The 144,179-nt window shown below is 39.8% G+C and overlaps 1 protein-coding gene across 1 annotated transcript; it reads right to left on the bottom strand.

Moving 5' to 3' along the window:
• Positions 1 to 1,209: 1,209 nt before the first annotated feature.
• On the bottom strand, positions 1,210 to 98,723 carry LOC121148037 (nebulette-like). Its single transcript, XM_040968016.1, is given in 28 exon segments — positions 1,210 to 6,451; positions 7,790 to 7,896; positions 27,118 to 27,267; positions 28,836 to 28,928; positions 31,029 to 31,200; positions 32,112 to 32,216; positions 33,384 to 33,476; positions 35,042 to 35,134; positions 36,374 to 36,466; positions 39,068 to 39,160; positions 42,159 to 42,251; positions 44,176 to 44,280; positions 45,676 to 45,786; positions 45,949 to 46,059; positions 50,021 to 50,131; positions 52,638 to 52,748; positions 56,316 to 56,426; positions 60,626 to 60,733; positions 64,202 to 64,306; positions 67,009 to 67,113; positions 68,689 to 68,796; positions 74,352 to 74,453; positions 75,412 to 75,513; positions 86,146 to 86,256; positions 88,842 to 88,952; positions 90,783 to 90,887; positions 98,147 to 98,218; positions 98,307 to 98,723. Coding segments are annotated over 28 exon segments (3,036 nt in total). The 5' UTR covers positions 98,385 to 98,723; the 3' UTR covers positions 1,210 to 6,274.
• Between the last annotated feature and the right edge of the window lie 45,456 nt (positions 98,724 to 144,179).

A 144,179-nucleotide genomic window follows, 5' to 3' on the forward strand; every position in this document is an offset into this window, starting at 1 on the left:
GGAGGGAGTTGGGGAGGATGGGAAGGAGGAAGGGGAGGAGGAAGGGAGAAAGGGAGAGAGCGGGACATGAAGATTAAAACGCCATGGCATAAACAGAAAATCAACAACTGGGCCCTTTGTTCTCATATTGATTTGTCACCACTTAAAACCCATTTTCTAGTTCAATTTTTTTTTCATCATAATCCTGCTACTCCCAAACACAAACACAATAGACAAAGGCTTAAGAATCCTGCTTGGAATTACAGAAAGGAGTTAAGTTCACGTTTGGACCATATCCAGCTTTCCACCATCACAAAAGTCTTATTCAATCCCTCTGAGTAGGAGAAACACATTACATAAAGGAATGAAACTGTGCTTTTATCTACCCTTTAATTTAATATGTCTGAGTATTTTTGTAGAAAGTTATTTTGGTTATAAGCTTCTGGTTGTTACCATGTCTTAATTACCTTTAAAACAATTTTTACAAAACTTCAAGTTGCAATAATATAATCAGAAGGACAGAATTCCCTAATTCTAAATGACTTTATGTCAGAAAAAAATTTCCTAAGTTCATTTCTTCTGTGGTCTGGATTCTGTGGTAGGGATGTGTGTTGGGTAGGTGGGTGAGGCAAGGTGTAGAGTCTTAGGAAAAAAATAGCAAATTACTCAAACAAATAATTGTTCTATTTTTGAAATTTCAAATGTCATGAGTATGCACACCACTGCCATAAATATATTCATTCTAGGTAGCTGGAATATGAAAAACAAAAATTCAACATTTAGAAGCTGCCAAAGTCTATCAGTTGACCATAAAGAAGAAATGTGTGCCAAACAAGGACTTTTACAAAGTAATATAATGCTAATATCTAAGTTTTAATATAACTTATACAAGCACAAAAACAAGGACTAACCCACTTTTTTTCAGTTATAAGGAAATGGGGGGGGGTAATTAACGTTCCATGATATACAAGTCATTCCTAGTTTAAAAATCAGAGGATCTTCCTATTTCATAGCATCAATTTGTTCTTGTTCTGTTCTTTCTGCTAAGATGCTTCTTTTATCTTATGAATACAAGAAAATTAGAACTGTACTGCTGAGGACACAGAGGAATTTGTTCTTAAAAGAAGTCAACTACAACGATGTACTACTGCAGTACTTTGATACAGAGTAAGAGAGAAACTGAGCTTGAAACAATATTGATATCACAGAAAAATAAGCTCACTTCAAGGAAGAAAGCACATCTTGAATGACTCACCAGTGGAAATGCCCTAAGTCAACACACATCTGTGACAGATAAGATGGGAACTATCACGACAATTCTAACACCCAGTGTGCTTTCAGGGAGTGTAGCCTGCATCCAATAACCCATGTGCCAAGAAACACGGTGAGAGTCAAGAAGTAGAACCACTTTGTTATATCCTGCATTTATTTAAGCAAACCAGATGTGTAAAGATAGGAAATTAATGCATTTTAATGTTTTACAAATACAGAAAGAAGACACCAACTTTTAAGACCCTGAAGAGAGTGCATCTGAGAACACAATTCTATCATAGGAGACCACTTGCAGGGACCACATGAAAGCCACAGTCATCGAGCCCATTTGTCATTCTTTTTACATTGCTCAAGTTGCTTCTAAAGATAAATCAGTGATTCGCTTCCACATGAATACAAATACTAATGATTATGATTGCCTTGAAGGGTCTGTGAGTGACTATGCTATACATACATGATGCTGGGCTGAATGTGTTATTTCAATGCCATTGTACATTATGCTGGGGAGAAATAATGTCTTACTACACATCTACTATGACATCCACTAAAATATGAACTAATTTGCATAGGTTAGTCCTTTGGACAGCACAATGTTGCTCTAGTCCACCACCAAGGCTTAAAGATTCACAGTGTAGAGGAAAAAAAAATGAATTAAAGCATTTCTACTAAAATATATTTTAATAGCTGGTGTTAACAATTTGCATAACCAACACCAAATTTTGTTAATAACATTGTACCATCCAATAAGCCTCTTCATTTGAAAAACATTTTGAATGTTTGCTTCAAAACGGCTAGGTTCTCAAGGTTAGTACAGTCTTGCATATTTATCATCAGTCACAATTCTACGTGTTTCAAAGGAAGTAGAAGCCAAACTGCAATGGTTCAATTTTGCATTTTTCCACAGGTCAAAAGCCAATAGTTCTATATCACATCTGTCACACCCTTGGTGCTGCTTCCCCAAATGTACAGAAGCTCATTATATGGACACTGGAGAGTGGGACTGTGATAGAGTTTTTCCTTTGAAGCAATCCTTTTTATCAGCAACTGGATCACAAAGAAGTAGATACTATGCAAACCGAACACCACATTTCAAACACAAACAGCATATGCAATTCCCATGAATTTACCAAAATAATATGGACAGAATGGGCAGAAAATTTGCCTGGGCAGCTCCCCAGGCCCATGAATTCCAGTAGCATGAGCATCACAGGAGGATGACCACAGAAGTCTCATAGGATGTCTCGATTTTCTTGACCATCAATAGTTGACAACCTATTGCCTGGAAGGGGCCCTTATGGGACACGCTAGAGAGACACTCCCTTTTCAGTATCTGTAAGACAGGTTGTACCGCGACTTGTTTGCCTAAAATAGTCTCATCTCCATGTCAAGCCACCCAAAACTACGGCAATCTAGTCATGTTAGATTATCAGAAGCAAACAAAGTTCATTTTATATAGCGAATTCAGCCTTCTAACAAAATTATTCTCTTATAATAGATATTTCAAATACCAAAGCTAAATTTAATGTTTCTATATCTCAACTATATATAAATCCATAAGGAATCTTTCAGAAATAGATGGAAGTCAACATTTTCTAAAATTCTAAACCTTTACAGGTAAATACAATTAGCTACCACCATTAATATTTCTCAGGGGCATTCCCATCTCCCCACCACGAAAATACCATTTATAATAAAATATCACTATAGAATAGGAAAAATTTTGCTTGTTTAGCCTTCTTTCCAAGAGCATAACAGATAAACAGGGTAATCAGAAAGGCACCTCTTTTGTATATATCTGTGTTATAATCTTGGTTTAAACTATATCCACTTTATATAGCAATGCGTTAGCAAAGATCATACATACCATCTTCTAATTAGAAACAGTCCGTGGGAAATCATGAACCTGAAAACAAGGGGTGCCACTTGTACTTCCACTGTGTCTTTCAGAAAAGTCTTCCTAACCTATAGAGCGCTGTAGAGCTCTGCATGGAGGGACAAGGAACGTTCAAACTGGCAGACCCACAGTCTCATCACCTTCCGGCAGAAAAGGAGCCACTCTCATGCCAGCCACACTCAGACAGGTGCTTGTGAAATTGTGCTTACAAATCCCTGCGTGGTCCCCTGGGGTCAGGCCCAGGCCTCTGGGGAGAGCTGACAACCAGATAAATATCTCAAACTGAGTTACACTGCGATGTGCAGACAATACCAAGAAGACATCGAGCATTCATTTCGCAACAGGTCAGAAATAGCAAGCTTTCCTGAGAACAGGCACTAGTAGAAATATTAACTACAAAAACAACATGATATTCTGTTGTGATCCCTTTTCGAGAGATGACCCACATACAATTTTGTTTTCAAAGCCTTATAAAAGCATATTAAACTACTCGTTGTGCTTTACTCAGGCTTGAGAACACATCCCACTTAGAAAATCAGGGTGTAGCCTTCTGTGTGTGGGCACTTGCAGTCTTCTTGATTTTTTAAGGACTTGTTTTCACAACTCTTCTTTAGCTGTCAGTGTTACAGGTAAGGTCACTGTAGCCAAGCTGAAGAGGAGCAGGAGGCATGTGGCAGGTGGAAGAGCTATTTCCAGAACGGTGCTTAAAAAAATAATGCTGTAAAAATAGCACTTTGGTATCACACATCTGTGTTTCCTGTATTTCTACTGAGAAGTTTAATATCCTGACAAAGCTTTAGTAAAGATACCAATACCATTGAATGGCAACCCCAACTGCATGCAATGTCGTGTGCTGCCTCTGTCTTTATCATAGGATGATTCACCCTCTGGATTCTGACCAGTTGATAATGGCTAGGAGCTAAACAAACATCACGAGACTTTACCCAAATAGGTGCCGACTTCACATTCAACAAATATGACTTTGAAATCAATGGATGTGAAAAACAGGAGATATCAAACTGCTACTGAATGGTAACTGTACTAACTATAAGCAGTTTCAGGACAGTCTGCTTTGAGCTTCCTATAAATGTGTTATTTCTCAAAAATTCTACATTTAGCCTGGAAACGCAATCAACAAATGCTTTTAAAATCACCAACAGTGGTCTCCCGGGTGAAACATAAATACATACTCTATGATAAAAACGGGTGGGCTTATCGCCCTAGATTCTAATGCACAGATTTACCCAAAAATACTGCAAATTCAGCTTGTATTGGTATGTTTGTATAGACAAACCTCAGAATTCAAATAGGTTTAATCAATTTAACCATGATCAATCATTTCAAAGAATCAGTGAAGCTGGTTATTGGTAATCTCTCAAATGCCTTCCCCAAACTCTATTTGCCTCAATTTTTTAAATTGTATATCACTGTAGCATAGATGAAACTTGGATGTAATAAAGTTTTTCCTCTTTCAGTCTAATAAAATGAAATTATAGATTTTCAAAACTATTGAGCTAAATAATCATAAACATCAGTGAGTCAGCTTTGTCCTCTGGGCTGGTAAACATTGCAATAAAGATGCCTTGCAGAACCTGCTGTTAACTTCCTTGACTACATCACGTAAGGTGGGCACTCCCACAGCCCATAAATTGGATGACATGCTTGCAACTTTGCCTTTTTAGTGTGCATTTCCAGAGTCAGAGCCTCTAAGAAAGCCACCCTGTTGCAGGTCACAAAGGGCACATTCAGAGTGGCTGCCCACCTTGACTGCAGCCCCCAGGTGAAGCTTCAGGGTCCACCAGCAATATACGCACTGATGGTTATGCATGAAGCAAAACCCTGCAAAGTCACTCATTTGAAAACCAAAAGGTGACAACTATTGCTGTCTTAGTGGAGAGCATGTTGGGCATATACCTGAAAAATCACTCCTTACCTCATCCACTAAGGTGATGCAGAAAGTGTTAGGAATTCTTAAGAACCAGCATCAGTGGCTAGGATCTGAATGGCAGTTTTTGCACTCAGAAGCCACATCACCACAAGGTGGACTTGGCCACTTTTGGTTTGCTGGGAATTTTTTCCCCTCAAACATTCCACAGTCCATCCCCCCCCCCACTGGTTCCTATTAATTTTTCTTCACTTTAAAATCAACAGCAGTGCTAAGTTAATGAAAGCTGCTTGATAAACACCTAGATCACTTATTTACTAGAGTATACATGTTATTTTCTAAGATGTAAATCCCTCAAAACTAGAGTACAATGCAGCAGGAAAATCTCAAGCAACTTTTCAAAATATGTAATTCTGATGAACCGGCAACTAGAGGAAGGGCCATAGGGAGCAGCCACACTTTTTGCTTTAATTACAGGAGTGGGCAGCGCAGTTGCCTATGTTACAGAAGCTGGAACTTACGGGACATGCAATGGAGTCAGGACGGCCAGGAAAACATGACATCACAGTGGCCCCATTAGAGCAGCTGTGAAGGGCCTTGGTCCTGACACTGTACACCAGGGTCCAGAGAATGGAGATGGAGCGTACAAATGAGAACAAAGAGATCTCAAGTCAGTCTAGAAAACGTGGACATCTCTAGGTCCCTAAGGCCACTAGTCCACATAATTATAACCAGACTGTCTTATCCCCAACGCTTCCATTGATTGTCTTAGGCAATTTTTGCTTGAGCAAGAAATCGCCTAGTGACTCAAAAGCTCATCAGTATTTAAGTTATTGGCTGCATTACTGAGTTAAGTGGATTGGCTTCTTGGTGGTGATTCCAAAGTGACAGCTAAGAAATCGTATATTACTCATTACATTGAAGGGACAATCAACACCTCTATTAAAATCTACAAAAATACATTTTCCCAGAAGGGTTCAATAGCCAATCAAAAAAAAAAAAAAAATCACAAACACAGTTAGCAGCACCAGGTCTCCAGACATTAACAATTTTGTGTATAAGAATTAGCGAAAATGCTGCTGCTTTCACCCCAGAAGTCATTCTTCCTGGTACCTGTGTGTCTACTCGTCAAAGTAAGGATACATTATTGTAAAATAACTGCCAAATTTCCTTAAAAGTATCACCTATCTTTTAAAAAGGTTTAGAATACATGAGAGTAAAGCAGAAAGGACAAAGAGAAAGACTTAATTAACAAACTCAATGTAATTGGCCGGAAGCATCCCTGTTCTGCCTGTCCTCTGCACGGTGCCATACATCCAGCCATCATCGATGGGCTGCACGTTGACAATGTAGTCGCCGTCTCGGAAGGAGACTTCATCTTCATCCTGGGCGCTGTAATCATACATGGCTCGGTAGGTTCTCTGCAAAGGCAAAAAGTAATTACACGATGCATGTCAAAGCAGCCATGGCTCTAGATACTTAGCCCACAAGTACAGTAACTGTTAGGAACATTAGCAAGCACATTGCTTTCGAGGCATTTGTCTAGTTGTACTGATTTCAAGTTAACCAGCTTAACAAAATACACTTCTGGTGGGTAAATCCAGTTTGAAACCGCAGTTATAACAGCAAGCCTGTGGGAGAATAGGCTTGGAGGAGTAAAGCCAACTTCCCAGCATCACACAATTTCAGCATCTCAGGTTATGCAGGGTCTCCCTCATGTCAGTCTTCAGAGAACAAAACCCACCACATTGGCAGTCCCCAGTACTCTGGCAGAGGCCATGGACTTTTCTTAAACAAGAACTAGGGATTTTTGTTTCGCTTCAAAGGTATTTTAAAGAAAGATAATCTACTCACTTCTTAGATGTTTTGATATCACACTGACAGAAATTCAGCATATAAATGTGCAGAATCTGGAGGCACGCATTATGGAAGTATCCCTGGGAAAATCCTGAAACTGAGTGTTCCTATGTTTATTCTTATCTCGGGTTATGAGTTCAGCTGTATCAGAGAATCTCAAAATCCAGGGCATTCCCAAGCTGAGGATACTGCCAGGGCACAAAGGATGCCAGAGAAATTCAAACAGTCACCTGTTTCTAAGTGTTCGGGGACAATCAGGAGGCTGTGTCAAATTTTTGGAAAAGTAATTCCAGCATGAGATGTCAGGCATAAACAGGTGGCTTCAAACTCCACACTTAGTGGATGCATCAGTAATTCAGGATTTCCAGTGGGGGAATCTGAAGATGTGTGCTTTTCTCCTGTGCCATTTAGGTTTTTATGGTCATTTTGATTAAATATCAAGACTAACTCTTCAACATGCCCTTCAAATATGAAGGCATTTCAAAGAGTTCGTGAAAAAATTGAATTAAAGATCAGTTTATTTTGATGCAAAAAAATAAAGAAAAATTCTAAATCCAGACATAGTTATTTCGCAATATACATTTTTCATGAGTTGTTTGAAGATTCCTCCCATCTGTGCTTTTAGGCATGGATTACATCACTTGATGATACTAGTTATAAAAAATAAATCAAGATATTGCACAGGATCCATTTATTTTTTTATATGCTTACTAATGCCTTCCTTTTTCAACAGTTTATGCATTCCTCACTTCCTTTGAAAGAGCTGTAGAACTAGCAGCACTTCCTAACTTTTCTGTATATGAAAAGGCTCAGTATTCATCTAGACTCTCCCATGTATGTTTATACTGGTGCTTCCACGATAGGAGGCTGGATAAGAAGATGCACGCATGATTGACACTTACTAGATTTGGAGGATGCTGCATGGACCTCATGGATGACACACTGGCCTGGTGCATGAACCCGTAGCCCTGGGAATGGCTTTGCTGGTAGGCTCCAGGAAGAACAGGTGCTGTGTGGGAAGCACACGTGCATGAACACAGCTTAAACTCAGCTGTAAAACACCACTGCCCCAGCCCTCCCAGGAACCCCGCGCTGTGCTGGCAGCTTCTGAAAGAAAACGCCTTTGTCAGTACGTGTGTATTTGGGTAGCAGGGTTATGAGCCACCTCTGGATTAGCAGTGATTCCAGTAAGTAAGGACACACAGGGAAAATCAGTAAGACATGCAGTGGAAAAATATTTGAAGTATTTTTACTACTTGGTATGTGACAACTACACAACCACAAAGCAACATTCCCAATAATCCCTTGACAAAATTCCAGTTTCATTTGGCCACACAATCCTTCCAGGCATTTTCCAAAAACTAAAAGCCATATTTTTACAGGAACATAATGGATTGCCAAGCCAGCGCCGGAGTATCAGTGTTTCTCAGGTGCTTCTCATACAACAGGTCACTCTCAGAATTTCAAGACACACAGACGAAGGGTGATTTTACAAAGATGGTAAAAATAACATCGTTGACAATATGTTGGCTCAGCAAATCATGAAAAGCCTACAGCCTTTAGAGAATCTTTTATTTAGAAGTTATGGATTCTTCATTTTGTTTTGGTTTAAGTCAAGCCAATGCACATATCATGAAGTCAGTCAGATGAATAAGGTACCACATTATTTAAAAATCTTGTAAGCTTTGTCTTTCTATATTAAAATGATAGTATTGTCCAGTTGGTATTGTTCTTGCCACTCTTTGTGACAACCCAAAAAACACTTCTCCTGTGTGAGAACTCTGAACTTTAGAGAAACTAACACAGAAGCTGCATGCAGAAACCAACAAGCATCTGACTGTTTCTCTGTAACCTGGATTTCAGAGCTAGGAGCTTGAGGGGAAATGAGAGTATCTTAGCAGCATGTCCTGCCTCAGGCTTTGAAAAATTTATGTTAGCAATTATGTACTTCTAATTCTGTATAACTTGTAGATATATCTGCTATAAATTTCATAAGACTCTGCCATTTTTGTTTAATCAGGTTGAACATATAAAGTAATTGTAATAGGTTGGTTTATTCAGGACAGTTTTTATAATAAAAGGGATAAGCAGATTATTTTTGATATGATGAATAATTAATATTTTCTAAGTGGCTGATTTATTCTAATGATATGTGAGATCTATATTTTAAAGGAATTTAATCATTAGCAAATCAGAGATCATTAATGTGTTCTCCAGATGATAATATTAGGTTAAATGCAGATGTTTTCACACTGTGTTGAGTGAATTTGTACTATAATGCTGCTACAAATTGCATTAAATATCCACTTAAAGCATCAAAGACAAATTAATAGGGTCTTTCCTCAAATGGTAGTTCCACTGCAAAGTTGCTAAAATGTCATTAAACATCAAATACTTCAGAAAATGGCACTTTTTAAACATGTCAGCTCAATTTAAATATTTAATATCAAGAGATGTCAAGAACTTTGTTAAAATCAACCCATAAAGGGAGAAAATAATGAAATTTCCATAATAATTTTCTACGTGCATTTACTCAGCATTGTGTGTGCTAGAAGATGGAAGCGCTGACCATTCTTTTACTTGCTGCTTTAACTCTGAGTAAACATGGATTAATCCATGTGTATACACAGCTTACTGTACTGTCTGTCACACAGTCAGCCTCTGTAACTGGTAACAAGCTTTATGACCATTGTCCATGTTCTGGGCAGGCCAGGCATGATAGTGACTGATAATGCAACTCTGGGAGTAGTCCTGGCCCTGTCCCTAGTTAAGTTAATGTCTGGATGCTTAGAGCCTTTCCAATTAAATATGTGGATCCACGAGTCATTCTACATGCCCACATTCGATGGTCTTGAGCTGGGTTTGAAACCATTTAAACCCAGAACATTAAGCCTGGCACACATCTGTACCCTGGTCAGCGTAACTGGGTTCTACACCCAGCCCCAACTCTTGACTTCAGCTTCCTGGCAGCTTGGATCTTGGGAGGTAGTAGAGTAGGTGATGGCTGAAGTAGTTGGATCCTTGTCACCCACCGGGGAATGTGGATCGGTTTGCCAGCTAGTGGGCATTTGGAGAGTGAGCTAATAGACAAGAACTCACTCTGTCTCCCTTTTGACTTCTCAAAAAATAAATCTTAATTACTGATCCCTTCTTTAATTATTATTTGCATCTACTTGTAAATTCTGAAGCTTTCATTAAACATAAACATCTTTGTAAGCTTACTTCAAACAAAATGAGAGGCCAACATTAACAATGGTTCAGTGAGTTAACCCACTGCCTGTGAATCAGGCATCCTATATGAGTGCTAGTTCAAGATCCAGCTGCTCTCCTTTTGAACCAGCTCCCTAATGCACCTAGGAAAGTAACAAAAGATGACCCAAGTGCCTGGGCTCCTGCCACCCATGTGTGAGACCCAGGAAGAGTTCCTGGCTTCAGGCTTCAGCCTGGACCTGCCCTGATTGTTGCAATCATTTGGGGAAGTGAAGCAGCAGATGGAACATCTCTCTCTCTCTCCTTCTTTATAACTTTACCTTGATTAAAATCCAATGTGACATTATTTGCTATGAATTTTAATTTTTGATATTCAGAATTAGGTACAAATATTTTCCTTTTTTAGGTACATTTTCAAAAATTTGGAGAAAAAAGTTGCAGGAAGAAAATGGAAAAAAATGAAAAGCACATTATTTCATACTGCGTAATATATTTATGCTCCCATAACTGATACATCACAGTGCTCACCTAGTGAATTGACACATATGACCTTCAAGGAGACTGTGTAATAACTATCAAACAAGACAAGAAAGAAATGTGTTGCCTGAAATCACTGAGGGTTGCAGAAGCAGGAGATAGAGCTAAGAGTGAGAAACTATACAGAAAATATTATCCACGGATCCCTTCTAGTTCCTCTTTGTGCCTCTATTGATTGCTCTTTTTAAATTATTCTATTATCTCCCATGGTACAGTTTTGTAGGTATAAGGATTCGCCCATTTCTCTCTGCCCTTATTCTTCCCCACCTTCCCCTCCCACGATTCTTCTCCATCCTCACATATATTACAGCAGTATAGTTCTCCAGCAACAATTGCAAGTTAAACATTCTGTTACCCACATATACCACAGCACTGTAGGTATAGACAAAGGCAGAAAAATCTAGCATCATATTATTGAAATATATTTAACTGTTCCACTGGGAGTCCTTCCTTTGGGAGTAGCTATGCATATTGTAGGCTATCTTCACTTTCTGGTATGCAAGTCTTCATTATACATTTCATTGATGAGAATATATGTATATATTTGTTCACCTATGCATCCATTTATTATATATTCTGCATAAATATTACCTTATATCCGAGAGAATATATGACATTTGTCCTTTGGGGATTGGCTTATTTACTGAACATAATGATCTCCAATTGGGACCATTTTGTTGCAAATGGTAGAATTAAAAGAATTTCATCCTTTTTAAAGGCTCAGTAGCGTTCCATGGAATACATATACCACAGTTTCTACATCCACTCCTCTTTCAATGGGTATCTGGGTTGTTTTTATGTTTTCATTACTGTGGATTGTACTGCTACAAATTAGGGTAGCTTCCCATATACAGATCTCATTTTTTGGAATATATTCTCAGGAGTTGAATAGCTGGACCACATGGCAGATCAGTTTTCAGTTGTATTAGCACTCTCCATACTGATTTCCATAGTGGCTGAGCTATCCTACACTCCCATGAACAGCGGAGTATGATTTTACCCCATATCCACACCAGCAGGTGTTGTTAATAGATCTCTGAATGCTGGCCAATTTCACTGGAGTTAGGTGGAACCTCAAGGTAGTTTTTATTTGTATTTCTTTAGTAGCTTATGGAAATCACTCTTATATCCCTCTTTGACTAAATTATTTAACACAAAAATTTACATGGATGCTATAAAATCTTGTTACTTACTGTAGCAATACAAGAGCTTTTAGGAAGTTCCTATTATAGCTATGAAAAACATTACCTGAAAGCCCAGAGACATCAGCTTAGATAAAGCAAACACCAACTTAAAAAATGGTGGTGGTGGTAGGGAGCGGGGAATGAGGGGCAGAGGGCGAGGGGCAGAGGGGCGGTTGATGGAAGATCTGCTTCTCCTCTCTGTCTCTCCCTCTCTCTCTCTTCCTCCCTGGTCCATTCTCCACTCCCCACCTTCGTAGCTTTCACAATCTAATAAATCTAAAAATAAGCATTTGGTTATAAGATAGCTTTATCAGATATGTAATTTCTTCCATGAGCATATGAAATTTGAAGGGATTTGCAGAAGCAAGATGTTAGGCTAATTTTATAATCAGGGCTTCTTATCAAAGAAAAACACATGGCACCTGCTCTATGATGCTATTGTTTAGATCCAATTCGTATTGGCACTGATAAATAATGAAAAGATACAATTACTTTCCAATTGAAATTTGGAGGGTTTTTTAGTCAAATAAAACTACAAATGCTTTTGTTATCCTAACACAGCAACAAAATGCAGAACTGTGACTCAGCTTTCATTTAACCTTGGTAAGATTTATTGACCAAAGTCCTAGAAGCTGAATAAAGCTCCAAGCATTTTCGGCTCTACCACAAGTCCTACAACAATTACAAAACTAGAAATGTCTCTTTACTGCGCAGCAAAGTTCCTCCATCAACAGCCAATACTAATATTTCCTGCTTCACATCTGTTCCTAAAATGGAAGGAGATACACCCAACATAAAGCAAAACAAACAAAAATCTCAGAGGATACAGAGATCATAAAAAAGAAGGAAGATCGGGAAGCAAGGAAATCTACGTAAACATACCAAAATGAGAGTAACTGAATCAAAGAAATGGTCCCATAATTAAAGGGATTAAGTTACCCAAATAGGATTCCAGGTTGAGTATTGCACCCAGAGTGGATGGAAAATGAGAGTATTAAGGGTCTTTGGTATGCACATTGCTTTGCATCTTGTCCTTTGCTGATCACAACTGTCTCCTATAATGGATATCATTCCTGCTTCAGGAGATTAAGTAGGAAGGCAGTATACCAATTATCTTCATGTAATGAAGCCAGAGTAAAGGTCTCAAATCAATAAGACAAAATGGAGGCTTTGAAGGTCCCACAATGATGGCAGAATATGTAGATGGCCAAATTCTGAACGCAAGGCTTCAATGAATAGCTATAGCTGTAACATGAACAGAGAAAACATTTTTTTTCCCCCGTAGGCATACTTTTCTAACAATCCAGAATAAGGAGAGTATCATTTTTCAGAAACTTGCCAATGAAGAGTTTAGGATACCATGGAACTATTATCATATCTCATAACACTACATAACAGCAGTTTTTATCAGTTCATGCACATTTAAGAACTTAAGATTCTGTTTTCAAAACAAATAATCTCTATTTAGAAAATTAGAAGGGGAATTGATTAAAGAGAAAACATGAAGATGCCACACATTTTAAATCAAAATTTTCAGTAATGAGCTAGATCCTAACTGGATCATTTCTGGTAAAGGAATAAGGTGGCTGAGGTTAACTGACAATGAAATAGCCCTATGGTATGGACTTTAGCTAAACTTTGAGGAGGTTTCAAAGAGCACATGGAAAATGGGATTAAAAGATACTTCTTTTGGTTCAAGAAAAGCCTGAAGTTCGCAAATCCTTTCTCAAAACACACTGTTTCCATTAACCTTCTGAAGCTCTTACATCTGTTACTCAGGTTTCATGTCAGGGCTTCAGCTCCTCGTGGCTCTGGATTCTTCCCACAAGCCCTGGACTGAGAACTAAGTCCACAAAATCAATGTGGAATCTAGCAGCAAGAGGCTATTTTTTTAAATGAGAAAAATTTTCACATGGTAGAAGTCTCTTTCCTGCAGAAAACAGAAACAAGCCAGACTGCCTCTAACTTTTTTTTAAGTTTGTTGGAATTTAACTGGAAGCTGTAAATAGATAACTACCTATCTAGAAAACAACCTTGCTATATAATAAACTATAAAGAAATAACTTGGTTATTGAAAAAGAATGATTTACCATTGAGCTAAAATCACCAAGTTTTAAAGACATGCCATTTTTGGATACGAAACAATTTTCCAATTCTAGAAATCATGTTAAAACAAAATTAGTCATAACTATTTCACTTATAAGCTCTCAAACTCAGCAGGGACAACAATTTACAGAAGGAAAGGAGGTTAAGGACAGAAGACAAAAGCGTCCGGTTTTTGCAGATTCTGGCTGTGTGTGAAATTCACCTAAAATATTTGATAATGTCCAATGAACATTACGATACACGTAACATGTGTGGGGTCTCTGCCTCAAGGATCCCATCAATAGGTACGCAGTCATTGTCAAGATCACACATTCCATCCACACCATCTGATTCACAAGCTTGTGTCTTCATGCACCCAAGTCAACTCAATTTGCCTTTTAATTCCATTTTTACCTCAACTTTCTGAAGTCCTCCTGAATGATGTCCAAGTTTCCAGAACAATTAAATGAGAAGTGGCAAGAGGGGAAATTTGGGTATTGTCATGCCATTTTTCCCCGTCTCCCAGGTTGTTCAAGAAGTGGCTCTGGTGAAGGAATGCTGCACTACTGTGCCCTTCCCTCTCCCCGACGGGACAGAGGTAGAAGGCACATGTGGCTCAATCATAAACATGAAATTTCCAGGTTCCTCCTGCACCCCAACGCCTTGTGTGTAACATCTTAGGAGGAAAATGTCAAAACCAAGGACCCAGCAAAGAGCAGGGCCTGGGAAGAAAAGTCAAGGGGAAGCTCAACACCAGAGTTGACAAGTATGCAACTCTGCCAGCCAGGTAAGCACCAGAAGACACCTTGTGGAACCTAGTGCCTAAGGGCTGGCCAGGGTTAGACCTGGTCACCTTCTGAAAGACTGTGTAGCCAAAAAACTGCCTCTGCAACACTGTTAGACTCCGGAGTTTCTCCTTGTAAGCCTCCATATTATGTTTGTTTTAATTTTCTTAGTTAGATTTTATTACTATAACATATAACATCCATAAAATTATAGAATATCACTACATAACAGCAATAAAATTCCTGCTATCATTACTTTAAGGTTATAATTTCTTTTATTGCAGAATAATATATATATCATAAACTCATTTTAACCATTTTTAAGTGCACAGTTCTTTCAGCATTAAGTACATGCATGCCATACAACTTGTAAATTTCGTAAGAAAATGTAATGTACATGAAAGTGTTTAGCAGCTGGGTACACTCTGTGAAAGCCAATGAGGGAAAGATGTGGCATCAGATTCCAATTCCCCAGAAATACACACTGTAGTTACATAAACAATAAAGCAAATGTAAATCAAAAGCTTAGAACCAGGAGCCAACTTGGTTTGCCGTGGACTATCCTCATTTCAGCTCCGACAGGAGTGTCTCTCAAGAGCACACCTATTCCCTAGCAATGTGACATGCCAGGCCCCATGCTTAGCAGATCACCTACAGTATAATTGTCACCATGTTTCTCTTTTGCCATATATTTATAGTTTAGCAGATTTAAGTAATTTGGTAAAATATCACAGCTGGGTGGAAGCCAGGATTTAATGCCAACTTAATAATCTGACTTCAGAACTCAAAGTTTCCACTGTACTAAAACAAGGTAATCATGAAAGAAGTGACACAACAGCAAAAGACCAACTTCCAAACACTCATGAATTCACAAAAGTGCAATGGCTCCACTGTCTGCAGAGCAAAGAAGCTTTTGGGGTACTGAGGACCGAGGGGAGCTTACAGGGCAGGCCAGCAGCCATACTGGGTAGAAGAGGGTGGAGAGAGAGAAGGCCACAATGAGAGAGCTTCAATACACAGGAGGCTGGCCCGCATCCTCTCGAGCGCAGAGGGTGTGTGCAGAGTGACCGCTGGGAAAGTAGCCCAGCAGGAAGTTAGTGTGAATGTGATTGACAAAAAAAAAATGAGGGAGAACTAAGAAGATGAGACTCTATTCCCCACTGAGGGGAAAACACAAAGCTTGTGAACTAGCATGGCTTCTGAAGCATGGGGCTTTCGAGTTTTCTCTTTCCTTGAAAGTCGTTTTGGCATCTGATGAGAGAAACAGAGATTGATTTTATATAAGGCAATCAAGATTCAGTCATTTTATCCTGCGTGATAATTTCAAATCCATGCTCAGTATCTCACCTTCTAATGCGACTCCAACCACTTTCCCTCGGATACATGACAACCCTCATGTGGATGGCAGCTAATGATCCTCAAAATCATTCTGTACAAAACTGTCTGCACAACATCCCCCTATCAAGTCAGCCTCCCCGGAGGGGTCAGCCAGCTGTGCACACCCTACTGAATCAAAGATTCAGTTAAAGAGCAATCCTGAGATCATTTAGCCATACCTTCCATAATTTAAATAACTAGCTTTATACCACCACAGATATAAATTGAATACTTATGTTTAAAAACATGGGAGAGTCCGCCAAAAGTTCACAGAAAATGTACATTATATAAAAACTAAGCAGACATTTCAAAAATTTTTGCACTGAAAACTTTCCAATTGTGTTTTTCCATTAACTTTTTCAAGTTTTCTCACACACACACACATCAGTATTTTTATTGTTTGGCTTAGCTGGTAAACATGGTTTTGGACCCTCAAGTTCCTAAATATTGAAAATAATCTATGAAAGCATTTACATTTTAAACTATTCACTAGTTAAACTTGATTAATCTCACTAGCTCAGAAAACCAGTGTTTTGATTTAGAAGGTAACTACTTTTCTCCAGGAACAAAAAGTCTGGATATTTTCTGGAGCTACAACATAATCTGGTCTAAATAAAATTTCATAGCTTGAGATTCTTTTCCATTTTTTAAAATCATTTTTTATTTCATGAAGCAGTTCCAAAGGCTCTGGGATTTCTCTTACACTCTCCCCAAGTTACTTTCCCCCGGAACTGATTTCCCCTATATTGTTACAATAGGACTTTAGCCACTAGGCTACTGCACTGGGCCCAGAATCTTATTTCATTTTCAAAGACAAAGGAAATCTTTGCTGGGAACATTACTTTGGGCTGACTTTTTTTTTCCCCCTTTTGTAATGTAGGATATGTTGCTCCATTCCCTTCTGGTCTGTAAAGTTTCCTGTGAGAGGTCAATCGTAAATCTGACTGCAATTCCTCTATATGTCAATTGATTTTATTCACGTGCACATTTAAGAATTTTTCCCTCATCTTCAACTGAAGAGAGCTTGATTATCATGTCTCATAGTAAAGACCCCTTTTGATCAACCCTGTTGAGAGTTCTGTGTCCCTCCTGTATTCTGTTACCCAATTCTTTCTCCAGAACAGGGAAATGTTCCTTTATTATTTAATTGAATACATCTTTAAACCTGGTTTCTCTTTCTGCACCTTCTGGAACTCCCATAACTCTTACATCTGGCCTTTTAATAGTGTCTCTTAATTCTTAAATACTTTTCTTAGCTTGACTCAGCTCTGCTTTCAGCTTTTTGTTTCACCATTGAAACAAAAAATGTCTTCCAATTCTGAGATTCCTTCTTCTGCCTCCTTCATTCTATTATTGAGACTTTCTGTGTAGTTTTTAATTTATTCAATTGCATCTTTCATTTCTAATAATTATGCTTGATTTTGTTTCAGTGTTGCTATTTACTGTGACATATTCCTTAAATTCTTGCATGTGCTTCTCATTGTTGATAAGAAGCTTTTAAACAAGTTTTTAAAGTTCTTTATCTCCCATTTCCTTGATGTGTTACTCAGTTAACTGTGAGGTTGACAAAGGCTTTTACTCCTTTGGAGAGGAGTCTGTGGTAATACTGATTGTGCCTCTGTCTCTTCTTTTGCTCGTGGTCACTGTGCTTCTAGTTAGCAGATTCTTCTCCTTAGGGCAGGTTTATAAGTGGTGTCACCCACAGGTCTACACTTTGATTTCACTTATTACCATTGGTACCCAGTTCTTTGCTTGCATTCATTTGTGTCACTCCCTCCAGCAAGTTTCGTATCTGGGCTCTTACGTTACACTTCCATCACGGTCTCCCATAACTACTGTTCCTGGCTTACCATCTCCATTCCTGTGATCCTATGCTGAGCCTGCACCGTTGTCTGTACAACCTTTCTCCCACTTCCAGTTCAAGAAGTTCCCATGATTAGGCAGACACCAGGTGTCCTAAATAAGTAGGTTGTTGGTGGTTCTGATCTTACTGGAACCTGCTGGCTGTTAGGTCTGAGGGCCACATGGACCTGATCTGACTCAAAGGATGCCAAAGATGATATTAAATTCCCTGTGGGACCAGTTCAATACACTTAGCTGGAAGTGAGTTAGCTCTCAGCTCAGCACATGTGCAGCTCACTGTTGTCCCTCCAATCTAACAGCCTTTGCCACACTTTACAAAATGGCACCTGATGTGCCACTGGTTAGGTCTTGGGCCTATACAAACCTATTTTGGGACATATTTTGAGCCAGAAATGAGTGTGCTTTCAGCTTTGTGCATACGCAGTCCCGCCCCACAACCTTTGCCTCCCTATACAAGATGGCACCTGTGTGGCGCTGGTGGGGATCTGAGCTATGAAATCCACCCTGTTCCTGCACAGCCTATTTGAGGCTTGCTGCACTGTCTTTGCTCCTGGTCAAATCAAACAAATCAGCAGGATGGTAGTTCTTTGGGTTACTCCTGAGCTCCTGGTGAACTCCCCTTCCCACTTGGCTGCTGGTGAAGCTCTGGCCACCAGTGGAGTTCAGATTGCTACTTACTGACTGCCACTGGGCTGTCTGATAGTGACCAACACCACCCCATTGTCTCTGTTGCTTTCCTGTGTCCGTCATTCTCCAGGTGACCCTCTGCCATTGGCCTGTCCTTTCCTATTTCCTGTCTATGCTTCACCCTGGCTCATGATTCCCCATCTCTTTAAATGTGTCCTTAACCTATCCCACCAACTTGATTCCTCAATGGTTTGAGATTTAAGAACTTCTTTGTGTCACAAAATCTAGACAATTTACTCATAATAGAAGATTTGAAAAAACCTAGACAATTTACACTGTATGTATATTTTAACTTGCATTTTTTTCATCAAGTTTTCATGCTGGTTACCTAAGCCAGGATATACTCCCAATTTCTAGCTATGATATAAACTACAAACTTAAGGAAGATTTCTCTCTGAAGAGAAAGGAAACAATTTCTACTGCAAATTGCTTTGTTAAAATAATGTTCCTATGGCACAAAACCCAAGTTGAACATACATGTTTGTTCACTCATGTACATTATTTCTTAAAACAAAACAAAGAAATGCGTTTATATTTACATATAACTCCAACAAGAACTACACAATCATAGGCCATTCTTGGATAAAAAGAAAGACAGAGAATAGTTTCTGAGAAGCAGAGGTGCTGTTTCTATATATATAATCCCTGTCATGAAGATTGGCCTATAGACAAGAGTAAAGCTGTAGTGAATCTGATCACACAAGAGGAAGCATACAATGAAGGGCCTGGAGGACAGGAAAGAAAGATCAAGTAAAACGCAGGAACACAATGAAATGTTCCCTTGCTCTGTTGCCTGAAAAGTTGAGACCTTCTAACTAGAGCTTGCATTGGCATGATGTGAGGTACCTGGTTAAAATGAGAGGACGGAAAACACGGAAATCTGTGACTAGAGAGACAACATTTGATTATGGTGTTTTATATATCATCCATATGTAATGATGCATAGATACTCAGCATATTATGCTATTTGGTCTAGCTTAAAAGTATGAAAGCCCATAAGCATCATATTCATTATCAATGCTCTGCCACATCAAAACCAGAGAAAGCTGTTTTCTCCTTTCTGTGCATTCATTTACAGTTTATAAAGCTCTTCTCATATGGCATTATTGGAGCTACTTTGACAAGCTTCCTGATAATGCAACTTCTCTTTATCTCAATAATCTTGGCCTCACAGAAAATATATTTTAATGTTTTATTATTTGCAATTTTGTCATATTTCTCTCCTTCATACCCAAATCCCTTTGACTAGTCTTTGTAAGCCAATGACAAACACATGTGTCCTTCAACAAGTGCTCTTCATTAGAATTAAATCCTTTTTCCAACTTTGCACTCAGAAAAGGAAACTTCTAACACTTCCTTCATTGCATTTCCATTGAGAGGGAAATATAAGTCAAGGTTTGTCATTATTTTGTGTCTGTGTTGAATACTTTTGTTCTAAACTTAACGGAAATTTAACTATGAATGATGGGAGCTTACTACATACACATCCCGGTGGACCGCCTTTGTTGCATCTGCCTCTTTCCTTCATGCTCCATACACTGGACATTCTCCACTCTGTGCTGGAGATTGAGTGGAAAGATAAATGACATATTCCTTTTCTGTCTCCATGGAGCTCATAAGCCAACAACAAACTCATGTAGGTAAAGGTAGAAGCAGACTGAGCCATGCTAAAGAAGGCACAGATTTCAGAACTGTGATCGGCACTTACTTTATTGAGTCCCTACGGAGGACAATTTCATAAGCAGAATAGAAACAGTGAGATAAGTTTTCAATAAAATAGCACACCAAAATGTTCATGGAAAATTGAAGTAAAAGATGATTATTTTGGTGCCAATTTTTTTTTTTTTTTTTGGAAATCGCTGCCTGATTTTTAGATAATATGCATTTTCCATGACTGTCTGAAGAACAATCTTATGAGAAGTATTCACATATAGGAATAACTTATTTGTTGGTTATGAAAGGTCATTTATTGACTCAGGTTTAAGTTAAATGTTACATTCCAGTGATCTATCTTAAATGACTGCTTTTTAAAGGAAACACTAAAATAATAATTATTGTATAGTTATCCTCAAACAAATTAGCTTTAATTGGACTAACAAAGACTAATGCCTAGTGTTACATATTTAACATGCTGCAAAGCTGTTTGCTCATATTTCAAGTTAACCTCCAATGTGAACATACTTACATACTCAGTGTTTATCTTCTGTCAATTGCAAATCAGGTGCTAGATAGAACAGAGACCAAAACAGTTAACGAGATTACAGCCTAACAGAGCTTGTGTTCTGAGGCACACAAACAATATGCAAACTAACGAATATTGTCTAATTGTCATTGTCAAGTAGTAAAAAGAACTATGGACAAAAGTAGGGGGTTAGTAATCAGAATAATGGCTTACGGAGATACTAGTTTCTGGGTTGAGTGGTCAAGGGCAGTTCTAATTGTTCCTATTTGACCAGAGATCCGAAGGAAGTGAGCAAGCCACAGAACACTGGCAAAGAAGCTGATAATTGCAAAGGACTAAGTGGGGAGGATGTACAGTGCACCCAGTCAGCCAAGGAGTCTGTGTGGCTACAACAAGGAGGCCGGTAAAGAGGAAACGAGTGATCTTGCCAACAGCCAGGCCACGGAACACCTTAGAGAATAAGTAGCAGGCATTCTGCTCCGTGTGTGATCAAAAGCCACTGAGGTCTCTGGAACAAGAATTAGATAAGATGAGGTATGGGCTTTCACTAGATCTGTCTGACAGCTGGAAGAGACCAGACCAATCATGGCAAGAGCCTATTTCTGCAATCTTGCTGAGATATGACAGCAATTCAATTGGGAGGTAATCTCCCAAGTGAATTCTCCCAAGTGGTGAGAAGTAGCTAGTGTGGGAACAAATACATTGCAAAGCTAGAGCCACCAACCCAACAGACAAATAACATATGATGTCGAAGGGCAAGAAAAGCAATAAGGAGGATTACAAGGCTATTGCCTAAGTGTTAGGGTGAATGATGGTTTCATCCACTGAAATGATGAACATAAAGACAAGAATGGGTCAGGGTGTTCTGGTAGAGCAGATAGAAAATAAGATTTTGGTTTCAGACATATGATTTGAGATGCTCATTAAACATTAAGCAATGCAGTATTAACCTGGAAGAAAAAGGTTGTTAAAAAAAAGGTGCTTCATGCTCTTCCAAATAAATTATGAATGGCACCAATAACAGAGGCTATGATAGGAGAAATAAAAACCCACAAAGTCACTTCAACAGGTTTAGTCCAGATGACTGCTTCTTAACCCAGCATGCAAAAAGGTCAGCTCTTTTGGCAGACTCTAAAGGACCCAACATAGCCTAGATTCTTAGAGAAGGTCCCAGGATGAGTCAGACCTCCAGGAAGTGACTCAACGTAGCTACAAGTGTATGTAACTGTCTCTCCATGTAGTGCAGTTCTCCTGAAAGCAAAGTCCAAGCAAAAATGCTGGGGTTGTATTCCCTGAACACTGAGTGTAAAGCTGTCCACACTTGGACTGTGGGCTCTGTTGTCCATTATATCAACTTCCCAATACGCCATGCTCTGTCGCAGGCTGTTTTCCTGTCTAATACTCTCCTTTAACATTCCTTTAACTGGCTGACTACAATTGACCCACTGCAATACCCCATCATAATGCCTTTCTGAGTTAAATGGTTTTGTGCATCTGGCTCATCCACCCACTAGAGTGCTTTCTGAAGACAATAATGGCATCTTTTGTGTTATGTCCCTAGCAACTCACATGCTCACACGTAAAGATAGTACTAAACTGTGGATGAATGAATGGAGTCACAGGTGTCGGGAAATGCCACAGCAATTAACTCTGTGATTGCCTCCCGGCATGCTACGCACAATACACTGTGAAATCCTGAATGTGCTGCAGCATTTCTTGAAGACATGTTACATGGAGTGATGTGCAAAGCCCTGACACAGTGAGTTAAACTGCCAGAGAACTCAGACCTGCTTTCAGTTAAAGCAGGACTAGCCTGTCCCTATTAGATTCTTCCTCAGCAACATGGACAAGTTCACCAGGTTAGAAAATAGAAAAAGTCTGTTTTGAAAGAAACATCTGTTTTTCATTCCCTGTCACACTCCCAGACCCTTTTATGCTCCAGAGAAAAACAGAAACACATAAAATACTTTCAGCAAAACTGAACATAAGTTCAAACTGAGGAGAGTGGACATGCAGGCAGATGGCAAACATCTAAAAATACTTGCAATGACAGAAACCTGCCAGGTATGGAAAAGCAAAGAAAAAACAAAAACAAAGTAGTGCCAGGAGGTAGATCCATGTTGCAGGCAAGGGAACAGAAGATGAACAAAGACCAAAGAAAACACAGCAGAATAGGCAGAAGCCGGAAGGACTATTGTCACTCCAGGAACTGTGTGTTAGGCAAAAACTAAGTTAAACTAATCTAATCCCAAGAGGTATTAAAGATCATTTCAAACGATATTATTTTTAAAAAATCAAAGCAAAAGTGGATGAAGTTAAAACGAAGGCCTCTGTTACCGAATCAGAGTAACACGGTAGAGATGTAAAACAAAACCCTTTGGTAACTTAATCCATTGGAAAGTCGAGGCAAAAGAAGGTCCAAAGTCATCACATCAGATGAGAAGAGTCAGCAATCAAAGCAAGATGGGAAAATATCATGAGACACACATAACTAAAACCATGATAAGAACATAAAGGGAAAGGCTTCAGTGTTAATGCTCATGAAAACCAAATGTGAGGGAGGGAACCACTGGAGCCTGGCCTCTGGGAAATGAGCTGCCTAGCCCTGCCCCAACCACCAGAATTTCCTCTAACACTGTGACTCTCCTAAGTGCCCAGCCTTTAATTTATGAAGTAAATCAAGCTATAATTAGAACATGCACATATTCTCAAACATAGAAAAGCAGGGAAATGCTTATTCAAATTGACGGCACGTCACTTAGGAAACATCCTATCTCAGAAAGCTGCTTGTTGTACATTCTTCTTGTAACTGATGTGAAATCTGAGCCTTAAGGCAGCTGAAGGACCCCGTGGAGAACTCAAGGCAAGTGGGGCAAATCCTGGAGGACAAAGAGATTCCCAGGCATATATCACATTTTATCACATGGACTCCTAACCTAGAGGAATCAACACAAACAGGAAAGAAAAGCAGCATTTCTAAACATGTAAGAACATTTTCTTCTTTTCTTCATCTAACCCCTAACAAATATGGCTACAAAATTCTCTTTCATTTAGACAAACGCATGTAACGGACTGTTATACAGCTGAAGACACCAAAGACTGTCATCAAGCAGCTCTCAACACCACAGACCTCTGTCTGCAGAGTCAATCTGAGCCTCCCTACCGCAGCCCAGGATTTCAAAGCCTCCGAGAAATCATCAATACCACTGCTTCCCTTCCCAGCAGAAAACAGAACAAATCAGCAGGAATGTTTCTACTTTTCATTGTCTTGTTGCCTATGCTTTCATGTCATTCACACGTCAAAACATCATCCAAAGAAAAACATCATTCCCTTGAAATTAAAAGCTGTCCACAACAGGCCTGTAGTTTATATATACATATTATTGTACTCACACATATTTATATATGAATCTTTTCAATATTAATTCTGCCACTTCAACTTTCACCAAATATTTGCTGAGAGCCATTCCAAGAGCTGGAGACCCTACAGTAAGCAAAAGAGTCACTACGCCTGCTCTCATAGGACACGCAGTCTAACAAGGCAGAGATGGGGAAGCAAATATTCAACATAGTTCAGGGAAACTGCAAAGCAAAAATCAACAAAAAAAAGGAACAGAGTGAGGGACAGGCTAGTTCATCTGACAGCTGGAGAACGTCTCTCTGCAGAAGTGCTATCCAGCCAGAAACATGAATCGGGCTGGGCAGTAAACATCTGGGGTGAAGAGTACTCCTGGCAAAAGGCACAGAGAGTACACAGCCTGGGTGCTTCTTGGAAAGTCTGAGTAAAGCAAGAACTAGGAAAAGAGGATGTGTGCACTCAAGATGTAAGAAATGAGTCTGGACTGCCACCAAGGTGAAAATCCCATATTGATCCTGTGAGCCATTTCAGAGCGAAACGGTAGGAGGGTGACATGAGTCATCTCATGCCAGTGGGAGGCAGGGGAGAGATCAGGGCAGGAATTGTTGCCACCAGGAAAGGCAAGGGCAGAAGCAGGAAAACCGGTCAGGAGGGATTATGATCCACCAAGAGAGCTAGAGGGCAGGAGTGGATACCAGGGTGGTGCAGAGTCAGAAGGGACATGTGTCAGGTTCCTGACCTGTTTGTCATAGTATAGTTGACAAGATTTGCTAGTGGATGAGAAAAGTTGTACCGAACTCCCAAGAATTTGATATGGAAGCTGCAGTTGGCTTCCCAGGAAAATTGCATATTTTGGAATGGGTGGCAGAGGATAGAGATAGAGGAGGCGATTTTGAGCACATAAATGTGAGATGTCACTAATCATCCGAAAAAAAAATACAAGTGCCACCTGGTACACTGTGCTTTGCTTTATTTAAAAGAAATGCAATCAGGCATCATATTCCCATGTACCCTAAAGTCTTCACAACATCAATATTTTTGGACAAATTTTCACTTGTGTGTGTGTGCTGTATTATTGGTAATTGATAACTTTTGCCTCATGCTACTTTCAAAAACAGGACATACCCATTAGACAGAGAAGCTTGGTCTCATACAAGCAACTGAGACAGACGCTTATAAATTCCTCTAAGATTCAACATCTCCTTAGATCACAGGAATTATATGAATCCTCGAGACAATTTTGATTGCCAGATTTCTCTCTCCTATTCATTCCAACAAGCCTGAAACTATCCCATTAAAAAAAACAGAATTATTCCTTCTTAATCATGTGCTTCTCAAATTTAGGTATAAATGCAAGAATATCTATACTTTCTTTCAAAGTAAAGGTATAGATAAGTGGAACTCTTCTTCCATTAGCATTCACATCTCAACTCAATCATCCCTCCCTTGAAAGTTCCATCAAACCCAGACAAAATTTCCCTGTTAAATTCCATGTACCTCCCATTCCATCACCTCCTAGTACCGACTCTGTTCATCCTCACATGTAACTCGTCCAATGAGCTGCTTGCTTTCAGGCTCTCACCATACTTCAAATCCCTTACAATGAAGTCATGCTTCCTTGCCCAATGATGTACGTACTGTCAGAAGAAAATCTGTGGTTGGTGCGCAGGAGCACACAAAAAAACATCCAATGAATAAATGAATGAGAACAGTGTTGGTGTGCACAGACACGAAGTCAAAGATAGTGAGGCTCCTCTGCTCTTTGGTACATTAGAGCCACAATTCCAGAACACTAAACTGAGTAAAATTAAATAAAGTTCATCAACATTAGTCCTTGTGTTTACTTTGATTCTCACTTATATTATTAAGCAGCAACATTTTTACGTATCTCCAAACAGCATGAAGGACAATGAAGGAAGAAATCAGTAACATAAATCCAAACACGAATTAAAGAACCTTTTCTTAGAGAACTACGATGTCCTCAGGTGTATTCGACCTCTAACAAAGCAAAAGTAGTTTATAACTCTTTCTTTAGAAAGGCCTTAACATTTTTCTACCAAACTAAGGCCAGTTTGATTTTACAATTCAAGACATGTACAGTATAATTACTCTTATTAGTGTTTTGTTATAATGAATGTAAAAAATCCTATTACATAATCACAAGTTCTCATGGTTCTCTTATGTCGTGAGTGACACTACTTTTCCCTGCCACTTGCTCATCCCCAAAATTTCCTGACTTAGGGATCTCAGTAATCTGACCTTTGTGATTGAAAAGGAAATCCGGTATTCCTTTCATTCATGTACACTCCATTCCTCTCCTCTTCCCCTCTAAACCATAATGTAACATTCAGGTCTTAACCTTCCATAACAGTTTTACCAACAGGATTACTTTAGAATCCTAAAACGTCTATAATTCAAAACCTAACCAGATACATGCAGGAAACAGGCAAAGACATAGAAAAAGATGGCTACATGAAATAAAGAATAACTCCAATACTAATTTCCTTTTTAAAAAAATCTCATACCCCAAGTATTGTACCCAATTTCTTTTTGACAAGCTCTAACATTTTTTGAAAATCTGTACCAATATTTAAAAACTCAGCAAGTCACTTCAATATTAATGTAAAGACCGATTTTGTTCCCTTAATGAAAATCAGATACAAATTGTGACTAAATCCTATGCAATGGCTGTGAAACACACTCAATGAAGCAAACGTCAACACCCCTTTGTCATTACAGATCCAGCTACAATGATAACGATGAGGTCAGACAGGGAAAATAACAACATGCAAAATGCAAATTAGTAGTTTTAAGGAAAAGATTCTTGATTTTCTAATGTTTATATTAACACGTCAAACACATCCAAGCTAAATGTTTGTACAGAAGTGGATATGTGTTAAAGGCACTCTTGTGACACATTCAAAAAAATGAATTATCTCAGCAAATGGTTAATGTCTGATACCTCCGTCGTCAGATGGCCTTGTGACCTCACTGCTGCACGAAAAGCTCGGGTAAATCTCCGAGATTTCAGACTTGTCATCAACCAGACCTGTACCAAAAGTGCTGCTGGAATGAGAGCGAGACCGCTGTCTCCTATAGTGACTTGCCTTTTCTATGTTGGAGGGAAAATATTCACATTTGAGTTTAAGAGACTTAAAGAACATCGCCAATAAAAATTATTCATAGGTAAAATGGGGAAGGGAAATGATCTCTAATGAAAGGATAGCCAAAAATCTCATTCATTATCAAGTTCTTCCAGTCAGCTACTCCCTAACTTCAGCATGCATTACATCAACTCCAAAAGTGACCTAAAGATTTTTTTTTTAATTTTTACTGGAAGGGCGAATATACAGAGAGGAGAGACAGAGAGGAAGATCTTCTGTCCGATGATTCACTTCCCAGGCGGCCTAAAGCTTTGGGACCCTGCACCCGCGTGGGAGACCTGGAGGAGGCTCCTGGCTTCGGATTGGCTCAGCTCCAGCCGTCCTCGACTGCCCTCCCTGGCCACAGGCAGGGACCTGGATGGGAAGTGAAGCTGCCGGGACTAGAACTGGTGCCCACATGGGATCCTGGGCGTGCAAGGCAAGGACCCTACCCACTGTGTCATCACGCTGGGCCCAACCTCTATAATTAATAAAGAGCAGAAGTCAGGATGTGGAATAAGATTTAAATGAGATGACATGATATAAATCCATAGTATATGGATTGTCTAAAATAACTGCAAAGTTGTCCATGTTTTTTCAGGCTATTCTCAATAAACACGGCCTAGAAGTCTGAAATGTCAAATTGTACTGTCACTTTACCTAAGCCATTCACTTCTTGTCTTTCATGATACATATGACCCTTAGGGTGAAAAAAAGATAAGTTTTTATATAAGTTGCTCACAAAAACTCAAGAGATGCCAGTGTTGTGGCACAGCAGGAAAAGCCACTAGCTGTGGTAGTGGCATTGCATAAGGAGATTGATTGGAGTGCCGATACTCCACTGCTGATCCAGTCCCTTGCTAATGCACCTGGGAAAGCAGTGGAGGACGGCCCAAGTGCTTGGGCATCTGCACCCATGTGGGAGACCTGGTAGAAACTCCTGACTCCTAGCTTCTGCCTGGTTCAGCCATGACCTGTCGCTGATTTTGGGGTGTGAATCAGCAGTCCAAGGACCTCTCCTTGCCTCTGTTTGTAACTGTACCTTTCAAAAAAACAAAATGAATCTTTAAAAAAGACTCATACATTTTAAGGATACTTAAGTCTCTATTTTAAGACATTAATAACACTATATGGAAATCTTTTCAGCTGCTTTATACATAATTCTAGGAATCTAGTCTTAAAATGTTGTGGCAATGCATTTAATGAAACAAATTCTTTCATATCTCAGCAATCCAAATAGATGTTATCTAAAAACTCAGATAGCCCATCAACTCTTATTTACTAATAAAAACCACATACAAGCTCTAGCCACCCTAGAAGCCTTTTTAAAATGAATTAAGGACAAACAAATATAAGATTTACTAAGAAACTCTTGCAAGTATTATTTTCATACACGGTTAATGGTATCTTAAAGCATCACAGCACTTTTTCAGTTCTTCGGATGCTCAACTCGGAAATTAACATTGTAACATTGGTGCCATGAATGTCTACACTTCACAGAACCTTCCCTCTCAGGAAGTCAAAATGTAGGCAGTACCAGACAGCATGTGTAGACTCCTAGACTGGATATTGTCCTCCAGGGGATCAAGGTCGAAGATGGAGCCAGGATCTGTGCGCCAAACTTTGAGGTCTTTTACCGAAAGGAAGAAATCAATAAAAAAGGAAGAATTTTAAAAAGACAGCATAGAGTTGAGTCAAGCAAAAGTCTGAAAGGAAGGCACGTGAAAGACAAACAGACCCAAAGCAAACCCGCTGTGCTGCTGGCCTCGGAGAACCAAAGGCTATTTAGTCACTTTCAGAAGCACTTGTACAGGGAATCTTGTAATCACTCTGTAGTCTGGTTGCTTCATGGGCCTGCTGCATCACCTTGCTGATGCACCTGCGACTCATCACACAGCCCAGGAAGCAGCTCTGCCCTGTGCCCAAAGCATCTCCTAAAGCCCCCTGGCACTCTTCCTCTCCTCCCAGGAAAGAAGTAAAAAAGCTGAACTGAAATCGCTGGTGAAAAATATGGGAGTCACCCACAGGAAGCATGTTTTGTTTCCAACATGTAAACTTCCTCCCCTGTAAGAACATGTATTTGAGATGGAGGCAAGTGGCAAGGCCAGTTTTCATTCTGACCCTGTGACTGCAAACTAAGGCATGTAAAGCATGTTGGACATATGGTTAACGAGAAGGCCGCATTAAAATGAAGTAAATTGGACTGTGAGATTTATGTCTTCTTTTAATTTACATTATGTTGTGCTTACCGTGCTTCACAAATATTTAGGTAGGTATTATTACTACCCCCATCTTATAGATGAGGAAACCGAGACAGAGAGATGAGTAATTCAGCCAAGACTGCAGAACTAGCAAGAAGCACAGACTCTACCAAAACCAGAAGCAGGATAAGCTGCTTTATTCTGAACCAATCAGAACATCCCTGAACTTGCATGCATGCCATGTCTGGTATACGTGCTGCCTCACTGGGAAGTTCCATTTTGTGCTTTCACAGGCAAATCTTCAATAGAACCCATTTTTTTCCCAGTAAGGACTAAAAAAAATATGTTTAGATTACTCAGTAAACATTTTAGAATTACACACCTCCTTTTTAAAAAGTTATGATAATTTCTATCTCAAAATGAATTTCAGCAACAATCTCCCACCATTTTTGTTTTCTGATCTGTGCAGGATCCGGGGATAAGTTACACACACATGGGCATCTTATAAACACAAATCAGACTTTGGTACTACCTGTTAGGGATATACAAAGCAATGAAACTCTCCAATTCAGTGATACTTTGAATGAAAACATCACAACTCATCCATCCAACTTAATGTGATCCTTTAAAGCAATCAGCTTGGGAAGATGAGCAAAGCTATCAACTGCCCACAAGTATGTTTGGAATTGTACCTTGGAAAAAGCTCTCAGAGTCACCTTAGCAATCATCTGAGTTGCTTAAGGCCTTGGCTTTCTTAACCCGCATTTCATTAGGATACACCCTGTAAAATACACCTTCCCCATCCAATTTAACTCTACATACTCCAAACAGGCCCTTCCTGAACACGAAAAAGTCTAACATTGAAATTACGAAGGCTGTGAGCTACTCAATTGAGCCAGCTTCAGAAGTTTAAATGCTAACGGCTCTGTGGGGTACAATAGCCATAGGCATCATGAATATTTATTGAAGAAGCAATAATTTGCTTTTCTAGCTCTAGCTTACACTGAAATCTGTTCTTTGCTGCTACCTCAACCACATTCAACACTCTCCTCCTAACATGTCCCCTGCCTGACTACAACAGTACCAAGACAGCTGGGAGAGAAGGTTCTTCTTGAAATAATGGCTTGTAATGACACCAGCTCAGAAATAATATTCAGAAAACATAGGAGATTCATCCCACAGAATGCCCTTAGTGTATCTTTCACATGTCTGTGGTCATAGGACCTCAGTGTGATAGTTCTTACCATCACCATGCAGTCAATGTCCAAGTATAAAATCTTAATCAAATTCATGAGATAAAAGAACACAAAATAATTGTCCAACCATTGTTATTACCCATGGCTGGACTGCTGCTTCCACAAGTAAGACCTGAAAGTGACTGAAGTCAGGGAACTTTCAATAACAGAAGGGATTTGCCACCATACTTAGTAAATGTTGTGACTCCCACTTATCATCAACATCTGATGAGGAATCAAAAGAAACAAAGCAGATGGACCCTAGGCCTGGAGTGCGCATGGGCATGAGCTTACCCACAATGATCCCGGGTCTCCTGTCCATCTCCACCACGTGGGGGTGGACACCTTTGTAGGCAGCGTCACTGACCACCTGTGTGTTCTTCCTGACCCTCTCCGTCACGGGGTCATCCACCACGGGCGTGAAGCCTCTTCCTCTCGTCTTCTCAAAGTCTTCATGATATTTCACCTGAAAAAAAAACTCAGTTGCAAATTCCTTTCTCACAAACTTTGGAGAAAATGACAGGTGTCTTTATGTGAGCTACATTTGGATTATTTTCCAAATTCACGAGTCTTTTCCATTTACTCTGAAAAAATGCCAGAATCAAGTGTTAATATTCTCATATTTTGTCCACTTAGTATGTTTCTAAATGACATATAAACCTATATTAGCAAGATGTGTTAAAACATATTTTAAAATCCTAAGTCTTAAAATATACTAATTTAATTGTAAAATAATTCTGTCTTTTAATATTCAAGATGCAGTAAATGGATAAGCTACTTTACACGTATTCAAGAAAACGGTATTATTATAAGATTAAGAGAGTTACTGGTGATATGCTTATAAGTATACTATAAAAATTTATTTAGAATCCAAAACACACATCTTTTCATTTTCTAAAACTGAATCAGTATGACAGTTGTATAGCTTTAAATTATATTAGGAGTCACTGAATTAAATACCTTAAATATGTCAACTTTACGGTAGATTAATTATACTTCCTAAAATTGTTTTCAAAAATACACTTTTCTTTCATAGTCTTCATACATGCAAACACAGCCAAACTCCATCTTAAATTTCACTGCAAAGGCTTTTCACAAAATGCATACATGGTATTCATGCTAAAAACACACACACACACACACACATACACACAAAGAAACGGCTCAGAGAAAAACTTATTTTATTAGATGAAGCATTTTCATTACATTTCAGTGTAGTGAGAACATCCCCCCTCTCCCCCAGAGGATGGGTCCGTCGGCATGTCCATGCTTTGTTAGTCATCCAGATCAATAGTGAACGAACGTCAACTGCACGTGGGATTATGACACTCCTTAGCATGCTTTAGTCATGAGAAGAATGCTCTGGCTGCACCCTACCATGGAAACATGGTTTTGAGCTTCTTTCACATGTCTCAGACTAGGAGTATCTAAAATCAAACTTGGTCTACCTTTCATCTTTTTATGCTCCTGGGTGTATTTTATCTGTGGAATGAATAAGAAACATGAAAATGATCATTTTTTAAGCTTTCCAAATGAAACAAACATAGAAAGCATTCTAAAAACTAGTCATCAAGTAACTTTATCAGTGAATCACATTTTGTCCCAGAATTGCAATCTAAAATTGAAGTAAGATCTCCTTTGCAGGCTATTAGAAAAAATGAGCTAATTCTCTCCACTGAAAATCAGTATGTGAAATCCAGGGGGAAAATGGTTCTCATGCTTCAATTTAACAGGGGAAATCCAAAATTAAATAGATCCCAAATCTATTCTCTGCATCTAAATTTCTCCACTTTCTGCTTTACCTGTGTTGCAGCCTATTCTTTATTTCCTTCGTTTTTTTCCCCCTTTTTAAAGAATGACGAACCATGAAAAAACAAATCTAGTTTTCCTTCTAAATAGCTACAGCTTAAGGGTGATTCAGGTTAAATGCATTTGACAGCTCTGAACAGAAAGACAACTAGAAAACTGTCAACTCTGAAGCCTAAATGACAGTACCCAAGACCAGAGTACTTCAAGGTATGCTACAAACTGGGCTTGTATTCTGGACAGCTGACCAGGAGAACACTACCACTGGTTAGTCTGACTACATGTTTGGCTAGGATACCACCTACTGTTAACCTGAGGACACATGCAGAATTCAGTGTTGAAGCCCTGAAGCTTATTATCTAAAGAAGGCACTGATATCCACCAGGGGACTCTTGTGAGCAACGAAAACCCAAATCAGATATATCAGGGCATGTATTCCAAGTCCTTACTTTGGGTTAATGACTCATTTCCTATGTTTGGCAGAGAACATTTCAACAATCCACACAGTCAATATAATTTCTCAGTAAAACAGCAATTGTTAAGCGTGCACACCAAAGACTTCATCACTTTCAAAAAGACTTGTAGAAATAACATTAATTACAGTTATAAATGTAGTATCACTCACAAGTAAAGTTTAACTGTCAGCCACATCTGGACATATTAGAAAAATGTCAATTCATATAGAGCAGTGGCTTTTGGAAGTCATCTGAAAAAAATGCTTGGACTTATCAGACATATCACCAACAGTTCCTGAAAGTCACTTATTGCACAAGAAAAAATAGGACTATAAGTGAATAATAAAGGATACATTTTGTGGTAGTCCAAAGGAATAAAACCACTTGCCGAGCTGAGGTTTTCTTGATTCTTCTTTACTCTTTCCATTTCAGGAGTTACACTTAATGCAGTAGCTCTGCCCAATTGACCTTTATAATAAACCTGGCATGTCAGAGAACAAAAGACAGAGTACTGTGAATTGATTCAACTGAAAATGGATCACCCAGTATTTATTTTAAAATGCTATAATCATGGCAGAAGGGGTTAAGCTGCTGCTGTGACAATGGCATTCCATTTGGGATGGTTCAAGACCCACTCTTGACTCAGGGCTCTGCTAATGGCCTGGGAAATCAGTGAAAGATGGTCCAAGTGCTTGGGTGCCTCCAACCACACGGAAGACCCAGAAGAAGCTTCTGGTTCCTGACTTTGGCCTAAACCACCCCCAGCAGTTGTAACCATCTGGGGAGAGAACTAGGAGATGAAAGCTCCCTTTTTCCCTATCTATAACTCTACCTTTCAAAGAAATAAAATAAATCTTAAAAAAAAGAATTGAAGAAAAGGAACTATGACAAAAGAGAACATTTATCAGAGGGCTAGTCACATTAAAAATGCTTGCACCCTAGCACAATCTTGCTCATTTCATCCCATGGTTGCGTGTGTGTGTGTGTGTGTGTGTGTGTGTGTGTGTATTTGATTCACTTTGGATTTATACACAAAGGCATATAATTGATAAGGCTGGAGGGAACCTTAAGTCCCAAAGGAACACAAGAAGTAACGCTTTGTGAACACTATCAGAAGGTCCTCATGCCCGTAAAGAATGATAACACTCCTTGGTGACTGCTTAGGAATTAACGTGGAGGAACTTTGCAAGGAGACATTTACACAGAAAAGCATGATCATCCATAAAAAGGCCGGCATGCTTCCCACTATCTTACTCCTCTCTTTCATAGTTACACTCCTTAGTGAGCCTCATGTCCAGCATGCCTCTAACTCGACTGGGGAAAACAAGCATCCAGCTTCTTCAAGAGAAGGAGCAAGTGATAACCTACTTGTGCTTTATAAACTCTTCAAATGACTTTAAGGGTTTAGAGGATACACACTTTCTTTAAATGTAATAGATTTCCAAATTTCCTCCTCCAAAGAACCCAATCTATATGTTAATGACTTCAAAAAAGGGTTCTCTCAGTGAATTGCTTCCTGGATTATATAAACAAAAGGGAATCAGAGCAGGTCACCACTCAGTGTCTAAGTAAAACTGCCAACTCCTAATCAAGTGTTCCTAAATTGGTCTTGTCCCGTATGACCTAGTCAGCCATGCACACTTTATCACTTCCTCCAAAATACTGTCCCCAGAGCTACTATTGCTGGAGGTGGGAATTGGGACTAGGGCAGGAGGCAAAACAAGAAGACGCACAGATGGGGAAGCTTGTTAGCAGGGCCAAGATGCCAAAGCTATCACTGCTTCGCTGTGGGCAGTCCCAGCAACACTCAGCAGAAGACCAGCAAAGGAGGAACCGCAGTAACCTGTAGTCCTGGTGTATCCTAAGGACCCCTAGGCTCATGACTGCACCCACACTGAAGACCCTGGGAGCTTTCAAGCACAACACTAGTCAATGCAGAAGACTGTATTAACTCAAAGTCATGAACACGTTCTAAATATGAGCCCCCATCTACATGATGCCAGCACATTCAGATTCACAACAGGAAAGCCGAGAGACGCGGCCCACATTGCTGATATTCTTCTGGTTTTCCTTCACTCTCTTCAGCTCTGGGGGGTCAGAAATTGCAGTTGCCTGTTTGATCTCTTCTTTGTATTTCACCTACAGAGGAAAAAAAATGAAAATTTTAATAGATCCCACAGTGGAAGAGCCTGTCCCTTTACACACTGTTTTCACAGCAGCTCTATATCAACATTTTTGTTCTTATGCAGGCCAAGATTCCCATTGGTCTGACACAGTAAGCATAAAATGTTTAAAAGAAATACTTTGCTGCTCAAATCTAACCGCAAATTCCACCAATAAAAGTAACACAAAGAAACAAGCTTTAAAGAAAACACTAGAACAAAGTCATGACGGAAGGACTGGCATGAAGGTGTTGCTTAGGTCTGGGAAGTCCTGAGACCCACATTCTGACTCCGGGAAGTCCACTGTGACAGACAGACCTCCCGTGGATATCACACGGATAAACCGTGTTGAGCATTTTTCCCCTACATTTGGGAGCATTTCTTCTACTATTTTAAAGTCTTTTTAAATTATCCATTTTGTAAGGCTGTTGCTTATATTAGTAAAAGTCCCATAAAAGTCACAAAAAAAAAAAAAAGAAAAAAAAAAACTATTTGGGTGCACTTTGAAAGGCATTTCTTATTTCCAGGAGGCCTGGAATCAAATTTCAGCTCCACTCTGACCTGCCTTGCACCTCTGGCATGTCCTTTGAATCCAGGACTGAGTTTTTTCCACATTTACCAATCAGAGGAATAAATGAACAGTGCCTGACTTGTGGATACAGAAAAGCACAGTCCAGTATAGAGGAGAGGTAATTTATAATTTTCAACTATTTTTGCTTTATTATCCATAGATTACTGAATTATTAACGTGATCATTTTGTACGTAAGGCTCCTTGGATTAAAACTATGCCTCCGAATACTAATCCAGCCAGTTCACCTCCTGCCCTATTTCAACAGATGCTAATTTTTCCACCTCCAATTGACAGCAGATCCCATTGCTTTTCACACCTTCACTGGATGCATTGTTAACGATTCACTAAACTCTGAGGTCTAAGAGGAAAGAGCAGGTCTTATCCATCTCTATATTCCTGTGACCAGGGCATTGCCCAGAATATGTGGGTGTTTAATATAAACATTTCTTGAATTCACAAATATGACTAGATGATAGCAACCCGGTTCCCAATGTCCTAGACTCACAACTATTGGCTTGTGAACCTGAAAAAGAGCAGACACAGAGACAGAATGGAAAAATCTGTGCAGAGCATTTCTTTAAAATAATAATAAAAAAAAAACATGTAATGTTTGATCAACAGAAAAGACGACAGAAACAACTTGCCGCGCTCAGCTGCTCCTGGTTCTTCTTCACCCTCTCCATCTCCGGGGTCATGCTTACTGGAGTGGCTTTGTAGCTTTGCTCTTTATACTGAAGCTGCAAGACAAGATACAAGACACTGTGGGAAAACGGGAAGCCATGTGTACGCATACCTCAACACAGACATAAGAAAAGCCTCGTGGCTACAAAACACTCATTATAAAATCTTCCTTAGGATTTTATAGTGACATAGTGCTGTTCGTAGATTTCATCTTCTCAGTAATGTCAATCTCTTGAGCTCTTCCTCATTAAAGGTTGTTAATCACAGCTTACATATCATTTGCTGAATTATATCATGTACTGGTGACCTTTCTGAGTTTGATCTTATCAGTTATTCTTGCCATGAGTTTATTTCTTCTTGGCATTAAAGCAATGTTTCTCAAATGATGATCTTGCATTTTAACATCCTAATTCTGTGACAACATACAATGAAAGTTGACTTATCAATGGAAAAGACTGTCACACTAATCCTCCATCTGCCCTTTATACACTGCCCCTGAATCCTCAAAGTCCCCTTCTCTGGGAAGGTCCAACATCGGGAATAGAAGGTCTGCCCTTGACTCAGCATCATGAAAATATTTCTGAGTACTGCACAAAGGTGTCCTTTCTGAGCTGGTGGGGCGGGGGGCGGTCAGACCCCAGTGTTTGTAGTTAGTGTGTTCCCAACACTCCAGGAAGCGAACCAACTTCAAAGACACAGAGAATGGATTGACTGGCAAATCCATTTTTTAAAGGGGTAAGTAGAACTAGAGGTATAAATCCCGTTGTGTGGAACTCCACACGGACAGTGATTTTCCAAGAGTTAAAATTAGCATTGGAGAATTTCCACTATCCAGAAATCACAGGACCTATGCAGACCTGCAGAGAACATGAACTTGAAATTATAGCCCCAGTGGCGAACATCAAAGTGAAGAGTTTGATGAGCCTGGAAAGTAAATGGAAGAAAGGTGGAGCTCCTTCCCATGTGTCCTCTTTGCCCATATGCTACTCTCTTTCAGCCATGGAATGAGGCTTGAGATTTTAGGCAGATTCTTGATGACTGTTAAAGTAAAGTGGTAGTTTACTCTGTATTGATGGCAACATACAATGAAAGTTGACTCTCGGCTCAGAGAAGAAAAATATGCTGAGCAGCACCACTGATGGAGCCCCATCTATTGCAGCCCAATCTTCAGTGTGTGTAAATTTGCAGAACAAATGTGATATAAAGAATCCTCATGTACTGCTTGTATTCACCCACTCACAGACATGTAGTGTGCTTCACAGGCAATTTCTCATTGAAAATTGGAATCCTTGTGAGGAAATGTAGGCTTATAAACATTATATATCAGTAAGGGCTGGAATTGGAACCAGCCCAGCTGTCCAGGTCATCATTCTTAACTATGGCTGCAGTGTTAAACAAATTTCTGCTATTTGAGTGTCACTTTCCTATAGCCACACCAGAAACAGGCCACATTATTACTAATAGTGTGACCTTCTCATTCCATGAACATGAACTCAGTATTGTTTGCAGATACAGTGATTTTAAGGGATTATTAAATTTCTACCATAAATTGGCAACTACCTAGCCTTCCTTTTAGAAGAGCCAAATAACATAATTGCTAAGTCAAAGACTCCTCACTAGTGGCCCACTTCAGATATTAAATGCATTATGCTGTATGAGGCACACTTTGGGGATGTTTTGGAGCTTCAAAGCATTTCTTTATGATCAATATCACAACTTCCCTTGACACCAGCACCTTCTGCCACTATTTACTCCAAGTAAACATCACACTCAATCTTCTTGAACAGGCCTTGAGTACCAAGTCTAATTCCTTATTTATGAAGCAGGCAGACACCGAGAAAGATAGCCGGGGGAGAGAGAGTAAGGGAGTGCTATGGTTCATTCCTCAAGATGTCCCACAAGGCTGAGGTTGGGGATGGCTGAAGCTAGGAATCAGAAATTCAACCCAGCTCTCCTGCGTGGATGGCAGAATCCCAACCACTGAGCCATGACTACTGCGTCCTAGGGTCCGTACAAGCAGGAAGCTGGAATTAGAAGCCAGGCCTGGCTACTATCAAACCCAAGTCCTTAAAAATGGGATGCAGGTATCTTAAACACTCACCCCAGGATCCTGAACAGGCTTGATTTAAAGATCCAGAAATGCTTTAGCTCACAAAGTCTAACCCAGACCTTTATTCACTATTCAAGATCTAATGTCATCTGTCTTTAAGGCCGTTCCTCTCTCCTCTAAAGAAAACCTTCCTTCTCTGGGTTCCTATCAAGATTTATTACCACTTATAATGAATGAGATATTCCATGTTACATATTCAAAAAGCATAGCAAACACTCAATACTTAATTATTATGATAGAGCTTAATAAAATATCAAGTATTTACTCCAATCTTTGTACCTTTTAGGTCTCAAAACCTTACAGTGTATCTCCCTTATCTTTGTATTCTCTCAAAAACAAAAATAGAGCAGATATTCAGTCATATATTTCTTTTATAAGCAAATGTACACAAAGCTTTGGCTATGTGTAGCAGAGCACATCCATGTGCAAGGATCTGATCCTCTTGCAATGGTATTTATGCAATGGGACTTAAGCTAAACAGGTGTCATCCCTTTGTTATATATTTTATGTAACAGAATATAAAAAATACTCAAGGAAATAAAATCACATTGCTGATGTTCTTCTGGTTTTCTTTAACTCTCTTCAGTTCCGGAGGATCAGAAATTGCTGTTACCTGCTTAATCTCTTCTTTGTATTTCACCTGCACAATTTATAAGAACAGTGTATTAACTTTATTCTACATAAAAGTTTAAAAATAGCTAATGAGTCTACATTTGTTACTACTGCATAACTGAATTGCTAAAATTCTCACATTGCTTTTTCTTCATCAGTAACACAATTTTTAAGATTTTAACTGATGCTATCAGGATTGCCTTATCCTAAAGCATAAATAAATTCACGTCTATCCACCTGCCCATCACAAGAGGTGTTCCTTAATTGATATAAGCAAAGGTTACCAAGAGAAGAAATTTTATCATTATGCAGAAACACAAGAAACAGTAAATCTTTTTAATATAATGGTTTGCTATGTTCTATCTGAACATAGCATTTTCCATCGATTGATGTTAATTAAAATTTAACATGTGTTTAAAAGCAACAGACAGATTGAGTTAGCGAGAGTCTTGGGAGCAACGCTTTTCTAAAGATGAGTTCACAAATTATTCAGAATGAGGGGGAAAATGCAGCGGTAACAGTCAAAGAAGAGAATAAAGGGGATGGATGGAAATGTACTGTAAGCACAAACTGCTGGTAAAAAAGCCAGGGCCAGAAAGTCAGGAAGTGCCTCCCGCCCACACAACCCTGGCACCCCCGTCATGCCAACGCTCCCATTCCAGATTCATCCAGAGAAGGATCCCCACACAGGCTCTAACAGCAGCACACGTCTTGACTAAGGACAAGGAGCAGCTCTTCATGCTTATGCAAAAGTGATGCCATCATTTCAGGTGGATTTTGATACATCTAGATTTATAGAAAGTTGGACTTGAGAAAAAGGGCACATAGAGCAGAACAGACACAAGAGGACTGTGTTGAAATGCAGCCAAGAATTAAACCAAAATCATCAACTGGCTAATGTTTAAAATGATCTTTTAAACTATTAGACATCTTTATGAGGGACATTGCAATGTCTCATTTCAAAGCCCAAATCATGCTGTCATCAAGAAAGTAGCTTGGGATCCCAGCTACCATTTCTCTCCTGGTATCTGTAGATTTAGGATGAATCACAATGCCAATATCAGTCCAGGACCCAAATGGTTAAACTCAAAGTACACTGAGAAAGGCTATTTCTAAATAAAATTCAAAACCAGCCCCTAACACAGAGAGCTAATAGCTAAAAGGCCTGGACTCTGGAGGAGGTGGGAAATGTCGAGATGTTTAAATGTTAGAAAATCATATCTTGGTTTGACAGATCTTGGCTAATCTTGAAAGGGCAAGTTTCCATTTGAATACTAAGCAGGAGTTTACGGTGCGGCCTCACAGAGGCACAGGGACTACGCATTTGTTGTTTGCTAGAAGGGGCTGGGTGATGCTGAAAGGAGAAATGATGGACTGTGCCACTTTGTGCCATTTTCCTCGGGTGAAAGGCAAAACATGATTAGAAAGGAACAGTTTTGTTTTCCATAGCACTCTAAACTAATCAAGGCGGTGCGCTCATTTCACTGTGGGCTATAGACTCGCACACCACAGAACATTCATAACGTTCTATCACAGCACATTGATGGGTACATTTCACATATTACCACCTGAAAGTGAAGAGCGCAAACACGCTGTCTTTCTCTCCCAAACTCATTTCTCCAGCGGACCCAAGTGTGCCCGCTGCAGGCTCTGAGCACAGCCTGTTCTTCCACCCCTCCCATTCTCCTGCCTCGGGGTCCTCTGCCAGAGCACTCCGCAGGAGAGGGCTTAGTCCATGGGCGCTGCAGACTTTATTGCCCTGTTCTGCTGCAGACTTCTAATTTTGTTTCTAAGGGCGTTTTACTACCGCATCACCTTGCCTTTGCTACTTTCTCCCCAGAAACATTAGCGTCTATCCTCAGAACGCCGTGTAACACCCAGAGTTAGATGTTACCCGCAGCTGCATCTCACTAGTTCTTTGATTGCTCCTAGATTAGTGTTGGGAGGTTGTCTCCAGGGGAGGTAAAGAAAAAATTCAGGGAAACAAACAAAGGCTTAAGGAAACAATCTCTTCTTTACAAAAAGAATATACACTTCTTTACAAATAGAAGTTACATGCTAAATATACATGGAAGAACACCTCTACCGGTAAGGATAGTAAGTATTCATTATAAACATCAACCACCAAACAGGGAAAAAAAAATTCGCCCCCCAACCATGACATTAAGCCTCTCCTCTACTATTTCCCTAACTGGAGGACAGTATTTTCCCATTGAAACAAGGTGTCTTTGCTGGAGGACGTGGAAGGGAACCAGGGCTGGCACACAACGCAAGGCAGAAATGAGTCTGAGACAAAGTGCAGAAACTTGACAGCCATAGGGTGAAAGTAAACTGATATGATTTTCTTTGTAAAATTCAGTTTGTTACTTTAAAGTGTACTGTATATGGGCAAAATGGGCATTTTCCCACTCAACCGTTGCTTATATTACAGCCGTGGCCTGTATCCCCTGCAAAATTGGGGTCTTTGCTTTTTGCTTGTTGAACTTCTTACTTGATGGAATATTAAGCTGTACATTTAAATTTAAATGTACTGTATTGTAATTTAATATATGTTGACTCACAAACTAAAATGAAAGAAAGGCAGAAGAATAAGAAGGTGGCTGGAAGGGGGAGAGTGACATGTTCCTAGAATTGTATCTAGTTAAGTCACATTGAATCTGTTAAAAAAAATTAGCTAAAAATCAAAATTAGAAATGTTTTCAATTAAAAATTAAATAAAATTGACAGCTTCACTTAAGTCACCAAATAAATGCTTGGAACTTATGTACTCATCCTTTTAGGTAAAGATTTCTTTCCTCCAAATGTTGGAGAAGTACTAAATTATATTCTTTCTCTGAAAAAATTGATACAGTTAAAATTCTGTGCAACACTACAGTTTTCATTCTGAAAGTGAGACTTTGATATCGAATGACACCAATCAAATGTAAAAAGAAAGAAAAACACAGTCGATTAAAAAAGTAACTAAAAATACTTATCAAGTGTGCACTCACTTTTACAAAGAAAAATTAATGCAACGGAGAACTTACTGAGCTAATATTCTGCTGGTTTTTCTTCACTCGCTCAATCTCTGGAGTGTCTGTTACTGCTGTGCCAGCTCCTATTTCTTTTTTATAAAACACCTTTATAATAAGACAAGGAGAAGAGTAAGTATAAGCTTAGTAGAATTCAGGTCTTAGGTCTGATTCTCACAAAAGAACTAATTTCTCAGGTCTTATGGTGACATGAACACAGCTGCTAACTTACTAGAGGCAATATTATTTGAGTCATTATGACAAAAACATCCAGCCTTGGTCCCATATCCTATGGCCACACAAGTAACTCTCTCACACTTAGTCTAGAGGGCGATAGGCATCTGACCTGGCTGCACACTATCTACTTTAAGAATATAAATCGGTGAAGCAACAGTTCGCTTCTTCAAACACGTACAAGAAAAATCAAAACTTATTGCCAAAGCTCACTAAACAGTTTTCATTTAATTCAGAAGGAGAATTGGATATTAACAGACTACTTTTCTCCTAATACCAAGATACACGTGCACTTTTCAGACAATATCAGCTCTATCATCAACATCATTCCATGCATCCTCCTCCTCCTCCACTAACTTCCTACATGTCTTTTTGTGTCTAAAGATATCTGCCCTTTCCAAACACAAAGGGCTCTGCAGAAAGAGAGTGCTCACAACACATGCACACGAGGAAAGAACTGCTTCACCCCTTGACATGTGGGTGCTGGCACGAGTGCCAGAGTATGGCATGAGAGATGCTTTCCTCTACAAGACAGAAATCTGGACTACGGTGGACTCGGGAGACCTGGGCAAAAACAGCCTCTCCCCTGGTCCCTCCAGTGAAATTTTTCTCTTTGCGCAGGATGGCCAGACCCCAGAGGCACCCTACCAGCACACCCTCAGAGCTGGAATTTTCAATTGAATTAAGATGTCAGAAATCCTGAAACTTAACACAATTCACATTTGACTGACATATTTAACTACTAAATGACTCAGATAAGTTTCCAATACAAAACTGGCTGTGTAACCAATTTGTCTCATTTTAGAAGAGAATTCAAATTTATGCATCCATTACACCTAGGCCAAATCTCTTAATTAATGGTACTGAGGCAATTTTGAGTCCTCAAAATAAAATATAAACACCTGAGGTTTAGCTTTGAACTAGTGATTTTTAGATATATTATCAATGCAAGTAACCAATGATTATCTGATAGAAATAAATTGCTTCATATGACTACTGTTATCTCCAGAGAAAAATCTGTACAGAAAATAGATTTTGTTTCTGAGTTCAAGTTTTATGTTTGGCCTAGTTGACCACATCCCACTTGGTAGATCCTGAGTTCAATTTCCTCCTTTAACTTCCTGCTGGTGCAGACGACAAGAGACAGGAGTACAGCTCAAGTCATTGGGTCCATGACACCCACATAGGAGATCTGGGGTGCACTACTAGCTCCCTGCCACAGCCTCAGCTTTGGCCCAGTCCCAACCACGGGGAACATTTGGAGTGTTCTCTCTCTCTGAGGAGCTGGTCCTGTTTGTCTATCACTCTTGCCCTCTCTGTGCCTCTCAAATAAACAACTTAAAAAAAAAAAAAAAGATTCATTTCCCCAGTTCAATTACTAAATTCAGTGTAACTCTCACTTGAAAAAAAGAGGAAAATGTGAATCTGTAATTATAAACCAATCATGATAAATTGTAACTCGCAGAAACATTTCATATTTATTTTGAAGAAATAAAAATTTTAAAAATGTCAACCAAAAATTCAAGTAATACAATTGAAAATCAGACACTGACCATTAAAGACTGTTGTTAATACAACATAAATTTCCAAAATGGTCATTTAAAAAAAAAAAACATAGTTTGAGTAACCTAAATCTAAAAGTATTAAATTCAAATGTTCCAAAACATGAAACTTTTTGAGCAGTAACATGATACCCAACTGGAAAATTTCACACCTTGACACAGAATTCATCCAATGAGTCTCAGACAGAAGGCAGGAACACTAAAAATATTACATAAAATTATTTTTTGAAACTCACTGTACTAATGTCTTCTTGAGTTGTCTTAATTCACTGCATTTCAGGAGTGCCTACTGCAGTGAAATAGTTAGAGAATATTTCCTCTGCTTCTTTGCTATACTCTGTCTAAAAGGCCACAAATATTATGGATCTGAAATTCTGTGTGTATTATAAAAAAGAATCAGACAGAAAAATATTTCATATTGTCCAAATCTACCATACTGCATAGGTCTAAATAAAGAGAAAATATTTAATGTAGTTTTAAATTCATCAAACAAAAATTGTGAGGTAATAATGTGAAGAGTCCCCATCTACTTCCTCAAACTATTTCCCCTATTAATTATCTCCTACTAGTATCTTTGTTACAATAAATGGCCCACAACCAGGTCCCTCTTTTTTATTAATCAAAAACCTTCTCCCTCTCCAAGTCTTCAAAAATTAAGACTAAAAGCTTTTTTGTTTGTTTTTGTTTTTTAATTTTATCTACCCTACATAAGACAAAATATGCAGTGTTTTCTTTCTGTTCTGGCTTCTTTCATTCAACATTATAGCCTCTAGATCCATTTTTGCATCAAATCACAGGACTTCAAACTTTCATATACAGCTGAATAATATTCTATCACGCATATACATAAACATACATGTCACATACATATACATGTGTATATATATATTGCCATTCATGTGATGACAGACGCCTGGGCTGAATCCACATTTTAGCTATTGTGAATAGTACTGACATAAACATGGCAGAACAGATATTCTTTTGGTAACAATTAATTCATGTCTTTTGGATACATAACCAATAGCGGGATAGCTAGATCATACAGAACTCCATTTTCAGGTTCATTTTGTTCGCTTGTTTTGTGTTTACTATTTTATTGCATTTGGATTCATTATTGTCATCTATATTTTATAGCAAAGATATTATGAATTGATCAAAACTGATGTTTATAATTAACTTCCAAAATATGTTCTTTGGCAGCTACTATTTCTCTTAATCCAATTTTTGAAGAGGATATGTGACAGGAATACTTAGCAAAGTAAAAAAACTTCTTTCTGTCCTTAATTTTTATTAAGATTAATTTTTATATAATACCCAGGACAGTTTTCACAACTGTTATTTTATAGAGACAGGGTTATTTTAATTGTCATCATATTCACAAAATGAACAGCTAAAAAATAAATACTTGAAAAAGACTTTTTTTTCTGGAGCATGAGTACAGAACATTCAAGTCAAAAAACTGTTCAACATGTGGTCAAAATATTGCCAATCTCGACATAAGGAACACCCCAAACAGGAGCAACTCTGTAACTTCTGAGCACCCACTTACTTGGATGTGCAACCACTTTCTTTATAGTTAGTGAGGTTAATCAAATTCAGCCCATAGTTTCTTAACAACAAAGTTAGTAACGTCAAATGTGACATCACGAAAAAGATGCAAATTGCAAAAACACATCCAACATCTGGTGAGGAGACCATTAGAATACATTTTTTCTGAGCATCCTCACTCTACCAACCTGGCTATAGATTTCAGAGGCCCTCTTGGCTCGAAGTATATCTGGGATATCCACGCTCACCTGCATGCCTTTCCCCTTAATTTCATTTTCTAAGTCCTTCTTATAATGTTTCTGAAACAAGAGAAAATAATCTCAGAGGTCCGCCTAACTTTGACAGCAACTACTATCTAGTGCCTGACCAGCGATGCCACACAGGTAAATAGCAGCAGTTCCTCGCTCTGGACAAGCCCCCAAGGTGCTCCTCGTGAACTCTGTGCCCTGCTGCCTCCTTACCTCACTGACCATCTCAGATGCTCTCTTCGCCCTCTGGACATCAAGGGTGTCAGCACTGACCTGCATTCCTCTCCCTTTGATTTCAGTCTCCAGATCTCTTTTATACTCTTTCTAAAGAAAACAAAACATGCAGTGAGTGTTATAAAACTTTAATGAAAAGTGCTATATAGCATTTTGATATCAAGACTATCATTTGCTATCTGGTTGTGTTTTTATGTCTTTAGAACAAAAGCTTTTACTTGTGGTAGAACATGACTTGTAATGATTTTTTCAGAAGTTAACAGGAAGTACTTTTCCATTATCTGCATTGAGAAAGAAAACAGCCCAGTTAGTGGAAATTTTTACACTTCCATTTGATAAACTACGGTTATTACTTCAATCTATTGACAAATATCAATAAAACATAGTTGTGAAACTCTTGAGTTTTGTTGTGTGATCAATCATTGCTGGAGGACTCACTGTGTCATTTCCTTTTCATGGCCTCCTTGATTTGAGTCAAGAGGCACCTCACTGCTCCCTGTCTAAGCCATTCAGCTTAGGTGAGCTTGGCTCAAGTAAATGTTTATAACCCATCCCTAGCCCTGTCTGACTGGTTCAGGGATGGCTGAATTTCTTTTCCCCAGAAGGTATATGAAGAGACTTCCTCTTTCCCTCTGTACATGAATGAAGGATGAGCTCAGAAGCTGCTGAAAGCCTCTTTGAAAACCAGAGAAGAAAGCCTGCCTGAGAACTGAAAATAAATCAATTACAAGGATGCCCGGCTTTGTGAGCAGTCCATCTGAGAACAATGCTGTGAGTGCATTCTGTAACTGAACACTCACACAATACACTGACAGACACACCTGGATGGAATAGCCTCCTGCACATCAATGCTGTATGGGGTCTCACCCAGTGCTTCCACAGCCGCAGTGAATAAATCAACATGAGATTAAATCAAGAACAAATGAAAATGGTACAATCCAGATGCTCTAAACTCAGAAAAACTATCAGCAAAGATCTCAACATCAAAGAGATGCTCCATCTTTCCTTATATTCTTCTTACAACCCCATCTGTTTTTATCGACTTAGATTCTCCATTTTCCTGAATAAAGACCCAAGTAATAATGTTTAACAGACAGAATAACAATATTACATCACTACAGTGTCAGAAAAAAAACTGCTTTTACTAAAACCTGTCTAAACCAATATGAACTGTCAGATTGGGGTACTAGTTGTGCCAGCTGTTTGCTATGGTAACACAACAAAATACCCCAAAACTTAGAGAAGATTTCAATTCAACAAGCTGAAAGCAGCCACATTCCTCTGAGCCTGAGTCACCTTCAGTAACATTCACTGGTTAAGGAAAGTGCCACAGTCAAAGCCCACTGATACAGAAAGGCAGGGCAACTTGGAGTTATTAGTGTCACAACATACTAAGTGGGCTTTACTTGAAAAATGAACTTCTAATATTAAAAACAAACTGACAAACCCACAATCCCAAGAGGGAGATCAGAAAGAAGCTCCTGACTCCTCCCTTCAGCCTGACCCAGCCCTGGCCATTAGAGCCTTTTAGGTGAGTGAACCAGTGGATCTCAGAGGTCTTTTTTTGTAATGCTGCCTTTCAAGTAAATATATAAGCTTTCAAAAAAAAAAAAAAAAAGGAGTAAACTGACAGAATCCCAAACTTTGGTGAAAAACAAGTTGAGAGTCTGTCAGGTTAGCAAAATGGGACATGATGTGATGACAATTACATGCAAATGAGGTATCTGGATTACAAAGATAAACAGCCTCATCAAAATTGGTTTGTACTGCATGTGACCACGGTACAGCCAAGTCTTTAGCCTATTTTTTTTTAGGTTCTCAATAAATAAATAGGCTCTATTTTCCTGCTAATTGGTCTCAGAGAATACTGAAAAATCTAAATCAGTATAATATCAGATACATACATTTATTATCATGCCAAGGAAAAACCTGAGTATTAAAACACAGCAACATTCCATAAGAGAGGTATGTCTAGATGTGAGCTCTGAGAGGGTGAAATTCAAAATATCTGTTCTGCTTACACTTTTTTCTCTAGAGATGCTTTAATTAGCTTCAACTCTCATTCTTTTACATTTTTAATTTTTTTTCCAATTTTTTTAAAATTATGTTGACAAGGAAGGGAGGGAATAAAGAGAAAGTAGAGATTTTCACCTGCTTATTCACTTCTCAAATGCACACAACAGCTGTTAGGCTGAGGCCAATAACTCCATCATTGCTGCTGCCACAGACTGCATGGGAGTCAGGAGCAGAAACCAAGCAACAAATCTTCCAATCCAAGCATATCAAAATGGGACACAGGCGTCTAAAGTGTTAAACCAAATATCCACCCAAAGTATGTTTTTTTAAATGTTCCTGAACCTTGAATTCCCAAGCCCCATGCACCAAGGTAATTAAAACCAATATTGCATGCAAAGCCTTCACCAACAAAGGAACAATTTCAGAGAATCTGAGGGGGGAGCATGCTTGACAGGAGCTCATATGTGGGATGGCCGCATCCCATATCAGAGATTCTGCTTCAAGTTCTGCCTCTGCTGCTTCCACTGCAGCTTCTGACTAAGGGGCACCCTGGAAGACAGCCTACAATGGCTCAAGAACTGGAGTCCATGCAGACACACGGGGCGCCTGGGCCGATTTCTAGGCTGCTGGATTTGGCCAAGTTCAGCTCTGGATGAACTTGGGGGTACTTGGGAAATGAACCAAGAGATCAGAGATCTCTGTCTCTGCTTTTTAAACAAAATGAAAATGAATACTTTTTAAAAAGTAGAGTTTTAGGAACCAGCACTGGGGCTTAATGGGGTAAGGCAGTCACCTGCATTTCATATGGCTCCCTGGCAATGGTTTCAGAAAAGCAGCAGAAGATTGCCCAAGCCCCTCCCTCCATGTGAAAGACCTAGATAAAGCTCCTGGCTTTGGCCTGGCCCAGCTATGGCCATTGTGTCCATTTGGGGAGTGAACAGTAGGTGAAAGATCTCCTTCTCTCTGTAACTCTGCCTTTCACATAAATAAGTCTTTTTTTTTTTTTTTTTAAGTAGTGATTTAACAGTTTCAGGATGGTAAATCACTTGAAATCCCAGGGAATCTGTTTATTCTAAGGAAGAGCTGATCAAGTACAGAGATTCAGGGACACATTAGAGCAACATAGAGAACCAAAACCTTGAGCAGGCAGAGACTGGGGCTAGAACGTAAGAGGGGAAAAGGGTACCAGACTGGGGTCAATCACAGCAGTGCCGCTCCACACCAGATCAATAGTGTGACTTGTCCTGGGCATGGCAGAAGACCACTAGGGACTTCTAAATGAGGACAGCAATAATCTCATTGAATTCTTCAAAAATTATTCTGGCTACTGGATAGAGAATATACAGTTGTCCTTCTCTACCCACAGGGTTTTTGTCCCAGGGCTTCCTACAGATACCAAAACCCAAGGATACTCCAGTTCCTCATATCAAATGGTACAGCATTTCCACACAAATTAATATAACCTATACACATTCTTCTAAATGCTATAAATCTTCTCTAGATTACTTGTAACATCTGTTACACTGTAATGCTGTATAAATACCTATTATAACACATTGTTTAGGGAATTATGACAAGGATTAAAAGGCTCTACATGTGTAGGACAGGCACAATTCTCCAAATATTTGACATTCACATTTAGCCTATTCCATGAATACAAAGGGTTAGCTGGATATTAAAGAGGGTAATGATGGAAGGAGAATTCTCGTTAAGAAAAATACTTCAGTGACTCCACTGGTAAAGATGGAACTCAAACTGGGAAATATTAAAGCAAAGCTTAACATAAAAAGTGTTGCATTATAAAATAAGATGTGTAGAAATGTGTTTGTGTGTTTTGGGAGGATTATCAAAATTTCTTTCTGTGTTTCCTTTGTTGTAAAGAAAATGAGAAAAAAAACAAAAGTCATCAATTTTCAAACATAATGGTTTTAAATGGCTTTGATTCCAAACTGTGAAAAATCGCCACAAAGCTTTGAGAAATACCCTGAAGTCAATATAGTTGGTGAAATACAGCTTGCACCCCAACCCTACTCACCTCACTTGCTATTTCAACAGCTCTCTTGGCACGCTGGATTTCCAGGGTGTCAGTGCCAATTTGCATTCCCTTTCCTTTAATTTTTGACTCCAGGTCTTTCTTGTATTCTTTCTGTAAAAGGCAGCATTTTTTAATGTTCAAACACAGGCAGAAACATGTATGTATAGTTACTAACACCCTGAAAACTGCTAAACGTAGTAAGAATGGGGAGTGGGGTGTAGACAGAGGACACACAGCTTTCTTTCTACTACAGATGGCTACCAAGAAATAAATTTTCTAAACTGCTTCTAGTGGTCATTACTAATCTCTCACTGAGGAGGGTATATAAAGCTCTGAAGACTTTTAGTATCCATAAAGGAATTTCCAGGTAAGAATCTTCACTGACAAGCTGCCTTGAGAGAGGAGAGGAAAACAGGCATAAGAGAGCAGATACAGAAGGCAGCAAAACTGAGGCCACAGGCAACAATGTGTGACACTGGGAATGTCCCTTAATATGTCTGGTACATGCATCACAAGATGGGAATCACAGCAGTTCCACGCAGGATCCATCTACTACGAAGGCCAAAGAGCCAGCAAATAGAGCCCAACACAAAGAGGGGTAACAGTGACTAAGAACTGACAAGGACTTGTTTAGGACTGCATCTGCCACCTCCTTGTTCCTCGAGCCATACAGCTGGATCTGCAACTGAAATTTTTTTTTCATTTTTTTCCAAGTATTGTGGGTAACTGATTACAAGATTTGACCTCAGAATGTAGAACTGGGCACAACTTGCCAAATCTATAACACAGAAAAGCCATGTGATGACAGCATGAGCCAAAGACCAAAGACTGCCCAGTAAACTGTGTGACTCAAGATCAGCACCCATTCCATGCTCTTATTTCAGAGAATTCCCGCTGAACAACCTCAATCCAGACACTTTGGGACACAGAATCCCAGCATCTCTATACTACTTGCACATATTGTTAATTCACCTAAAATGTTTTTTTTTTTTCTGAAAATGTATTTATTCATTTGAAAGACCCAATGACAGACACGGAGAGAAATCTTCCACCTGCTGGTTCACTCCCCAAATGGCTGCAACTTCAGGGTTGGACCAGGCCAAAATCAGAAACTCCATCAGAGCCTCCCACACAGGTGGCAGGGCCTCCTCTGCTGAATTCTAAGGTGTATCAGCAGGGAGCTGAACCTGAAGCAGAGCAGAGCACTCTGATACAGGAGCCCTGCAGTGTACTGCACTGGCACTTTTTTAAGTTTGCTTTAATTGAAAAGCACAATTATAGTAAATATTAATATGAATGTTTTATTACATAAGTTTTTAGAATGATTTATGCCAAAGACACTGTTAAATGACTATTAAATGGGATATATATATCATCTCACAGCATCTACAACAAAACTGGTAAATTCACATCCTTTCACTACAATAGCACCTGAGTAAAATGACATTAGGCTCTGACTGTAGAAATGTTGGAAGCGGTGATGAAATCAACAGATTATCAATCAGGACCAATCAGGCATTACACTCCTCAACGTCTCCCTTCCCCCCCAGAAACAAAGTGGGTCAGGTAGAAACCCAGAATAGAAGTTGATCCTAGGAAATTCAATCCTGGCAGCTTACTGGCTCACTTCCCATTGGAATGACTGCCCACAGGCACGGCATCTGGGTAATGAAGTCATTATAAGGAGACATTCTTTCAAAAGTGAGGTCAGGAGTAGACACAACAGAAGCAAGAGTCAAAGGGTACAAACAACACCCGAACTTTAACCTGAGGCAAGCTCCATCTCTTGACTTCTCTACTCCACAAGTTAAAGACACTTCCTCGATTGCTGCCCTCAGCCTGGGTGGAGCTGCTTTCACCTGCAGCCTGACTAACAAGGCAGTTGTCACCACCACCACCGATATACCCATCACCACCAATACCACCACCAACCACCACATCACCATCCCACCACACCTCCATGCCCTCACTATTCACCCACCCCTTACTACCATCACCACCCCCCACCACCACTGTTGAATTTTACATACAGCCACAAAGCTTTAAGCTTTTTCAGTGCCAAATTCAGAGATTCTCCTCAAAGCACAGTGTCATTATGTGACACCAACATAGGGACATTACTATGGGACAAAGGACAGAAACACTTGAGAGACATTCCAGCCCTTCCTATGTAAAGTACACACAAAGTGGGCAGTGGGCACTACCATTTGATAACATGGCTTCACAGGGCTTGTTCACCTGCGAAGCAAAGGACAGAAGAGTCAGCCAGGTTACAAGCAGAAGAACTTGTGAACTTGATAACTGCCGTTACTGACACAGACCTTGGTAACACACCTGCCTAATCTTTGGCCTTTTACTTGCTAAGATCAAGTCAACTATCAAAAAGCTATTTCATCTTATATAGTTTTTCTCTAAAGTGGGGAAAGGGCCATTTTTTTTTCTCAAGCCACAAAGAAAGGAGATTGTGAGCATCAATTTTTTTTTTTTAAAAAAAAAGCTCGTTGTCTAGGATTACTAAGACATAACTACTGATAGTTCTCCACACATGTCTATAATCTTTGAGAAATATGTTTAGGAAAATCAGTTAAACGGTTGTGCAGTTATTAAATATACTCACCTCACTGGCTATTTCAGATGCTCGCTTTGCTCTCTGAATATCAAGAACTTCTGAACTCAGGTCCATTCCTTTCCCTTTTATCTCATTTTCCAAATCTTTTTTATATTCCTTCTGTTAAAAAAAAAGAATACACAGTTCAAAACTTATGAAAAATAACTTTATCCAATGTACTCTTTTACATGCATTCTAGAGATCAGAGGAGGAGGAAATACTACGAGGGAAAAATGAATCAGACAGCTGAGCATCTTTGATTATTTTGTACAGACACTTCATTTTCTCCTCCATCAGGTTCACAGTGGCTTCCAATATTATCTGCTTTTTCCCCTTTCATCCTTTCTCCTAATATGTTTCAGTACCGTAGTGTATTTGTAAAAAGATGCCCTTCCATAAAATTGTGAGAAAGATCTTAAGCATACATGGTTCTTATTATTTGGAGAATGTCTTTGAAAGCTATCTATAAAATATGAAATAGAAAAAGCACACAGTTGAAAAAGAATGGAAAATTACATAATCAAAAGCCTTGATGTAGCCAAAGTTAAAGAGAAGATTTCAATTTTATTCAAAGATTTGTGGAACCATATATTTACCTGTAGACTGATAATATTTAGTTTGAACAATGCTTATTTTAATCTAATTCTAATTTGATCCAAATGTCCTAAAATCAAATGCTTATATATACCTTGTTTTCTCTGCTAGTGAAATGCTTGTGTTTTACTTATCTACATAATGGAAACAATATATATCTTATTCCTATTCATTCGAGCTTCATTTACAACTAACTTTTGAGATGAAAGATAAAATTTCCTTTTTAATGACAGCAAATCAGGTTTCAGTTATTTCCAGGGTTCCAGGGTTCATGTCATGGTATTTTTCCCTTTATCCAGTATAATTAAAGTAACCTGTCCTCACCCGACTAATAGCTTAAAAGACGAAGTAGTGGCCACGAGTCTGGAAACAGCACTGAGTGGATGACCTGGGGGAAAGTCTGGCTCCTTCTCTTATTCGCCTGGGTGACCTTCAGGAAGACCTGAAGAAACTCACCTTTGATATCCAATCTAGCCAAAGAGCAAATAAAAACATGGTCCTGGCAATGTCAAAGGGCGACCGGGGGAAGCAAGTGCAATGAAGCATCGAAGGATATTCTGCACACTCTAAAAGCCACGGAGTAAAGACTGCTCAACCATTTGCAGCTAAATGCTTACACTTAGGGAAATTATAATTACATTTTCATGGACAGTCTTGTTAAAATTACACATCCTGTGATTCATTAAATGTTCTCAATCCTAGTGGTTATGGACTGAATGCTTATGTCCCCTAAAACACGTGTGCTAAACCTGTAACTCCCAAGGTGATCGGATTTGGAGGGGAGTTCTTTGGGAGGTAATTAGGTGTTAATGAAATTGGGAAGGGGCAGGTTCCCTGACGGAATTACTGTATCTGTAGGAAGGGAGAGAAGGAAGCAGAGATCTTGATGTCTTCTTCAGCTTCCACAGCAAAATGGTGATACCACAAGCCAGGAATCAGCTCTCACCAGGAAACTGACACCTTTATCTTGGATGTCCATTCTCCACAACCATGAAAACTGTCCACTGTTAAAAGGCATTTTGTCCCCGCAGCCTACAGCAAACCAGTGCAATAATCTCCCGGCCTTTTCTGCCCCAATGCATACATCCTTAATTCACAGGTCTAAGACAAGCCTTACTCACAAGAAAAAGTCAAACAAAAGGTAATGACATGTATTAAAGTTATTTATGGATGTTGTCTATTTTTATTGGAAAAGTAGATTTACAGAGATAAGGAAAGACAGAGAGAAAGACATTCCATCTGCTGACTCACTCCCCAGATGGCCACAACGGCCAGAGTGGAGCCCATCTGAAGCCAGGAGCCAGGAGCTTCCTCCACGTCTCTCACGTGGTGCAGGGTCCCAAGGTTTTGGGCTGTCCTCTACTGTGTCCCAGGTCATAAGCAGGGAGCAGGATGGGAAAAGGAGCAGCTGGGACAGGAATCAAAACTCACAAAGGATACCTGTGCTTGCAGGTAAAGGAACAGTATAATGAGCTATAACGAGCCACTGTGCTGGCCTCTACTTAAGAATGTTAAAATAAAGCTTCCATTGTCACTTGTATGCAAATGATTAAAAAAAAGATTCTCCTTGGAAATCTAAAAACTGTATATTTTCAAAATAAAAAACAATCATAGTGGAAAGTTGCCAGTTGATTAGCCTTCAACTTCAAAACATTTTACATGCACGAAATGTAAGAGAAACAGTAGCAAAAGAATCCTTACAAGAGTTTATATGCATATTTTAGCACAACATATACTATAACAGGCAGTCACATTAAGTTTCTAAAACCAGTTAAATGGTGAAGATCAGTTGGCATTTGCTTATTACAGAAAACCCTGCTGCTGTGATTACAGATATACGACAATGCTCTAATCTATTTCACTGATATGAGATACTTTCATCAGGAATATTTTTCTTCAGGTGAAAAAGTCAGGGTTAAATAGAATTTCACATTCCATTTAGCATATATATTCCATTTATAATATATATCATAAACCTATATTATATATATAATGAATAGACATTTCATTTTTATAAAGGAAAATGATTCCTTAATAGAAAAGGAAAAAAATTCTGAGATAACACTTTTAATAGTTTAATAGTTTCAAGCATGTAGCCTAAAAAGAAACTTTTGAGGAGAGGGACCATGAACCCATTTTTAATTGTCAGATTTGTACCACTATTGATTGTCTATATTGCTTACTATGTTGTCAGGTAAACTGCATCACTAAGTTTAGAGGATAAAAATCTGCAAAATATAAGATCAAAAATATTTTTCCAACTGGAATGACAAAAGACTTAGAAGTAAAGCAGTTTATCCAGGTCACACATGTGTGTACCTCATTTCTGATATCAAAACTCATAACAATCCCACAGGGAAACTATAGCTGGAGCTAAGAGATTTTTTTTTTTTAATAACAACTAAATTTGAAAGAATACAACTTGTTCCACCCATATTCAGAATTTTAAAAGAACAAACTGCTTCTTGGAGTCAAGGTGTCCCCGGCACTGGCGTGCTGCTTTGGTCCAAGTTCCAGCTATTCCTCCTGTGTTCAGTTTCCTGGCTCTATGTGCCCTGGGAGGCAGCAAATGGTGGTGCGTCAGGTGTCTGGGTCCTTGATGCGCTCATGACAGACCTGGATAGCGTCTCTGACTCCTGGCCCCAGCCTGGCCCAGCCCCAGCAATTATAAGTGATTGGAAAGTGAACTAGTTGAGGGAAATGATCTCTTTATCTTATCTCTCCTCCTTCTCTCTCTCTTTCTTTATGTCACCTCCCCACTTCAAGTAGATAAAAACAAACTTTTTTTAAACCTAACCACTTTAAAGCTACAAAACCAATGACTTATAGCATTTCTGAACTACAACAAAAGAAAAAAGTCAGAAAAACTTTTAAGTTTTCCCAAGGAATCTGGATAACTATTTCCCTCTGCTTTAAATGGAAATGCTAACACATACTTTGCTGCTTTTAATTAAAATGCAAAGCATTAAGATCAGAATGAGAAAAAAAAAATAAAAAAGGTCAACATCTCAAACACTCAATTAGTACAGCACTATCAATCATTTCCTGGGTTATTTCTTTGGAGCTATTTAATAGAAAACAGAAAGACCCTACCTCCCTCAGAAGGTTGGTGATGTACTTTGCATGTAAGAATTCTGGAGTCTTGTCTAAATCCAGCGAAGACCTTCCTTTAATCTCCTTCTCAAAATCTTCTCTGTAAACTTTCTGTTAAATAAGACCATATAATTTTAAGCATAGTAAATACTAGTGACGTTGAAAAGGAAGAACAATAGTCCCAAAAACAAAACCGATGCGTTCTCATAGAATTCTACCACTGCAGATTTTTCTTACCAACAGGAAAATAGCTCCACTTTATTCTGCAATTCAGAATTCTATCAGACAAAAGCAGAATCCTGCTTCCTTCAAAATTCATTCTGATGAGGCTGCTTAAGAACCTTCCTAGTGTGTGATTCCTAACAGTACATTTAGGAAGGGAACCAGCTGTTGAACATGGCTCTTTGATTGGATCACCTAACAAGTTCACGCAACAAGGAGTGCACTGGGAAAAGATTCCATGATACAGATGCCCATGTAAACCAAAGTAGCATATGGTCATACACCCGTTATCGTCCTCATTGCCAATCTTTGCTGGATTCGGGGAAGATCATTTCTAAAATTTAATGCAAGTTGATTGGTAGAAGAGAGGTACATAATGATTTTCAGCACTGAGAATGTTCCTACATCTTCTACCTCAGATTACTGAGGGTCAGCTTATTCTGAACCTGGTAAAATATCTTTTTTTTTTAAGGTAAGAGAAAGGTGGATGCTGAGGGCAATTATGGAAGCTCCAACACCCATACCAGTACCCATCCCTTTGTTACTCTGTGCCAGCCATCCGTTAGGATTCTCTTCAATCTAGTATTTGAGATACAATTTGGAAATCAACAATAGCCCACGTTTTTCAACTCCAAAACTCTAAATAAGGAAATATCCATTCCCATGAAATATTTATGAACAAGGGTCAGATTTTACCAGTCAATGCAATTGTTACCAATGCAACATGAGAGGCGATTTTGAAATGTACCCTGTCATGATTATGGAGAAAGGTAACTGCACAAGTACAGAAGCTCTCCAAACTCTGCGAGAGGGGAAGGAAAGCAGTTGGCTCCTCAGTGAGCAGGACAGACATGCTCCGTGTGGCTATTCCACAAAGAACATGTGAGAGCCATGAGGAAAGGCCACCACGGACATTCTGTCAAGCCAGCAGAAATTAAGATGAATGTTGATACACCAAAAATCAATAAGGAAAAATGTCCTCTTTTCTTATGCAGTATCTACAGAAGTTGAATCTAAGTAGTTTCCAGGTCTACAAAGAGTCTTTGGATAGTGCAATATCCATATGTGCATATTTATTCACTCATTTACACTGCTATTTCATTTAAACATCTTTTTTTTTTTCTGAAGAAAATGACAGGTCATTAAGGAAGGTTGGTTATGACTGGAACTGGCCAAGATAAAGCTAGAAAGAAAAAGTACCTTTGGGGTGCTTTTGAGAAGTGTCTGAGAACACTGGCTGGAAGATTGACCCCCACCATTTTAGACCCCCGTATCATTCTTGCATGCCTGCTTCAGTTTCCTTCCTGTGGTTCACTTCCGAAAGCTTGCGCCCTTGAGGTTGAAATTTTGTTCTCTGCCAAACTGCTGTAACCTCGTAACCCTGTTATCCACCAATCCCTTGCAGCCCCTCCCCCTAGTACCCACCTACCACCACATCTATCAATTCCCACCCCCCCGTGGCCCTGCCAGCTCTATCCACCAATCCCTCACGGCCTGTGTCCCTGGTACCTGCGCATGGCCCTACCCACCAACCCTCACAGCCCAGTGTTCCCAATCCCTGTGCCCTGGCCATGAAAACATACCCCTGTGCTTCTCCCCTGTTCTCTGCTCTCTGCCTTCTCCCCCTCCTCAAGGATGCTGTCCCGCTGGAATAAAAGCCTCCTGTAGGACTCCCTGCGTCTGGCGTTTTAGATTTGTGGTGATAAAAGCTAACAATGCTGCTTTTTAAAGACAGCTATATTTGTAATCAAAAGACCAAAAAAAAAAGTTTCAAAGCCAGACTTGGAGATTTCTTTTAAAAAATAAAGGGATTAAACCTGTTTCTGGTTTAAAAGAAAATGAGGGAAGTACAACTACAGACCAGAACAAAGATACTGGCGGCTTTTCCCGAGATCATATACTTAGCTTTACCACTAGGAGTCTCATCAAGACACATGCCCAAACTTATCTCCTTAGGAATAAAATCCATCCTTAAGACAGATGGTTCTGTTTATATCTCCTACATCGGTACTATATGTGAAAGCATTTTCACATCAAATGCCTGAAAAAGATTTTTTTTTTGAGGCACTTTATTTCTCTTGCTTTTAGAGCATAAATTCAAAGACTTCCTCTTCTTCAATTTTCACCATGAGGAAGCCTTCGAGAAATTGCCAAACCTATAGGCCACCCAATAGTCAGCGGCTGCAATTAAAGGGAAAAAGCTGTGCATCGCTTGGGAGAGGTTGAAGGATCGACTGGAGTAAGAAAGGAAAAACAATCATGAGAAGTGAGGAGCTAAAATCACAAATCATAAATTGCTGTTATTTCTAATTCAGAAACATGGCATCAGACTACATTAGCTATGAGTCTTGAGGTCCAGGATTTGGTGGGGACAGGAAAGTTCAGTAGGGCATAAAGATCACTAAGGAGCTAGAAGACCAGACAGATAAAACGGTCCTCAGCTGGAATGCGTCTGCAACCAAAATCAAAGACAGGAGTGGAGGGTGTGAGTGGGGGCATGAGGAGAGAGAGCAGAGCAGGGCACGGTGAAGCCTGGGAGGTACCCGCCCCGGGCTGTTTTCAGAAAAGTCATTTCTGATCCTGCATTATTTGGTGAAAAAAAAAATAACAACTTCACAGAATTTTAAACTTGCCAAGAATCTGCTGTGAAAGCACCTGCCCACTCTGTAGAACAGAAACTGCTCTCTGGCCTATGAGTCTGTGACAACAACCACATCACTCTCCTAAAATGAGGGAGCAGATCACACAGCTGGCTCTGGCCTACCTGAAAAGCATCTGCAATGGAAGACAACAAATGTAGGAGTAACACGCTTTGCATACTTCTGTCTCCATGCAGAAGAAGGTACCCCATTGTAATTCATCACAATAAAAAGTGTCTGTAGAGCTTCTGAACTTTGGCCAAACTTATCAATTCTGCCAATTCAGTTGAAACAAAGAGCTAAGATAGCCAAAATAATTATCTGACAGCTCTTTTCAGATATTCCCTTATATCATAAGAAGATACGACATGAAAAAGAAATTAAGCAACCCTGACGCGTCAAGGAACCACTCAAGAATTTGAGTGTCTTTTTTCTGATAAAGATGAGTCATAATATTTCAGCAAATAACACAAACGTATGCTCACAAAGTTCCAGGGAGAGATTTTCTCCGGTAATTATCATTTTTCCCTGTTTCAATGTACTTGGCCACTTTGCAAGCCTAGCAGGAAGCTCCAAGGATAGAACAGGCTGATCCTACTATCCACTACTCTGTCTCCCTGAATACTTAGTCATACCCAGAGAATTTGGACATCAGCTGCAGACTGAACTGTGTGTCTCTGGTCTCAGAAAAAAAAAAAAGAACAGGAACAAAACAGAGAGAAAAGAAAAACCTCACCAGTGAGCAAAATATCTGATGTGAGCATTGTCCTAGGTTGAGCACAAACATAAAAGGAAATTCTCACCTACTAATGGCAGTGAGGGCATTAAATACATCAATTAAATAAGCTAAGAGAGAAAAGGGAATCATTCAGGACTCTGAGCAGATCCTCAAACACTGGCATTTACGGGCATTTCCTATTTTTTTAGGATAATTAATGTCAATTGACACATTATAAAAAACCTACTTTCTGGATTTCATTACTTCAAGGATTCAATCAGATGACATCAATAAAGCAATTAGCACATTACCTACCACAGAGTATTTACTCAATCTAAGTTCCATCCTCCTTGCAAAAAGAAAGGAAGCAAAGGAAAGTTAAAGAACTCAAGAAGGTGACGGAGGCAGCCAGCTCTTCCATTTCCTTTTAGCTTGTAGGCACGGACCCCTCACAGGTCTACACCAACGACACTGGGAAGAGTTGCTGATAGAATCTGCAGTTGAGGAAGGCCTCTGTGGGCTAACATCCCTATTCAACACATGGAGACACTGAGACCCAGGCCAACCTGCTGACTAAACCAGACCCCATATCCACCACACAGGCCCCTGCCTCTGCCAGAACCTTCCTCCTTACCCAGCAACCATCAAACACTGTGACTCACATGACAGGCTCATCTCAAACGGTCAAACACACAACGCACATTAAGAACTGGTCCCCAAGCCATTCCTACCTCACTTTGCATCTTCTGTGCCTCTTTTGAAGCCTGGTAAGATGGTGTCTCAACAAATTCAAGCATTGATTTTCCCTTGTTTTTCTCGTATTCTTCTTTGTATTTAACCTTCCGTAAAACAAATGTAAGGAGCATGTGAAAACCAAATGCCCGTGTTCAAACACAGCAGTCTAGCAGTTACCATTCTATGCTCATAAATCAAATAATTCTGGACATTCAGACTGATCAGTATGTTCCACACAGTTGAAGAAAGTAGACAGGAAATGTCTTTAAAATGTCTCCAGGACAAACACCATTTACAATAAAATTATGTGCCTTATATAAAGTATTTTGCAAAATGGATGAGTCAACAGATATGTATCATATACATTCAGTTTTCATATGCAAAGGCTTCCCATTCTTGGATCCACCCAAACACAGACCAGAAATACTTGGGGCAGGACAATGGCTCAGTGGTTCAATTGCCATTTGGTGTTTGGCTCAATGGCTAAGAAACTGTCGGATGACACATCCCATATCATCAGAACGCCTGATGCTAGTCTTGGCTCTGACTCCTGACTCCAGCTTTTTGTTAACAGACACCCTGGGAGAAGGTATTGGCTCAAGCACTTGGGTCCCTGCCATCCACATGAGAGATCTGAGTTGAGTTCCAGATTCCTGGCTTCAGCCAAGCGCATCCCTGGCTGTTTTGGGCAGTTCGTGAATAAAACCATTGGATGGAAGATTTCTGTGAGTGTGTTTGTTTATCTACCTTTCAAATAAAAAATGCACACATTTGGGCCTGGTGCGGTAACCCAGCAGCTAAAGTCCTTGCCTTGCAAGCACCAGGATCCCATATAGGCACCAATTCTAATCCCGGCAGTCCTGCTTCCCATCCAGCTCCCTGCTTGTGGCCTGGGGAAGCAGTAGAAAATGGCCCAAAACCTTGGGACCCTGTACCCATGTGGGAGACCTGGAGGAAGTTCCTGGTTCCTAGCTTCGGATCAGCTCAGCTCTGGCCGCAGTGGCCACTTTGGAAGTCAATCAAAGGACAGAAGATCTTCCTCTCTCTCTCTCTTCCTCTCTGTATAACTGACTTTGTAATAAAAATAAATAAACTTCAAATCCATAAAACAAAAAATAATATACATTTAAGGGGAAATCTGCATCTGTATTGAACATTGTACAGACTTTTATTTTCTTGGCATTATTTCCAAAACAATGGAGTATGACAACTGCTTACACAGTATTTACATTGTGTGAGTATTTTAAGTTACCTGGAGATTATTTACAATGTATGGGAGAGTTTGCAATGGTCATATGCAAATACTATACCAGTTTATATGGTATTGGAACAGCCATGGAGTTTTGTATTCAGGAGGGTCCCATAACAATGTTCTTTCAACCACCAGCAAAACACACACACATATCCACACACAATTCTCTGTGGTTTCTTTCTGTTTCCCAATGAAGTATGGTAATAGCATATTGTGAACTATTTGTTTCAACTACAGTTTATTTCTGACCTCATTTCAGCTCATAAAATGAGCAACATTTTCATTTATTGAGACCATGAAGAGACAGGGGAGCAACTTCCAATCAACCGATTCACCCCTGGATGCCCGGGCCAGCCAGAGGAGGGCAAGGGCCAACCCAGGAGCTGGGAACATTGTCCAGGTCTCCTCTGGGAATGACAGGCATCCTGTTAACTTGAGCGGTCCCTGTTTTACCTCAGGGTCTACATGGATAGAAAGTCACATCCAACCATCAAATTCAGGTACTCCAACATGGAACATGGGTTCATTAAAAAAATTATTTTATTTTTATTGAAAAGGCAGATTTACAGAGAGAATAGAGACAAAGATCTATCCATTGGTTCACTCCCCAAATGGCCAACATGGCTGGAGCTGAGCCGATCTGAAGCCAGGAGCTTCTTCCAGGTCTCCCACTCAGGTGCAGAGTCCCAAGGCTTTGGGCCGTCCTCCACTGCTTTCCCAGACCACAAGCAGGGAGCTGAGGGGCAAGTGGGAGCAGTTGGAACACAAACCAGTGCCCATATAGAATCCCAGTCCATGCAAGGTGAGGATGTAGCCACAGAGGTATCATTCCGGGCCAGGAGCATGGGTATCTTAACCAACAGGTTAAATACTCACTCCAATTAGCAATATTTTCTAAAGCCAGATAACAGAAATTAAAGCCACATGTCAGCTATCAGAGTGTTTGGCTTTGGGGCAATATACCTTCTTAAATGATGTTCATGGGAAAGTTTTTATCATGATTTATTCCATTCAGAAAACACACGATCATTGGAATTTTTATATTTAAACATTATTTTTAAAATTATGTAAGTTGTATAATAATGGTGATACTAATAAAAATTTAATCTGAAAGATACCGTTCAATACTTATAACTTTGTGGTTCAAATATACCAAATATGCGGGACAGTAGTATGGTATGTTACGTAAGACACCAGCATTCCATATCAGAATGCATGTCTGACTCCTGGCTGCTCTGCTTCCAATCAAGCTTCTACTGATGCACCTGGGAAGGCAGCAGAAGATGGTTGGAGGGCTTGGGCACCTGCCACTCATGTGGCTGCGGAACCAGGCTCCCAGCTTCTCCCCAGGGCTCTGCTCTTGCAGCCACTCCAAGAGTAACCCAGCGGCTACAAGATTTCTCTTTGGCTCCATCTCTCCCCCACCTCATCTCTGTAACTCTGCCTTTCAAATAAGCAACTAAATCTTCAAGAAAATTGGAAAAGAAAAAAAAATGATGCATACTTCTCAATTTTCAAAGGGGGCTATTTTGTATGCTTTTCATGTAAATGACATTGGATATAAACTCATTAAGGAATCCACGCTTCACACAGTTATTTAAAAGAGTGAGGTAAAATTTTATCTTAACAGATGCTGAAAATGATATGTTTCACAATGATCTCAACTCAGAACTTAAAAATGGAAACAGGCTTTAATGTTCCATTACATAGATGTTTCTTCAAGGTTTTCCAGGGGCAGATAGAGTTTTATCGGTGGAAGAAACAGTAATGTAGAATATGGTGGGAAGATCATTTTTCACTCTTTGATAACACTGATACTTGAGCCAAGACATTACAACAAAGCTGGCAACTAACAAATTCTGTACCTCAAAAATACAAATTAGCACACTATAAAATTTAAATCGGAACGAGATTTGACCATCACTCAGCTAATTCCCTCATTGCAGACTCGAATCAAGGAACGTGACCGTTTTTAATGGAATGCCTTCAGATGGATACAGGGCCAAGTTCCCTTGAATCAGCAAACCAGAGACGAGAAGCCTTTGCTCTGAGAGGGCTATCTGCATGTTTTACAAATAGTGTGCAGGTCATAGAAAATCAGCAACTTAAAAAATTGGCCTGCTATAAAACCATCGGAATCTTGCCTATGGTTGCCTCCACAGGTCGACACCCAAGACAGTCCCCATCCCTGCCAGCAAACATACAGAAAATAATAACTCCATCAAAATCTGTTCTTTTCAGCAACTGCACATTCTCAGTGGAGGGTCCCAGCAGGGAGCAGCGGGCACCACGGTGTGCGCAGGGCCCCTTGGTTGCATACCTGGCTCTGGAGGGTGGCAGTGCCTCTGTGGTGCAGGTGCTCTGCAGCGTCTGCGTCAAAATGATACACGCCTTTGTTTTCCTCGAAAAGTTTTTTATATTCACGCTTAAATACAGAACACGAAGGTACAATTAGAAGAAAGAAGACTCAGCAATTATATTACTTAGAAATTCAAACTGTGCAATACAAGCCACCAAGAACTGAAAAGCTGTGAGTCGACTCTTGTGGTCAGCAAGCATGGCGATTTCTGACACACACAGAAGACACGGACAGCTTCCAGCTTCCATCGACAGCTCCAGCTGCTCACTGGGCTAACGCAGCCCAAACAACACTCACACATCAGGGAGCGGCAATGGGCTAGTGGCGATGGCACCCATGCAAGTAGCGAAGCGGGCAGGTAATAGTGAGGCTTCCTGCTGCATCACTGCTGGGGGCACATCTCTCAGTGCCCGCGGGAGAGAAGCAAGAAGCACGAGTAAGCAAACCGGAAAACTCTCATCCAGAAAGGCTCGCCCTTGAAGAAGATCTGCGGTCGCAGAGAAAACAAGAGGACGGGAGATACTCTGATTTTTGCAAGGAGAAATGGTAGGAGGTGCTTGGAAGACAGACTAAAGAACTACCTGCATTGAGTATAATCTGAATTGCATTTTTAGGGAAAACAGATTGAATTGAGGCTACTACGAAGACATAGAGACAAAAAGGAGAATTTGGAAGGGAATGGAATGGCCCGGAAAGGAAACGGTAGGACTCTAAACACAGCAGGAATTAAATTGCCCTATGGTTCCTATCACAGGTGACAGGACACCGAGTTGTCTGGCCCTATTTGGAAAATACTTTAGATGTAATGAGTAGCTCAACCAGATTTCAGACAGTAAAATTAATTGCTCATTAGGCAATGGGTTTCAGCAAAAGCAAAAAATAAAGAGCATTTTGCAAAGAGTGGGAGGAGACATACGCAGCAGCTGAAGGGGAGCAAAACAGAGCTGGCCACACCCCAGGAATCTGGGAGTGAAGAGGTTAGATCCAAATGGCCTGCCACACAAGAGGGGCTGCTCCATGAAAGATGAAGAAACCAAAACTGGGTACAGAGAAAACCCAGCCCCAAAGGGCATCCTGCCAACCAGGGAGCAAAGACGAGTGACCTCTGGACTCTAACCACAACACAGGGAGGAAAATGTCCACACAGCACCTCCTGGCCAAAGAGAACGAAATCTGACTGTTGGCTTCTACACAAATCTAAAAACAAACAATCAAAACCCTGAGAGATAACATTCTTGAAGACTTTATGACACAATCAACAGTTATTTGATAATACATATTCAGATAGCTGTGGCTTGAAGGTAAGGAACCAGAACAAATTCCGGCCCTGAATTCAAATCTGGAGTCAGAGAAGTCTGACATGCTGAGTCACCTTAGGATTCAGAAAAGCAGACGCATACTAAGAAAGATCAAGAAAAGGCTCTCCAGTATAATTTTCCTTTTAAGTTATAAAATATTTCAGAAATCCCATGTGAAAAAGTAAACAGAACATTAACACAATACCTATTTGGACTAGGATACTCAAACTTCGGATGCCCACACTTGTTTTTTTTTTCTTATTCTCTGCTGCCGCCTAGTGGAAGCTTCACAGAGTAACACAATATAGAGCTCGATTTACGTAGTTAGAAAACAGATGGGAAACTACAAGAGCTACACCTCCAGAAAATCTTTCCTTAATTTTTTTTTTGAGGATTTATTTTTATTGGAAAGCCCAATATACAAAGTGGAGGAGAGACAGAGAGGAAGATGCTCCATCTGATGGTTCACTCCCCAAGTAGCCACAACGGCCAGAGCTGAGCCAATCAGAAGCCAGGACCAGGAGCCTCCTCCAAGGTTTTGGGCCATTTTCTACTGCTTTCCCAGGCCACAAGCAGGGAGCTGGATGGGAAGCGGGGCTGCCGGGGTTAGAACCGGTGCCCGTATGGAATCCTGGTGCTTGCAAGACAAGGACTTTAGCCACTAGGCACCACGCCAGGCCCCTTTCCTTAAAATTTTGATTAAATAGCTGTAAATCCATAAAGCATTTATTTCACTTAACACACTCACATGGGAATGAAAGGAATTCTGATGTAGACTAAAAACATTTAGAGGTTTTCAGAAAACACCCCTTCATAACAAAATGCCACTGCCTGCATTTTTTTTTCAAGTTTTGAGCACCATGTACTCTCCATGGAATCTGCACCTTGTTCAAAATAGAAGGCAAATCAGGATGATTTTCAGTGTGTAGTTATCAAGATGGGAATGGAAGTCACATGGAGCGAAGCTTCAGTTCATTGGCACCACAGAGTTGCCTGAGACGGACAAGAAGTTGCTCTATGAGACCCAGGGCCAGGAGTTCTGAGGACAAGGTGAGGTCGGGGACTGGAGGCACAGCAACCAGGCGGGTGGGAGCTCTGAGCAGCTCGCCTTGTGGGAAGGCACACTGGACATGCTGGGCTCACCAGCAGGAAATAAAGACACGCGGCTCTAGACGCCAAGCGTACATCTAACACAGCTGAAGAAACACTGGAAGAAAAAGTCGGAATGTGCACACACATACACACTTAGAAGTGTAGCCGTGTTCAAAAGATCCCAAGAGCTGGTAAGAAGCCCTGGGTAAAGCAGCAGCCCTGGTGGCATTCACGCAAGCAGGCCACTGCCTGTCACGGCGAGCGTTCCTGGGGCAGGAGTGACCCACGGGCAGGCAAGCAGGTGAGCGCATGGGTTCTGCAGGCACACCGGCTCCCCCCGAGCCACAAGCCATCTACAGGGACTGCCAATCCACTTACTCCACTCAGCATTTTGCTAGCTTTCAGAGCATGGTCTAAAAACAACAAATTTGGGAGATCTGAAACCGGATCATGTATATTTTGAATGTCTTTCTTGTACTTCACCTACAAAAATAATACGGAGCAAAACACTGTTTAGGAAAAGAAAATAGGCTTTTGCATCATTGGCACCACTACATCAAGTAGTACTGTCTGGTGGCACATTAACGGGGGTTTCACAAGCGGCCAGTAGATGGCGCTGACTAACCACTGAATAAGTAAAAAAAGTAATCTGAATGGTCTGGAAATATTTTGATAAATTGTTTTACTTACATATTCAGAGAGGCTGATATTAATAGAATTGAATAATTTTGGAAAAAATAAAAAGAATAGTTTATCTTTGAGAAATTATTACAGTATTCTAATTGTGGTTTTTGGCTATTTTAGACTTTTTAGTTTTTTTTTTTTTCATTATTGCCTCACAGATTTTTTTTAACAAACTGCTTCAGAAAGTTAATCTATGTAATAATAATACTACTAATAATAAAATGTTAAGTTATCTAATTATCAGCAAGACTGTCATAACAAGAGAATGTTAAACATAGAAAAGATGCTGAGAACTTACTACACGCCAGACACTTTTCTCAATAATGATTTCTACCAAGTATCCAACCCATATCACCCTAAGAGGTGGATAATTTAAATATCCCCACTTCACAGATGAGGAAGTCCAGGAACGAGAGGCGGAGGGAAGACGTGAGGTGGAAGAACAGGACCTGGATACAGGCAATCTGATTATAAACTGAAATTCTGCCCATTCTCTAGCGTTAAAAATCCTGTTTAAATACACTTCATCTACTTCCTTTGCTTTTTATTCACACATACAAAACTAAGCAAATACAAAAAATAGAAATTCTTACATTCCCATGGCTCCTAATAAACAAACAGAAAACACCCATTCTAACGTCTGGAGACAAATATAAGTTATTACTGAATACGAATATCAATACCTACTAAACATGAATGAAATCAAGATTAAGTCTCAAGGTGACTTGCAAGTGGAAGGGTTAAAGTTTTCCCACCTGACAGAGCAAAGAGATCAACTTGTCAAAGATGTTCTATCTATGCTTTGTCTAATTCCATAAGAACTGACATCATTTATTGCTTGGGGAATGAAGCCTGGCTGCCTTTAAGAAACAGGAATCTTACGAAGTATTTCACAGAAGTACTTTCACAAAAAATTCTTTGTGTGTAAAGTAAAGATGATTTCTCTGATAAAACCTTTTAAAACTTTCTCTGATGACCCCTGATGTGCCAGGTGGTTCCTTCCAACAAAGCCATTTCCCATGGGCATAGCGACCTCAGCTGACTGCTGTCCCACCGCTAATTTGTGATAATACACACTTCTTCTCTGCAAGCTTCGTAATACATTTCTGCTCCTGATTAGACATAATAATTTTATTCTCAATTCTATTTCTGCTTACTAACTAATTAGTCATCAGTAACCATTAATAGTTAATTAAGATAATAGATTTTTTTGTCAAAAAAAAACTTGAGGAAAATGTGCTTTACTGTATTCAACGACTAATTACTTGGAAATTACATGATCTTAATTAAGCATTGGTAATTACAACACAGTCAATTCTAAGAAAACAAGAATCAAAAGACATTGAGAATAATTGTCTCCGAATCACAACTCACATCACTTGCCAGGGTAGTGGCGAACCAACTTTGTCTGAAAGAGGCACTTTCGAGAGGGTTGTAGTGATGCTTCTTCATTTCATTATCAAATTTTTCTTTGTATTTAATCTGTCATGAAAAAAATAGGATCCATTAAATGCATATTTGCATTTAAAAGTAACATTTGATTTCCAAGCAGATCAAATAAAAACTACCTTGAAAATGAATACCAGCAAAGTTTGAATCCTGGTTATCTACTCCAGCCATAAAGCTTAATTAGGCGTAATATTAAATTTAAAAAAACCTCTACTTAAACATTGATCATAAATGCAATTAGGCATGAACTCAAGTCCTATTAGCAAGAATTATGCACTAAAATATCAAGATCTTCAAATGTCACTTTCCATTTCTGTACTGTTAACATCTATGATCAATTAGAAGCCGAGAGCTCAGTGTCATGAGGGCTGCCACATTCTGAAAACGGACCCTAGGCCCCAGATTGTCATGAATTTGAGCTGAACTTTCCTATTGGAATCATTCCATACAAGAGTCAGGGTTCGTAACCATTATTTTTCTCATCATTTTTCAAAGTTCATTCGTTGAAAAATTCATTTTTAGAAGTTAAATTCTAAGCCTATTTGTTGTCAGCTTTTAAGTTCTCTGCTTTAATGACACAATTGATTCAACCCAAAACCACTGTCAGTATTCATTCTAAATTATTGTTCTCTTTTTAAAGTAGATTAAGACAAGTCAGGTAAAAACTGTTTTTTCCCCTCCATGACAGAGAAATATGTGGACGTATGTTATGATGACTAACTGGGGTGTATATTTTTAGTTGCTTGACCTACTGAAAACCCCTACATACATACCCTCTGACCCCTGTAGCCAAGGACGGTTGCACAAGCTCCAAAGACAAAAAAAAAAAAAAAAAGCAGGGTGTTTCAGTTCCTTCCAAGGTTCTGACATATTCCAAGTTCTTAGAGCATTTTGTTCACTGAGACATCTGAAGGCTCTGGTGAGGAAGGCAATGCGGAAAGGCTTGCAACATCTGAACTAACTGAGCGTGGGCAGGGTGGGTCTCCTCCAGGCAGGCTTGTTACGCATGGCAGGCAGCTGGTGGAATCCTGGTAGGGGCACGGCAATTGGGAAACATCTCAAGATGGTTCCCAGGAGCTATTTTTGGCTGTCGTTCTGTCTGATATGAAGCTTCTCAAGTTTGCATTGCCTTATACATTTATGTCAATTCACGGACACAGGGGTGTTGTTGCAGATTCTTGCAGTACCCACAGCTCACACTGGAGCCCAGTTGGAGACCCTGCTCCTCCACTTCTAGCTTTCTGCTAATGCACTTGAGGAGGCGGTATATGATGGCCCAGCGCTTGGGAGAGGCAGCTGGACCTCTGAGGCTGCTGGCTTTGGCCTGGCTGAGCCTGGGCAGCTGTGGGCCTTTGAGAAACGAACCAGTGTGTAGATCACTCTCCCCCCACCCCCGTTAAATGCCTTTCAGATAATCAAATCTTTTAAAAGTAATTGGTTAATTGGCATGACCAATCATAACAAGAAAAACACCGATTTTTCACAATCATTACTATTTTAGGCTGTCCTGAATAGAAATAGAAATTTCATACAAATAGCCAGCCTCAAAACAAAAGTATATCCTACTTGGGTCCTCCCCTAACCACACAACTCACTCTGCTCCCTTGTACAACCCCTCTTTTAACTGCGGTTCCATTCTTAAGGTGGAGAAATTGTTTCTGCCCAGAGATCTTTTGGATATTTGTAACGCCATTCACAGGTCACACAAAACTATCAACGTTTAAATTAGCCTACTATGGATGTAGTTGCCTTGACAGGGCTAGATCTAAGAATTTCCCAGGCCTCCATGGCTTGCATGCAGACTGGCTGTTCCCCAGCCCTGAGCCCTAAGGGATTCTCACTGGACACCCACAGCAGTCTGACTGGTGCTGGAACAATACTTTGCCTTAGCCACATGCACCAACACCCTGTGCTTACCGACACATTCTCACTGCTGGTCACCATGTGAACAAGACTTTCTGCTGATATCTAATGGAATCCCACAACTTGTCCAGCTACAAAGTGCTGGCTCACATCAGGTTGCCTTTCATATATTCCTATTCTCCAGCCACAGGCATCAAGGGTCTCTTAGTTAGCTATTAGCTAAATGCCAAAAACAGAATGAATGTTCTTTGCCTGCAGAAATGCATGGTACTGTTTTCTGTACAGTTTGGGGTTGCCAACATGAGCTCCCCAGGAGGAGAGGCAATTTTATCTGCTATTAAACCTGGCATTTGTTCTTCTGAGTAAAAGGATACTTGCAGAAAGTATTATCAATCTGCCACTCATATCCCTATATTGAATACAGCAACAATCCAGATGTTGTGACTGAGCAATTTGACTCAAAAGACGGCAAAAGATAACTAAGGAGGAAGAAACCTGAGACACCCCCTCATTGACTAACCACAGCATAAAATAACTGCATGAGATGAAAATACATTAGCCAGACAACGGCATCAACCGTTTCTTACCTCACTCTTTCTAAAAGCTCTGTTTGGAACAAGACCTCAGGAAGCAACCACATGGCTTAAGTAGACCACATCTCTCACCTTCTGAGTGGAAACACACTCTCTCTCTCTCTCTCTGTCTCTCTGTCTTACACACACACACACACACACACACACACACTTCCACATTCTGTCCTGTTTTCAAGCTCTAGTTCACACACCGGAATGTCTCCTTCCTCATTCATCCTCACATCTCCTGAGTCACTGGCCAATATTTTTTCTTATCCATAACTGGTTATCAGACTGTGGGAACACAATACATCCCTCCAGTTTTAAAACCATTCGAGAAAGGGAGGAATAGGCACAGTTAAAAAAAAAAAACCACACTTTCCTTTACACATAGTTTAGCTGTGTTGGAAGTAGATATGAAAACTCACACCACACAAGCAACTTTATTTACATTTACAAATATTGTGCTCAAAGATCCTGACAGTGGCTACTTTCAAAAAATAAAACATAGGATAGAGCTATATGTTCAAAGCCAAGAGCTTCTCAGCTGGGATTCTGGAGGCTCACACTTAAGAGTGAAGCCATGAGGACTTCATTCACCCCAGCTCCTCATGACAGCGTCTGCACAGAGCAGTGCCCATGGTAGGAAGCTGACTGCCAAGCCCAGGAGTGTTGTCCTTCACCGAGAGAGTGCTGAGAGCAGCAATGGCAGAAAACAAGTAGACCCTGAATTCAAACTTTCATCACAGCCGAACACACAAATGTCATAAAAGAAATGGAAAACTTGGTAAATATATCTTCATTATCTTTGAAGTGAAAAGTAAGCAAAGAACATAAGGATCAATTCCCTTCAAATTGGGACTGAAATGAAAAACTGTCAGTGAAGGGAGTAAAGATATTATATAACTCATCAACACATTAATATCTTTACATTTGAATTGCACAAAATACTTCCACTCTTATTTTCTTCACAAGATAACATCTTTCTGATTGTGCATCCAATGTTAATGACTGAGAGATAATTTGCTTAACCAGTCTGTATACATTGATGGGCAGCCTAACATGTGACATTCTGCAAGATCAAAGGTGTTGAGCTGTCTCCAAAGTGTTCACTATGTGGTGACTGAAGGCAACATTTAAAATATGCACATGTGAGGGAAATTCCAAAGGCTCACAGAAAGTGGAATTAAAAGATTAGTTTATTCTGCTACCAAAAAAAAAAAAAACACACTGAAATCCTTTCATATGGAAGGGCTGCAGAAAGTTCATGGAAACATACAGTATGAAAAAATTCTGCATGATTTTCATATGGTTATTGCACATTTTGGCAAGAATTGCAAAGGAGTCACCTTTGCCTCCCAGCGTTTGCACAGGCAGGAAGCTGGAGTCAGAAGATAGAGCCAGGATTCAAACCTAGGTACTCGGACGTGGGACACCACATCCTAGCTAGCACCTTAGCCACCAGGTCAGATCCACAGGCACCAAGGGCTTTTACTGACCCCAAGCCAATTAACTCTCAGAAACCGTAAGCAGCAGCTGTACTCTCTCCATTGTCCAGATGAGGAAACTGAAGATGCAGACATTAAATTCTTTGTCTAAGTTCTCACTGTACTAGCAAGAACACAATTGGAAGTTTACTCCAGGCAATCCTGCTGCAGAACCAAAGTTCTGAACCACCAACTCATTCCAGATGATTTCCCCTCCGAGGCAATTCAAGGGACAGCTGTGTCCCCAGGAGAGGGTGGCATGGTAAGAAGTCATGCTGTTTTACTAGACAGCTAAATAGTACCGCTCTGCCCTCTCTTTCCCCAGGGTTAGTCGGGCTGAGAGGAACTGGGAGCCACAGTTCACGTGGCAAGAATGTCATCCCAGCATGGTCCCAATCTCTGGTGCATCAGTAGGTCCCTGTCGCCATCTACGTCTCTCCACTTTAAGATGTAAAGCCATTAAGACACTTGCAACTTGACAGATACATATTTTGAAAACTGAAAACAGTATAAATAAATACACAATTACTGTTGGATAGCATTATTGGTAATCTTGCAAATGTAAGTCTCGCCACTGAAAAAGTTTTAATTTTTATATAGTCAACGTGCCAAACTCTTCTGTATCTCAGGATCTCTAGTGCTGTTTAAAGAACAATTCTGTTACTCCTATGTAATATATAAACTCTCCAGGATTTTCTTTTTAAAACTATTTTATTGTTTGCATTCTAATTTTTAATCCACCTGGAATTTATTTTTCTAATATGGTTCAAAATTAAGGTCCAATTTTGTATTTATGAAGATGGGCAGTGAGTTATGGTCAGCACCGTTCACTAACCGATCCAACCTTCTAATTTCAGTTCATACTTATCATATTACTACATTCTTAAACATATTGGAATGTGTTTCAGCACTTCCTATTCTACTGATTACTTTCTCTCTCATGATACCAATCCCACCTCAGCTTCCTTTCAGTTGGTCCCTGCTAGTTGCTGGTAACTCATAATGTTACTGCACTGACCCTCATTTCCATACTTTTCAAGGTTAAGGTCACTTTACTGATAATTTTTTTTAAATCTGGATGCTAACTGAAATCTCATGATACTGTCACAGTAATCCAGGGAGAATTTAAATTTATATATATATATATACATAAATATATATATTTAAATATATATATATTTAGTGTTTCAGCCAAATAAGTTTACAGTTACTTGAACTTTCTTTTATGCTCTTCAATAAAACTTTAAAGTTTTTTGTTTTGTCATAGCGTTTCAATTTTGTGATTAAACCATTTGAAAATTGGAAAAATGGGTAACTGTGTTACTAAGTTAAAATTGTGGGGAAGAGGTTCATAGAAATATAATTGTTTAGTGTGTTCACTGCTAATTTTTGGAAATTTTGGGAAAATGTGACAACATAGCCAAACTCACTGAAAGAAATTCAGATTTGAAACTGGAGGGGAAAAAAAAAAACTTGTTTAAAATTCGATTTCACTTTTTCCTTCAGATATTTGTCATTATGACGATTCTATATCAAATTGTTTCAGACACATTATCTCTGTTTATTCTTGCCATTAGAGATATTATCAAAAGCGAAATATTTTCCTGTGTTGGTAGAAACGAAACCTCTGAATGCAGTCATTGTAGAATCATTTTTACAGTCTTACTTGACTAGAAAGTTTAGAAGCTTCCACAGCATGTTGAAAATCTGGTCTTCCAATTACAGCAGGCTCTTTATCCATTATCCCCTGTCCTTTCTTATACTCTGCCTAAAATGAATAAATAAGAGAAGGTTCAGTATTTGCACTTACCAATGGAGACTTACATTGACATTAGCTAAAAAATGAATGTGAACTCACTAAAAATTATCTTTACAACATATCATATATTAAAATGCTGACAGTTAAAGCAGGTATTGATTTTTTGTTCTGTTGCTATATAAATAAACTCAACTTTTTGCACTAAAATAAGGACGAAATCTAACCCTCCAGTCACCATGATCTTTGAATTTATGTGTAAGTACTGAAAACAATAGGGGAAGTTTCTGGATAACTGATATATACCTCCTTCAAATACACAGTTTTATGGTTTTATTTATTTTCAGGAACTGGTTTATCTTTGATTAACATGTAGCTGAATTTAGTAATTACTGATTTGATTTTAAAGGTATATTTATCCTGTCATTCAAATTTTTGGTTCCAGTTAAAAGATCATGTTTAGCCAGAGTTCTTGATACAATTGAATTAAGTGGAATTCCCTAAGAAGTGTGTCTGAGGGAAGATTTTAAAAACAACAATAGCTTGCAGAAAAATGTACAAAGGTTAGGACTGGCGGAGGAAAATCAGCACCATGATCAGTACCTGTGAGAACAGGCTAAGAAGATTCTGGAAAACATGCTGGGACAAGAAACTAAAGGGTCCAGATGACCAACAGTCTTGACTTGCAGGCTGAGACCACTGACTACAATCTCACACCCAAACAGCACTTAGTGTTCTAGAATTATAATAACACTGGGCACAGTGAAAGTCAAGTTTGGGCAGCTTCTATACAAACCGAATTATTTACAGAATCAAATGGATAATTCAGGGGAAAAACTGAGATGTCATTAACACAGATGGATTACCCTAATCACATTAAACATCCAACCACACGGCAGGACTGTATGTCCCGCAAAAAAAAAAAAAAGTCTTTGGTGATTTCTGCTCAAGATAAACAAAGGCAAATTACATTGCTTACGATCTTGGAGAGCTGAGTTACCAGCTTGATATCTGGTCTGTCAAGTTCCGCACTGTACGTGTGGGTGTCCTGTACATCCTTCCTATAAGAAACCTGGTCAAACACAAAGTTTTGGAAGAAAAGAGGAAATTAGTACTTTCACATAGCAATTACTGTGTTGTCTGAGACAGGCTACTCAGCTTCAATCATTTATGTTCCTTATGTTCAACATTTGTGTATTTATTTGGGAGGCAGACAGAACTCACATGGCCTGGTTCACTCTCTCCAAATGCCTAACAATGGTCTGCTGCTGAGAACTAGAATTCTATCCAAGTCTCCCAGTGAGCAGCTGGGACATGAACCATCTCCACTGCTCGCTTGGGACCTGCACTAACAGGAAGCCAGAGGAAGGGGTTCGAGTCAAGACTCCAACCCAGCTATCCTGCTACGTGACGCAGGCCTATCAACTGGCATCTGAACCACCAGGCCAAATAGCCACACAGCACACAACATGTACACACTTATGTATACGTTAATTTCTTATACTACACATGCATCACATTAACATTACATATTTGAACTGAATAAATACCATCTAAGAAGTAAAAAACCAAGAAAAGGACACAAAAAACCAATCTCAATGGATTTTGTAGGTCAACTTATTAGGACATCTTCGCACCTAAGTGTGTGTTTATTATTCACAATTATTCTCATCAAAGAGTTCAGCCAGCCCATCATACAGTCTCATCCCGCAGCAGACGCAGAATAAGCTCCTGCACTCAAATACTGGAAATCTTTTCCCTGAGTATGAAGGAACAGTGCAATTCTGGGAGCTTCCTCTTTTCGCTCTCAACTACACTGTTCTTTCCCTTTTCTGACAGAACTCTCCAAATGTTCATGAGCAGTTACTTGTGGTTTTATAATCTAACAAATACCACTGTGATGACAAGAACCTCCCAGAGTCATAACAGTTACTTGAGGGAATATTCTCTTTTATGAATGCATGTGAGACATAATCAAAATAAAGGACAAAAATTAGACATTAAAAGAACAAAATATAAATTCTGCTAAATGTACATCACACTGATCATTTACAGTTACTCAACTGACAAAAGGGAGGAAACACCAAAACTTAGTTGATACAATGCCCAATAGTTACTATCTCATCAATCTGCTCACTTCTTATTTTTTTTTAATAACTGATTTATTTCCATTTTATTTGAGAGGCAGAAAGAGAGCAGCAGAGAGCTTCCATAGTTTGGTTTACCCTCCAAATACCTAGAGCAGTCAGGGACATATGAACGCAGAACCCAGGCTGCCCAGCATGAGAGGCAAGAAGCTCTGCACTTGGGCTATTACCTGCCGATTCCTAGGATGTACATGAGTAGTAGCTGCATGTGGAAGGGGGCAGAGCCTCAAACTCAAGCTACTGACATTAATTACATTTTTATACCAAGCAAGTATTTCTGATGCCATCAGCAAACTTTCTACAATGGCACCATCTCTGGGTCCTTACTAAAATTGAAGATTCCTGAGGTCCCTCCACATTCACCTATTACAGAATGTGGTAAAAGTGACCCCAGAATCTGATGTCAACGACTTCCCTAGCTGATTGCCGTGAACTAAGCCTTTCAGCTCTGCAGAATTTCAAAAAAATCCCTCTTCCTTACTTCTCTGAAAATTAATTATTAGATCTAAGATATGATAGTGCATTAGTACTTCAACAGGCAATCCATGCCTTAGATCATTTCAATATGACAATATATATTAATGCAATAAGGCAATGTATATGCATCTATTTACTCTTGTCTGAGCTCACATCTGTCCCACCACCACCATTATTTTAAAATGACCTTTATACTCCACGTGTGTGACAAGTGAACATAGCTTAAACACAATTCACTTCATTTCAGCAGATCTGCTCTCATCAGTATTTACAGTTCCAAGGGTTTTACCTCTATAAGAATTTTCAGTTTTTTTTTTTTTCATAAAGAAAAAAAAAGGAAAAGAAATGTAAAAATAAACTGGGAACGGAGTTGTTTTGCTGGGTGCATTTTCAATGATTAGGGACTTTTAAATCAGCCAATTTCATTGGCTTCAACAAGCAGCATACTCAGCCACAAATGATGGCAACTCAGTCCGAGCCAACGCTGAGTTAACCCAAGCTATGTAAACAAAAGCTGGCTCTCACGTGAAAACAAACCAACATTATCACCCACCTACAAGATGAACTGCTTCTAAGTTGCTACATTCATATAAAAAACCACAGGGTGGAAATGTCTTTTTGTTCAGAAAAGAATGAGGGTAAAAATGGAAACCCTTACTTTTTGAAAAGAACCGCAACCTTTCAGGGCCCGCAGCTTTACACGGGTTACCTAATTATATGCTGCTCAGCCTAATGGCTGTGTGAAGAGACATGAAGGCACAAAGGCAGCAGGAGGGGCTTTGAATAGGGCCCCATCATCCATGTAAATTGCAAATTAGAGGCCGGCATATGTGACTCAAAACAAATATTAAGATTGACATGAGCTGCAAATTCAAACAAGAGGACACCGCGGAGCCACACAGGAGAAGAGTGCGGCAGACTCCTCACAGGGCACATCTTGGGGACTCTAGCTGTTCCGGCCAGGAACAAATGTTGGGGATCTCCCAGTTCCCCCATCAGCCAAGCCCTGAGCACCTATGGGATGTGGTCTCCTTAGGGGCTGACCTCTCTTCTACACATGAACCACTCTGACAGGTGTTGTGTGGTCCTTCTGCCAGCTGCCAGAACCCAAGAAGGGACACAAAATGGAATCAAGGTCTACACGGTCTGTACGTCCTCTTCCCTTAGTCTCCAGAAGCAACTGGTTTTAGGACCCCTACACACTCCCAAATCCCCCAATGCCCAAATCCCAAGGGGAAACTAGTGTAGGGCATGTATAGAATCTACATACATCTTCCTATAGATACTGTCATCTCTAGAGTACTAATAATACCTAACACGATGAAAATGGTTTGTAAATCATTGCTATCTGGCATCATTTAGGAAATTATGAACAGGAAATAGGGGATGGCACTATGGCACAGCTACTGTCTGTAATTCCTAGCATCCCATATGAGAGCCAGTTCAAATTCTGGATGTCCTTTCTCCGATTCAGCTCTTGGCCCAAGTAATTGAGCCACTTGCCACTCACACGGAAGACCCAGAGTTCCTTGCTCCAAGTTTTGCTGCAGCCCTTTGGGGAGTGAACCAGCAGAAGACCGATCTCTAATTGACTTCCTGACTTTTAAATAAAAAATAAATCTTACAACAGCAACAAAACAGATAATGTCCATAAACTTTCTGCAGTACCCTTATATAAATTCAAACTTTCAATGCTAACCATAATGGAACAGTGCTTGGTCTCCACTTTCAATCCTCCCATGACAATATGTGTTACATAAAATTATTCTGAGTAAGGAGAAAGAAAAGAAGTCCTGGAAAACATCAGGATGAAAACAAGCTTAATTGATCAGTAGTTGATCAGAGGAGGAATGAAGAAGAAAGAAGGAACCAGGAGAAGGACAACAAGAAAAAAGGAAGATGAAAAGGAGGGAAGGATGAGAAAAAATAATTGTTGGAATGGTCTCCCTTTTAGACTACTCATCTGGTACATTAAGGATAACCTGTTTGGTGTCTCACCACCACATTTCTTAATTGTATTACTGTACGGATTTTTTTTTTTTCAAATCTCCCTTGATACCCATTAAGTCAGTTCTCTTATTACTCTTCTATTATACATGTTTTCTTCATGTTTAACAACTTGTTCTTGCTAGTGAGTAGAAGAACTGTTGTAGTAAACCATGCAAAAAAACAACTCAAGTTTGAACGGACATTTCATCCACACTATAAAATGCTTTAGGGGCAAAATGCTATCTCAACAGTATTTTATGTGTTTCCTAAGAGAAGATGCTATATTCTTCCATTCACGAAACCTATGGAGGAATATAGAAACTCTGTTATCTCCTAGAGGCCCTGCACAATATGATCAGGAGCTTTATACATTTATCACGTACCAAGATGATCGGCTCTGTCCTTTCAACAACAGATAAAGATAATTAATCTTATCTGCAAATAGCAATTCTGGTTTCTTTCACAGGAATGCCCAGATTTATTACTTTAAATGCTTGATGTCTTCCTTTTGTCTTTCCATTCACAGAATTGATTTCTTTGACCTTTTCTATAGCTCTGGGTCATTTTCCTAAATTATCCCTTGGTAGGAGGCCCGTGTTGCCCTGTGTCAGCCTGGCATTTTAAATTCAGAGGATGCTCCTCCCCCTCACTTCATGTGACCTGGTCAGGCTCTCAAACACAGCCTCCCTTGGCATGGAAAGAGTGGCCGGGTGACTGAGGCTGTCAGTTGGGTACCACACACACTTGCTATTCATCAGCACGAGAATGGCAGACACACAACCCTAGCAGAGGATCAGTGGCAGGCTGGAAGCGCCACTCTCCTCTCCTCCTCTGGGAGCTGCTACGGTGAGGATGCTTCATTTTGCAAACACCAAGTGTCATCCTCGGCTTACACAGCCTGTCTCAAGGTGAGCTCGCACAGAGGCCAAGTAGAACTTAGCTGTGGAACAGAGGAGGGCACTGGGAACCCACCTCAGGATCCAATTACACTCAGAGTTTGAAACTTCCAATTAGATAAATCAATAAACTGTGTTTTTTCACCTGAGCTAACCTGAGATGGACTGGCATGACTGATCCTAGAGAGGTCCTGAGACAGACTCCACCACAACATTTCTCCTCTATGGCCTCCAATAAATATTTGAATCCCATCCAGATCTGTCTTCAAATGTCTTCCTCACCATGTTTCTGTCCACCCTCTGCTTGAATTCTCACCTCCTGCTGCTGTGTCTTATACTCAGCTTGTCCGGTCCCCATAATCGCTCGGCTTGTATTTGCCAAAAGCCATGTTCCTGATATGTTTCTCAACTGCATGCACAGTGCACCACTGCAGGCTCCATGTGCAAGAGCCCAGGAGCACCTACGAGAAGCTCCTGTTGTTTAGCACTTGGCTCTCAACCAGGCTCCATCAGCACTCTCTGTGCCCAGGCTACCACTGCATTCTCCAGAGTCCCCTTTCTTACAAAGCTCTGGATCAGACATGGCCAATAAAAGGAGCTTGTGTTAGACTCTAAAAGTGAAAACAAAATCGATGTCTTTATTATCCACCAGGTACAGCCAGACACGGGCACCGCTGAGGATACATGGTGACTTCCCAGCAAGCTTTTTCTATTTGCACAGCAGCGTCTCGAGGCTCCGTGGTAGGTGAGTTAATGAACTCCACAACTGTCCTTCAAGTGAGCGTCAAACACCAGGAGAGGAGCAGATTGGGAGCTGAGGAATGACCACCTCACAGGAAGCCACACATTCCTGTGGGGCTCTGAGCATGGAGGATGGCAGACCTTAAAGGAAACAAAGTCAGCTGGCCCTGAACTATCCCCTTTGCTACTCTGGCAAAGGTTAACACGACTCTCGGTGAGAAGAACTAGACAGGCTGTTTAACCTTTCAGTTTATGGAACAGAGTGAGTACTTTAACCTCTGGAGAGTCTTAAATTGAAGTCCTGGTTCAATCACTCTCCAGAAAATCTTTTGCCATCATCATAAATACTCACACTAGAAAGGCCTTTTGGCTATCATCAAATAAGTACATGGGTTAGAAATCTCTCTTTTTTATTAATTGCTTTTTAAAATTTATCTGAAAGGCAGAGCAAGGGAGAGAGACAGAGAACAAGGGTAAGGGAGAATCTTCTATCTGCTGATTCACTCTCCAAATATTTGCCATTGCCAGGGGGCTAGGCCATGCTGAAACCTAAAGCCAAGAACTCCACCCAGGTGTCCCATTTGGGTGGCAGGGACTCAAACTTAAGGCATCATCTGCTTTTTCCCAGTCACGTAAATCAGAAGCTGAACTGGAAACAGGGTAGCGAGCACTGGAAGCTACACTCTCACACAGGATCTGCTGCCTTCCCGGATACATATGAGCAGGAAGCTGTGTTACAAACAAAGGCAGAACTCCAAACCCAGACACTTGGCTATGGGCCACAGGCATGCCAAGTAACACCTGAATCCATCATGCCACAATGCTCACACCTGGACATTCTATCTTTATTTATATTTACTTTAATATTTTTTCATTAATAGAAGATGATGGGTCTTCAAAAATGCATATAATGAGAAACTTGAATATGGAGTTCAAAGAATTTCTGTACCAGATAAAACGCATGTTTAATTCCATTTTCCACAGTTTTCTGAAGTCCCTTTGTACCAATTGACATAGGCCTAATGCTATTAAGAAGGCAGAAAAGTTTCTAATCTCCCAAGAGATAGAGTAAAATAATGGAATTATATCTAGAACAGTGCACTATTATTGTTATTATTACTTACAATTTGGAGTTGATAAACTTTCACTATTCGTGGTTTAATTTTATCACCACTGCCATCTTGTGAAGAACAGGTATTACTAATGATTTTGCAAAAGAGATGAACAAAATAACCATTTTTTTTACGAGTAATTTTTTAACCAGTAAATCCTGAAGTGCCAATATTGTAACTCACATTGGGGAACCACAGGAAATCGTAATTGTTTTTCCAGTATCATTTTACTATTTTTTTTTTTTTAGCTTTCTAATGGAATAGAAATTCTGTCTCCTGATAAGTTTTTATTAATTTTAAGCAAGTGCATAGAACATGCTTGAAAAGAACGTTTAAGTCTCCTGTTCCAAGGCTGAAAACTTGTTTCTGATACACATGGAATTGATTACCAGTGTTTTGCTGTGGAGGAGTTATCCTTCCAATCGCATCCCATATCTGTAGAGTCCACGTGACTTCACAAAACCTGAGCTGGTGCTTTAAAACCTGTTCTACTCACTTCAGCACTACTGAACACCACATCGCTGATCAAGATTGACGAGACCTAACAATGTATGATTATAAGCCCATCTTTAGGGGAAAGTTGCACGATAGAATATCTCCAACTTCTCTAATTACATGAGAAAATTTGGCAAGAGTTCATCCATGAAAATGCAGAGGAATTTTGACTGGTTGATTTTAATCAGTTTTTGAGATAGGTTCGGCAACCTTTCGAATATGCCCTTTGGACCTAAATACTTTCTACTATAAACATTATATTGATTTGGCTCTTTTATAAATCAAATCTCTTTTAGCTGTTTTCCTAAACTCTCAAATCAGCCTTTAAAATCTGGAGGTGTCCCAAGCAGGCCTAATATTTCATGGAGTGTTTCAACTGTGGAGCAGTTTACATCTGTTATATTATCTCATGCTTGTGAGACCTCCACGGAGTAGGTATCATCCTCTCCCTTTTGTAGGCAAGAAAACTGAGCCTCAGCAATATGAAGTAATTTGTCCAACATCACTGAGACAAAACAAGCATTTTTTTCTATATCAGTTAAACAGTTTCTACTAAATGAGAAAACAACATTTAAAATATGCTTTAAAAAAATAAAACTAGGGGGAAAAAGAAGACCTATGCAGTTTAAGGAACCTTTGTACTGTGCTGAAAATCAAATATTTCTTGCAGTAATAAAATGCTATATAATACACTGACTCACAAACTGTGAATTAACCAAATTCCCAATTTAACATATTTAAACACATAGGAAGCTCAAGGATTTCACATGTATGGCAACACATAAAGAAGGGTATTACAAGTGCGATGTCATCTCTAGGAAGCTGACAAATCTAACACTCAAACTTTGAGACTCACATGTAATAGTGTCGCACCCAACAACCACAAACGTGTGTTCTAAGCAAGCATTTTAACCACGATTTGACCCCAAATCCATGATATACATGCTCTTATCGAGGACACTGTCAGAAATTAATGTCATCTTGTTTTGAGATCACTAAATTTGGGGACGACATAAGAGAACAGTCTCCAGCATAGCGGCACAGGTACACCCCTTAAAACATAAAAGGTTTAGATCGAAGCTCTCAGCTAGCCAGAGGTGAGAATCTAGGTGTCCAAATCACAAGGAATGCTCTTTCCATCACCTTCTACTTATTCCCACTATTACATGTGTAAAGGAGAGGAAGCTGATGCAAGAAAAACATTTCCTTTGGCCCATTGATGATCATTCTAATTAAAAGATTTGACCAGAAAGGAGGCAGACGTTAAAAGGTCTGAACCACAACTGTCTCAATGTCATGGTTCTCCCACAGACCCTAGAAAGGTAAGTTGGTTACGATGGAAACGTGAAAAAGGTCATCAGAGACATCAGACTCTCCTTGTTTCTACCTAAATCAGATTCACTATGAAGACGCAGCCTTATTCTACACTAATGAGCCCATACAGCCACAGTGCAAGTGGCATCCCACAGCTGGAAAGCAGGCTCAGTTCAGAAGTTCTCCAAGATAAGTGTCAGTAGGCTGGGGTTTGCGGAAAGATGTGGTTTTGTCTGCTATGAGAAGCGTGTAGCTGCATCCACTGTTCCAAGTCCTAACTCTCCTTGCGGCTTTACAGACCTGTGTTTAAATTTCATATTGTAAGGACAACAAATGTATTATTCTAAGTGGCCTGACTCCAGGGGAATATCAACTACTTCACAGGTAGAATACAAATATCATTCTCACTTGAAATCTGAGTAAATAGTCTTAAACACTTTCTAAATCCTATTATATGTACAAACTTTGCATGTAAAGGTTGAGCCTAGTTGGCAGAGGAGTAAAAGTAAACACATCTTTCTCCCTTAAGTACACAGTATTGAATGGAGGAGAAAAGGGCTTTGTACTCTATTCCCTCAATCCTTCAATCAAAGACCTTTTAAAAGAAAAGGCAGACTTAAAATAATAAGCCTAGTCCTATGATAAGGAACTTCTGTATTTGAATTTCATTGAATTATAGAGTTGGAAAGGGCCTCCGGGGATCCACCCAGCCCCAGCTCCTGCCTCAGCCCACCTTCTAACCCACAAGCTTTTGTAGGGATTCAAAGTCTGTTCAGCATCAAAACAGAGGAAACTCCGGGTGCCATGGTTGTTCTTTCCTGTGGTGCATCTGAATTCTGATGATAACCTCTTTTGCTCCCCATTTTAAACAGTCCATTTAAAATCTCCACAAATCACCAGTGACCTTTGAGAGGGAGGCAGCAAGGCAGCGATAACAAGAGCAGACTCGGGAGTCTGACTCCTTGATTCTATTTTCCTCATCTACAAAATGGGAGTGAGGACAGGGTTTCTGTGAGAAATGGAAATGACTAAAGTCTTGGCACAGTTCCTTCGTCATGGCTGCACTTAGTAGTGGTACTTACTGTGCTTATTACACTCATTCTGTGAGCAAACAATGCTCACCAAGCCTTCCCCTAAAACAGCCCACTAAGGATTACTGATGCACAGTTTCTTGTCTCTCATCAATCCCAAACCATTTAAGAACAGTGCTTTGGCACTGGGATAAGTCCATGTATTTGGTATAAGATGAAAAGCTTTAGTCCATTTTTAATCTAAACACTGACCCACTGCAATTTAGTACCAGATAACTGTGGCCACCCCCATCCAAGATACATGGCACATCTGGGCTTGGAGTCCAGAGGCAGCGAGCAGTGTCACTCAGGATGAGAACTAATGGCTGCACAGAGTGAGAGGTAGCAAAGATGTCTGAATTTTTCTTAAAAAAAAAATGGGAGTTGAGTTTTTTAACTCCACGAGGCTAGAACTTTTAATTTGAGCTCAGTCAGAAGTAGATTACTTGCTGAGAACACAAAATCTTCCCATATAGGGTCAGGATGGGAAGGTTCTTCTGGTCCACTAAGGTAGTGGTGATAACTGAGCAAAGGCATAAAAATCTCCATGAATTTGGAAACATACAACCTAAGAAGAAACTCATATTCTCAAGGCTAACTTCCCTCTCTTAGCTCATGCTAAGCCAGCCAGTAGGCATTTCCTGATTTTATCCTCCCCACAGGGGCTTATGTATGACAATTTGCTTCCCACAAATGCTTTAAAAGCGCAGAAGTGGAATATAATCTGCCTCGTGTTTCTGAAAGACTCTTCCATAGATGACCAATTTCTAAATGCTGTTTCTTCCAAGGCATTTTTCGAATCTAGTGTGTAAATCAGCTTCCATATAAAATTAAGAAAGCTCTGAAAATGCTACTAATTAAATAGATCCAAAGAATCCACCCTTGTCTTCTATAAAACAAAATGTCCCATGTCTTGGGGAAGATGCTGTGGCTCAGCATATTAAGCCACAACTTGCAACACTAGCATCCTAAAATGGAGTTCAGGTTCCAGCCTGGCTGCTTCACTTTCCATCCAGCTCCCTGCTAACACACTTTGAAAAGCAGCAGAACATGGTCCAATTACTTGGGCTGCTGCCATTCATGTGGAAGTCCAGGATGCTCCTGGCATCAGCCTGGCACAGCCCTGGGTCATTGTAGCCACTTGGAGGGTAGCCCAGTGGATGGGAGATCTCTCTTCTTTCCTCTTCTCTCTTCTTTTCCTCTCTTCTCCCCCAACTTTTCTATCCGTGCCTCTAATTCATCTCTCTGTTACTCTACCTTTCAAAAATTAATTTTTTTCTTGTTTCCTAAAATGCATGCCAATTTGAAGGGAACAAACAATTCAGATGTACCTCTGGCAAGAAATGTCATGGTCCTCTCTGATTACAAATGTCATCATAATTAAATTTCAACACAGCAACCACATGCCCTGATGTGAGTTAACTACAGTTTCCGAGAAGATCATCAGAATTGGGATTCCTTACATTACTCTGGCGCTTGTTGACCTCCATGGCATGTCTGATCTCAGGTGGCTCCTTCATGTGGGCATAATCTGAAATTCCCTTGGTAGCATCATGTTTCTGCTTGTAGGCAACCTTCAACAATAAAAAGAATGGTTGATTCTTTCAGAGGTGTTTTAAATTCTTATCCATTAAATTGCAGTGGTTAAACCGAAGAAAGAATTTTTTATCAGCATGACCTCTTTGAGGGCCATGTCAGTATCTAATATGTGTGTTTGTTCTTCAAATATCCTCTGCCTATTGCTGTGAATTGCACATAGAAATACAACAACCGTTCACTGACTGGACCAATAAGTGAGTTTATGAAACATTTTCATGGAGTTAAACTCCTTCTAGGTTTTCATAAACAGAATTGGGTTTAACTTAAATAATACATTCCATTAAAGTGATAACTATAGTTTTCAACCATAAAAAGCATTAAATGCTATTGTCCAAGTAAAGTTATCCAGCGCAACTATCAATGCTTAAATTCCCTCACACTCCCCAGCCAGTTTTGCACACGACTCTGTATTTTGAAAGCTCTTTGGCCACCTCACAGCTGCACCTGTACGGCCATATGGAAACAGCCCTGAGGTCACAACACAGAGGTTAGAATCAGGGAGGCAGCTCACGGGGTCTGTCCCTCCACAGGGACCTATTCAGACTGAGGTGGTGAATCCTGAACAGTGAAGATTCTCTCTTCAACCCAAATCTATCTTACCATCCAGTCCTTCCTTCAGGCGCCCACAATAGCCTACTCAATCCTGACTAGAACTGTTTGAGTCTATTCAGGCTCTCAGCTCCCACATGCCACATGCTACAATGCATGCAATGGTCATACACTGTGAGAACACAATCTTGCTTCTTGGTTGATTACCCATCCTCAGCTACATCACTTCACCTTATTCATTGTATAATTCATCTTGTTACAATCTGCCCAACAGTATACTCCATCAGCATATCAAATTCTGATGAACATATCTTTGTACTTTCAGTAAGTATTTGTGTTAAACAGGAACATCTTTAAGGACTGCCATTCAAGTTGGGAAAGTTCATCCTCATTTTTATCACATTTTTAACATAGTTTTGAGGAAATAAAAGAGGAATGTAGTAGATGACAAGTGTTTAATGCCACAGGAAAGATTCCATGAGACAACAACCAGCACAGGCCTATCTCATTTTTGATGGACATCTGATTTATTAATGTTTTAAAGCAACCATCTCACCTGTGAGTTTATAAAAATAATCAATGCAGCAGATCCTTTTATAGGTTATCATAGAGCTAGCAAGTCATCAAATGCAATTTTTCAAAGCACTCTTTCTTTAAAAGGCTATGTAATTTTCAACTTACAGCATTAAAATAGTCATTTCATTTATAGCTTCTACTAAGCACCACTTTAGAATTAAGATTACATCAAATTGGAGGCAGCTGAACTTTAATTTATCATATTAATTTTCTACCTTAAAATAGCTAATGGAAAATTATGTCAAGTTAATAAATTTTCTGATAAATTTGATTTCTTAAAATCTGCCTTATTGTGAAGCATTTCCCTAGGTGAATACTGGTACAGAACTAAGACTGCAGTGGTACCAGACACCTGAAATTGGAGGGCATTTAGAATATATATTCATATATAAAGATGCTTACAAAAGCAATATATCATTGCCTTACATGTTAGATCTTGGATCACTTTTATATCTCATATCAGCATATATGAGAGTATTTCCAAGAGTCTGTGGAAAATAGAATCAAAAGGTAATTTAATTTTGGTTTAAGAAGGCTTTGAATTCCGTGTGTAGTTTATCACGTTTCACATGAACTTTTTGCAGACTTCTCATACATATTGATGTGAAAAATCTTCACCTTAAAATAAACATATTTTTCAATTCTACCTTCATGAACTTTTTGAAGTGCCCTGGTATAAGGTGTGCACATATGATTAACTTGCAGTATATCTCCTACATACTCTGCAGGTAAATGCGCTTTAGTAGGCTTTGATCAGCACCACTGAATCTGTGAATCCACAAACCAAAATGAAGATTCTCACAGAGCTTGTCCTTGCAATGCCTGAGCACCCAGTGTTCAAAAGTCTCAGCAAACCTTGGCCTGAGGCAGCCCGGACAAGGACTCCCAACATCACTGTACAATCATCCGCAAACCAGTTTCAAAGCTGTCTTTGAGTTCCAGTAACTCAGTTTCCAGTAAGAAAAAGCCTTCTCAAGTGCAAAATGATAAAACCCAATGCACAGCAACGGAGACCATATAACACCTGTCTAACAGCTCGAAGGAGCACAGGCCTGTGGAAACACGACTCATTAGCATCTGCTTATGTGACTTGCTGCAAGCTATTGAAGTGTCCTCTGCTCGGGAGTTTAGTATTTGCTATGAGCATTTCATCTATGCTCCCTGTCCACACACAATGAAAATACACCCCCATAAATAAATAGCCATAAATGGGACTCAGAAAACAGCTGCCTTTGCCGATCAGAAATGTGCACATGCTCTTCATTTGCTGCGATTTCACTAGCAACTTTGAACAGCACGTGAGCCAGCTGCTGCCAATTCTCAGCCAGTAGTTAATGTCCAAGATAAACAACTTTGGGTAAAATGCTAAAGACCTTAGATGAGGTGACACATTTGACCTATATAATTACCTAGTGACCAAGGACAGCGCACCTACCTCACTCTGCAGCTGTGTGACTTCTCTCGCAAAGACGCTGTCGATTGTGGCTGGCATCTGTTTATAAAGAGAGTTTGAAAGGTCCGCCTTAGTGGTGCCTTTATATTTTGCCTAGAGGAAGAAAGAAGTGGAGGGAGAAATAAACATTGCTTCTTTTAAAAGAGGTGAATATGAAACGAACAAGAACTTTCTTCAGAAAGAGAATAGGTTTACAAATCTGCAGGCCGTTTTAATTTTGCATACTCGACCTGCTAAACATACAGAAGTAGGCCCTGTCTGTCACAGAAGAAACTTGAAATGAGACTCTCAATACCACAATGATCAATCAATTGTGAGTGTATTGGCAGCTTCATTTATTTTTATATATAAGCAGTCTGACAATGAACTATTTACATAATTCTCGAAAACAACAAATCATGAAAATTCAGTGTCCAGAACCTCAACACAAAGGGCAAGTCTTCTTATTCAGGTCCTCTCAATGTCTTGCTGCCCCCACGGGCAGAAGGGTACACCTTCCCACCCCGCCCCGCCCCCCATCTGCACCATCTCAAACCCAGCACCAGCACGATCATTATCGGAAAGCAAACACTCCCTCACCATTTCCTCCTGGGAAAGTTAGGGTCAGGGAAACACAGCAGATTGCCCACTTCTAGTTTTTTTCTCCTTTGCAGTCCTCCAGGGAAAGCAATCAATCAACAAGAACGGCAAGAATTCCCACGCAAAAAAAGAGCCGACTAACCTAGAGTTGAGTTCTTCCACACCATATAAATGGGTCTACAACATCCATCTCAAAGACCGATTGGTTTACTTTGGCACTTAATAATAGAAAATGCACTAACTTCCCTTAAGTTCCCCTCACCCCCAACTTAGCAGAAATAACAGGGAAAAACATTACATTGACTTTCCTCCAATACAGCACGAGGAACACTAGAGGTCACTCATTTAAACACTATTTTACTCATTCAACTTTATTCTGTATGATCCATTCACAGATAACAATGGTGTCTCTACTCAGAAATCACTGCTAACATTGTGCTGTGTAACACAACGCAAACCGCAACCCCGACTGCCCTCTAAGAAAATCCATCTGACTTGAGCTGCAAGATGAATCAGGGTATTCCTCACACTGTGGTTTCATCACAGGGGTCCGCCTCCATCAGACTCAATTTTATTCCACTCAAAAAGAATTAATGTTGTTAAAGATATAACACCTTAGGGAATCAGCTAGTAAGTTTTACTTTCATATTTAATTCTTTATCTCTAGTACACCAATTAGGAAATAAAATAATGGAACTTCAAAAGTGAAAAATTTCCGCAGTATTTTCTGTTTATTGATTTTAAAATATCCCTTTTTAAGAGCAATTCTATAAAAAGTCTATAAGATATACCTACTTAAGAGCAATTCTATAAAAAATGATACAGGCTGGGAGTCAAAATACAGACATACAGTACAAAACAAAATACACCATTTGGGCCCATGTTATGACACAGCACACTAAACTGAAACTTGGGGACACGCTATCCCATATCAGAGAGCTTGGTTAGAGTCTCAGTTATTCTGAAATTCCAATCTAGCTTCCTGATAATGTGTCTGGGAGGTAGCAGACCATGGCCCATTTACTTGGTTCTGGCCACCCATATAGCAGTCTTGGATGGAGTTCCTGGCCCCTGGCTGGGGTGGGCTCAGCTCTGGCTATTGTGGACATCTGGGGAATGAACCAGTGGACAGAAGATTCTGTGTGTGTGTGTGTGTGTGTGTGTGTGTGTGTGTGTGTGTGTGTATGTAGTGTCACCTGCTTAACAATCTGCCTTTCAAATAAACAAATCCTTTATATACAATCTTATGTTATCAGAATTAGATACTAATGTAATGCACAGACTTTCCTCAATAAATAGAAAAAAAAAACCTGCAAGCCACTTGGCAGGTTTGGGGAAGCTTACCTCAGAAATAAAAGCACTGATTTGTTTTACATGATTTAGCAAAGGTGTGTCAGGCACAAATGTACACTTGTCCTTTGACTTCTTATGCTCTTCTTTATAATGGATCTGGAAAGGAGAAGCATGTAACATTAGAAAATTATAGTTATAATGGATCTTTTTGAATAGAACAAGCTACTTGATAAAGCTCATTTTCTGCAATGAACACTTACATGTGGAACGCTCCTCCAGTCCCATACAGAGATTCCCTGCCCAGACTTCTCAATGAAAGAGCCTTAGTGATGAAGACTTCCCTACAGATGAGCAAGGGTATTGAAGTGGTGAAGGATCAACTTCCAGGATGCTGGGCTGCAGACAATGGGCCTTGCTGCCCAGCCTGCCCGTGATTTTCTAACATGCATCACCTCACTCCTACAGTGCCTTAACTTATTGCTACATGTAAGCTCTTGGCCATAACAGTTATGCTTATGCCAAGTGGAAGCATAGCTGCCTACCTTGAGGTAGAAAACAAAGTCATCAGGACAGATGTAACCAATTAAGTAGAGGTAGAAATTAAATGAAGATTACTACCAATGTTGTTACCTATGTATGCTAGATTAGAGGAATGGGCTTCAATTGGCCATAATAGGGCTTCTGTCATTAATTAAATCCCAAGTCAAACCTGCCCAATTTATGAGCATCCACAGTCCTCTCCAGCATCCCTTATCCCCCTGCTAGTGAGACAAACCTGCCCTGAAAGCTGATGCTACACGTTGGAAACCACTCTACAATTCCCCCATGCTGTGGGTAGGCAGATGAGCCAGAAGAAACCCAGAGACGTTTTGCTGAGCCCATTTCTTCTCCCAGACTCACAAATAAAAGGACTCACACCCTCCTTCTTGGGGAGAACTTGGAGTTATTGCTCTGCAGGAAGATGCTAAAAAGGCAAGTGGGCTTCAGAGAAATCTGGATTCATAGAAGGAACAGATCTGCAATCCTACTATCTCACTAAAGGCTGCAGGAGTTCAAAACTGGGGAGACCAACCCAGGACCCTTTAAGAGGAAGCAAGCAGTTTGCTAAATTTAAAGCCATGTTTATCTGCCCAAGACTGTAAACACTCGGCTGGAAAGAGTGTCCCAACTCATATGATAAATTATATGGTCTTCCTAATTAGAACCCAAAAGCAAGTTGTATGTAGCCCCTGGTTCTTAAAGGACGAGATTAATACTGGTGTTACACACTAATGTTACAAGGACATTTTGCCATATGCAAAACTGACTTTAGGGGCATTATTTGACCTGCAGTACAAGCAGACACAAACATGTTAAGTAAAGTTCTTTCCAAATACCATATTTCACTGCTGTGACTCCTAGATATTAGATGCCTACCACATTAAACATTGCTTTATTCATGAAATCAACATGAGAACATATTTATCTTATCTGAGCACTAAATTACTTTTTTTCTTCTCAGAGATTAGCCATAATTTTAGGTTCCCGCAAATCACCGTCCTCAGCCACTAGTAATTAAACCGTTAATGGCAGTATGATAAATAGTAGGCTATTTTGATCATAAGGAGGGGGAAAAAAGTCTGTTATATAATTAAGTGTGAGAGAAAATAACCTATCATTAGGCTTAAGTTTGACTCATTATTTTTATCGCTTGCCACCATCTTTTCCCCATCACATTCACATCCCTCACCACAATGGAATGCAGTGGTGTGTGCTGACGGCCACAGGGCTGATAAAGTGGAATGTTTCAGACAGGAGTGTTGGATAAGGGGAAATGCTCACTTCCTTTGCTATGCAGGCAAACACTGTCGTCTTGGGGACTCCACTTCTCTCTTCGATCTTTATTTAAAAGATATGTCAAACAGTATCTTAGGGGTAGACACAGAAATAGACAACCATTCCTGTTGCAAAGTTTGTCAGAAATTATACATTCTTGTTTTATAATATAAATGACTATAGGCAAATGATCTTAAGTTTTCAAGTAAGAAATGTTACCGATGAGTTTTCCTGTGCTGGAATAAGAAGTAATGCATCAAAGTGAATTCTACTCACCAAGAAAATGAATTAAAGAAGATAAAATGAATGGATAGCTATTTCCTGTCACAACCATGTCAATGACTTACACTCTTAGTTGACCTCATATATGAGAAAGTTTGTCTGGCCATTTCCCTTCTCACCTACTAATAGATCCTCAAAGCACCCACACAAATAGCCAGACCTCTGCCCCAGCCCTTGGAGGCAAATTGTTCTAAACCAGTCGTAGCCATGTTAGTCTTCAGGAACTGATAAGCCTGCGATGCCCAGGTGCCTACCTCCAACCAGGAGACAATGGTGAATCTTTTCCAGTTTGTACCAAGTCTGGATCACCTACCTCCACGCTGTGTGTGTGTGTGTGTGTGTGTGTGTGTGTGTGTGTGTGTGTGAAAGAGAGAGAGAGAGAGAGAGAGAGAGAGAGAGAAAGAGAAAGAGAAAGAGACAGGAACATCCAAACACCTACTGATAAGCCACAGTCTTAGGGTTTTCTATTACTTTCATTTATCTGCAATCATAAACAACAGACATTCCAGCACATTCTCAAAATGATTAAAAAAAAGTTGATGACTTTCTGATAATCAGATACCCCTTCCCAAACTTTCATTTTTCTCCTCTGACCTTACCCACTAATCCTACAACATCTCTGCTAATGCCAGAGTTAAATGAATTCAATGTTCTTTCCTCTTCCTGATCAAGCTTTCTTTGATGAGCTTGAAATTAGCGACAGAAACCTCTGAGGATATTTGAGGAAGAATTGGAAAGTATCAAGCATCCTTAATTGAAACTGTCCCCAAAGTTTTCACAAATGAAACATAAAATCCAAGAAACCCTGATGGAAAGAACTGGGACTCCCTTACTCTTTCTTAGCTCAGCAGATCACGGCTGAGGTCTCCCTGCCAGGTTTCCTAACACAGTTTGAGCTTTCTCTAGAGGTATCCACAGAATGTGATATTTTTAGCATTGGAAAGATTTGTCCACAGCAACCAATGTTCATTTGCCTGGAAAGCATCATTCCTGCTGCCATACAACCCGACACCCTTAAAGCCCATGAACCCAAAACACTGCACGCAGATGTAGCCACACTTCCTCTAAAGAAGGCTCTAAAGTACTAGCTTACAAGAAACCTGCTAACACCCATTGTGCCCAGTATTTTTAGTTACTTGTAAGGAAGATAGTAGGTCCCTGACTCTGGATTCCTCTTGGAATAGAAAGGTTTAATTTACTTGAGAAATTGCCCAGCTTTTTGGCAAACAGAACTGACCGACAGAGAGAGTATATCTGGGGAGTTGCCAGGAAAACAAAAGAGACTGCTTCAGAGGCCCGGGTCTTTCAAAATTGGAAAGGGGCTGCACAGAGGGAAACACCATACTGTGAACAGAGCGAACGCAAAGTAGAAACTGGGCAGGGCCAAAACTTAACTGAATAAAAAAGAAGAAAGGAAGGGAGGTAGAGAGGGCAGGAGGAAGAAGCTTTGTATTGATCCCTAAGGCGAAGCCACTTGACCTGGACAAATCAATAACCCTCTCTACTGAGAATTCTGAACAGTGCAGGCCGCTGGGGCTCATCTCCAACCCATCTCCGTTCACATCCTAGAAAGGGGAGGGCACAGCCAAGTCCACTGATCTGCTGATGACCCTAGGCTCCCTGCGAGACTGAAATCATAAATGGCAAAAGAAAAATCTCAGAAACTCTCTAAAGGGCCAGGCAAGAGGGAGAAGACTACAGATTGGATCCACCACTTGTGAGGTGAAAACACTTCAAACTTACTAGTACAAGAAGAGGCCAAATATAAGAGTTATGGGAGTCCCAGAAGGTGCGGAAAGAGAAACTGGTTTTACAAATATATTTAATGAAATAATAAAAGAAAACTTCCCTAATGTAGAGAAAGAATTGGGAAACAACATCCAGGAGGGGCACAGAACTCCCAACAGGCTTGATCAAAAGCCAAAAGCGATCTTCACCAAGACACATGATCATCAAGCTCTCTTCAACTGAACACAAGGAAAAGATCCTGAAATGTGCACGTGAAAAAATCAATTGACATATACAGGAATGCCAATTAAAATCACAGGAGATCTCTCACAGGAAACTCTCCAGGCAAGAAGAGAATGGAGTAACACATTCCAGATCCTAAAAGAAAAAAAATTGTTAGCCTAGGATAACATATCCAGCAAAGCTTTCTTTTGTCTTTGAAAATGAAATAAAATTCTTCCACAGTAAAGAAAAGTTAAAAGAGTTTGCCTCTTCCAAAACTGCCCTACAAATGATACTTCAAGATGTTCTCTTCTCAGAGAAGAGGAATATCACCAAACAAAACCAAACTATCAGCTACAAGTGAGAAATGAAGGCTAAAGATGGCTCTGCTATACAACAGGAACTGAGCATGGCTTCCTGCAGCACTCAAGTCTGAGAAACGACCCCAAAGGGTGTTGCATGCATGAGGCCTGTGTTGAACCTAGTGATTAAGATGCCCGCAGCCCACATCAATGCCTGAGTTTGAGTCCCAGCTCCAGCTTCCTGCTAATGCAGAGTCTAGGAGACAGCAGTGACGACCCAAGTAATTAGGTCCCTGCCACCCCTTGGGATACCTGGATTGAGTTTCCAGCTGCTGGCATCAATCTTGGTCTAGTCCCACACAATGGGAATGTTTGAGGAGTGAACCAGAGGATGGGAGATCCTGGTCTTTTCCTGTCTATCACATTGCTTTTCAGAGAAAATCCTAAAAATACTTTAAAGGAGGTATTAAATGTTAAACTATTGTGCTGTTCTCCTCCTAATCATGGGCCATCCACATGGGACTGCTGGGCACAGCCCTGGATAGTACAACCTCATAAAGACACAGGAAGGCTGGACTCAGCTTTAAGAGGATAATTACAATGAGGAAGGACATGAGGATGATAAAGGCTACTCTGTGAAGAGAAACCCGTAAAAGCCTCCCCCCTCATCTGAATAATGAGATAGAGCAGGACTGACTACAGACCCAACTCCGGGCTTAGCAGACCAAAGCTCGGACAACATTTCCTCTCGTAACTAGCCTGGCAGCATCGGACAAGCTCTTCCTCTGGACCACAGACTCTACAGTGCAGGCTGGTGTGACACAGAATAGGGCACAAAGTGGGACACAGAAAGGAAGTTAGAGCAGCCAAGCCTTGGCTGTGTGGCTTCATCCTCAGCATGTATAGCTGGCTGTTTTTTTTTTTTAGCAATATGATTTATTTTTTGCTTGGGAGAGTTGATAAACAGATCTCTGACAGACACAGAGAGATCTCCCATCCCTGGTTCATTCCCCACAACTGCCTGGAACAACGAGGGTTGGGCCAGAATGAAACCAGGAATTCAGTGCTGGTCTCCCATGTGGGTGATGAGGACCCGACAGCTTGAGCCTTTCCCTGCTACTTTCCACAGTGTGTAGGAACAAGAAGCTGCTCTGGGAAGCAGAGCTGGAATTCCAGCATTGGCACATTGACACGGGATGTGGGTGTCCTGAGCAGCACCTTTACAGGACTTCTGTTTTTACCAAGTGAGTAAGTCCATCAAGCCTTGTCACAGGTCAAGTTTTAAAATCACTGACAATCTTTTCCAAAACAACTCAAACAAAATCACCTTCTACGTTGAGTTTCCACTAGTCCTAATTTTATGGAACACAATTTAGTTCAGTTATAATTACACCTGAATAAAAACATAGCAAAGGCAGAAAAGATATGACATCTGAAGGTGGAGCAGCAAGACTGAAAGACCAATGTGAGTACAAGAATAATAATGCTAATAAGGCTAAGTTAAACTTTCCATGGAAAACTACGGTGAGAGCTCCTGCACCAGTGCAAGAGAGGGCTTTCTGTCCCACTCCCTCCTCCAACGTATAACCGCGCCCCACAAGTTATCCAACCTCTCTGTTCCTCCAATTCATCACCTCTGAAATGGGAAGACTGATAGAAGCTCCCTGATAAGCTGTTGTGCATGGCACATAACACTCAACTAATCTTAGTTGTTGCTGATACTGTTGTTACTGTTGCTGCTGCCATTTTGCCATCATCTTCGTAGTGTAAGAAGCATGCGTACAGTACTGTATGACTATCATTAACAGCTTTAAGATATTACTTTGTAGAGACACTCAATGCAAATGTTGATTACAGCATATGTCAGACATGGGGGAGGAGTATAATTCCCACCACCATTCGTAGGCTCTCTCTCACAAACCAGAAGGCAGTACAGAGTTTGACACACAACAGTGATTGAATAGATGCAGACACTGCAGATGAAGTACATGAGAGCAGCTAACATTTGGTAAGTACCATGGTGTTCCAAAAATTCACTTTGCATTTTAGTTGTATTACTTACAATTTCCTGTTATTTATTTAATCTTACGACTGGAACACCACACTTGGGGCTCTGAGCCCTACCAGGTTATATAACTTCTCCACATTACTACTGAGTCCACTCAGTCTGACTTCAGAGAAGGCACCAGCATACTACTCCACATCCCCTCATGGCCTTCCTATGGAAATAGGCATCTGTGAAACATTCCAATCACTTTGCTCAATAACGTCAGAAGCAGCCAAGATGTACCCTCCTCCTGAAGGAAGACAGGAAGACACGGGCACACCTTCATGTTCCAGGACACCATCTTCCTTCTGTCCCAGAGGTCCTCCTCCCCAGGGAGATGCACTGTCTCCTCGTACTTCTAGAATTCCAGACTATACATTCAAATCTGTATACAGACAGACATGCCAATAATTCTAAGGTTTCCCTGAAATGGAAACAACCCAAGTTTCAAAAAAAAAGTCCTAAAAATGGGTCCTGATCCAGCAGCATCTAGACCAGGGTTGTTAACATGCAGTTCAGTAATCCATGAACCCTAACTTCTACACAAATGCTATTAAGCATATCGATATACACATTTTTTTTTCATTTGGAAAACAAATGCATTCGTCAGATTCTTCCTTCATACGGCCCCCAAACACAAAAACGATTCATTAAAATACAGTTCCTCTTCAGACAAAAATTCCATTATTATAATAATTTAAAATTCCTTGAGCTTTTCAACAGAATATGTTCCATAATCAGTGCCCTGGGATTTCATGTTAGTGTGTCAGCAAAATTCCTAAGGGACAGAATTCTAGAAGGAAGAAAGAAAAGACCTGCTCCAGGAGAGGTTCTCTGAATAGGTGACCTTGCAGGAAGCTCTCGACAGTTTTGGACTTAGTACAAGGATGTGAAAACAACTGTGTTTTAACGGATGGTTTTTGGGCCATCTCAGCTCAACAAAACATGGTGTATAACAGAGTAGGTAATGTAGCACACACATTATGTCAAACAAGGCAAATCTTGTTGAGACCACTTACATCACTAATTAGTCTGGTGCATTTTCTAGCCAATTTCATGCTCAGGTCTTCAATAACCGGCTGCACGAACACCTGTTGGAAAAAAAAAAAGAGCATTTTTCTCATCACCAACTTCAAGAAGCAACTATCATGCTTAGGGAGCTGCTGCTTTCTCACTCACCTTGTCTTCATTTTCTCCTTCCCCTATTTTTTCCTCTTCAGTTTCATCTTTTACATCCTCCAGTACAGGGACCTTCATTTTTACCCTTCCAAACTGCGTGTTATTTTCAATTACTAGTGTAGGATCTTTTATGCCCCACACTGCCCTGGAGCTCCTGGTGCTTCAGACACTGTAGCAGGAATGACCTTGCCCTGCTCCCCTTCTATTTAGCTCACCCTTCACTCTCCTTATCTCAACAGTGTGTGAGTGAGTGGAACAGGATCCCAGAGGTCTGTCCCGGCTAGCCTCACCAGTGTAAAGAACATGTTCTCGTGCAGAATTCAATTTTATGGACTTTGAAAGTCAACCTTCTTTAAACTGGTTAAGAAATTCAAAAGAGAAAGTGTATTTGTCTGTCATTAACTCAATTCATTCATAAGATAGCTTGAAATGGACTTCAAGATTCCTGGAAAATTACTCAGCTATAACACTTAAGACATCACAGTCAAAAGCCTGTTATCATAGATTCCTTAACTCCACTTAAATAAAGCTGTCACTGGAATGTCAGATATAACTCTGATTGGATACAGTGAATCTGGATCATTCAAACCCATTTCACTAACATAAATTTAAATGTTTTATGAGACATACGCATACTTCTCTCATTGTAAAATCTACTTACTTTATATGAGCTGATTAGAGGCTAGTAATTTACTATGAAAAGCCTTTTGTACCACTTGAAAGAATCTATCCTGAATTAATTATGACTGTTAATCTTAGATCAGTGAGTGTTACACTAATTGTAAACATTATTAAACATGAGAAGCAGTAATTAACATGCTGATATATCGTTTAAGAATCCAAAAACATCTGTATTTCAAAAATGATCAACATCCTCTTTGAATTTTGGTCATTTTGTCAATTATCACAACTTTACTAGTTATTTGTACATTCTTCAATGCATATCACATACTGAGACAACTTTGGAAAAATAATCACTGCACTATATTGTGGTAGGCATCATTACTTGTATCGTTAAAATATACAATTCTCAAAAAAGCTTTTTAATATCAGTTTAGCCAATTTCAAGATTCTATACAATTCAAATTTATCAGTTTGGTTACTAAAGTCCTACAATAAACTGACATCTACAAAGCCACAGCATATCAATGTTGGACATAAAAAAGCACCCGCTAGTGAATAATGAAACTAATTATCTAAAATACAACTTCATTCAAAACAATACATCATCTGAAGAGGTTAATGATAACACTGACTTCTCCTTAGGTAATATTTAATCTTCCATTAATCTTGTAAAAATGTCCTTGGCTTTCCCTTAAGTGAAAATTCTGTCAAGAGAAACAGCCCTCATAGGCACCGGGCACAGTTGATCTCCCAGGCTCAGCTCCACGGAGAAAAGTACCATGCAACAGCTGAGGTGGAGGTGGGAGGGTCAAAACAAACATGTCTGGAAAACTTCAGCTCTAATCTCTATTCCTGCCACTTAGAGAAACACATGGCACACTGACCATGAGAAGCTCCATAAGACCCTCAACTAGAAACCCCAGTGAGGTTTACTTACCCTAGCTTTTCTAAAACATGAATTCCATCCGTTTTGTTACCTCAAACCTAACTTATCTGTCCACCTTTGCTTTTCAGTGCTACCTATTACCACAGAAAACAAACATTCTTCCTCAAAATATTGCTTATTACTTAAGAAATACTTCGTTCTATTCTAGCAAAATACACGTTGTAAAAGGTTGGCAGGTCTTGTCACGAAATTGCTTTTGATACAAACTAAATGAATTGCATCACATATTCGCTTACCAGCAAATGACAAAAAGAAATTGCTCCAAGTATACTGAATTTGGAAACCTTAACTTCAACTTAATAGCTATGCGCATCCACAACAGCAGATGCAACAAGAAATTCTTTGCACATTATATTTATATTATAAAGGGAGAGGTTATGTGAGCCATGATTGTTTCCCTCGAATTCTCTGCCAGAGATAATTCTACTACTTGATGGAAAGCCTATCAAGCTTTGGTAAATAGAAAGCAGCAATTTCTGGAAACTTTTCTTATCAACCTCTCAAAGTGTATGGAAAATCTTGCCAAAACTGTCTAAGACATACCTCTTGGTTGTCTTTGAAGAGACAAGTCTTGTGTTACTCATGGTGACATCTATTCCCCATGGTGAATCACCTTCATCAGGCTTGAAGGGCAGCTATTTTCTCATTTCCCATTATGGAACAAGCATTTATTGACTCTTCTGCACTGCAAGAAAATTACCTGTTTAGATTTAATGCACCAAGCTTCTGAAAGCGAAACCAAACACAATGTACGAAGTGAAGAAAACTTTTCCACTTGAGATTTCAGAATCAGAATTTTAAAGCACAAGGGACATGTAAGAAATCAAGGCACCTGAGTCTCTTCATTTACAGAGGACATAATTAAGGGCAAGAGGCATCAATTCTCCATCTCATTTTCAAAGTTGTTCAAAGGAGTGCTAAGCTCAGAACCTAACTGGAGCACTGTGCTCATTTATTCATTAATTACATGTTGCCTTAGCAGGTGCTTGGTGTTAGAGATATAACAGCGAATAAAACATATTTTGTGCTTCATTAGGTAGGGAATAAAAATGCCATCATCCAAGACTTGTTGGACGAACTCTTTAATGGACTGTTTGGCAAGCTCTGAAACACCATTACTTTTGATGGAATGCATCTTTTTTCCCTTTCACCTATAAGTGTGCTATAAAATTCATGAAAAGTTTTCTCTAAAACATTTTAAGCCCTGTACTTTATCACAGCAAAGCTCTCTTGTCAATAAGTCTAAAACCCGACTTGGGGAATAAGAAGAAAGTGTTCTTCATGGATAGCTATCATGTGTCAGAACTCCCTATCAAATACTTTTAAGAAAAAAAAAAAACAAGTTCAGTGCTGTATTTTAATACATATTTTTACCTTAGGACACCCCCAAAGGGAATATCAGTGTAGTTGCTAATCCCTTTCACTTACTGAGCACTTCATTTGTGTTGTCTACATTTTTACCTTTATACTCTACCCATGCCTTGATACACAATGAGACCGAGCTTGGAGTCACATTACTCATAGCCAAACTACCGAAGTCCAAGCTTAGCTCCATCGCACTCTCTAGAGAATATTAGTGAGACCTCCTTTGCTGCTAATGCTGCAGAGTTAGAAAAGCTTGCATATCATAAGTTAGGGAAAGGAACGAACTTGAAAAACTGTGAAGCCCCATAAGAAATTCTCAACTACCTCACAAAAAGGCACACAGTGAGGAAACTAAAAGCATGACATCTTAAAATATGCTAAATACTAATGTGTCAGAATGGGGCATCTGGTCTGCTTTTTCTACACAGTCACTAAGACCCCTCGGAAGGTACATCCTTTACCTCCTGAGGCTGGAAATTATCCTTAATCACCAGAAAATAACTGGGACCTCAACACACCTGAATAAACTGTGAAGCCACACTCACCCTCCATTAACTTGTCTGTCTCCACCTCAGATGTCTCTAAGCAACGTGGCTAGAATCTGCTTTAGTTCAAACACACAGGTGTACCATCATTCCTCCCTAAATGTGTTGTTCTTTCTCCAAAAAAGTATACAATCATCTTGTTTGGTCACTTCTTTGTACTTCACTCTCTTGTGAAAGATCTTCATGTACATGTAATTCAACTAACATTTTTGTATTTTCCTCTTGTCAATCAGCATTTATACTAATTAGGTTTCTACATCAAACCAAAGCAATAAGTAGAATAGAAAGAGGATCTCTCACTCCCCTACACAAGTACTGGGAACGGAAGGGTCCTTTTGTTGAAAGGCTCCTAAATACCAGCAATCCTTTTAAGATTAAGTTTTAATACATACATAAAAATTACACACATATATATGAAGTATGAGGTTGTGTTTTGATACATGTATGTATCCATCATGTATGTAAGCATTGTGTAATCTCCAATCAGTATTAAATAGGTGAATCTCCTCAAACATTTGCCTTTTTTCTAGTAAAAATGTTCAAAATGCCATCTTCCAATTGTTTTTAACTTTATTACATTGGTATATTATCTATAGTCACCTTGGGTGCAATAAAACCCCAGAATTTGTTGCTCCTAAAATATAAGGTTTCGTCCAACCTCTTCCCTTGGATCTGGTAGCCACAATTACACTTCAAATTTTTTATAAAATTTTCTTTTTTTAATTTTAGTTTTTTATTATTAACATTTTATGATACAGTTCTATAGGCTCTGGAATTTCCCTTATCCCCTCCCCAATTCCCTTACCCCTCTCACTGAGTTCCCCTATATCATTATTATAGTACAGCTCTTTTTACACAGTCATATGTCCATCATTGCAGGCATGGACAATGGCAGAGTCCAGCATCCTATTGTCAAGATACAGTAAGCAGTGTCATTGGGTGTCCATCTTTGTCTGGAAGTAGAGATGCATACTGCATTGTATCCTCATATCTGGATATGATAGTCTCCATTACACAGTTACTATACATCCCCTTAAATGAAAAGCCACAAAATGAAATCATATACTACTTGCTGTATGTGTATGCTTGGCTTATTTCTGTTTGACACAATGACCTCCAGTTTCATTCATGTTGTTGAAATTGGTAAAATTTTAGCCATTCAGGGCTAAGTATTATTGTGTGTATATGTATCACATTTTGTAAACTCACATATTAGTAGATGGATACTTAGGCTGTTTGCACGTCTTACCTATTGCGAACACAGGAGTGTCAATGTCTTCTGAAACCACTGATTTAATATTCTTTGGCTATCTACCCAGGAGTGGGATTGTTGCTGGTTATATCACTTTCAGTTTGTAGAGGAATGTACATGCTATCTTACACAATGGCTAGACTAACATACACTCTTGTCAACAGTGCACAAGCATGTTCTTATAAACATACTTGCCAGCATTTAAATATTTCTCTGATAATAGTCAATCTACCTGGAATGATATGAAATCTAATCACGGTTCCTGATGATATATGTTGTGTGCATTTTAATGTACGTTTCAACCATTTATATGCCTTCCTTTGAGAAATGTCTATTTAGGTTTACTACCCATTATTCTAATTTGACTTTTTTTTTTTTTTTGCTACTGGGTTCTCCACATATCCTGGATATTAAGCCTTGCCAGATATATAAATTGTAAATATTCTGTCCCACTCTGCAGGTTGTCCCTTCACTCCATTATTTCCTTCACTGTGCAAAAACTCTTCATTTCATAAAGTCATGTTTTTCATGCATTGCTCCTGTACTTTGAACTCTATTCCCAAAGAAAATTGTTGTCCACTCTAAAGTTATGAAGAATTTCCTCTACATTTTCTTCTAGTAGTTCCAGAGTTTTAGGTCTGATGTGGAAGTATTCTATCTACTTTGAGCCAATTTCTTTTAATAAGAGATAAGAATCTAGCTTCATTCCATTTTTGGAAAAGATTATTTAGTTGCAAAGAGGGACAGGTGGGGGAGAAAAAAAGAGGTGTAGGACTGGGGTAAAAAACAGAGAAGAGAGATCTTCCATCTTCTGGATTAATCCCCAAATAGCCACAAGAGCCAGGGCTGGGTCTAGCAGAAGCCAGAAGCCTAAAACTCCATCCTAGTCTCCCACATTGGTGGCAGAGTCCAACTATTTGGGTCATCTTCTATGGTTTTCCCAGTAGCATTAGCAGGGAGCCGGCTGAGAAGTGGAGCAGCTGGGACTTGAAACAAAGATCATATGAAAGGCCAGCACTTCAGGCACCAGCTTAACCCCTAATTTTACTCCTCTCCATTTGGATATACAGTTTTCCCATCATTTATTAAAAAGACTACCATTTCCTAACGCATGCCCTTACCATAACTTTGTCTAAGAGCTCTTGGCTGTGGATGCCTAGGTTTCCTGTTTCATTATTTCACATATCTTTTTTACTGGCCACGTCATATACTGCAGCTCTGTAATATACTATAAGGTCAGGCAGTCAGCACCTGTTGCTTCATTCCGCTTTGTCTTTTTGTTTCTGCTCAAGCTTACTGTAACTATTTGGAATGTTTTTTGATTTCTACAAATTTTACTAGTGTCTGTCATTCTTATTTGGTTGGAACTGCACCAAATCTGTTCATCTCTTCAAGGAATTTGAACAGATTTATCTATGAACTTATTTATCTGGAAGCTAGAGTAACAAAGAAAGAGAGGGAACAGTGTGAGCATTCTAACCGTACTGATTCTTCCAATTCTTGAAGACAGATGTCTTTCCACGTCTTTGAGTCTGCTTCATTTTTTTTTTCATCAAGAGTTTAGACTTTTTTGTTGTAGAACTATTTCACTTTTCTGATCAATTATGTTCCTAGGAACTCCATGGTTTCCGTACCTACTGTAAAAGGACTGCTTTCCTGAGTTCTTTTTCACATAATTTGCTACTGGTATATAATGGCATTACTGATTTTTATGTTGATTTTAAATGGTTTAACTTTGTTTAGGTTGTTTATTAGCCCAATTAGCTTTTTAGTGAAGTCTTTGAGATTTGTGCATATAAAATCTTATCATTAGCAAATGAACCTAATTTTATTTTCTCCTTTCCAATTTGAATATGCTTTACTTCTCTTTCTTGTCTAATTGTTCTAGCTAGGATTTCCAGTACTATGTTGAGTAACAATGGTGAAAGTTGACATCTTTACCTTGTTCCAGACTTAACCTTATCAAGAATATGGGCCTGCAGCCTTCTCTTCTTGTTTCTTTTTATTTGGTTTTCGTGTCCTTAACTAGTTTTAAGTATCAAGGCAATGTTGCAGCAGGCCTTTGGCACAATGATTAGCAGAGCACCCAGGTTCAATTCTCAGCTTCATCTCCTGATTCTAGCTTGCTGTCAGTCTAGACCCTAAGAGGCAAGCATTGGCTTCCTACCAGCGTGGAGGCCTGCATACAGTTTCAGCTCCACACTTTGGTCCTCGGCCAATGTGGGCATTTGGAAGATGAGCCAGGACTTATTTTATGACTTCCAAATAAAAACTGAAGAGAAGTCTTCAGGCTATTTCATAACTTGGTGTTAGCATATCTACTTCCATGGGTACTACCAGGAGGTCGTCTGTGTCATCACCTCGATCAGACAGTGTTTGACTGGTTTCAGGGTTCTGGCTCTTAAGGTCATTTCCCAAAACCAAACTCTGCTTTTTGATGAACGCTTCACATTTATTTCATGTTTTTTAAACTTTATTTTTCTTGTAATGACAGAAAAAGGTGCTTTTCAGGGCCAGCACTGTAATGCAGAAGGTGAAGCCAACACCTACTAAGTCAGCATCCCTGTTGGAGTTCCTGGCTGCTCCATTTCTGTTCCAGCTCCCTGCTAATGGGACAGTAAATGTCCCAGTATGAAGTCCCCGACTTCTGGCTTTGGGCTGGCTCTACTCTGATCATTGTGACCACTTAGGATTAAACCATCAGACAAAAATCATATCTTTTCTTTTTCTCTCTCCAAAAACAAAAGCAAAACAAACAACTTGAAATAAAGATTCAGTGCTGAGCTTAAGATATATGTATATATATATATATACAAAACTGATTCTTAAAATTCAAAAAAATAATTCAACATTTATTACAAAGAATTAATCCTAATCCCTTACATAAAAGAAGAGTTACTTTGCCCAATTTGTTTTCTTGACAGCTTTTCCTCACTCATTTTTGTGCCTGGTTTTTTGTTTTTCTTTATTTTTAAGGACTTCTCAATTGAATCTTTGGTCTCTTCACCTCTGCTGCGTATATTTACATATCACTGGCATGTGTCCAAAAGAGAATTTACTAACAGATGAGGGTAATGTTTCATCTTTATAAAAGAGAAGAGTTCTGCTTAATATTAACCCCATCTATTCTTATCATTTATATTCATGAATGTATCTTCTCTTTTGCAGTGACTATTTGGTTACTATTTATTTATTAGAAATAAAAACAATACAAATCATGCTGAATACTTTTCACCATTAGCAATTATGCTGCTAAAATAAGACTGCATAGAGCATTTTCCTATAGTTGAATTTCTACTTCACAAATACAAAATCTACTCATAAATGGGAGCCACATAATTATATGATATTGGAGGGAAGAAAAGAACAAGAAAATGTAAATAATTTTAGCTTCAGTATTTCCAAGTTGAAAGATGTTGGGATACCAAAATTAAGACTATGTAGTTTTGTTTTTTTTTTAATTGAGACAGGACAAATTAATCATATTCAGTGTCCACATTAACACAAGCATTCTGTGAACGGAAAGACTATGGTTTAAGTTGCAGCTCCCTTGAGACATTACTTTGATTTTCTTTATGAATGAGGCTAATATCATACTCACTCCTTCAATTCTCTCCACCCACAGAAGCCCAAGGCTTGAGGGGTCTGTATGTGGCTTATGATCAGAACTGCAGGGTCAGACAGGATCCAGCACCTCAAAATGTGTTTTCCCTTCCCAGAGTTTAACAGAGATGTGTCAGGAATACTTGAAGGACTTTGAAACTGGCACCTACATATAAATTACTGGCTTCTTATCTAACATTCCCTTCGGGGATACATCAGCCCATTCATTGTCTTCAAACTCCTGTACAATTTCATAAATGGTTGAAAATGGATAAAAATGCAATTTTTATCCAAAGAAATGTGGATTAATTTTGTTTCCTAGAGAAAGCAATGAATTATTGCCTGCAGATAAGTCCTTTTTGCACCACTTTGTAAATTAATTTCCTCATTCCTTATTACTCATTTATGTGTGGCTCTTCAAATTCACCTTTGAACAAACTGTGCGATCTTACAGATGCCTTCATTTGTTAATAAATTAAAAATCTCTGAAATGTGTTTATGTTTTATGAGAGTAATGATTTGACAATTTTTAAAAGCCTTTTAACAAATGCAAATGATTATTTAATTATCTTCATAGCTGGTGTAAGCCCTCTTCTCTCAATTGTGAAATATAGCTGTAAAAATTGCTAGTGTTTATTGAAATCAGCTTTTTTTTTTTGGTTTTGTTTCCAGGTCTGGTCTTATCTGACTATTGGCAAATGCTGTATGTGTGCCTGTCCATACATACATTCACACATCACACACACACATTCAAGCAGAGTTCATTCATTATAGCTGCCAGCTTCTGCCTGAAAAGCAGAAAGGCTTCGACAAATGCAAAGAGTTAATTACTTCTCACATCTGGAAAAACTTGACTCTAAGAGTGGGTGTGCTGGAGCAGTTCTTTGCTTGGATATCAACACTGAACCATGAGCCAGAAAGACAGCAGGTTTGATTACTCAGGGCAATTCTTTAACTCACTCCAAGAGAGATGGTCTACCAATTAGTTCACAGCATGTCCTGTTTACATGATTTATGATTTCTATGAAAACACAGAAAACCTAGTAATTCATGGAGAAAAGCTGTTTTTGTCATATTTCCAGGAGCAAAAAAAAATTATACATAAAATATGGAAAGAATAATGATGCCCTCATATTCAAGGAAATAAAGAGGTTTTGGGGGACTGTACAGGATACTGAGAACAATAACTTCCATAAAGACTTGTAAAATTAGACAATTTGGCACTCTTTGGAGAAAATGTAATGAAGTTTCTAAAAGGAAATTAAGAGTTCTATGTGTTCATAGCAAGATGTAACAGAAACCAAGAAATGGGGCTATCTCCTAGAAAAATAATATTTATGCTGGAATTAGACAAAGTGGTGGGTTATAGCAAAGACATCCAAAGAGTATTTGCAAACATCTAAAGGCAAGAGCAGGAGGGACCAAAAGTTTAGTGTCCATAGAACACATAACAGGAAAGAGAATGGGGAGGAGTTGAGGCTGGGGGAGCAGCCAGAGAACCCCAGGAAGAACTGGACAGAGCAAATGCAAGGAAATCACTTAATCTAACACAAAAAAACCTTAAGCTGGTTTGAACTATGAAAGATTTTTTTTAAATATGGTGTCTGGTCAATTAACTGTGGAGGCAGCAACCAGACCGCTTCTTTATTCCTTTTATTTACTCAGAACTTAGTTTGCACATCTTTGTCTCATCATTTGCAAACTGATGTATTCCTTGTAAATCTGAGAATTTTGAAATTTCTGAGTGAAAAATGTATTTCTAGGTTTATTAGTTTGCTGAAAAAAATACGCCAAAGAAATCCATTTGTATTACATTTGCCCAGAAATAAATGGAATTCACAGTAAATGTGTTTGTAACATAAGCTTCACACTGTTATATTTTCATAACTTCATTTTTAAAAAGATTTTTATTTATGTTCACTTCACTTGAAAGCTGAAGGCACCAGCATTCTGGCTCACCAGTTTAAGATGATGCTGGCATCCCAAGTAGGTGCCAGTTCAAGTCCCGACTGTCCTGTTTCTGATCCAGCTCCCTGCTATGTGCCTGAGAAGGCAGCTGTAGATGGCCCAAGTAACTGGGCTCCTACACCCATGTGGGAGACCCAGAAGGTCCGTGCTTCCATCTGACCTAGCCCACCATTACAGCCATTTAAACAGTAAACCAGTGAATGGAAGATATTTCTTTCTCTCTCTCTCTTTCTCTCTCTCTCTATGTCTCTGTGTGTGTGTGTGTGTGTGTGTGTGTGTGTATAAAACACTTCTTGGTATTTCAAATAAATAAAACAAGCTTAGACAGACAAAAGGAAGAAGGAAAAGAAAGGTGTAGAAAGAGTGGGAGAGAGATTGCAACCATCGGACAACTTTCCTGATGTTCACAATAACTAGTGTTGGGCCAGGGATAAGCCAGGAAGGAATCACATCCTTGAATCACATCCCACCAGGAGTTTCCCAGGGGTTCACATCAGCAGACACACGAACAGGAACCTGAATGGCTGGGAGTTGATCCAAACATCAAAACTGTAGTGCAGCATCCAACAGCCGCACTCCACGCCGGCCCCACAAACCACAATTTATTATACAAATGCACGTCTTTCTTCTGCTTTATTAAGAAATTACATCACTGTTTCTACTCAGCCCTTAACCATCACAATACTAACATCTACATTTGCTAAAGATTTCTTCCATCCTGAAGTTACGATTTCACTGCAAGTTAAGCTAGGAAAATACAAGTTCAATACTTTTGAAGCATTAATTTCTGACTGAATCTTATTCTATTTCCATGAGGGTTTTTTATGTAACTTTAAAAGATATAGCATCAACATAAAATCATAATCAGAATAAATATATCACTAAACACTGTAAACTAAGAGACACTTCCAACTAAAACAAAATGGGAAATAGTGAGATTGGGTTTAAAATATATTAGTGACCATTTCTCTCTCGGGACTTTTTTATCTGAGTATGAAAATGTGTGTGCATGTGTTTCTTTTAGCAAATATTTTTCATACGCACTCTACGGGCTGACAACTATTTCAGGTTCCCCGACAATCAGTGAGCAAAGCCAACAAAATGCTCTCTACGCCTCCTCTATTTCCAGCATGCATTCATCCCTCCAATGAATATCTACTTCACATCATGCTACATGCTGAGGTGTTTTGTATAATTCTCATACTAAGCTTTTAAGATGTAGTAGTGCGTTTTAGCTTCATTCAGCACACTTGTATTCAGACTAGCCACATTCTAAGCACTCAGCGATCCAAACAAAGTAGACAAGACAGCCCTACCGTAACTACAGAACAGAAATTAACTATTTCTCAATTCAGTTGTATGATCTTAAGTATGAAATGTACATTGTCTTCTTAAGACTATGATTTCAGAATCCCAATAAGAAAGCAATAAAATTTGCAATCTATTTTAATTTTCCAGACTTAACTAAATTGAAGTCTTCTATGGAAGAAAGCACTTTATTAAAATCTAAATTTTGATTATAAATAATGAACTCTACATTATGTTTTAATTAAGTTTAATAAAGGTGTAATTTCAAAATGCTATCTTGTCTCATTAATGAGAATGAAATAGCGTTCCAGGAGTTTTCAGAATAAATACTCACTCTTCAACTCTGTCTTCGTAGTACAATGTCCAAATACTGGAACATACTCTAGCAAAATTAAAATTTTAAATCATACAGCCAAATTTAAAAACATCAGTAATTTATTCCTCATTTTGGTTATGTAAACCCCCTTTAAACCATACTGGAAAGCAATGTCATTGTGAAATATGATATTGAACTAAAGAGTGATGTATGATTTAAAGAACGAAATCACTTCAATGAAACAAGAGCTTCCTATTTTAAAACAATCTTGAATTTCCAAATACTCAATAGAAAAGATCTTACGCAATGACACCAGACAGAATTTCTTGGTTCTGCTCCACAGCAGCCTCTTTCCTGAAAGGAGCCAGTGAACAGATGATTTTCAGTTATGGGAATCCTGAGTAATACATAAATACAGTGAAGCTATTTGATTCTACAATATTGTCACACAAAATGGCATCATCATGTCACCCCACATCCAAGTTTTGTTGAAAAATTTGGAAAAGATGAACTCTAAATACATGGAGAGATGTAGTCATAAACTCTTAGAAGACCCCAAGACCCCTCTACTGCCTTCTGTCAGGTACTATGAGAAGGCACAGAAGGGCAATCACTGTGCATACAAAATCGCATTTAACCTTCCCAGCATCCATCTCACACAGGAGGACACTGAGCCTCACAGTTATGTCTCGCCCACATTTCATAGTAAGAGGTTGAATTTGTGCAAAACCCACTAAAGTGTACACCAGAGAACACAGAATGTCTTTTCTTTCTTTCTGGTGGTATTAATATCACTTGCTATCACCTCCTTCGGTTGCTACCTTCTAAGTAATGTTCATTGCTGATGGTCATTTATGGGAAGAATACTCCTGGATGTATTTGGTTCCTGTGTGATCAGCAAAAACAAGAATCCATAGGAGTTAGCATGATGAAGATTCTTAATCTGACAAGAAACTAATACAAGAAACCTTCCTGCTTTTAATTCATTAATTGCACATTTAGAAGCAGCGGTGAGCTGCTAAATGGTTAATCAGCATCTGTCTCAGTGTTTAAAAAAAATTTAATGAAAAAGTTCTTTAATTACAAAATAAAAGCTCCACTCTGCAACTTGGCACAATCTGCTCTAGTAAGCTGATACAGGCCTGTGGCACGCAGCACTGCAAGTGATAGCTTCAACAAAGGCCTCTGCCTAATGTTAAATGGACCAAGAAATGTCAATCAACTTGCAAGACTAAGCTTCCAACCCTAAAGTCAGGCATTTCAAGAAGTACAATTATGTGTTAGTATTAGTCTGTTCCTTATCTGTATGTTGATGAGACAATTTTAAATAATAACATTGCAAACTTGCTTTGCACCACTTTTACTGGTGGTCACCATGCACTGAGATAATAAAGTTTATGTCTGTGGTGCTCTGATGTCCAGAAGTACATTTGCGTCTTCACAGATGAAGCAAACAGCCACATGGCTGCTTTGACTCCCCAGAAGATCTGGTTAGTCTGCTTTAGCTGGGATCCACTACCTAACCAAATTTAAGAAACACTCCCTAAAAGAGTACTCCACCAGTCAGCTTCACCTGTGAGGATTCTTTAAAAAGTTAGCGGAAAGAAAGATTACAAGATAAAATTTTGGCACAAAAAAAATTAAATTCATGCATGTAAAGGCTTCAAAGAGTTTGTGGAAAATACATATTGTGGAAAGAAAAGCATGCACAGCTTTCAAAAAGTTTTGCCCCAAAATGAACATCTCCTTAATTTCTTCATGGACTTTTCCAAGTATCCTCATATGCATTTATTCATACAAAAGAAAAATAATTGACAGAAAAACTCAAAAACTCTCACTATTTTACATAATATAAGAAACTTATTTCAAAATATTTGAACACACCAGTCTGTAACTACTGCTGTTCTGAGCAGTTTGAGATGAAAATTAAAAACTTATTTAAGAGATTAGAACTGATTTATTTTATGCATTTCTTATAAATCTAATCATTTTTAAAGCACAAAAAAATTAAGGTTCTTCTGTAATGCATTCTCCAAAAATGTATACTTTTAAAAGCATCATCTTACTCTGAAGGTTTTTACATCAAATGTTAACCAAATATCTTCTGGAAAAGGAGGCGTTTTTGCTGATATTTCATGAAGTAGAAAGAACACTTTTATTCATAGTTTTAACTAACCTTCGATAATAGGTATTATCATAATTAAACTAACCATTTTTGATACAGATTCATCAGCACATGTGCTTTGAATCAAGATTGTACTTGAATTCTTGTTTTAAGATTTAAAGCTATTTAAATGAAATGTTATTTCAAAGAAATATGTTATTTCCTTTTATATTTTTTATAGTATTTATATCATTTTTCTCTTTTACAAATATCGAAAAGACTTAGAGAAAACTGATATTGAACTGATCAGGGCAAATATGGTACATGATTTTATTTTATATAAAGTATTCAGAAGTATGAATTTTTAAAAGTTTAGTACAGCTGCATTTTTTCTTAACAAGCCTTATGAGAGTTTTAAAAAAAATGATTATACGATTGTCCATTAAGATATAAAATGTGTATGAAAGGGTCAATTATTTATATTGCAAAAACCTAACAGTCTGCGATAGAGTCAAAGACTTTATAGCAAAGAAAATTAGATATGATTTTATGTTTCAAATAGTTCTTTATTTGATTTATTTTACTTTAAGCTGAGTATTTTTTCTTTTTGCTTTCTAAATCATAACGACCCTGACTCTCCTATTTAGACAAGCTGTATTTGTTTAAATATTTTAATGTTAAAATGCTTATAATTCAAAAATTAAACGGCTTTTAAACATTACCAAAAATGATCTTTTAAATCAACTTCTATGATATTCATTTTTCAAAGACAAAACAACTAATTATATTTGAGGCCAACTGCAATAATGCGGCTTCTTTGAGATTTTTTTTTTTTATTGGAAAGTCAGATATACAGAGAGGAGAGAGAGAGAGGAAGATCTTCCATCTACTGGTTTATTCCCCAAGCAGCCGAAACAACCAGAGCTACAACAGCCAGAGCCGAGCAAGGAGATAGGAACTTCCTCCAAGTCTCCCACGCAGGTAGGGGGCTAGAAGGTTTTGGGCCATCCTCGACTGCTTTCCCAGGCCACAAGCAGGAAGCTGGATGGGAAGCAGGGCCACTGGGATACAAACCAGTGCCCATGCAGGATCCCAGCACATGCAAGGCAAGGACCTCGGCCACTAGGCTACTGTGCCTGGCCCGAGAATGGGGCTTCTGCACAAGTTCTTCATATTGTGCTCAAAAAAAGAAAATATGTGCAGAAACTATCTTTTTTCTGACATGGCAAAACCACTATGACTAACAAGACAGGAGTGGGGGAAGGACAGAGGAGATGGAAGCCCACCAGATCCCCACTGGATGCACTGCTGTCACAGAAACATCATTGGGAAAAGGGCAGGTGTGACGCACCACCATGGGTATGAGCAGAAGACACCAAGTAAAGAATTCCAAGACCCAGCTTCAAAACCCTGACTTTGCACAAAGGTAGGCCTACCTTTCTACTCATAAGATGGCATGATTACCAAAGTTTTCTACGTACCTAATTACCACCATGGTGCAAGGAGTCAAAAGATGAAAACCTCATCTATTCAATTCTTTTGGCAAACATTTTTTTCATGTGTCATGTTTTCTTATTCTTGTTTGTTTTTGCCAGAGGAATAAATGTAATTTGTGTTAAATAGCAAGCATTGTGGTAAGTTCTTCATATATCTTTATCTCATCAAATACTCATAAGCTCTCTGGAAATTAAATGCTTTTGGGAAATCCCAAATGAAGCTAAGTTAGCATGAACAGGTCCAGGGACAGGATCTTCTATACATTTATGGATCAATTCATCATATCTGCCTGTTGCTTAATTTAACACTGGTATTATTTGGTTGAAATCCACTTCTTAAAATTCCTTTTGTGTTATGACTACATCTCAGAGCGTAACCACATATAAATGAATGGCTAATAAAGCAGAGCACATTTATTATTAAACCTGCTTCTAAATATATGAAAGTATTTATAACAGTTATAAAAATGACAGCTTGTAATGATCTCCAAGCACATTCTCATCTCCACTTTTAAACTAGAACATTTAGGTGGATGCTGTGGTGTAGCAGGCCAGGTTACCCCTGCAACACCAGTATTTAAATGGGCTCTCGTTCAAGTCCCAGCTGCTCTACTTCTGATCCAAATCCCAGCTGCTTTACTTCTGATCCAAACCCTACTGTTTTGAGAAAAACAGCAGAAGATGGCCTAAAGCCTTGAGAACCCTTCCCCAAATGGGAGACCAAGAAGAAGCTCCTGGCCGTTGACTTCAGCTTGGTATAATCCTGGCCATGGTGGCTGCTGGGGAAGTGAACCGGCAGATGGAAGATATTTCTCTCTCTCTCTCTCTCTCTCTCTCTCTCTCTCTCTCTCTCTCTCTCCATCTCTCCCTTTCTACCTCCCTTCCTTCTCTATCTCTCTGTTTCTCTGTAACTTAAACTTTGAAATAAACAGATTTGCTTACATAAAAAACTAGAATATTAACTCTAGTGTCGATATATGTAGATACATAACATAGATTCCCTATGGACATAAAACAGGAATGTATTCCCAAGATACGGGAAATATTCAGTGATGTAGCTAATTTCAGTATATTCATAGCTGTGTGTTCCAAAATCGATATAAACATAATCAGCAGGAAATTAAATTCTGATAGAGCCAAGCGTATGGCTTTGAAAAGCTTTTAAGCATTTATCTCTGCAATGATCTCATGGGGAGTTCAAGCTTGATTTTCAAGCAAGAACACCATCCAAAGATCTACAAAGCAGATAGTTATCATAGCTTTCAATCTGCTGCTGCTGCAAAAAAAAATTTCTTGGCAGTTTCACTCAATATAAGAATACAAAGTTTTCATGTCATCATAAATGGGAAAAGAAATACCGACTTCAGGCATTACTTTTCTTGATCCTCCAATTTAAATACCCTGCTCTCTCCTAAGGTTATAACAATACTTTATTTCTTAACTACTGTGTGAATATCAACAATATTTAAATTTTGATTCAAATAGGAATGAAGATATGAAAAAAAATAGCATGCTTTAAAAATAAGCCAGATGATTTCTGTTGTTTATTTTTAGCTACATTGCCATTTCCCAAAGGAATAGAGATGTAGCTCACCTGAGGAACAAATCAACGATTTTGATACTTGAAATATAAAGATATAATATCATGTTCAATATTTGACTTATATACCGATCTATAGGCCACAAGAAGTTTTTAAAAATGAGCACACTGTAGCCTCATACTCAAGGGTATTATAATCTGTGAATAGAGAGGCAAAGCAAGCAGAGGCTATAAAAAGGTCATCAGAGAATGAGAGTACTGAAAGAGTTCAGAGGATGGAGGAAATCCTAACAGCAGGGAGACTTTACAGCTTCATGATCTTTGGCTTTGGTCTGCACTTTCTGGAGTCAGCTTTCCACACTTGAGAAAGAGAGGCTGGGATATACAGCACAAAGACAACAGAATGGAGACACTATGATTGCCACGAAAAGCCACCTCAGCACGGCATGGAGAGGGCCCGAGTGAAGGACACAGGAGAGGTAAAATGGAGAGCACTTACACAGTCAGGCTACCCATTTTATTTACAATCAAACCAGAAGTCTTTTGAGTCATAACATTTAAGCAGGAGAGTGACATGGAAATCCAACACAGTGAGAGTAATCCAATAGTAATGCAGTACAATAAGCTAAAACATAAAGATAAAATTAGAAGACTTATACAGATTTACCTGTGCAAGAGAGAAATACACACCAGGGTCACAAAAGTCACGAAAAGCGCAGATTTTAGAGACGTTAAAGGTGTTGACTGAATGGTGGACAAAATACAAAGGATGAGGGAGAGGCTATGTTAAAGTGTTATAAATTGTTCTGAAGAGACTGGAGAAAGCTCTCAGACCCGAGCATGTTGAGTCTAAGATGGAGCACAAATGCTCAGAGGTCATGATTACAGCATTGATCTGACTCAGAGAAAAGGGTCAGTTCAAAGTGTCAGAGGAAAATTGCTTTACTTGCAGCAAGTAAACAATGATTTTGCAAGGTCATCTCCCAAAAGAAAGCATTTCATTCCCAAAAAACACCGTGATCCTTCCCATTGCACTTAGAAAAGGTATACTCTTGAATCAAGGTCTCTCATGAAACAAAGAAAAACTTTCTCTATTCTTTCCTCTTCATAGTTCTTGAAAGTTACACCATTTTAATGAAATGCTTCACTGTAACTATTTATTGACAGACCATCACAGCAATTAAAAGCTTAGGAGACAGAGTTTATCATCTGTACCAAGGGGCTTTTAAAATCTTTTATATATTCTTGTATGGTAATAAAAATCATATTTGTGGTTTACTGGAAATAGCAAAAAAGAAAACCCTCAGAAACTACATGTTTGACGTATTGAATTAGGGATTGTTGCTGAATTTTGTCCAATGCTTTCCCAGTATCAGCAGATTTTCTCATTGGACTTTTGATCATTATCAATTGTATTTGACAGATTTTCTAATATGAAACCACCTTACATTCTAGAGTTAAACACTATTTGCTTATGGTAGCTTATTCTTAGAACGGATGTGCTGTTATGCAGTTGTTTATACACTAACAAGCATTTTACATGTATATTTATGTTACTGAGCTGGAGCCACTTATGTTCAAGAACCAGCATGCTGTTTGTAAATCAGTTAATCTTATTTGTCTATGGCCAGTCATGAAACATGACTGACTCAATAATAATGCTATCACAGACAAATTTAAAAACAAATTTACCTGTAAGGATATGTTCAGGACCAGCTTCTTCGGAGCCAAGAATGAATTGAACAACCTAATTATCCAGATTGTTCCACTGAAGCAAATATTGCACCCAGGAAGAGAAGGCACACCAGTCACTCGCTAACTAATCTCAGTACGTTTCATCAGCTTGAGCAAAGAAGCTGCAGCTACCCCGATGGCAGCTGAATACCGGAGCTATAAGGCCAGTCAGAACTCCAGCAGGCAGCTGTTTTTCAACTAGATGCAGAAAAGCATGCAAAGAACCCTTGCAACATTCTGAAAAAAAGCAGAGAATAAAAAAATTTTTTAAAAAACACACAGCAACCCCAAAAGACATAATGATATTTGCTTTCTAATAACTTCATAGTTCCCATGGAGTTCAGCCTTACTTGTTGGAATGGCTCTCTACAAGAAACCTTATATCCATATTCTTACAAATCTCTTTCTTGTTAGTCATTTCTTGGAACCAAACACCCTTAATACGATATTTATCAGGCACAAGAGTCTTTTATGCAGCTAATCATTTAATAATATTGTTCAATATTTTCCTTGGCTGTTGCTTTCCTCAGACTCTCTAATTCCTCTTGGGTCCATTTTGGTAGTTTAAAAGTTTCTTTTACAAGTCAATTCCATTTATATTTTCCAGATTTATTAACATAATGTTCTCTCATGGGTTTTAAAGCTAATGATAATCTAATCAGACTCTAAATTAGTGGCAAGTGCATCCAGACAGATGTTTCAACTTAAGAGAAATTTATTACAGAGTAAAAATACTAGAAATGGAGATTTTGAAAATCTAGACAATCTTAACACCAAATTTAATAAACAGGATGCCAGTTCTCAAGATTTATTTTTCATATATTTTCTTCGTGAAAATTCTATATCATACCACAGTGCATGCATCTAATGGACAGAAATGAACCAAACATCACAATGATGTTTTACCCACCAATACCCAATAAAGGCATTTATATGCAAAGCAACAGTCTTTGAAATTTTTAAGATTAATGTTTTAAGTCAGATATATAAGACAACAGAACATATCTATTTCCAGATACTAAATGAATGCTCTACTCAAAGCATGTTATAAATGTACTTCCAAATGTTGCTATAACCTAATCATTTAATGATATAGAACAGCAAAGCATAAAAGACTGTCTTTCTATGATAAGCCATCATTGATAAAGGCAGCCCTCATTTCAGAAACAGTCTTTCATTTCCTAGGTGAGGTATGAAATGCAATGAATGATAAGGTGATTAACCAGTCATCTGGTTTAACTGATGTTTGAAGAGTGCCAAATGCATTGTGTCCCAATTCTAGAACTACAAGCAAGAAGTGTGCTTAAGGAGTCCCAACATCTTAGTCTACACAAGCCTGAATTACTAGTGCAACTCCACTTGGGAAACTAACTGAAGAATCACACACAAACTACCAATTTAAAAACTTTAACTGTAGGAATATCTAGGAATCGTTAATGCCATCTTTCTTGCATATCTTTGAAGAAAAGAATTTTTCTTTCAAACAGGCCCTTGATCAAAAGCTTCTAACCATGGTTAGACATAAACTGTGACTACCCCTGAAACTCCTCAAGGCAATCAAGTATTTTGCATTTTTCCTTGAGAGTAACAGATTGGTGACACTTGACGAGCTATATTCCTAACCTCCCAGTCAGGACATGCAGGAGAAATCATCAGAACATCTACTGACATTTTTTAAAGACATAAAATGTAAGAACGAAAACTCTAGTAACTTCTGGACCTACAGCAGCACATGTATTTCATTTATGGTGAATACACAATAATGAGGAACGAGCTCAAATTTTACTTGCTGACAGAGACTGCACAGTCTTTTACACAGAGCACGTCTTTTTTCCCCACAAGATGTACAACTTTCTAACTCTCCTGACACTCTCCTGGGTTTAACCCAATATTCCATGTGGATCTTACACAAAACAACAAGTATATTAACTTTTAACAAAGTTTAAAATCAGCTTACAAATATGTTTGCCATTGTTGTCTCCCAGCACACACAGACAACATTACACATTAAATGTTGCTGGCAAAACACTTTACTGCAGAGTCACTAACACACTGTAATTTCACACTTACGCATTTCTTTAAAATGTCATTTTGACTATTTCTCAGAGGGAACAAATGTATGATGACAATTGATTTTCTTCTTTCTTAGCAATATGTCTAGGAATGTAATAATGGAAGAAACAGTGAAATGTGCACTGCCCAGTGAGGCTGTCAGGTGAGGTGGCTCCGGACACGTCTATTTGATCTATTTCTGATAGGACAGGAAGCTCAGAATCACTCACCCTCCAGCCATATACCACTGTGCATCCTCCTGTACCTGATCTGTTACTTGGAATTTGAAACAATGTGAATGGGGAGGGTTAAAAGAAATGAAGGTGCTTCAGCAAATGCTAGTAGGAATGCCTTGAGGGGTGGGGTATTGCATTAACACAGGGGAGTGAACTCTCGAAACACTATGTGAAACTTGCAAGAGCCACTGTCTGTAAAGTGAATAATACATGTTACTCCCTCATGCTGGTCTTCTCCAAATTATTCTTTTATTTCATTTACAAGATGCTTCTTTGAGAAAAGGCAAAGTCATATTAATAATGTCCTGTGGAAAGCGCCAAGAAAAATTATCTTTAACTTTCTCTTCTTGAAATTGATGGCAGTAATTTTTATTAAAATAAATGTGTGATACTACACATGAAATGTAATATGAATGCTGAGGAAATAGGATGGACATTTATGATACAGCATTAATAAAATAAAAGCAACCAACATGATATACACAGGACATAGTAAGCTTAGTGGTTAAAACAGCAGTGCGGGGTAAACACATAGAATGCAGAACTAAGCACCACTGTTTACTAACTCTGCGAGGCTGAATGAGCTATTTAATGTCTCAGCTAAGTACTACTGAAATAATAAAGATTGCACCCTTGATGAGTTCTGTGATAAATAAAATAATGTGCTTAGAGCACTTGAATCCACATACTTAAGAGCTTAATATTACTGCCATTCCCTCAAAACTGTTCCCTCTTAGCATGATCATAATAAAGCAGATTATACATAGAAAAAGTTTGGAAAGAATTAGCTAAAGAACATCCTTCTGAGGATTACTGAAGGGGTTCTGCAATTCCTTCTTTGTTATCATTACTGCTAATTTCAAAAAGTTTCCAGGTGTGCTCATATGCATATATTGTTATGTATTGAGTATTACTTTAAATATTCAAAACAAAGAAAACATGTAATGACAAGAGAAGGGATCTGAGCTGGGTCTAGCTCCTTGTTAAGGGACTAGTTAATCATATTTTCTGAGAAAATTAAATATATTTTAGAAAAAGCATGCAATGTATTGGTTCAGAACACGGATTCCAGTCGCACTACTAACCAGCAGATCTTTATCAGGTCTGCATAATCCTCTTTGGCCTCTCTTCTTTGGAAAAGTGGAATGACAGCAGTTGCCCATTCAGAGAAAGTTTCTAGAAATTTCTGCACTCAAACAGTGTACTTATATCATCGTAAGAATCAACTCATTGTGACTTTGGTTGCAAAAGGCCTTTTAACACACTTTACAAAATGCTTACTATGTGCTGTTTGATCCCTTCTTAGGGAAAAGGCAACAACTGTTCCGAGGCAGATCTTTGTGCCTAAGACAAAGGACATCCCATGCTTCAAGAAAAGGAAGACTCCATCACAAACAATGCTGGAATAACACAGGAAAAGCAGCCCATCGATTCTGCTCCTCAGCCTTCACACCAAGAGAAATTCCAAACAGATTCAGATGTACAGTATGAGACAGTGGAAGAAAGCATAGGGGAATTACTTTTAACTGGGAAATAGGGAACCATTCCTAATTCAGAATCCAGAACCAAAAGTGCCATGGTTTGTCCCTTCCAAAACTCATGTTGCAATGTTCATTGCTTCTGTAATGGTCCTGGGAGGTGGAGTCCTTCTAAGGTGATCCTGCCCAAGGACTCTCCCAAAGCATGGATTAATGCTGCTGTTGCAGGAGTAAGTTCCATAGCACAAGGATGGCTTTATTATAAGAAGGTCTCTCCAGGGACATATATGGTCTGGGAGATAAGATAGCAACTGAGATGGCCTCCTCCCACATGGGAGTGTTCTGGATTCAAGTTTTGCCTCTAGCAAGTTCCTGATACTAGTTCCTATCAATGCTTACTCTGGGATGCAGTTTCACAGTTCAGGTCATTTGTGCCACCCACCATGGTGACCTGGACTGAAGTCCCAGCTCCCAACTTCAGAAACAGCTATTGCAGGCATGCGGAAGGTGAAACAGAGGCTAAGGGAATTCTCTCATTTTTCTTCTCCTTTACCCTCTCCCTGTTTCTTTTCCTCTTCTCAAAGAAATAAAAGCTTTGACAGGTGAACTCTCTTACACACATGGACTTGCTCCTTCCCTCTCGCATCTCTCCCATGTCCTGTACATTGTGAAGAACAACAGGAGAGCAACCCTCACCAGAGGCCAGTACCATTGTTGAGCTTCCTTCGCTTTCCTTTACAAATTACCCTGTCTATAATATTCTACATTTTTTTAAGATGTATTTATTTTTATTGTAAAGTCAGATATATAGAGAGGACGATAGACAGAGATGAAGATCTTCCACCTGCCAATTCACTCCCTAAGTGTCTGTAACAGCCAGAGCTGAGCCAAAGCCAGGAGCCTCCTCCGGGTCGCCCACATGGGCGCAGAGTCCCAAGATTTTGGGCGACAAACAAGGAAAGTACTAAGTATGCAAAAATTGACTTGCATGAGATAAAGATAGAAATGAATAATAAACAAAAATTCAAAGAAAAAGAAGAAAAAAAACCACTGTAAACAAAAGAAAGGTAAAGGGGAAGAATTGCAACTTAACTGGAAGGGCCAACAGCCCAAAAATAAAAGAAATTTCCAAAAGTTAAGAAAACTGAATATGGACAAAAGAAGAACAAACAGTTCACAGGAAAAGAAATGCAAAATGTTGCTCATGCATAAGAAAGCACACTCAATCTTGCAGATGATAAGAAAAATGTAAATTAAAACAACGGGAGATTCCACTGTATGTACCCCAGACATTCTCCATTGGTGATACTGTGGAAAAACAGGCCCTGTCATGTATTACCACTGGGAATGCAAATGGTTCTACCCCACTGCTGAGGAATTTGGCAATATCTAGCAAAGTTATATTTGCATCTACTTTTTAACCCAGGAGTTCCCACTGGTTTAAAAAAATTTTTTTTGAGATTATAAACATATAAGGTTATGTATTACAATGCTAGCAATAGCAGAGGACTGGAAATCACCCAAATGCCCATCAACTTGGATTAGTAAAAGAAACTGTAACACAATGTCACAATGGAGCTGTCAGACGCAGAAGGCAGATCTCAGACACGGCCAAGGGGGAACTGCAGGATGCAGCAAATAACTGAAAAACCAAGCGCAGAGCGGGGGCTGGTGTGCGCAGCCACTCACTGCAGAAGAGCAAGGATGTGTTCCATACAAAAACACTTCTTTACAGCTTCAAAAGAAATAATGCAATGATGAACTAAAACTAACAAAAGAACAAAACAAATATCTTCCAAGGAAGGAAGAAATGGTGATAAAAGCAAGATCTCTCACCATATACCTTGTTTCACAGTTTTGATTTTGGAAAACTACAGAAATATTGTAAATAATGTAAAACTATAAATAACTCAAAGAGACAAAACAGACCTCGAAAACTCAAGATCAAACTAAAAGAAATGCATCTCACTGTATACCAAATTAAGTGGCATAACCACATGGAAAATGATCATTTCTGAGAGCATGTCAACATTCTATATTCAATGTTTTGGTTCTAACAAGGTTGTTATTTTAAAGACACTCTATATTTCTCATTCGAAAAGTCTTTATTTACTGATTCTGTCCGCTGAAAATGCTGGGATATAATGACATCCCACTAGCCACGAGTAATCAAAATATACTATTTTTTAAAAAATCTATTCATGTAGAATCTGAGATAATCACTAAGAGAATGAATATATGCCTTCTCCTAATTCAGAACACAAATACTAACACTTTAGCTCAACTATGAAGGTAATATAGTGTTGATACATGCCAACTATTCAAATCTAAGGTGAACTCACAAAGCAAGGACAAAGCCTGTCCCCCCTACACACAGCCACCCATTTGCCTCCAATTCAACTCCTTTTTTGCCTCCCTCTGACCTGCTCCAGGTCCCAGAGAGGAATCCACCTTTTCCAAGGCTTCCTTGCAGAATCTCTTCTGAGTTGCACTGCTGGAGGCAGGGGTGGTGATGGGCAGGCTGAGAGGCACTGGCATTTCTTCCATGCACTCTTCTCTCTTGGATGTCTCTGGTAATAACCCCATTCTCACAAGGACCACTCCCTCTGCACGACCCCTCCTCCACGAGTCCAGGTCTCTTTGGGTTTTAGACCAAAGGGCGATTTTGACTTCCTGAATTTCTGGGCACTTTGCTGGGTCCTAACATTAACCCATAGTTAGGTATACTGTTTCCTGATTTGCCATTAAGATAATTCACTCTGTTTCCTGTGGTACTCTGACCAGTATGCACACACATGTACACACAGGGCACAGACACACATCCAAACCTATATGTTCACATATATGCATACACTATATATGTACACATAAACATACACACACATATATAATGCATCAAATATAAAGAAACAAACATAGTAACACTCATGTATCTGTATATGACTGGTGAAAACCTTACTACAGTTTTATGTGAAAATACACTTTTTCAGAAGGAAAAATAGAGTAGCAGGTAATTGTTTCTTACTTAGGTTTCCCCAAATTGTCATGGCTCTAAAATTTTAAATCCTAAATGAAATGTTTGGACACCGGATGACAGGGAAGGATTCACAGGGGTGAGAAAAGAGTGTGCACCTGGCAAGTAGCATGCTGGTGCAGCAGCTTTTTTCTGCACTCTCCAGGCTGAGATGCTGACTCCTCTGGGCCCTGGGGATGCAGAGCAGAGCCCTACCTACCTCACACGGTGGCTGTGAGACTCCAAATAAAATAAGTGCTTCAAATACATTAAAAGCAAGAGAAAGATATATTTCATTCAATTTAGCCAGGATGTATGCAGTGAAACCCCAATAAATTCATGAATGTCACTTTACATCCCTGCCTCTCTCACCAAAAAACTAACCCATCCATTTAACAGCACTCAGGGCTGAAGCGAAGCTTGACAGAAAAATCTGGTCTATTCTTTCTCTTCAGCAGGAGGGAATCAGAACCATTATGGACAGATGGGTATTTTGTACTATTTTTAAAGACCTCCAGGGAAAGAGAATCTACAAACTGTCTTGGCAATGGATGTGCCAAAGCATTGCAGAATGACTTATAAATAGAAGGAGAGTTGAGGAGGGTCTCCAGGATGCAGCCTAGCATGTGTGTGTGTGTGTGTGTGTGTGTGTGTGTGTGTGTGTGTGTGTGTGTGTAAGAGAGAGAGAGAGAGACAAGCACTGACACAGCTAAGAAACATCCTGAAATTCCTTACCATCCCTCTGATTGCTGCACTCTCTTTTAATTATAATTGGTCCTTCAGAAATCAAGCAAAAGAAATGCAATGAAGGGAAGACTTTGTGTTAGAAAGATTTTGAATAATGCACAACAAAATAACAAAACTCATACATGGGAACTTCCAAAGGTTCTTGGAAAATGGAATTAAAGATTGTTTTCAAGTGTGTTCTGAAAGTACAATCCCCCTCTTATTGGTATCAATAAGACATGTTTGGTTACTTCACTACCTGGAAGTGATCCTGGTAAGATGTTGTAATGTGGAAGTCAGTCAAGTACGTAAGCTACCCTTTTGCAAGGGTACCTACAGATCTCTACCATCAGAAGTAAACCAGGGTCCGGGCCTTGGGGTTGGGGGCGGCTTGCAGCTCCCCGCAGTGTAGCGGCTGTAGGGGTGGGGGAATGCCCCTATGGGCCAGATGCAAGGCTGGGGTCTCAGGCCAAAGCCAATGCCAAAAGGCAGTGACTGAGTCCTTTGGGCGGCCAGTGCGCCAAATGGTTTCACGTTCTGCCTCCTGGCCACTCAGTGGCGAGCTCTGGGATTTTTAGGAATTTGCTGCTTAGGGACACCCATGAATAAGAACAGCTGTAGCATAGGTGAGAGATGAATTTTGGGTGATTCCCAGTAACAGGCGCATGAAACTTTCAGGCAAGTGTGGGGACTGAGACCTGATGGTTTGGAGGGGGGTGTCCATAAGATCTATTTGGGCCAATCTGATTCACCAGCCAAATCAGGAATCCTGAAATGGCCTGTTAGCATACAACATCACTGACTGCCACACTCCAGTCCACACCAAAGCTATGGATGGGGGCCCGTCTGGCAGGGTTAGGTACCATTACTTGACTGGGTAGTGGAAGAGTACACTGGTCACATTTGGCAGGGTCAAGACACTAACCAGCATGCGAGAGAACTTGGTCCAGGGGTAAACTTTGTGGGGGAAATGTGGGCCCAACCATGTGGAAATACAAGCCCTGCAGGTTAGCTGGTAAGCTGGGGTGGTGAAGGGTTAAGCTAGGAGTGACCATGGCACCTGCCATCACTTACGGGTAAAGGAACCGATGGCAATCTGGGCAGGTCAAGGCAGCACCACCTGAAGCTACATCCTAAAATAGGATGTGGGGTGGGCCGAGCTGCAACTGGAAGGGGGCAGACCGGGCAGGGCCAAGCAAACCTCAACTCACAAAAAGAATAGAAATCAAGATGAAGCACATGTCATTTCGATCTAGGCTCTTACCCCAACTGGTCTGCATGAGGCAGGGATACTATGCCACAACATCGAAGGCAAAGGCTGAGACAGATGAGGGGCTAAGCCAGCTGGGTCAGAGCACCCACTGGCATGTGTGCAATCTAGGGCTGGGAATAGACTTGGTTGGGGAACTGTGAGAGTACACCCTTGCTGGGTTGGGTGCGGGGGCTGGAGTGGGGGCTGTGTTCTGGTATGGATATGGCTGCAATCTCCCTAGGCACAACTGTGGACTGGGGCTGGGCGCACCAAGCTAGGCTAGACGCCTTCACCATCTGGTGCTCTGGAGAACCTGGGTAGATATAGGACGAACTAGGCTGAGTCTCAGCCCCTACTGAGCCATGTGTGAGCAGTGTCTGGGTATGGACAAGCCTTGGCTGGGGTGAAACAGCCAACACCAAGAACTGGAATGGATTGAAGGCCAGCAAGGAGGGCTGGCCCACAAAACCACCAGTACGCACAAGACCTGGCATAGGGAGAGGTTCTGAAGGAGGTGCTTGGGAAACTCCTCTGTCGGAACACAGCCCCTACAGGTGAGCGCAAGAACCATAATATGGAACAAGCCAGACCAGGCCAGAGGAAGATACCCACCATCCTACCTATGGCATAGGTGGTGGGTAGACCAGGCTAAACCTGTTCACATCAACCACTGGTGAAACCGAGCACCAGCATAGAGTGTGGGTCAGGCCAGTTTCGGTTGCAACACATACCAGTGCACATTAAGGTATGCCAAGGTGAGGTGAGCTGTACCAGATGTGGTTGCAGCTCCCAAGCAGCACACGTGAGAACCGGTGGCGGGGGGGGGGGAGTAGAAGTGCTGGACAACCACTCCCATTGGAGAACTTGAGTTGGGATGCGGGCAGACCAGACCAGGCAGGGCTACAACACCGGTGGGCCTCATGTGAGCTAGATTGGGGAAGGGTCAGATTGGGCTGACTGTTCTGAATGGTGCAAGAAAAATTAGAGTGGGTGAGGGTTGGTTGGGCTTTGCCACATCATCAGATGGCAGAGGCTGACACTGGGGGGCCAATTCTGTTCAGTTAAATGCCAGAACCACCTGGAGAGTGCACAATCCAGAAGTTGGAGTGGCCTAGCAGGGAGAAAATGGGCATCTCCCTCGTGGGTAACCACTCCTACTGGAGAGCACAAAAACCAGGGCAAGGGCCTGGTAGCCAAGGGTGGCTAGACAGAAAGGTACCTGCCAGTATGTGTATGGGCTGGATAGTAGGTTGGTTGAGTTGAACCAGGCTTCAATGCCCACTGACAAGTACCAGAGCTAAATGGGATATGGGACAGACTGAATAAGTCTACGGTACATACTGGCATGCATGGGAACCAGGGTAAGGGGCAGGCCTGGTGGGGGTTATGGGGAGTCATCCTAACTGGGCTGCAGCTCCCACTGGTTTGCATGAGGACCGAGTATGAAGTGGGTAGGATTGGGTTGGACTACAACACCCATTGGTTCAAGTAGATGACAGGGCTGGAAACAGAACTGACCCAGCAATTGCAAAGACCAGCATGTACATAAGCTGATTGGGGCGACAGACTGTGCCAAACCCTGAACTGGAAAATTCACACAAGAATCGGGTTTGGGATCATCTCAGATGAGTTTTCTTTGGATATCCCTCCAACTGAATTGCTGATCTCAGAACCCCAACCATGAAGAGACTATGTCAGCCAGTGGATTCTGAATAGGTTTCATTGCGATTAGAATGGAGAGACTGGCAGCAATTCACACCTGTTGAACTATCAAAACTACTTGTGCAGGACCCTCGGAGTGTGCCTCACACCAGGGACCTGGGATGGGTGGGAGGCTGGGTGGGGCTTTTCCATTTATTTCTCCCCTGTTCCCAGATACAGGGAAAAAATGATATTAGTGTGGAAACAGTGGTATTACCCACTTTCCTGTAGTCCTTGACCCTTTGTACCCTAATCAACTAAGTAAAATTATAAATAAATAAATTAATTAATTAATTAATTAAAAAAAAGAAGTAAACCCGGGACTTGGGCCAGGCTTTAGAGGAATCCAAGGAAGGTCAAGCAAAGGACGAACTCTTCTACACTGACCTTACTGGTTTCTGCTTCTACACACAGGCCCTTCACAGAAGCTTGGAGATGCTCTGCTCAACCCCCACTTCTAGGTCTCCAGGTTTTGATGTCTCCCACAAAGACCTTTTTGGACATGAAACAATAAAATTGTTTAAATCAGCACAACCAACTAAAGAGAGTTTGCTTCCAGGAGACATGCAACAGTACCTAGCCACCTGATTGTCAATGTCAGGGTTCTTATTGGCATTCAGTGGGCAGGGGACCTAACAAACAGGGAATGGAGCCACAGTGAAGAATGATCTGAACCATGTCAGCAGTGTCAAAAGATGGAGGAGTCCTAAGTTAGCTTCACACCCTTCCTACAATATCTGCTGATCCAAGGCAACTGCCAGGACTTCCAGACACATATCTTCGTTAGAATCAAACAGTTGTCAAACACCCATAGCTAAATACACTACAAAGCAAAGGTAAAATTATTTCTCAGAAAATCTTGTAAGTTATTTGAAAAAGAAAATATAGAACAGGTTCTAGGGGGGAACAAACAAAAGCAGCAAAACTCCCAAAAGAAAGCCAAGTGCATCACTACACAAAAGCCTGTTCTCATTGCTGATGAAGAGAGAGTGTGGATGGATAATGCCTCAGGAAAGTGTCTAAAGTTCTTTTTTAAAAAGGAGGTGATAGACATGAAACTGAAAGAGGGTGGCAGAGGCCAGCCATGCAGTCTCGTGTGCACACAGCAGAGTAATTAGGAACAGTGGTTCCAGAAGAGCTTACTTGACCATAATCCAGTTGAGGTAATAAAACAAAAGCAGTCTTAGGGTACAAGAGCCCCCAGCTTTGCAAATTGCAAGAAAGAAAAAGAGATTTTCAGATCCCTTCCAGCATTTCCCAGCTTCCCACCACTGTCGTTTCCTAGAGCTGTGTAATCCTGGAAAAAATTTTTAATGTTTTTTTTTTTCATATAAAAGAAATGTACATACCATTCAATATGTATCATCCTCAAAACACAAAACAAAAAACCAACCACAATCCTACCTGAGACCTATGGCCCCAGATTCTTCAAGCATTCACTGTTGAATATGTTTTATACCAGGACCACTCTCTGCATAAACCTGGATATATATACATATGTTTACATGCACATATAAACTACCAAACGATATGCAGAGAGGGGAACTTAGTTTGTGATGCTTTCTCTGTGTTTTCTCCATAAATCTGCTATATTTATTCAATGGCTGTAGAATATTCCATGTCTGGATGGATCATCTGTATCAACATTAAGATGCTCCTAGGAGCATCCTGACAAAAAGAAAGCTCATCTTTCCTCTCTTACAACCCAGTTTCCCAATTCTCGATGCGAATGTACAAGCAAAGCTGCCTCCAATGTTAGACTTCTCTCCCTCAATGGGTTGTGCTTTACCATTTCTGTTCTCCACCCTGGAAAGCACACATCTCCTCACTCCACCATCCTTCAGAATGGCTGGCCTGACCTACCTTATTCTGAATCCAGCATTCCAATTCACACTAATTCATCTATGAATTACTTGCCACACATTAACTTTCACATTTAGACAAACAGAAATTTGCTACTGTGCTAAATCTATTACCAGAATTCTAAGAACAGCAATAAATTTTTAAAAAATAAATACATAAACAAATAAACAAACACAGACTAGAAGCTGTCATGGGGACACACGGTGGTGCTGAGGTCACTCATGCTGGCTATTGACATAGTAGAATAGTTAGGTACTTGGGGCCCGGTGCAGTGGCCTAGCGGCTAAAATCCTCACCAGGATCACAACTCTAATCTGGCTGCTCCACTTCCCATACAGCTCCCTGCTTGTGGCCTGGGAAAGCAGTCGAGGATGGTCCAAAGCCTTGGGACCCTGCACCCGCATGGGAGACCTGGAGGACAATCCCGACTCCTGGCTTCAGATCGGCGCAGTACCAGTCTTTGCAGTCACTTGGGGGGTAAATCATCAGACAGAAGATCTTCCTCTCTGTCTTTCCTCCTATTCGTATACTTGACTTTGCAACAAAAATAAAATCAATCTTTAAAAAAAATAGGCACTCAACTTCCCTAACTGATGGCAATTTGGGTAATTTCTTCCTCTATTTTGGCTAAAGTCCAAGTATTCTTCAAAAGCTATTATTATTATTATTATTACTATTATTATTTTTATACTTTCATCCATCAGAGGACTGAGAAGATTATTTATTGGTGTGGCTCATTTATAAATAACTGTTTACAACATAGGGATCCATCATTTTCTGTGACGCGCCCCCAATACACTGAGAAAGAAAAGGACATTTTATTTAACCAAACTTTGTTATGTCTCTTATTAAATCTTTCTTATCACACAAAACTGCCAATATCTCTTCATCAGAGGAACAAACACTGCCTGCATAGCAACTGGTCTGTTCACACAGAAATAACTACTGCCCTTTCACCAGGGGCAGGAATGCCACAGACTCTTTGCAATCATTTGCTCTTTGCAGTCAGACTTCAAGAACATGCTGAACCAACACATAATAAGGTGCTCTAGGCACCACTAGTATCCATGGCATTTTCTGTCATCCTTTAGGGAAATGACTGAATTTTAAACAAACTTGAAATTTTGCTTTTTTCATACCTTTTTTTTTTTAGCTTGTTTTTCGTTTCTTGTTGCAAGCTTTAGCTCATAAATAACCAAACCAGATGCTTTGTCTACACACTTGTAGGAAAATGAACCAGCTCCTCCCAAGGTGACTATGCATCTAATATCATATTCTGAGGATTCCTATCACAGTCTATTCCTCAGGGATAAATGACTATAGGACTTCAACTCCAAGGAAGGAACATGTTTCTCATTAGCTGGTGTAGCTGGGGAAAGATTCTCACTGGACTCAAAATGAGCTGAGCAGGTACACAGGCAGTCATAACTGAGCAAGAGCCTGCAATGTCACTGCAGGTTGAACATCCAGCTAGGGAGGAGTGCTGAGTCAGCTTTGCTAACAGTATTCAGGAGAAAGGATTAACGCAGCAAGTAAACACACATTGGATTCACCTCCTGAACAGAAGAGAAACACAGTCTATTCCTGTCAACCTAGCCAAAGGTCTCATCTAAAACCTGAAAACTCATAGATGGAAGAAACAAAGGCCCCTTTCCTGAAAGACACCGCAGATGAGTAAGGAGGGAAAATCAGTAAAGAAGCATAAGTGAATGGGAGTGAGAAGAGAAGTTAGAGATGGTGAAGGTTTGAACCAGGCTGTGAGAGTGGTGAAAGAAAACCAGGGGAGACTAAGCCACCATGCCCAAGGACTGCATAATGGACATGACTATGGTAAGGAATTGAGGAAGCCTGCTGTGGCTTCCATTTTGACAACTGAACAGCTATTGGTGGCACTAAATAAAGGAACTGCAGAAGAAAAAGAAGGGACAATGAATTCAAATTGGAACTTATTGGCCTTCAGATACCCACAGACCATCCTGCTGGCTAACGCCGTTTAGAACTGCTAGCAAACTTAAATAATACTAATAAAAGCAAAGATGATTCTTCACAAAATTCCTAATAAAAGCACAATCTTGAGACAAAATGCTGCTGGGAGAAGTATCACCAAACACAGAGAAAGGGCATGACTACCCCTGGCACTGGTACATCCGCAGACCAATGGTAGTCTCCGACAGTCAGTAATAAACAGGAAGCAGCAGATGGTTAGTGCTGGAGCCCAAGGGCAAGGGAGAACCCAGCAATAAACTGTCTCCACAAGTCAATCAGTAACAGCACATTAAAACTTCACCCTGTGAGTCATACTTTCAAAGACTTGAATTAAAAATCCAACTTGTCCTTTGTAAGTGTCCGTGTCCAAATCCATGGTGAATGTAAACATAAACTTGCTCCAGTGAAAAAATGTACAGAATGCCTTGTGTATGGCATCTGTCCAGGGTGCATCCAGCTCTGCAACTCTCAGACCTTGAAGAGGAGAGAGCGTTGTGGAGACCAAGTCGCCTAAAGTGTCTGAGTGCTCTGTGATGGTGAGACGCGGATTACTCACAGAAAGGCTCTTACCTAGGTTAGACATAAAATAGGAACCTCGTGTCCTCTCAGACTTTGCCACTCAACAGAAATAGGATGTGAGCCACATATTAAGTTCAACTTTTCTAGCAGCTACTTTTCAAAAACTTTGTTATATCTAAATTATCATTTCAGCATGTAATGCACACAAAATTATTTTGTTTACTTCCACTTTAGCTAAATCTCTGAAATTAGTTACAGTTTCCATGCACGCTGCATTTCAATCCAGGTGCCAGATGTGATCGAAAATTCTTGGAGCAGCTAAAAAAAAATAGATTGGCATGTCTCCGTAGTGAAATTTTTTCTGATAATTAAATGACTGTCAATTAAGTTAGATTCAACCAAATAAAGTGTTCAGTTCCTCAGTGACAGCAGCCCCATCTCAAGTACATAGTCACATGCAACAAGTGGTTCCCAATTCTGAAAGGCTCTGTGTGGAAACAAAAGCAAAGCTCTGAGACTCCTCCACAGCAGCCTGGACTGCACTTACAGACATCCGCAGGAGAATGTGCACAATTACATGCGATGAATAATTCAGTTTGGACTGAAGTTGAAAGGGTTCGTTCTTAAGCATTAAGCAAAAAGAAATTTGAAGCAATGGGAGAAAAAAACAGAGCTCACATAAGATGGAAAGCAGAAGCAATTCATTGTAAATTACTCATCTTCCTACCACTAAATCACAATCTTACATCATCATCATCATTATTATTATTATTATTATTATTATTATTAGAAAGGCAAGTCTATAGAGAGAAGGAGAGACAGAGAGAAAGGTGTTCTGAGTTGAGCTGAGCTGAACTGAGCTCATCTGAAGCCAGGAGCTTCTTTCAGATCGCCCACGTGAGTGCAGGGTTCCAAAGCCTTGGGCCGTCCTTGACTTCTTACCCAGGCCAGAAACAGGGAACTGGATGGGAAGTGCAGCCAGCACCCACATGCAACCCTGGCACATGCAAAGCAAGGATTTAGCCGCTGAGCCATCATGCCAGGCCCTACAATCCTACCCTTAACCATGGATTTATTTCTTGCTCTCCTTCCTCATCAGTGAGAAATCAGATCTCCTAAAAGACCAGCTGTGAACTTGTGCTTTGAAACTCATCCATTCCCTCTACGCTTTCAGAACTCCAGTCCCACTGGTATCCCTCTCTCCTGAATCTCGAGTTTCCTCTATGCTGCTGGATCAGTTCTATCAATGTTCACTCAAATGTGTTTGAGTATCTACCATAACAAAAAACACTCCAAACGTGAAAAATACAATTATATACATCCTTTGACCTTAAATTGCCTCCACCTTCAGCCCACACGTCTCTACTGTACTTTGCCACAAAACTTGAGTCTTGAGTGAGTTAGCAGTAATCACTATTTCTAATTCAGCATGGGCTCTCTGGGTCTCGGTTTTCCAAATTCATTTTAACTGTGTGTCATTTCTTAAGACCCAGCTTGACTCAGTCTTCATCTACTATGAAACCTCTAAAAGTTGGAGAGCTTTACGGTTGCTCATGAGTCCCCTTTTTATCTCTATCAACGCTTATCTCATTAGGTTCTGGTAAGTCCCATATGTCTCCCCTCTTCCTAGCCTTCACCCTTGAATTCCATACTAGAATGGAGAACAGCTTCATGGGCACTTCCATTGAATACCCATATCTAGCAAAAATGGACTTACTGTTCTTCCTTCGGCCCTTCCCAGAATGTTTCATGTAAATTAAATGGCAACACTATCTACTCATTTGCCAGAAGTAACATTCCAGGAGACATTCTTGTTTCCTTACTTCCTTTTCTATGAACGTTTCTTTCTTCAGTTGTTTTAGTGTCTCTACCTCCAAAATTTGTATTTGTCCCCTTTCCTCGATTCCCATTCCCTCTGGCTTTGTCTGACTCCACCATTTATTCCTATAACTAGACATTTAACATGTTAATCAAGCTGTGTCACAATGCAATAACTTTTGATTTGGTTATAGTATAATCCCAACTCTTTATCATGACCCTGCCTAGTTTCTCCCTCCCTGTCCTCTTGGCTCAGTCTAGCCAGTTCTACATATCTACAGCATATAAAACTCTGACTGGAGAACATTCGCACTTACTACTGCACCAGTCCTGGGCCTAAGGGGATGGCATCTTCTCAGAAGCTATTCAAGTAAATTCTAACAAGGGAGACACCATCTTCCTTACAAAGGAGTATGGGCCTCCTGCAGCACATGAGACCCAGGATCCAACTTCCACACCACAGGGCTTCCCTACAATAATGTGAATAAACAAACAAACAAACAAATAAATAAAATTCAAGGCTGACAACACTACATTCCCAGTAGACATCTGGAATATTTTCTCCAATCCAAGTTCAATGCATGGATTGTTATAGACAAAAACACACCATAATTCTCAACTTTTTACAAACAGCTGGTGGATTTTAATTTCCTTGGCAATAGAAAGTAAAAAATATATATATCTAGCACATCTTTAACTGTAAAACTGATATTTCAAAACCAACTCTGTTTACTCTTGGCCTATCATGAATTGTCAACACAGAGAGTTGGAATATAAATAATATATAATGTATAAAGACTCAGAAGAAACATTTTCCACTTGAACCTCATAAACAGATCAGAATTGGAAGTATAACAGATCAAAGAAAATCTTCCCCTAGACTAACAAAGATAAGGGATGGAAATCACAGATCATTGGGCTGTAGCTGCGAAAAGGTTCACGGTTTCTGGAGGGGGAGGTAGACTGTAGGCTGTGCACAGGTTTTCAGCACATGTGCAGGGAGGACACAGAGAGCAGAGACACACGATCTGATTGGGCAAGGATACTAACAGTGATCATGAAGAACTTTCCTCCCCATCCACTCCACATTGTGTCATCTGTTACTTTCTAGTAAATATCTTTAAGGAAGCAAAGGAAATTTGCACTGACAGAGCTACTGTATTTCTACGGGTCCAACTACTTGAACAAGTGAAAAAAATATATCACAAAAATTAACTGTTAATAGCACATTCTTTGAAATGCAACAAATTAGAATAAATCCTCTGTCAAAACTGCAACATACTATAAAATACCATTTTAAAAAATCTCATTACTCTGGGCCAGTACAGCAGGTAAAGCTGTTGCCTGTGACAACAGCTTCCCTTATGGACACCAGTTAATCTCCCAGCTGTTCCATGTCATTTTATTTATTTTTTAAAGATTTGTTTTTATTGGAAAGGCATATTTACAGAGAAAAGGAGTAACAGAGAGGAAGATCTTCCTTCTGCTGGTTCACTCCCCAAGTGTCTACAACAGACAGAGCTGACCCATTCCAAATCCAGGAGCCAGGAGCCTCCTCCAGGTATCTCACATAGGTGCAGGGTCCCAAGGCTTTGGGCCATCCTCCACTGATTTTCCAGGCCACAAGCAGGGAGTTGGAAGGGAAGCAGAGTAGCCAGGATACGAACCAGCACCCATATGGGGTACCGGTGCATGCAAGGCAAGGATTTAGCCACCAAGCCACTTTCCCAGGCCCAGTTGCTTCACGTCTGATCCAGCTCTCTGCTAACAGTCTGGGAAAATCAGTGGACAGTGGCTCAAGTATTTGAGTCCTTGAAATCACATGGGAGATCTGGAAGAAGCTCTCGAGTCTTGGTTTCGGCCTGGCTCAGCCTGGTCATTGCAAGCCACCTGTGTTGTGAAAAGTAGATGGAATGTCTTGTCTGTCCCTGTCTCTGTAACTTTAGCTTTCAAATAAATAATCACTTATCAAAAAAATTTATCACTGATTTAAAAAGCATTAATAGATATACCATTCGCATCTATTAAACACTGGGAAATAAAATCATTTCATTTATCAATATTAGTGGATACTGTTTGATTTCTCCATGCAATTTTGCAGTCAAGGGAATCTGTCATAAGGACTAAAGTTGAAAACTAACCTCAGCAATCACTAACTTCGGGGACTTACCCCCAGTACAAATGTTCATGCATATGCATAGTTTCAACACATATTCTGACAGATGCCCCTGCATTCATTTGAATACTTGCATAAATACTAATGTGTACAAATGCATGCGTGCAGAAACCCCATTTATGAAATATCCAATTGCATAAATCATAAACATTAGATACTAACTGCATTAGCACTTCATAAAATACATGCACAAGTCTGCATGCAGAAAAAGAAAAGTACAATCCACTGAGAGAAGCCAGATTCTCGCAATGCATGCACTATCCAGAGCATAAATTAAGGGTTTCCATGAACTGCTTGGAACTTTCGCATGGATCATAGGTTGCTGTTTACATGATTCTCTCCTGGTCCAAAGACCAATTAAGTCCTTTCTACAGTAAATCTGAAAATAGCTATTGATGCTCTCTGATGGGGCTGTCAATTTGATACTATTGTAATAATATGGGGAAAATTGAGGGGAGGGATGGTGAAATCCCAGACTCTATGGAATTGTACCATAAAATTCAAAATTTTGAAAAATGTAAAAAAAAGTAACCAGGAAAAAAAGATTTATTTATTATTTTTATTGGAAAGTCAGATTTACAGAGAGAAGGAGAGACAGAAAGATCTTCCATCTGCTGGTTCAATCCCCAAGTGATCACACCAGTCAGAGCTGAGCTGAGCTGAAGCAACGAGCCAGGAGCTTTTTCCAAGTCTCCCTCTCTGATGCAAGGTCCCAAGAGCTATGGCCAACCTCTACTGCTTTCCCAGGCCACGAGCAGGGAGCTGGTGGTCCCATGGTTGAATAGACTTGGACTCAATGCAAGTGACTCTTTTCTTTCCCCTCTCACTTCTAAGTCAAATGGGGAAAGCTACAGGTCTTATCTTAGAGAGGCAGGTGTTTAGCAAGTTCTATTCCTCTAGTTGAGGTTTCTCAGTTCATCATATGACCAGCTAGGTTACAAGTTTTACTGTCATTACTTCTGTATTTTTTATTTTAAAAATTGACTTTAAAGTGTTTTATTATCTTTTTAAAATATTTACTAACTTACTTATTAAATCTAAAGTGACAGAGCGAGAGAGATTGATTTTCTCTTGGTTCACTCCCTAAATGGCTCCAACAGTCAGAGCTGAAAACAAGATGAAGCCGGGAGCCTAGAACTCTGGGTAAGAAGCAATGCAGCCAGAACTTACAGTAGAACTGTGATACAGCATGCCTAGTGTACCATAACATCAGCCCCTTGTTAATTTTAAAACAAAACAAGGCTTCGTTCTACACTTGAACTTTTTGAAGCCTATTTACAATATCACTACAAACTCTGACTGCTCATTTCAGACCAGACTTTGAGAGTTCTACCTTCAAATCACTGGAATGGGCCCATAGCGGTTAAGGTCCTCACCTTGAACACACTGGGATCCCATATGGGCAGCCCCGCTTCCCATGCAGCTCCCCGCCTGTGGCCTGGGAATGCAGTTGAGGACAGCCCAAAGCTTTGGGGCCCTGCACCCACTTGCGAGACCCGGAGGATCCTGGCTTCAGATTGGCTCAGCTCCAACTGTTGCGGCCGCTTGGTGAGTGAATCACAGGATGGAAGATCTTCCCCTCTGTCTCTCCTCTCTGTATATGCACCTTTCCAATAAAAATAAATAAATCTTTAAATAAATAAATCTTCAAATCATCGGAATGAAGAGCAGTTCTTCACCCCAAGTATTTCCTCTGCTTCAGGGATGCCGGCTTCTCCATGGAAATGAAATCCAGAAATTATGAAAACACAACAAGCATCTTGAAGGCTGAAAGTCCACACAGAGTATTTGGTATTGTTTCTGCCCAGTCCAGAAAAGAGGGCTGATGACAAAGGGAATGCAGCAGGGTCCAATTCTAGTGTCCCAATGCCCACCTCCCTCTCTGGCACACTGCTTCTCCACATTTCAAGTCCATGCAGTCCCCTCAGTCCACACACTAAATTCTGGACACAACTTCTACATCTAAACTAAAAGCCTCTTGTGCTCCACCGTGACCATCCCCTCTGCTGCACTGCAAGCTACTTGTGGCTTGGCCAGGGGTCAACTCAATGCAGGGGCTGGGTCCCTGGGTGACCACATAAGCCCTTTACCTGCATTAGTCTGCGAGGCAAAGGAAAAATAAACCTTTCTTTTGCTCAATAGTTCATGATTATTTCTATAGTTAACCTCTTAAACAACATGAAATCAACACCACAGTGGACCTAATGTATCATTAAGAGAAAAATCTTCAAGATATCACAATGTATATCTAAAAACAATAAAATAACATTCAGGTGTATGGCAAAATAGGCCAGGACCTCCTAAGAGTTTTCACTGGGAAATATTCTGGAAATAAGCCTACATATTGCATTAACAGTATTACAAGGCACCAGACTACACACAATCTCTTTTCTTTGTTAAAACACTCACTATGTGCTAACACATTCCAGGCACTGGTTCTGATATTAGGGTTAAAAATGCAACTGGCCATTCTCCCTGGGCTCAAAGAACCACAGACTGGCTGGTTGCAGACAGAAGATTCAACCAGTCCTTCAATGCAGCATGCCAAGAGTCAGAAAAGCTGGCTGAACAAGAAGCAGCCACAAGAATCTTCACTGACACACACATAGCTATTCATAATAGAGACCACAAAGTAAATATATTTCTGGATGAAAGGTAACAAAAATGTTGAATTTGTCTATGACTGTGCTAGGCACGACCAGGAACTGGTCAATATGCGATGCTGATGTCAGTCCAAGGCAGTGGCTGAGCACCAAAGGGGTCAGGCTCTGACGTCCCTCCCCTGAGAGTAAGCCCGCCTTAGTGATGGTCCCTATGTAGTCACCTCACCTCAACATGCACAGATCTTCAAAGCCACACTGAGCAGTCAGAGGTGGAATACAAAATCTTCTTTCAATGGAGTAGCATTAAAATTTTATTTGTTAGCTTATGAAATAAAAACAAAACTCCAGCAGATATATAAGTTCTCCTCTATGTTGTTTTAAGTAACTCACACTTACGACAGTTATTTTTTTTAAAAGAGCAAAACACTATTAAGCTCTTGTGTCAAAAATCTTACAGTCCTGTGCCCAAACTGGGAAACAATTCTAATGGTACACAATATCCCAGGCTGCTTCGACTGGAATATTTTTTTCACCTAAAAACAGAAGAGTTATTGGTTAATATGCTTACTCTCACCAAAAGCACAAATTCTATTCTCATCAAAGAAAAACTATAGAATGACCAATAGCTCACAGGAAAACACTGTAACATTAATTAATGAAGATAACTACATACAAAACCAGGGTTGACAGTGTTCAAAACAATGTCACTTCTTGTAAATCCAAATAAAATAAAACAAGCAGTTGCAAATGGAAATAAACTGGCTGCTATTTCTACGAAAATAAAATGAAATGACTCTTCAGCGCATTCTCAGGCCAAACTCTTTCCTTGATTTTCAGTTTGCTGTGTAATAACAAAAATCCCAGTTATCAAGCGCTATGTCAAGTTTTTTGTTTGCACTCTAAGAGCTAATATTTAATTCTCACAAAAATCATACAAACTAAGACTTTGCATTTCCTCCATAAGAATGTAGAAACAGACCTAACAAAGTGAGTAAAACAAAATCGCTTTCTTGCTCTTTTCTTATAGTAACTGAAGTAACAAAAGGAAATGCAGACATTAAAAAGACATTATCTGTCTTTTACAAATCAACTCTTGTTACCCAGCAGTCTACCAGGCAAAGAACCCAGGAAATATGCATAGCGGTGACGAAACTGGCATAGGCAGAATAGGAGCTCAGGTCTCCTTGAAGCTGTGGCTCCCAACTCATTCCTTTTCAATCACATCATTAACTGGGTCTCTTCCCCTGCTTCATTTTGCAGTTAGATCTGTCCTAAATGTAAGGTTATCTGGGAGCTTACACGTGATGGACAGCTGCTTCTCTAGTTTAAAAAACATTCCAAAAAGAAGTAAGCAGCTGCCTCTCCCTTGGCAAGTTCCCACTGAATCCAAATAAATAATGCAGTGTTTTCCGTGTTTTAATTTTCTTTGGGATTAATGCTCATTACAGCTTAATTTCTCCTTGTACTAATTATTGCCTATTCAGTCCTTCAAAATGACCTTGTAATCCAACATTGTTGAACAGACGGGAATATTCTCTCACTTTATGAATAAGGTTAGGTCGACTCTTTCTGTGCCAAATATTTCCATCTCAGTCTTCAAAAGAATAAAATCATAAGACTTGAACAGGACCTTGCAGGAGACAGCCTCCTTTTCTGCTGTCTATTAATCCTCATTTGAAAGCATAATGTTTTCGGAAACTCAGGAATAATTACCTCCACTTTGCTAGGGACGTATGATCTGGAAGGGTTTAAAAGAGCACCTGCCAAGTGCGGCTCAGGGCACACATATCACTCTGACTCTCCCCCAATCCAGACTAACCAGCTCTTCCCATGTTTCTCAATTATAATTTAATAAAACTGTAAAAGGCCAAAAAGGAAAGCCAATCATCCCTTCATGCGCCCATCTCCATAGAGAGAGCTCAATTTCGTATTTTTATTGAAGTGCCATTCTTCTGAGTCACGCATTGGGCTTTTCCATCATGTTTTCATTGATCCTTCCAACTTAAAATAAGCATCAAATATTATCATTCCCATTCAAGATGTAGGTGAGAGAGGCACTGTGATTGAGATATAATGCTCTGCTAAAAGGGGTCACTAAAACTTGAAAGAGCCTTATGAATTTATCATATAATCCACAAATCACAGGAAGTTATTGCTTGTTTCTGGCCTGTGTGTTGCTACCACACAAAACTAACTTCCTTTGCTTTTAGCTAGGATCAAGTCCTCAATTCCTAGCGCACATAAAACTATGTTGTTCAAAATTATTCAATTACTAGGATTTTGGTCCTCTGTCTCCAACTTTAAGAGACAAAATTAAATCACCTCAAAACAGCCATCCTCAAAAGCTGCCAAAAAAAAGATAGTTATAGACGACGTCTTGAGGACAATAAGAAACCAGACCTATCTCCTGCACCTTCTCTAATCACTAAGTAGAGGGGAGCTGGTCAGCAGCTCATCTCTGGCCTGTCTAATGAACAACAGGTAGTTAGTTCATCACAGAGCCAAAGTGGCTTCACTACGGTTCACCATGAAACTGTCTTTAATAATAGAGGCTAGCACATTAAGTCACCTGTGACTCCAGTATCCCATATGAGTACTTGTTGCAAGCCGCATCTGTATGCACTGGCCACATGCTGTGCCTAAAATGGCGCCGGCCGAAGAAGCCACACCTTTGTGCGTGGTGGAGAGTCACGTAGCCTTCGCAGGACTGCGCAGGCGCCTAGCGCATGCGCAGTGAGCTGCGGCGTGGCCGGCACGTGAACACTGGGGACTGACGAATCCGGTCGCCCAGGACCCTGCGTGATCATGACGCCGACCTATCATCGGCGGAGGCGGGGCCGGTCAGCACATAAGAGCAGAAAGCCTGCCGGGGTCGCCCCCTTTCCCTCTTCCTCATGTTGGTGTGCACAATAAATTTTACCGCAGAAGACTTCACTCGCGTCTGCGTCTTATTGCGGGACAATAAGACACGTGGGCGCGACAAGTACTGGTTCAAGTCTTGGTTGCTGCATTGCTAACCCAATTCCTTGCTAATGCACCTGGGGTAGCAGCAGGACGCAGCTTTAGTTGGTCCATTGACACCCAGGTGGGAAACCCAGATGGAGTTCAGGCTTCAGGCTTTGGTTTGGCTCAGGCCAGGCTGTTGCAGCCATTTGGGAAGTAAACTACTGGATGGAAATTCTCTTCCTCTCTCTGTCTCTTCTTCCATCCCTCTCTTCATAACTTTTCCTTTCAAATAACAAATAAATCTATTAGAATAAATGAAAATATAATCTAAAAGAACAACAAAACATGAGGTTTAACCTGTTTAAAATACAACAGGTTTACCAGAACACCCCACATTGCATCACTCCAGTTAACTGAAATTGGCTTTCCTTATCTGTATGAGAACCAGCATATCATTTGCATGTAACACTAAAAGCATACATATTTATGCGGGTTTGCACTCTCAGTCCTGCCACCCCAGACAGTGTCTGCAACTAGCTATCTCTGGTGGTAATCACAGTTGGAGTGTGAGCACATCACTGCCCTATTTACATACCACACAGACACCTTTGTTCAATGTTTGTCATGCAATTCTAAGTCAACACAATAAAACTGCCTATGATTTTTTAAGTGGCATATCTTAAACATAGAGATGTAAAAAAAAAAAACACATAGTGTTTGCCCTTTTATTCTTCAGAAACAGATACCCACAAATCCTGGTGCCATCCCCTTCTTCAGCCAAACAGAAGGGGCCTCAACATCCCAAGGTAACAATTACAACAAAGCCCAATCCAAATATCAAGACCAAAGTGAAAACATAATAAGATAATCTACTCCCTGACATTAAAGTCCAGGGTCACCCAGTTACTGAAAATTACACTTTGGCTGTTCTTCAAAATCATCATGATAAAATTACTCCGGGCAGCTCTTTAAATACCACAGAGTCACAGTCTTATGTTCCTACATAAACAGATCCCTTTCTAGGAAGATTTTTACCACTCACTAGACATCATCTCCTTTGTTTCAACTGCCTATACTTACATATTCTGAGAAACTCTTGTCATTTTCTTCTGCCAGCCATCTGTGACCATCGTCAAGCCTTAGCAAGGGTCAATGCCTTGCTTTTCACTCCTCGAGCCCATCCTTCTCTTAGCCTTCTTATCAGGCTGTGTTCTGTGTTCTCGGATAAGGACTGTGTTTAGTTCTTATATCCTCAGGATAGGGACAACCACAAACCAGGGATCTTCCAGGAAAAGCAGAACAGGAAAGGTAGAAAAAGGTGACATGAAAACATTTATAGAGGGGCCTGGTGTGGGTGGTGCAACAAGTAGATGCTCCACCCTGTGGCACCAACATCCCATATGGGCATTGGTTTGTGTCCCAGCTACTCCAATTCCCATCCAGTTCGCTGCTTTTGGACTTGGAAAATAGCAGAGGATGGCCCAAGTCCTTGAGACCCTGCACCCACATGGGAGATTGGGAAGAAGTTCCTGGCTCCTGGCATCAGACTAGCTCAGCTCTTGCCATTAGAGCCATTTGGAGAGTGAACCAGCAGGTTAAAGTCCTTATCTATCTCCTTCTCTCTCTGTAAAATCTGCCTTTCAAATAAAGATACATAAATTTTAAAAAAGAAAGAAAAAGCCTGTGAAAAAGAGAACTAAAAGATAAATTTATTTTGATACAAAAACAGATTTAAATTCATGCATAGTTTTTCCTAACACACATTTTTCCATGAACTTTGGAAGACCTCCTGGCATGTCTCAAAGGACAATACATGTTCAACCTTAATCCCAGTATCAAATGAACAAACCCTTGGGAAGAGTCTACAGGAAAGCCAGGCCTTCTTGAATCCTAGTCTGTAAAGAAGTGTGGGACTGGAAGATTCTCCTTGTGGGTGAGAAAGCTCCTCTTTGCTCCTACTGCTAAGAAATTTAAAACTTCTAAATATAATCCTAATACCCGCCATCCCACCATGGGGCCTCCAAAACACCATTTAAGAATGAATTAATTTCTATACCAACAAAAAAAAATGTGTTCCTATAGAACACACAAGCAGCGTCCCCCAAATCCTGCAATAGAGGAAAAGTTCTGTGTTTTAAACATCAGGGGTGGGAAGAGAAAAGCTAGATTCAAACCCCAGCTCTGCTTCTTCCTAGCTGAGGTCAAATGTATAACCTATTTATCCTCCTGGAGCTCCAGCCTCATCTATTGTGACTGGAGAATACTGACAACTGTTTCTTAGGGATTCTTGTGAAAAACAACAAACATGAAAGACTAACCAGCACTGTAAGCCTTCTTACGAGTTTGTTCCCATCCCCTTTGCCATTCATAGAGCAGGTGTCACTTGTGTATAAATGAGGGTGCACAAATGCACAATGAGTGAAGTGGGTGCTTTAAGGGTACAAAAGACAATCCTGCTTTCTCCAGAATTGTCATATTGTTCCTACACATGGGAATTGGGTTTGTCTGTGAACTGTTCATGGATCACAAACAAATTTATGTTTTCAGGAAGCTGTGGTCTTGTGTGGCCAGGAGCTTGTCATGGAATGAGATGTAAATCTAATGGGAAAAAAAATTAGTACTTTCCAAAGGTTCTTAGATGTTGTTTTCTAAGGGGAGTAGTAGGCACATGGGTGCCCTCTCGGTACTACTACTTGAACTGTA

This window comes from Ochotona curzoniae, unplaced genomic scaffold (genome assembly GCF_017591425.1).
Source record: "Ochotona curzoniae isolate NIBS_2020 unplaced genomic scaffold, NIBS_Ocur_1.0 scaffold_4683, whole genome shotgun sequence".
Lineage (NCBI taxonomy): Eukaryota > Metazoa > Chordata > Mammalia > Lagomorpha > Ochotonidae > Ochotona > Ochotona curzoniae.